At 38.4% G+C, this 121,896-nt stretch overlaps 2 protein-coding genes across 3 annotated transcripts; one reads left to right on the top strand and one right to left on the bottom strand.

Annotated features, from left to right (window-relative positions):
- Positions 1–3,266: 3,266 nt before the first annotated feature.
- Positions 3,267–39,613, bottom strand: ANKMY2 (ankyrin repeat and MYND domain containing 2). The gene is made up of 10 exons (XM_032873892.1): positions 39,325–39,613; positions 33,456–33,520; positions 27,669–27,807; positions 25,720–25,818; positions 16,529–16,689; positions 11,661–11,875; positions 10,758–10,893; positions 7,924–8,052; positions 5,877–6,006; positions 3,267–4,424 (listed from the first exon to the last, which is right to left on the bottom strand). Exons 1-10 carry the CDS (start codon positions 39,389–39,391, stop codon positions 4,240–4,242), a joined length of 1,326 nt encoding a protein of 441 aa, XP_032729783.1. The 5' UTR covers positions 39,392–39,613; the 3' UTR covers positions 3,267–4,239.
- Positions 39,614–39,961: 348 nt separating this feature from the next.
- On the top strand, positions 39,962–99,296 carry BZW2 (basic leucine zipper and W2 domains 2). Of its 2 annotated transcripts, none has more exons than XM_032873886.1 (12): positions 39,962–40,101; positions 62,338–62,402; positions 72,012–72,188; positions 76,302–76,405; positions 78,089–78,154; positions 81,495–81,630; positions 84,946–85,055; positions 87,923–88,093; positions 90,003–90,149; positions 90,839–90,977; positions 97,983–98,105; positions 99,153–99,296. In XM_032873886.1, the coding sequence occupies exons 2-12, from the start codon at positions 62,345–62,347 to the stop codon at positions 99,179–99,181; spliced, it is 1,260 nt and encodes a 419-aa protein (XP_032729777.1). In that variant the 5' UTR covers positions 39,962–40,101; positions 62,338–62,344; the 3' UTR covers positions 99,182–99,296. The 2 variants fall into 2 exon arrangements, with proteins under 2 accessions (XP_032729777.1, XP_032729775.1); XM_032873884.1 differs by lacking the exon at positions 39,962–40,101 and adding an exon at positions 60,141–60,204.
- Positions 99,297–121,896: the final 22,600 nt, after the last annotated feature.

The raw sequence follows: 121,896 nt of genomic DNA, 5'->3' as shown, positions 1-121,896 counted from the left end.
GTTGTTGCTCGAGGTGATAGCTCTGTGTTCTCATTGCTGTATGCTATTTCATTGTATGAAGATACCACAATTTATTTATCCAGCCTATCATCTTTTGATGTTGCCTTCGAAGGCATTTGCCAGTTGCGGGTGTGGGCTAATGATGTGAGCTTGGCCTCCCTGGAGGCCTGCTGCTAGGGGGAAGAGAAACCAGAAAAGCGTGTAGCAGTTGCCTCGTGCTGAGAGACAAAATGCATTTCTGGTTTTCCCCGGCTGAGCTAAAGAGTTAGATCAAAAGCTTATAAAAAGCATGGGAGCCTGGGTGGCTCAGTGGGTTAAAGCCTCTGCCCTCGGCTCAGGTCATGATCTCAGGGTCCTGGCATTGAACCCCGTGTTGGGCTCTCTGCTCAGCAGGGAGCCTGCTTCCCACCCCCCGCACCCCCACCTGTCTCTCTGGCTACTTGTGATCTCTCTGGCAAATAAATTTTTAAAAATCTTAAAAAAACAAAACAAACCCTTATAAAAAGAAGCGTGACTTCTCCTCCTGTCTGATTGTGCTTCAACCACCACAGAGTAACACACACAGAAAAGACACACACTGGACAAGTGGGGCTGAAATCCAACAGACAAGGGACGGGAGCCCTAGAGGGAACGGTGAACTGTCCCTGAGAATCTGTAACCTCCTTTTACGTGTGGGCACTTCCGATTCTGTACAAAGCCAGGGTCTGAAAATTCAGGCATGATCTGCCAGAGGTCAAGGAAAGGCAGAGAGCTGAGCATCGATGTGGATGTTGTGGCTCGAGACAGATGTGATGGTGTGCGGCTTCCCAGATTTGGTCACAGGAAGGATGGAAATGTTCTCTGGTTCTCTCTTCTGGATCACTTACTCTGCAAGAAGCCAGCTACCATGTTGTGAGGACATTTAGGCAGTCCTCTGGAGGGGCTCATCGGTGAGAAACTGAGGCCACTTTCCGAAAATCCAATGAGGGACTAAAGCCTGTCGCTACAAGCTTATAAGGGAGGTGTTTTGCCAGCATATCCTCAGATCTCGTGAAACTTTCAGGTGAATGAACTTCTGGCCAAAAGCTGCTCCGCACCCTCCCGAGAATCCCCAAGCCAGGATCACCGAGTTGAGCGGCTCCTGTGTTTCTGGCCTACAAAAATTACATGAGATAATGCTTGTGGATGCTTCAAGCTGATACATTTTTGGGGTAACTTTTTACACAGCAATAGATAACGAATAGAATAAATCAGTAAAATCCATGGTGCTAGAAGTATCTGTGGTAGGTAAGGAGGCTTTGTGGAGTCTCGCAAAATCTAAGAGAGTCCCGGTGCAGTCTCAAAAGGTTCTTGAATAAGGCCATCTTCATCAGAGAATTGGTCATTGTTGGAAGAGAAGTTTGGGACAGGCTACTGCATACACCCTAGCACTAAGAGCCTGACCAACAAACATCAAGTAACTTTGACCGAAGTTACTCATCATGAGCTGAGTATTGTCAGCCCCACGAAGCAATAAAGTTCCGTGGGCAGAGCAGCAACCTATTTCATGATAGAAACGATACATTTGGGATCAGATTTAAGTGGGCCCATAAGTAGCATAGGCAATACTAATTTTGAATTCGACTGGAGTAAATTGGATATTATAGTGTCCCAGGTAACAACTAAAAGAATTCTAAAAGAATGTGTAGCCAGATATTTTATTTTGAATCCCACAATCACTGAAAAGGATGAGAACATTATTCCAATTATAAAAACATGGCTAGCAAATTTTACTTACTCTCCTTTAAAGAACTAATGGAAATATGTCTTCATTTATATGGAGAAAAAGGTTTGCTTCATTTTTTTTTCCAACTTACAGTCTTCTTAGGTTTGTTTGATATATAATGTCCAAGGATTATAGTTTTGCCTAACAGAAGGAATAGAGAAAAGTATGTTTATTCTGCTTCCAGAAGCATAAGTGTTCAGATTATGTATTTTTTAAGGATTTTATTTATTTACTTGAGAGCAAGAGTGCATGAGCAGTGGGGGGGAGGGGCAAAGGAGAGAGAGAAACAGACTCCTGATGAGGTGGGAGCCTAACTCGGGGCTCCATCCCAGGACCCTGGGATCATGACCTGAGCCAAAGGCAGATGCTTAACTGACTGAGCCACCCAGGTTCTCCAAGAAAAGTTTCTTGATAGCATATTGAAAATAATTTCAACATGGCTAAAAACAAAATGAACCACCTATTTTGATATTATAATGGAGATATCAATTTGAGATTATGTATGACAAAGGAAGGGATTATAATCAGAACCAACCCGATTGTCTCTTAAACTCCATTTTCCAACCCCCTCTTCCCCAAAATACATCATAGAAAATTGTAACACTGGGGCGCCTGGGTGGCTCAGTGGGTTAAGCCTCTGCCTTCGGCTCAGGTCATGATCCCAAAGTCCTGGGATCGAGTCCCGCATCGGGCTCTCTGCTCAGCGGGGAGCCTGCTTCCTCCTCTCTCTCTGTCTACTTGTGATCTCTCTCTGTCAAATAAATAAATAAAATCTTAAAAAAAAAAAAAAAAGAAAATTGTAACACTGATATGGCTTATACCTGAAGTCCTTCCTCTTCGTCCACTGGCAGTTATAGCCATGCTAGATTCTGATTCCTGTCAGCATTCACTTCAACGAAGGGAAAAAGTTCCTCTCCATTGCCACATCTCTCAGTTTTCCTATTTCCTCCTGCTTTTGCATAATTCTCTATGTATTCAAAGACAGGTATCATAATGGTAACACAAAATGGAGGTAACACACATACAAAAAAAAAGGCAATTAAAAATCAGATAACGCACATAAAAACACCGGTGGGAGAGGGCAGCCTGGGAGGATGACTTTACTAGTCAAAGAGGGAGTTTCTCAGTGTGTAGATGAGGTACCTTGACAGGTAAGTGAGGCTTGTCATGACTGACAAGTGTAGGGGCCAATCTGCCTGCTGAATCCCTACCCAGCTAACCCTTCACACTGAATTCACTCACAAGGAGTCTTCATGGAACAGGGCGCCAGAGGGCGTACAGGTGTAGTGCTGGGGTTGGGAGAAAAGTCAATGAGTGAAGGAAGGGAGAACCAGCAACATAGAAGAATCTTGATCAGTGAAGTGAGGTGGGAAATGGAGTCATTTTGATTTGCAATAGTACTCCTGAAAACCCTTCTTACTCTGTTCTCTAGCATTTGAATTTCCTAAAACGTAGGTTCTCTAATATTTCTCTAGTTTTTGCCATCCCTCAACAGCAATAAACCAGGAAACAAGATGTGGTGTTGGTTATATCAGCAGGCGTGATTTATTTTACAATCATTACAAGAAACTCTGAAACACAGCACTGTCTTCGGCAATCAGGCCCTAGTCTGGCTTCCGCACTGCATGTGCTGAGCAGTGGTGGCAGCACATTCTAAAAGTGACAGTTATAAATCAGTTTCTGGGCAGGAAGAGCCCCATGAAAAGCTTAGAGAAAGAAAAAAGCCTTTCAAGTAGAATATGGCACATGAATCTGTTTTATAACTGGGGACACACTATGTTTAGCCATTATTTAATCAGAAATTTCATGAGACACCCTTTTTAATGCACATGCTGAGATCATTGTGGCTATGCCTTTGTTCTGACATATCTGAAGGTACAAATGCTGTAGATATAATGTCACTGCAGGAACTATATAAAGTTCAGACTGCTCAAAATTGTTTCTATACAAAACTACAATGAATGAACTGTGACAGACCCTGTAATGTACACCTTTTCTTCATTTCGCTGCATCTAAATAAGTAGGACTTCACTATTATAAATGCTATTTATATGCATCTTATTCACATATAAGTTATGACTTGTTTAACTATCCATCTCCGTGGCTAGTAAAGTCTTCTTTCCTGAAGAATCTTTCTCCAACGCCTGTTCTGCTTGCCCCTTTGTTCCCCAGAGCCTACATTTCTTCTTGAAGGGGACTTCTTTTGTTTTGAGAACAACTGCTGAGAAGCTGGCCTCAGAAAGGGAGTCAAAATGTTTCTGCGATACTTTGAAACACACATTTTTCCCTTGGAATAACTGTTCAATCGCAGTACAGAAATCACCAGGAACTCAGGGCATGGTAGACAGAGCTTTGCTTGAAGGCATCTATTCTAGGAAACATGGACTTCCGCCATGGTGCCATGCAGGTGTCACGAGGCAGTGAGGACACAGTCACATGAGCTCTCTGGCTACCTGCCAGGGCGTGAACCATCCATGCCAGCCCCGCTCTGCCCTTCACTCCTCAGATTCCTGCGGGCCTGCAGGAGTGTCCTGGAAGCCTTCCAACCCCGCTCCACTTGGAGAACATTCTTTCTCCCCTTCTACAGACTCCTTAGGCTGACAAGTCTCTTGGGAGATTCCTGCATCAGCCTCCGGCTGCTCTTCATGAACACAATTAGAATTGACATCAAGTTTGCCATCTGATAAAAAGAAAAAAGAGAGAGAGAGAGAGAGAAGGTCATTTTGCTGTTCCTATTACACGTCAGTCTATTGTCTGAATGCTTTCCGTATATTAAATTACTGAATCCTCACAACAGCCACATGAGGTAAATGATCCCTATTATCATTATTGTCATGATTTTTACACATGTGGAAACTGAGAAGAGATGGGTTTGGTGACTTCCTCAGAGTTTCACAGTCAGGATAGCAGCAGAACCAGGATTTGGACTCAAGCCTCTGGCTCTGCAGCCAAGCCTGGAAATCTCTGAAATGCTTGTCTGGGACCTGCCTTCGAAGAGAGCTTTGCCATGAGGGAGCTTGAGGTCTTTGGGTAAGTGCCTGCACAGGGTGCTTTCCTTACCTGTGAAGTGGGGGGTAAGAAAGCCTCGCCTACATGGCTGGAGAATAAAGGTGCCTGTGACACTTCGAAGAGTGGGCGGCCCCTGCTGATGCCTACCAGTTGGGAACTCCCTCTGTCCTGACCATCTTACTCTCTCCCTCATTAGGTAACAGGACCAGCTGTCAGCTTCTGTCTTCAACATGCAGGATACAAAAGTTGGGTCCGGAAAACAGGAGAAGGAATGGCAGTCAGAAAGCCTGACGATTCTTGAACCATTTATTTATACAAATTAAATTTTGTACAAATTGTTCAACCCTACTCCTAGTGTATCTCAAGCAGGCGGTGAAGGAAACGCAGTCTACTGAAGGGCTTTGTTATCAGTCAACCAGGCAACCTTTTCAAGCTAGATGTGCTCCACAAAACGTACGATGTGTTCTCCGGGGTGGGACAAGGGCCTGGAGGTGGGTTCCACTGCAGTCTGGGAATCCCTGCTAAAGCAACTCACTGTTTCTGATGAAAATGAGTCATATACCTCATGAGGGAGGGAGAGAGAAAGTAATATGGAGTTCAATGCCTGGATACTTAGAGAAACCTAATCCATACATTAGAGCTACAATCTAATCTGTAATTTATAAATTTACTCTGTAATTTCACCTACAGCTTTGTATTTTAATTGAAAAAATTAAAGGTTCCCAACCTTAAAATCTTTGGGTAGCCATTAGGGGAAATTTAATTATTTCCTTAGTCAAAGACCTTAAGATCCCTTGTGAGCCAAGTATAAGTGAACACTCATTTAGAGTCCCATCATTGCAGGGCATTCCTGTGAGTCAGAATGTAGAATACAGAATAAACTATATGCCTTAGAATTCTATAGCTTCTGTCTTCCAGGGACTTCTAGGCTAACCATATTATGTACATTATCCCAACAACTCCAAAGAGGGACACGCTGGAATGCGATTCTTCTATCGGTCAAGTCCAAGTATCCTTGGTCCCCAGAGAAGACTCAGTTCCTTGGTGGCTGCGTTAATATCATTAATAATATCATTCCTCTGCCCAATGAGAAGCAGTATGAGCTCGCTTTTTATATACGTACTGTTTTCCTCTTCACTCTTTTCTTTGGCAGCTTCCAATTGTTGTTTTTCGTAAATGTCCTTTAGATCCTTACAGATTTTCTTATGTGCAAACCAGTGTGTTTTCTGGCAGGTTTGATCACAATATATAACCTGAAAACAATTGTAAGTTTACGTCATTTCAAGAGCTGTGACTGCATGATATTCCAGCTATGACATTAAACCAAGAGCTATGCTGTAAAAAATGCTTTTTCCTATGCTTTCCTTTATTTTTATAAAGATTTATTTATTTTGAGAAAGACAGCAAATGAGAGCTGGAGGGGGGATGGGGGCAGGCAGAGGAAATCAGAGGCCTAAGCAGACTCTGCACTGAGTGTGGAGCCCAACACAGGGCTTGATTCCATGATCTTGAGATGACAACCTGAGCCAAAACCTGGGCACCACCCAGGTGCCCCTACGCCTTCTTTTTAAAACCATGATGGCCACTGATTTAAATTTGTCATTTTTAACTTATACTTTACAACAATAGATATATATTAAGTGGTCTACCAAAGACCTTAACAAATGATTTAAGAAGAACCTACTATGTGTCAGGATTGTACAATGACAAGGAGAGTTGTCTCAGAGGAAACTAAGCTTGAGAAAGAGCTGGATGGAATGGCATGGAGGGAGGCAGATACCCAACATGACTCACATCGTAATACAGATTGTAACAGCAACAAGAGCACAAAGAAAGCAGTGACTCACTCTGTATGAAGAGAGTCAGTCAACAGAGAAATGGGCAAGAAGCATTCCAAGCAGAGATTATCTTATACAAAAATGCAAGAAGGAAAGTGAATTATATGTTCAAGGACAGGGAGGAGTTTCTGTAAATGGAATTGAGATTTTTGTAAGATTATATGCCAAGCACTGTGCTAAACCCTTACATAGAGAGGACATGTACTGTAGACTGTTTCATTGGTCCCGATTCTTTATTCTTCCCTTCATGTGTATACTTCCTCATGAGATTTCAAAGTTCTTTTCACGAATGGGAAGGAGAATTCACTCTAAGTTTGGCTGTGTGACTTGTTTTGGCCAAAGGAATGTGAGAATACGACAACTTCAAGACTAGACTACGAGGGACCTTGTGTTTCTCTACTCGTGCCCTTTAACCTCTAACTAGAACGGCTCAGCCTGGCCTGCTGTCCAAGGAGGATAGGAGACACAGGGAGAAAAAGTGCCCCGGCTAATCCCAACCAGCTGCCAACATGGGAAATCAGCAAATGATTGTTGTCATAGTGTTTTACATGCAGCAACGGTTAACCTACGTAGATGGTCTCAGTGAATGAATTCTCACAACGCTAACCCCATTTCACATACAAGGAAACTGAAGTTCAAAGAAGTAAGTAGTTGAAGAAGAATGAAGCTGAAGTAAGTCACAACAAAATGTGATGGCTATTATTAATATGCTGAAGAATTCCAAACTTGAAAACAAGAGGAGATTAATATAATGAAATAAATAAATTAATATAACTTAGGGGGTAAAGTGAATGTACAGATGAATGCTTATGGGTAATATCTGTGAGGAGAAGGTAGGCCCTTTACAAAGATCATGGCGGCAGAAGTGGGGAGCGGAGTTCAGAAGAGCTTAAAGATCGGTGGCAGTCACAAGGGAGCTGGCAGTCTACAAGAGATGATGAAGAGATTGTAGTTCAAGTCACCATCAGAAGATTTAAGATGGCGTATTTATGAACTGGCCTGTTCTAGTATCTCATATCTGCAACAGTCAATGTGTTACATACAATCTTTCTCTCATTCATTCACTCATATTCCTTCTTTCTTGGAAGCAGTTTACCCAAATGCTGCAGCAGCGTGGAACACATGGCAAAGAACTACGCCGAACATTTATCCCATACCGCTCTTTCAAATTACTTTTAATTATTAGATGCACAGAATTAGAACTTATGCTCTATTAGAATGTATTAGAAAACTAATGTCAACCATTTTATTTAGAGAACATTACAAGTCACTTATCAAACTGGACATGAAACCTAAACCGTATCGAAGAACTTCAAGGAACTTCATTCTTACCATCTTGCAGACAGAACATCTTTTACTTGCTCCCTTCTCTCCACAGGTAGTGCAAAATTCCACATCCACAAAACCCACCTGACCAGTGATGGCTTGGGTAAGAACAGAGAATGCAGTGGGATCAGAACCCTAGAAGAGGTATGAAGAAGAGGAAAACACACTTTAAGATCGCCATCGAAAGACTACAGAGATGACACTCCATGAATGATGTTGTCCAGAAGCAGGCACACCAGAGATGGAGTCATTCAGGTTGCCGGTGACCCAGACTTTATCTACGTTACCTTGTAAGAGCATGGTAGTCAGAGTCAATTACTGCTTCAGAAAAGAATCCAGGGTACCCCTGAATAAGGACACAGAATCTTTCTTGTCACTCTTTCTTGTTATACAAAATCTTGGTGGCAAGAACTCTTTCTCGTTATACAAAATCTCGTCATTTACTTTGTTACATAAGAATTTGTTTAAGCACCAGAGCTCCTCCCACAGAAAGATACTCAACTTAAAAACAAACAGGATGCTTTACTCAACACATCCTATAAAATCAGAGACATTAGCTAGTCTTCCAGAAGTCAAAATATACTCTGGCAAGTGATAAAGCACAACAACTTTAATAGGATACTCTGTTGCTTCACATTTCCTGCTGAGCTTTGTGACAGGGCGAAGCCAGAGATCCACAGGAGGAAGAGGGAACCGAAACCTTGGTGGGAGGACCCAGGCATCAGCACTGTCAGAAAGTGCCACAGGCAATCCTCATGGCAGGCCAACCCTGAGAATTACCCTGTGACAGGAAATGGTTAGTACTGCTTCAGTGGCTTGTGAACTTGCGAGTTTAACAAAACCCATTAGGAAGTAAACAGTGGCTTCCTGGGACATTCACAACCACAGGCACTGTCCAGATAAATCAAGTTTTCCAGAGAGAATATATAACTCTTAAAGAAGAAAAGTTTTTATTTTTATTTTTTATTTGTTTTTAAAGATTTTTAAAAATTTATTTGACAGAGAGACACAACGAGAGAGTGAACAGAAGCAGGGTGAGTGGGAGAGGGAGAAGCAGGCTCCCCGCTAAGCAGAGAGCCTGATTCGGGGCTCGATCCCAGGAGCCTGGGATCATGACCTGAGCCGAAGGCAGACACTTAATGACTGAGCCACCCACGTGCCCTGTAAGAAGAAAAAATTTTAAAGGGAGAAAAATTTTCTAAGATGCATTATATCCTATTCTCTCTATTTATAAACCCTTTCTCAATGACTCAGATCACTAGGGTAAACATTAAGGATAACACTGCATCAACTCGAAGGACAATAATGCTATGATACAGGGCTATAGTGAATGGTTCAACCCCACATTGTTCTGCTTTGACTTTTTCTTTAAAGTACTCTGAGCTATTTTCAATTCTGCTGTTTTCCACTTTGAAAGTGAAATGTCAGCTACCACTTGTTAGTGTTGAAAACAGCCCATGGCTGGCCGGGCTAGCTGCTTCTCTGACGTCCATTCCCCCAATTTCCGCACCAAGAGAAGCGGAACGTCATTCAGAGGAGCAGGGTCCAGACCAACCGAAACTGCTCTTTTCCCCAGACAACCTGCAAAGCTAAGAGTAGATCTGTGACAGATCTGGTCTGCCTATCTCTGTGCTTCTGAGTATATGGCAATGAATAAACCCTACTGATTTAATTCACGGTTAGTTGGAGTTTGATATGTGGACAAAACCAAATTCATAATTGATAAAACACCCTCATAATTTGCTACCTTTAATCTTCCAAAAGTTCAATAGCCAAGTATATTAAAAAGTAAGGGTAAAAAAATCTCTATGTGAAATCACGGAGAACTCTCCGGGATAAACGAATGCATGAACTTCATGAAATCACCTTGTCTCTTCAGGTCTTTCTTATTTCATGGCTCTGAGCAGACAAAGTCTTAATATATGAAGGAGCATGAGAACCCACCTGTCCTCATTTCTCACACTGAGAAGGATGGGACAGCCTAGAGAAGGCAGAGAAGAACCGACATTGCTGGAGGGTGGGAGGAAGCCATGGATGGGACCAAGTGTCAGGACCAGCTTCTTACCCAACAGACAAAGGCTGATAAAGGATTTGATTGAAATGTAGCAAAGCATGACTGGTGTAGATGTGCTGAACAGAAATGTGTTCAAAACACGAAGAGTGAGGGAGAATCTTAAGACATACTACTTAAATAAGTATATGATAAAAGGGCAATAAATAATTTAAAGAACAGATAATAAAAGGTGAAATTTGCTTCCTATAGCTGTATATACGGAGCATATGGAAGTATAGAAGTATAAACAGAATTTTGTTAAGTATGGAACATTTATAATCAGAGGCATTAAGGTAGAATTTGAGAAGCTGGGACATACTTCGAGATTGCTTATCAGGACATACAATGAGCCTCCCATAGTTCATCCCTTCACATCCCCACCGACCAGGAACCATCAACCTAGACAATCAATTCCTACTTCCATCTAAGACAGGACTTTGTATTGGTTTTTCATGAGCCACAGCTGTACATGTGTGTATCTGTATTACCCACATTTACAGTTTCACAGAGGTCTTTAAAATGTAATTTTCCACATAACCATCTACATTCTGACATAGGAGAATACTACTTATTAAACCATGAGCTATATAAAAATGAAAAAAGAGGCTCAAGGGAGGGGAAACGGGTGCCCAGAAACAGGTATGCCTATCGCCATGTCTGTTCCTGAAAACTGTTTAAAATAACAACTACTTATCTCTCTATTACATTAATAAATCAATGCTAAAGAGAACTTGCCTGTAATTGTACAAAATATGGCAATTAGGTCTTACTGGTAGAGTTAACTTACAATTTCCACAGGAGCAATGCTTCGCACCAGCTGCTGGAGGAGTGTGGCTTCACAGTAAGGAAATTTCCTGATGCTTTCCCTTATGATCTTTTCTTGATATACCGGAAAGCCATCTGAAGCTCGGCCTTTTAACAAGCTGAAAGATATTTTTTTAAAAGTAACTGGAGTTGAATCTCTAAGCATTTCCTCCCAGCGGAACCCATGAACTGTGAGTAATTTCTGTGCTACCTGAGATTTTCATTGTCTCTTCCAATCGTGCTGATAGACTTAATTCAAACTGCTGTTCTACCTGCATGTTTGGCTAGTCCTTATCCTGCTTACGTGCCCTGGGAAGTATTTGTAAAAGGGACCCCTGCCATAAAACACACACTAACCACCATTACCGGAGCAGCTAGTTACTCATCACCACGCTGGTTATTTGTACAAAGCGTGAAAACTCTCATTAGGTTACACCCTTCTGACACAGTTCACCTTTCTCGATAAAACTAGGGGGGAACTTGACCCCAGGGGCTCAGAGAACAAGGATGACATGCAGCTCTCCCAGGTTCAATAATGGAGATGGGCTGAGCGCCATCATGAACCCAGAGCAGCAACCTGAGGCATGGCATACCCATCCTCAAAGCTGGACTTGGGCTACCTTCTACATCTTACACAAGCTACCTAAACACGTCAGCTCTCTCATCTGTCAACTGGGGATAACGAAAGCCTTGTCGTAAAAAGCAGAGAACTGAATAATCACTCAACCTAAAGAGAACGCCGCTCCTGTTTCTTGCAGACTAAACGTGAGCCCAACAATAACCACGGCTGCTAAAATGCTTAATTTTTTAATCCATGATGAGGCTTCGTATAACAAAACGTTCTCCATCTGAGTATATTTTACATGTGACATGGCTGAAATGGTACCTTTTGATCAGAGCGTCCAGTTTATTCTCTCCATCCTTTAAGAAGCTAATACATTTCTGGAAGATACAGCTGATGTAATGCATTTTCATAGCCAACACTTCATTCATGTCTCTCTGCTTCATGCATTTCTCACAGATCAAATCCATCACCTTGTAGCACTTATTCAGGGCTGTCTCTTCTGCCAGCAGAGGGTTCTCGTTGACAAGCATCACAATCTAGAAGACATTCCAGTGAGCTTCAAAATCCCATGAGAGACTTTTCACGTACAAATTGGATACCTATCTGGGGTTGATTTCAACAGATCGCCAAACAAAGCGTCTCTCAGGGTCACGTGTTTACGATGTTAATTCAAATTGGAATGCAAATTGCCAGTGATCCAAGTTCTAAAACGAATACAGAAGGACCTCGGCATCCTGAAATCTCTTGAACTCTGTGCATCTGAGTTACCCAGTGATCTGCCATCAAGCTAAACCAGACTGTTAGCATGCCACTCACAGTCATGGTTTTAGAGTCTCTGTTAAAAGCACTTTTAGGGGCGCCTGGGTGGCTCAGTGGTTAAAGCCTCTGCCTTCAGCTCAGGTCATGATCCCAGAGTCCTGGGATCGAGCCCCGCATCGGGCTCTCTGCTCCGCGGGGAGCCTGCTTCCTCCTCTCTCTCTGCCTGCCTCTCTGCCTACTTGTGATCTGTGTCAAATAAACAAATAAAATCTTAAAAAAAAAAAAAAAAAACCTTTAAAAAAGCACTTTTAAAGATAGACACGACACACTTACATTTCCTTTATATACAGAATCAAATCCCCAAGCAATCACTACTTCTAGGTAACATTACTAGAATTTCACAGCTAGGAGTACTGTAATTCTCATTAATTCTTATTAATTGTAAGAAGATGAGGTTTTTACAGAAAGAAGTCTAAAAATAAAAGGTGTATTACTTTCCAGTGAACTACATTTCTCTGTGGAAATTTTTATGATATGCTTATCATCTATGGTAATGAGAAAAGGTCAAAGAGGAAAGCAAATTAAAAGCCTTCAAGGAGGAATGTTAGAGAGTTATCAAATCTGATGCATTATGAGTCCCACACATCTCATATAGGCACAGATTAAGTGCAAAATCAGCGTAATGAGGAGTACTGTTTTTTACTGGCTTTGTTACTGGGAAGATGATTACCTACCTGAAGTAGGTCTGCACAGGGCCACTGGAAACATTCATGGGGACATACCAGTAATGTAAACACATGTGTAACACAGGCACAACTGTATGCACAGGGCAGAAAGTCAGTGTTTGTTAACCTATGTGTTACAGCGAAACACCTATCGTGGGGAATGTAAATGTCAGGGAATCACAGACAGCAGATTTCACGAATTAGATCCTTTGCTTCCAACAGGAAGATCATTTGTTAACTTTTATGAATCCCATGCATACCTTCTTCCTACCTGGAAATTTAACACAGATTAAGTGTTCTTGTGAAACTAAAATATGATTTGTACTTATTTTTGAGACTACCAGATTGATATATAATCTAGTATTTTACTTAAAATACAGCACTCAGTAATAAATGAGGGGTCATGAAATAAGTGTAAGAAGATTTGTTGGTAAATGTGCCGATAACTTTCCCTACAATAACATACATAAAAATTAACTTTTGGCAGAGCAGGCTCATTAATCACACATTTATATTTCTACTGTCAACACTAATCATTTGAAACTTTTTATTCAACATTTTTGGGTAAAGCATTTATAATCAAAGCATAGGATCTTAAACTGACAAATAAAAACTTTTTAAAAATCTCAGAACCCAGATTAAAGGTTTTTTTTTCTTTGTTAAGACATTAGGTTTTGTTTTTGAAAGATTTTATTTATTTATTTGAGAGAGCAAGTGAGAGACAGAGAGCATGAGGGGGTTGGGTCAGAGGGAGAAGCAGACTCCCTTCCGAGGAGGGAGCCCCATGCAGGACTCGATCCTGGGACCCCAGGATCGTGACCTAGGCCAAAGGCAGTCAGTTAACCAACTGAGCCAACCAGGTGCCCCAAGATGTTATGCTTTATTTACTTCAAAGTATACACTAGTATACCCAAAGAAAAATGATATATAACCACAGCTCTACTATGAGCCTACTGAAACATATCACAGGTAACCACAAAAGAATATTTGAACTAGCTACCTTCTTCTAATCTCTGCAGCATTACAAAGTCATCCATTATAAAGAAAATCTCATTATTAATTATCAAAGAGGAATAAATGTATTCCATTAAGTGTAAAAGCCTGATATAGCTCCTCTCCCAAAAAATGTTAGAATATGTTTATATAGTGGCATTTTGAATTCTTTTTATTTTTTAAATACCCTCTAAGAAAAAATTACCAAACCAACTGGGCTCAAGAAAGTTAATAATCAAAGACAGGATCCCTTGTGTACATCTGTCCCCTGACCCCTTAGAGACTATGCTCGATTCTGTTGTTATTTTTCCCATGACTCTGTTTTTCTCCTTTTTAATCTGTGTACTCTAGGCTTCAGCACAACTACCCGAGTCCCTGCTGAAAACAAACATCCCGATGCCACAGGACCCACCTACCCTCGCCGCCAAGGCAGCGGTGTGACGTGCACTGTGGTGAAAAGAGGCATCGTGTGTCGAGGAGGATTTCTGTGCTGCTTTTAAAAGGCCTTTGACTTTAGAAAATGGTTGTTAGTTACTTTTTATAATCCACCCCAGGAAGACCCTTGCTGGCTTGGAAAGGGCTAAAGCAACGAAAATAAGGCATCACAAAAGCACTGTCCAACTTTAATCTAAAGTGTGGGGGGAAGGGGAGAATGTTTTCAAGTGAATAGATCATTTATACCTACAAAAACAAGGTCTAGTCTGGAGAAAGGTACTATAATCATAGAATAGTATCTTTTATAAGACCAAGAGTACAAAAAAAATAGAATGTAGGCTATTTGCATTTCTATACCTTTACCATTTATTGCCTGTATAAATATACCCTTATTCTAATTTACTCAAACAGGTACTCTTAAAGACAATTAGAGATAAAATAATTCTTAGGACATTTAACCCCGAGAGTCTAGGTTCCATGTAAACATCCAAAAATTACTCTACAGACTCAATTATTGCAATCATTGAGATTCCTGCAACCTCAAGGGGTAGAAACATAGACATAAATTACAGTAAATCAGAAAAACACAGGGAATTTCTTCAAATCAGTCTAAACCTGAAGATTCTATAATGCTCGGGCCGCAGGAGAACAAGAAGGACCCAATCCACACATATTCTCCATATCGAGAAATAATGTATCCCTAGGAAAAATCCTGTCTTCCCACCCAGCCTGCCCCACCACTAAGAGAAAGGGTGCTCTAAGTAGCTCCTATACAGGCGTTATCTCTTTGCTTGTGTATCCCGGGAAAGAAACAGAAGAGAACAAAACAAAACACTGATACAGAAGAGGCTACGTATTTTTTAAAAGGTTAAATTCTAAGTTTCATATACTCTCCACCGTAAATACGAACATATGGTTCATGGCCGAATTTCTTTTTTGGCCTCTTAGGATTCCAAGGGTTACCTCCGGGGGTTCTTTCAGAATGGGAAGGACGACATTTGAGTTTTTAAAAATAAAAACTGAAGAGGCTCTACCAGTCTATCTTATGAAAAAGGATCTGCGAATCCGTCCTCTCTCTTACTGGTCCAGGAAAGTAATTTGGGTGGAAAGCCACAGAACAGGTATGTTTTGTTGGTTTGTTTCTCGAGGTTCAGAGTCTGTGTGCAAAGGGAAGCATCGATAAAGTAATAACATTACATAAAATTTGGAACTTCTATCTTCAAAGGAGTGCTAGTCTTCAAAAGAGTTACTTATAATATTTATTTTAATGGTGTCCGGTATGTTCCACAGACTCAATGTAATAGACTTGAAGGAAATTTAATTTTACTGCATCTATAATAACATTTTTTATTAAGAGAAAACCTCAGTGTTTGATCTGGTTTACCACCTTGCTCACCAAACAGTCCTGAATTACTATCAAATCTACACATAAATGAAGATATAGATGAGTAAAATTTGAAAAAGGAGAGCATCACTGTAGCATACAGAGAGTTTTATGTAATGATTCATTGAGGAGATTATACTCATCTGGATTAATTTATAAAAAATAAAGATTAAAAAAATTTGGTAATTAAACAAAAAAAGTTATATGTAAACTCTGAAGTTTCTCCAGTAAGCCAAATGAACTTCTGGGTTGGTCTAAAAAGTTTGAAAATCTGTGTGATTTGAATAATACTAGAAGAACTTTATTACTTAAAGGCATCAAATAGTTACTTACATTAAAATATGAGCTCAGGATGACATTTCAGAACACTTCTTGGAAGGATAATTATTGTAGCAGATGCTGTTGGTGCCCCACCAAAATCCCCACTCGCAGCTTCCGGAACTGTTGGCTGCTAGGGGCTCAGAGCTGCCTCCTCCAGGGAAGTGCCTCGATCCATCGGATGTTGCCTTCCTGGGCACTACCTGGGAACCTGTCCTTTCCCTCTGAGGACAGCCCCCAGCAAATGGCAACTGAGTGATCCAAAAGAATGGCTCCCTTGCTTCTCTCGAGCCATGAAGAGTCCAGAGCTCCCAGTGAGGTGAGGTGGAAGGTGGGCTTCAGCTGAACCCACCTCTTTGCCTGGCTTTTTCTCCCAGTCTAGCCTGTGCCCCTCACCTGCTCTCAGGCTTAAACCGAGCAGTCCCTTCACTGTACCAACTGAACAACAGAGCCCCACCTCAAGCTCTAGATCCACAAAACCCAACCACGGCAACTACGATCTTATAGATTTAAGAGCAGTTTCAACGCTGAAGGAATGTTTAAATAAAAAGTAAAGACAATAAATACAACACTACCTTGACAGGATGAAGATTGGTTGTAGTAATAATTTTGTGCAGCGGGCCCGCCAACTTCGGAGGCAGTTTCGGCTCCTTATCCAGCCCCTGGGGTTTAGTGTAATAATCCAGTCTCTCGCGAGGAAAGAAATTGTTGATGATCGTCACACAGTCATGTTGACCTTTGAATAGAAAAACAGGAAATCTGTTATTTTGTTATTCAAAATATGACATTTCCCAATTTTGTATTAATTAGGGTGCTATGTTCTCATGAAGTAAAATATGCACCAACATCTTTAATTTTCAGGAAAAGTCAGTAGAAGAGGACAAGGAGAGGTAAAATGTTTTGAGGAACATCTATAAGCACACTTTGTGAAGTCCAAAACATAATCCCCTTTTAAAGACATAGAATCCACAGTACATAAGAAGGTTATGTGGATTATCAAAAAATGGAGTTCAATTTGTGAGTGACCCTCAATATTTGACAAAAGTCGCTTGTTTTTAATTAAGTTTTAATGTCTCTTCTTCCAGCCCTACGGAAATGATGGCCATTCTTCCCTAATCACATCTGGATTTCTTTACACAGAATATAAATTTATTCTATATAAAGCTTATTATTATTACTATTACACTAATCTCCCCTTCCCAGTGAATTTGAGAAAAGCTTGGCCTCTTTGTGAAATGAATTAGGGAAAAAGCTTTCGCTGGCTTAAGCTCAGAATTCATATTAGTGCTTCTTATAGATCCCTATGCCACTTGTCTGTAACACCTCTGGAGGAAAAACTGGTCCTAGGGAAACAAAACTGTCCCTGGGGAAGCTGGTGACCTGAACGTGTTTTCCTGCTCCTCCCCAGCTCCCTCGCCACTAACTCTCTGGGGCAGGGAAGTGGCTACTCTGGGCAAACAGGCAGAACCCTCAGGACACACTGGCAGGTGCAGGCTCCTTTGGGATCTCTGTCCACAAGCAGCAGAGAGTTCTGGGACCAGGCATTGGGGCTCCTGGAGAGCAATCTGCCCTGAGGGGCCAATGTGGCCCCAGTCCACTTGTGCATGGTCCTGCGAGCATCTGCTCGATCCTGCTGACAAAGTGACCTGCAGGGTAGATGCTGGTACTTGAGGCTGGCAGAGAGCTCTGCTAGCCTGGGAGTTTACTTAGAGTTCTATATCCCTGGGTTCGACACAGTGCCCTTCTCTTTACTGCTTCATAACCACTATCAGCTTGACCCAGCTGCATAGGAGATAAGGAGCGAAGTACCCAAGGGGATCCAGCATCATGAAAGACTTGTGCACTGCCTCCAGCAGATGGCCTCTTTGGTAGGAAGTACACTTACAGCATGGACCACAACCACAACCAAACCATAACCATAATCACCAAACAAGAACACTTACGTAGATCAATTACAAAATGTAAAGTTTTGTGGACTGCAGAAAGATTCACAATTCTAACATTAATAACAAAAAATAAAAATTAAAATAAAATCAAGAGACAAACTGAAAGAGGTAATCCAGGTTACTACTGAGGTCTAAAAGAGTAATATTAAAGACAAAGTGGGTGAAATATCTCAAAACAGAGAAAAAAATGAGGAAATGGAAATCATTATGGAAGAGATGAAAGCAGAAGGGCAGATCCAGGAAATTTAAAGGTGAAAATAGTAGAAATCTTTGAAGGGAAACAAGAAATGGATGGAGAATTAAGAACTAAGCAAATAATAGATGAATACATCCCTGATTTAAAAGGAAATTTTAGTAGTGATCACAAACACATTTTTGGTATTTAATGCCATTCTTTTTTTTTTTTTTAAAAGATTTTATTTATTTATTTTAGAGATAGACAGTGAGAGAGAGCATGAGCAAGGAGAAGGTCAGAGGGAGAAGCAAACTCCCCTTGGAGCTGGGAGCCCGATGCGGGACTCGATCCCGGAACTCCAGGATCACGACCTGAGCCGAAGGCAGTCGTCCAACCAACTGAGCCACCCAGGCGTCCCTATTTAATGCCATTCTTAAGTACTGAAACACTAGGGTGGGTTTTTTTTTTTTTTCCTTTCTGCCTTTCTTTCCCTTTCTTTTCTTTCTTTCTTTCTTTTTTTTTTAAATCAGAAAGCTCTGATATATGTATCTTGGGGAGGAGTCAAACAATAATAGAGTTCAGTAAAAATATGAGGTGCTCTGTTTAGCAAACAATCATCTCTACTTCCATAATGTTCCTGAAGGAAAAGGCAAAAACAACCAAGCAAATCCCCTACTATAAGCAGGACATGATATGATGGCATCAAAATTAACACAGGTCACTGTGTGTGGGAATTTACAATGGTGCAGGAAGAAACCAGAGATGAAGACAAACTATATTGTTTCCTTAAAACACAATCTACAACCAACTTTGATAAACAGATATGTGATACTATTTAATTTAAAAAAAAAAAAAGGTTCTAAAATAGCTGCTACAAGGGCATGGGGGTGGAGTAACTGGGTGATGGGCATGAAGGAAGGCACATGGGGTAATGGGTACTGGGTGTTACATACAACTAATGAATCACTGAACTCTACTTCTGAAACTAATAATACACTATATGTTAATTAATTGAATTTAAATAAAATTAAATTCAGTTAAAAACAACATAAAGTAGCTCCTATAAAAAAAACAAAATTGACAGAGAATGAGCTGAAAATAAAGGAGTCGGGGGAAACATAGAATTAGTTTGTTACTCTTATCTTCTCATCAATCGCTCTACTAATATAGTCAGGAAAATCCCTCTGAGCAGTTGGCAATATCTACACATAAAAATACCAGCTACATAACAACGTCAGTATCACAAGACTAGAGGTCTCTTAAGATTACACCTTTGTAAGAAGGACAACATGATATTACTTTACCTTTTCTTTACTTCAGGGTTAATTTTTTTTTTTTTTACATTTTAGGTAGAGCTTAGATTATTTTGCTATTTTATTTTAACTTATCTGCTAATAATTTACATTAGAGTGATATATACTTAATGATCACGAACTTTTACTTAATTTATATTTAAGTGTTTATAATTGAAACAATTCAATATTTAGTTTTACTGGTGTTTAATTTAATGAATTCTGAATAAATACAAATAAAATAGTACTACTATTACAGAAAATAAATGCTGGGCAAGGGGCTTGGGCAGTGCATCTGGGGCCAGTACTACCATCACTAGACTGGAGTCTTCCTTACTGAATGGGCTCACTGAGTCAGTCCTAGGCAGGTTTACTCAGAGCAAGCATATACACGACTCATCACATATTAGTAAAATTTTTTATTTTCTAAGATAAACTGAAACCGAAACATACTTCCAGAATGAGATACAGAAAGTTTACAAGGGAAAATAAATTCTCATTTCCAAAGTGTGAAGTGTGAAGTAACTTCACAATAGAAAAGCGTGAAGTAACTTCTGTGTCTGACTGAGGGAACAGAACAGTGATCCAAGAACCGTGAAACCAGCTCTGGTACGACTCACATTTCAGGGAGAACGAGAATTTCGGTTACCATGGATTTCAAAGCATATTCAACCTATAAACCATGCGAGAAGGTCCTGTAACCCAAATCTGAATGGGAACAGACAGCTGAAGATGGAGCAAGGGGAAGGAGAAAGGGGGAGTAGACACCAACTGTTGGCGGCAGAGATGGTTAATCTGAATAATGGGTGGAGGCAACTTGACTGAGAAATTATCTTGTTGACTGCAAGGATTAGTCAAAGAGAAGTAACCCATGATGGATGACATTCAAATAACATTTTGGTACTAAAAATACTGAACCCTCTCAGCCAAGTCCACGGATGGTGGCAATGGCGGAGGAGGAAAAGAAAGACGTGTTGTCTGACGAGGCAGAGAATGTGGAAAAACAAGTGAGCTGGAAGGATTTCCTCATGTTGGAACCGTTAAATGGGCAAATCCAGTGCCTTGCGGGTGGGCCACGGGGAAAGTTTTGTTCTTGCTTTTAACTGGCAAATATGGGTTTAATCGGGAGTATTGTGAATAGGAGAGTAAGCATTAGTGGAATGGGAAAACTTTCTTGATCTTTCTAGTTAATAAAAGAAGAAATAAATGTACTCTAACATGACCAGGCCAGTCACATTAAGGAAACACACACACACACACACACACACACACACACACACAAAACACTATACACAAGCACAAGCAAAAACAACCAGCAACCACCAAGTAAAACAAAGCATAAAAATAATGAGGTAAAAGAGGGATGCAATCAAGTTTATCAGTAATGATATATATGCACAAGCTGAGTACCTGTTAAAAGCCAGAGACTATCATTTTGGGTTAGAGAGCAGAACACATGTACATGGGTTTACAAACATATAGATGTAGCAGTAGTTACCCTAATATAATGAAATAATAAAGATTGAGAACAAAGAGGTGCCAGAGATTATTGACAAATGCAAAAACCCAAAAAGGAATCAAGAATGACTATAATAGCAAACTGGTGCAGCCACTCTGGGAAATAGCATGGAGGGTCCTCAGAAAGTTAAAAATAGAACTGTCCTACCATCCAGCAGCTGCACTACTAGGTATTTATCCAAAGGATACAAAAATAGTGATTCAAACAGGCATATGCACCCCAGTGTTTATAGCAGCAATGTCCACAATAGCTGAACTATGGAAAGAGCCCAGATGTCCATGGACTGCTGAATGGATAGAGAAGATGTGGTCTATTCTAGACAATGGAATACTCCTCAGTCACCAAAAAGAATGAAATCCTGCCACTTGCAATGACCTGGATGGACACAGAGGGTATTAATGCTAAGTGAAATAAGTCAGTCAGAGAAAGACAAATAGCACATGATTTCACTCATATGTTGAAGTTAAGAAACAAAACTGATGAAGATAGGAGAAAGGAAGGAAAAATAAAGTAAGATTGAAAGAGAGAGGGAGACAAACAATAAGAGACTCTTAACTATAGGGAACAAACTGAGGGTTGCTGGACCGGTGGTAGAGGGGGGATGGGGTAATTGGGTGATGGGCATTAAGGAGGGCCCTTGATGTGATGAGCACTAGGTGTTATACGCAACTGATGAATCATTATATTCTACCCCTGAAGCCAATAATACCCAACTGATTGGGTATCTATATGTTAATTAACTTGAATTTAAATAAAATCTGGAAAAAAACCCCAAAAAACCTAAAAATCCAAAATGAATGGACTATCAGAAAAAGTAGAACTAAAAACTGAAACAAGACAAAGAGTGGCATTCAGCAATGGTAAAACCAAAAGCAATATTATAAAAAGTGAAGAGCTAAAAGTATTTCCATTAAAAATAGAAAAAAAAAAGACAAGCCAATTTTCACTATTACTATTTCTTCTTACTTTGAAGCCTAGAGCTAATTCAAATAGAAATAAATGAAATTGAATAGCTATAAAGCTGGGGAGACTCTAGTAAAAATGACAAGCAAAAAACCAAATCATTGACTTTCTCCTTATTGTCCATAACCAGCTAGAAATGACATCATGGAAGTGGTGGTGGGAATTCTTACAATATGGGCAATAACTACCAACTATTTAGAAATAAACCTGGAAAAAATATAGTTTTATATAAAAGAAAGATCTGCTGTGAGGGAATCTAATGGATAAGACCAAAGGACCAAAAATAAGTAAAAGAAACAAAAAGCAATATATAGGCATACCATGCAGTCTCTGCAACAAATTACATAACCATTAAATGAAAATCCAACAAGAATCAACAAACAAAAAACAAAAAAACAAAGAAAGAGGGGAGGGAGGAATGTATTGAAAGAAGAATAAGTAAAGGGAACACTTGCTTTAAAGTCAATGTGATCAGACAACGTGATATTAATACAGAAAGTGACAAGCAGCCCCATGAAGAGAATATGGGGTCCAGAAATAGATACCAGTATAGAAGAGAATTTAACTTACCACAAAACTGGTATTTCACTTTCGGCAGGAAAATGTTGAGTGGTTTTGTAAGTGGTGCTATCATAACTAACTAAATATCCAGGGGGAAATGAACTCTAAAAAAATTAAATCTTGAAAATACAAAAAAGTAAAAAATAAATCTGAAGGAAATTTAGAATAGTTAGCTAACTGACAGTGAAGAACTCTTTTGGCAAGACAAGAACCATGGAAGGTATTTAAAACAAACAAACAAACAAACAAACAAAAAAACTATGATTACTTAAAAATAAAGTTTCTATGGCAAAATTTCCCAGAAAGTCAAAAGAAAAATATTTAAGGAGTATCTGAAACACGTGTGATAGACAAAATGTCAGCATCCATAATATACGTAAAGCTCCTCAAAGCAGTAAGAAAAGACAACCCAAAGGAAAAATACATAATGAGTATGAGTAGTCATCCACAGAAAAGAAAAATATAGATAAGTAACAAAAGAAGCAGCTGAATTTCATGAATAATGAGGGAAAAGCAAATTCACAATATACCATCTTGTCAACTATCAGATTGGCAAAAACAGAAGAGTGAAAGCACCCAGTGCTGAAGAAGATTTTCACAGGAGTGTGAATTTCTATGCCCTTGTGGAAAGCAATCTAGACTTAAGACTAAAATTAAAAATACAGACCGTGCGTCTCAGCCATTTAATTTCTGAGAATATGTTTTATACATATTAAAGCAGTACCATGTAAAAATGTAAGATCAAGGATCATTATATTATTTATAGTGATTTTTAAAAATTATGCAACAGGGGCACATGGGTGGCTCAATTAGTTGGGCATCGAGCTCTTGATTTTGGCTCAGGTTACCGTTTGAGGTCATGGGATTGAGCCCTGTGTCAGGCTCTGTGATCCAAGTGGGGTCTGTCCCTCTCCCTCTGCTCCTCTGCCACCCCCGCACCGCCGCAATCATGTGTGCTCTCTTAAATAAATAAATAAATAAAATCTTTTTAAAAACCTGTAAAATTTATTCATAGGGAGAGCTAAATGAACTATGAGTGCCTGTATCATGGAATATTAGGTAACTGCTGGAGAAACCGAATTTAGACCTACTGAGATGAGAAGGACTTCCACGGCATACTGGTCAGGAAAGGAAACAAGTCACAAGGAATATCCTTGTATGATAAATATTTTTTAAAAGATAAAAATCGTTTTTAAAAGATAATGATCTTGTACACATGTGCCCATATTTATATAAACTTTTCCATTCGTGGGCTATAAAAGGGGACAATGACTTTTTAAAAAGACTGACCATAATGGAAAATATAATGTCGACTAAAAGGGTTTAATTTTTGTCTATGAAGTCACTCTATATAGATTAAAATGGAATGAAAATATCACTCTTGTTTCTCTTATTTTAGGATGGGATGGTGGACAATTTCTACCTTAGATTTTTATGGATACAGTAGTGTTAAGGAAAAGAACACTGTATTAATTTTTGAAAGAACAGGCTCCTCCACTTCTAGCCCTGGGAACTGAGGAAAGTTACCGAATCTCTGTCTGACCTCTGTTTTCCTACACTGGGGACATAAATGAAAACCTGTAGAGTTCAGCAGAATTTCCAATGATCTAACTGCCAGGCCTCATGGCACAGATCAGAAAACAGGAGGTCTGTGGAGGGAAGGGATTTGCCTGTGATCTTGTCATGATTTAGCAGCAGACATGAATTAAAATATGAGAATCAAGATTATCCTAGATTAGTCTTATTTTCCCCTTATACTGACAGCCTCAACATTAACTGAGAGGTGAGCTGGGGGGAACCAGTGAGCCCCTAATGGTAGGAGATAAATGGTAATTCTCTTAAGTTTACACTGCAAGGCTACGCTTTTCTCAAATCCTCCTGAAATTGAGGTAAAATGAGAATATCTGCTCTGACAGAGCTGTCACAGAGTGACTCAGTGACTATCTGACTTAATCATTGGTAGCTACTATTTGTGGTTTTGAGACAAAAACAATTTTTGACAAAATACATAGTCACTGCCTCCTAATATCAGACTAACAGACTAATTCCCACTATATTTCATCTTAAATGTAATTTCTCTTGAAACCCCCTTGGGGCAGGATAAAAGATCCCTCTCTCTGATATATTTCTATGAAACCCTTAAAATGTCCCATGAGGTATATTTCCACAATGCTTGTCTCTGCCGTTAGCCTCTCACTGCCGTGACAGCATGAAGAGCCTCTGTCTCGCTCACCACTAGAGCAATGCTTGGTATCTAGACTATGAACATTAAGTATTTGTTTAATGATTTATTAGTCCCAAAAAGGCCACTGGCTGCATTCCCAATAAATCAGATGTCTATATATTTGCTTGTCCATCTCTGGACTCTTCTCAACTGCCAAATCAGTGGGACCAAAATACCAGTGACCAAATATGCACGCCATTCTCTTCCAAACCCGTCCTATTATGTCCTGGAACAAGACTGATACACCAGGAAATACTGGGCAGATACAATAAATGTCTGTACTTGATGAGGATGATAATGAGGCAGCTATATATTATATTATTATTAATGTTCCTTTCTAGGAAGAAATTGCATTGTTGACATTTTTATTAGCAACGGTGACTGATGGCATCTCTTTCGTGCTACCTGTAAAGCTCCCTACATCAATATTTCACTTAGTCCTTTCAGTAACCATGAACCGAGTTACAATGAGGAAACTGAAGGTCAGAACGATTAAGTAACCTGGTACTGAGTGGTACAGCCAGAATTTCAACTGATGATTATTGACTTCAGAGTTCACATTCTTGATTTTAGGGTAAATTAGTTCTCTTAGAGAAATAAAATATATTCATTCAAAGCATTTAACTACAACCCAAATGGCCCCACTATTCTTGGTATCTCACAAAGCAGAAATTCAAAACAGCCTTGTTACCTCCACAGCGTTACTAGATAGTTCGCTAAGTTAGACAAAACCTAGTAAGCTGTATACATTTTGCATTTTTAAAAATAAACATGACAGGGATGCCTGGGTGGTTCAGTCAGCTAAGGATCTGCTTTCAGCTCAGGTCATGATCTCAGGGTCCCAGGATGAAGACCCGCATCGGGCTCCCTGCTCATCGCGGAACTTGCTTTTCCATCTGCCTGCCCCTCCCCTGCTTGAGTGCGTTCTCTCTCTCTCTCTCTGACAAATAAATAAATAAAATCTTTAAAAAAATAAAAAATAAACAAACACACATGACACTGTTTGTATTCTGAGAAGCAAAATGCATTTTTTCATGGAGGACACTTTAGATAAAGCTTAAATTTAAAACTGCCAGAAAAACTCACCCACAAAGGCTGCCATCTGAGCTGCGGTTCTTCCCACAGAGTTGACAACATCTGTCTCAGCTCCGGCTTCCAACATTACCCATGTGATGTCTTTGTTACCTGATGTTAAAAAGGAACCTGTCGGTTAATACTAAGGGAAGCACAATTCAAATATCTCCTAATTTATCTGGACCCTTTTTCCCCATTTAATTTTAGGTTTCTATCTTGTAAATATTTTCATTTTTTTTCCTAAAGTATAAACCATAACTATAGTAAATGGGAAAATGACACAAAATCCACATAGAAATTAACCTCATTTTGCATAAAATGCATTCAGGCAATAAAAAAATTATCACTTTTTTCTAATGAAACAAAATATATTTTTCTGACAGATAATTCTTAGTATAAAGTCAAAACAAAAAATATCAACAATAAAGGGAGAGAAAATGAAAACACGTTTCCACTTAGTATCTACCAACCCATCCCAACCCTAACACCTATAGGCCTGGAATAATGATTTAACAGGTGATGGTTTATCTTTCTATACTCTTCTTTCTAAACATCCATTTGCCTTTATTCTATTTGCATTCTATTACTAATGTAATCATCACAGATACTTGCTATTATAAATTATACTCAGTGACCAGCGTTTTCCATTAATTTTAGCAAGTTTTAACTATGATTTCCTTAGAACAGTTCCTGGAAAACACTGCAAGAATCAAAGTTATGCATATTTTAGCTGCATTTTGCCAGGCTGACTTCCAGCAAGGCTGGGCTGATATGCATATCCCAAATGGTTCAGAGAAATCCCTACACCAATGCTGGACATTAGCTCCCTTCTTGACCTCTGCCAATATGGTAACTGACAAATGATCATTTATTCTTGTAATCTGCATTTCTTTGTTTATTGGTGAAAGCGTTTCATATCCTCATGAGCCAGTTCTATTTCTTGTGTTTTCTGTTCAATTTTGGTCCAATTTTGTATTGCAGCACTTGTTTCTAAATCATTTATGAGAACTACTGATATATAGTGATATGACCCTTAGAGATATGTAATAAATATTTTCCTTAGTTTTGCATTTGTATTTTACCCTCTATATGGTATATTCTATATTTGGAAATGTTAAAATTATGTATAATCAAATTGGTCAATGTTGTCCTATTTTTAATATATATTTTATGTATCATATTTAGAAATGCTTTCCTTTTATCCCCCCCCAAGTTTTTATTTAAATTCCAGCTAGTTGACATACAGTACAATTAGTTTCGGGTGTAGAATTCAGTGAATCATCACTTACGTACAACGCCGGTTGCTCATAGCAAATGCCCTTATTAATACGCGTTACATAGCTAGCCCATCTAAGCACCTCCATGCTTTCCTGTTCCAGTCTTATCAAAATACAGATTACTGCTTTTCAAGTGTGAGAATATTATATTACATCCTCAGTTTATTAAGAAAAAAAAAAACAAAACTACAACTATGGATAACTCCACTTAATTTTAAATGTTTCCTGGTTGTCTTTATTCACAAATCATAAGCAACATGAATAAGAGCAAATTTCTAACTGGATCAGCAGAATTCAGTACATAAATGTCAGTGAAACAGAGAGACAACTCTATCATAGCAGCTATTTTCTTAAGAGAACAACAAAGTTCTCAGATTACTTCACAATACAAAGATATAGAACATCAACAGAACTAACCTGAAAGAAAAACGATCCAACTTCCTAACTCTACACAAAATAGACCATCAGTACAATTAAGTGATTTAAGTAAGTAAAGAAATATATTACCAAATTAACTATGTTTCATACGTTATAACTTCAAAAACCAATTCCTACCTTTTCTATAAGAACCGATCTTAAAATTACTATAATGAAAAAGCATTTAATTTAAAAGATGCAAGTACTTATAACAAATTTGTAGGGATGACTAATAATAATATATTAGAATAAATGCCAAAACTTCACCAGAAAGTGCAGCAAACATGAGGGCTGTGTATCCGTGCTCATGTTGATGACAATTTACATCAGCTCCATGTCGTAAAAGTAATTTGCACATATCAAGTTTCCCTTTATAGGCAGCATGCATTAGAGGAGTCATTCCATTCTTCAACAGAAAGGAAACAAGTATTAATTTTACTTATTTACCTCTTCCCCTATGAACAATTCCTGCAATTATTCAAAAACATAAAAGAAATATGAATTAATAAATTCATCTTTATAATTTGTAAAGTACTTTATGTTGATTTCTTCACTTGGCTCTTCCATAAACTGCTGAGGAAAAACGATGGTTTTATTACCTAATTTTTTTTTTTAATAGTTTAGCAGACAGATTCAGAGGAGACTTGCTCACCCTCACATAAGCAGTAAAATGGCCAGGCAGGTACCAAAACTAGATCATCTCATCTCTATCACACACACTTAGTTCCTAGGAAAACAAATGAGCCAACAAATATGAATGCAGAAATTTTTTTTTTTTAAGATTTTATTTATTTATTTGACACAGAGAGAGAGATCACAAGTAGGCAGAGAGGCAGGCAGAGAGAGAGGGGGAAGCAGGCTCCCCAGCGAGCAGAGAGCCGGATGTGGGCCTTGATCCCAGGACCCTGAGACCTTGACCTGAGCCGAAGGCAGAAGCTTAACTCACTGAGCCACCCAGGCGCCCGAATGCAGAAATATTTTAAAAAACAAATAAACAAACTCAAAACAATTAGAATGCCTATCAAAGAGAAAGCTGAATGGAGTATGTTATATCCACAACATGGAATGCCATGTAGCTACTGACAGGAACGCATCTGTATCTAGAGAACTGGAGAGATTTCCACAAATTACTGACAATGAGAAAAACAAGATGCAGCAAATGTCTATTTCCATGGTATCATTTAAAAATAATGATCCCCAAACCACATGTACATTTTAAATATGTATGATTTCATCACATACATGACTGAATGTATAAATACCGAGAAATGGTTGGTAGTATTTACACTCCACTATTTAGTCTCCATATGCTTTGTGCATATCCAGTGAAACATCCAGCTTTATTTGTTCTGGGAATCTGATACTATTTGGTAGATAAATGAACAAGTTGTTCTCAAGTAAACCAGGATAAGCTATAAATGCTGGCATTTCAAAGCTGTTTTTGATAAAAACCTCTCCAAAACACAATCTCTTAAACCTCCGAATGCTAACATGCTTTGAATTGCTCTTTATGATCCCACACTATTATTATGAACAGAAGCTAACAGTATATATATATATATTTTTTTTTTTAGATTTTACTTATTTGTCAGAGAGAGAGAGAGTAAGAGAGAACACAAGCAGGGGGAGCAGCAGGCAGAGGGAGAAGCAGACTCCAAGCAGAGCATGAAGCCTGATGCCCCAGGGATACGAGGACTGAGCAGAAGGCAGACACTTAACTGACTCAGTCATCCAGGCGCCCAACCAATATTCTTGAAGTGTTACTGATGAGAGAATTATAGGAAGGCTGGGACCTTTCAAGAGGCTCTCCAGAAGACATCTCAGTAGGAGTCATCATTGTTTCTTGAGAGTAATAAAACATTGATAAGATTATAATGTTAAGACTTCCTTTGTTGGGAGTATCTACAAGAATGAGGTATTTCAAGGTTGGGAGTGGCTCAGGAAGGTGCGGGTAATCAGGATCTCATTACACATACACACACACATACATACACGCACACATACACAGCTTTGAGGAAGTGGGAATGAACTATATGGTTATTACCTTTTGAATGAGGCAAAAATGTATTCAGAACATGACCAGGGTGATAGCCCCCAAAGGATGCAATAACCTGGACATAAGAAGCTCGCATTAACCTGTGAGGTGGGGAAGGACACAGTACAGGCAGATGGGCAGTCAATCACACAGCCACCCCATCCTACAAGGAAAGACTGAATGAATAAGCCTGACACTATAATACATGTCCTATATATAATATAGGACATGTATTATATAGGACATAATATAGGACACATAAATATAATATAGGACATATATATACTGTTCTATATATAAAAAAAATCTAAAGCAGCATTCAACACAATGAGAAAAGATGCTTAAAAACAAAGAAGATGTGCAAAATTTCGGGAGGATACATTGCGAAGTGTCCTCACCTGTTTATGTCTGCTTGTGTTTTAACTGTCCTCTGTGTTGATCACTTCTGTCCACTTAATCTGCCTGCCTCCCTGGTTCCTGATCCTGTTTCCTCATTTTTTTTTTTTTTTTAATTTTCTTTCTTTTTGCTCTTTCTTATTTACCAGCAGTCTTAACAGGGACTGGTTTTTCAGAGGCAATCCATGAGAGCTTTTAAAGGCGCAATGAGCAAACCCAATCATATCATTTTCTGTACAATTTCTGAACTTGTTATCTTTGTCATGTCTATAAAGCAGTGTATCTTTTTCCCATACCAGGTGTCAGTGCTGGGCTGGTTGATCCTGGGTAACAGAAGCCAAACATGTGCTAACTGATAATTTATATTAAGCTTTTCTTTTCTTTTTTTTTTTTTTTTACTGAGGTATAATTGATATACAATGTTATATTAATTTCAGGTATACAACATAATGTGTATTATGAAATGTATAGAAGCTTTCCAAGTAAGAGGATATCTCATACACTTTCTTAGTTCAATTTTGAATCATAAGAACAAAAAGAATTATAAATTTTGAATGTAATTTTTACTATGCATTATCTGAGTTATAGTACAGACTGTTATTTATGGAAACCTCTCAATGGGCAAAGAAAAAAAGGAAGTGACATTAATAAATTTTGATGTTCCAAACAGATATAAAGCAGCTACCATCCTACAAATTTTCTAGTCTTTCTAGTATTTTTATGTATTCCAGTATAAAATATCAAGAAAAGGAATTGGATAATTTAAAATACTATCAATCTACTAGCTATAGAAGAGAATATGCCCATGTTCAAAATAAATTAAATTGAAAATGTCATCTTCTAGTTATAAAAATGGAACAAGCTATTATCAGTTAGAAAAAAATAATACCCAATGTCCATCCCAACTCAAATCACGAAGGTGGAAATAAGGTTTCATAAAATGTTATCAGTGTTACATGTAATTCATCAGTTACATTTTAACATCTCTGAAACTGAGTTGTACTTCACAAATACTAGAATCTTACAAATTATCACCAATCTCCACCCCTTCCTTTTTTTTACTATTTCTGAAATCTGGGTGAGTCTTATAATCTATGGCATCTTCGAATCACTGAAACATCAAGAGTAAAATTCCGAACTTCCTTGTCATTTCCCAAAGGCAACTTTGGAAGAAGTCTGCTTAACTGAACTGCGTGAAAAACAAGCAGCTAAAATTCTTTAGATATTAATAACCATAAAAAGAACTGAAGCTTCTCTCCCATGATTCTTAAATCGAAGAATTTATCAATATTAGCCTATTATGTTACAATTCTCTATCATTACCTAAAGCTTTCATTCATTCAGTAAATATTTCCTGAATGCCTAATATATGTCCGACAGGTTTATGCGCTGTGGGTAGCAATGAACTAATTCCATGCCCCTCCAGGCTAAGTCCCTGACATTAAATTTTAGTTGAGGCGACAGGGCTGGTGGTACAAGTGCTCTAGAGAAAGAACATCGAATAAGAGGGAAACAGAATGGCAGAGAGCAAGAAGAAATTATTAGTTGAAAAAGGAGAGTTAAGAAATGTCCCTCTAGGCAGGTGGCTTTTGGACAAATCCTTTCCTAAAGGGAGTGGCTACACAAAGGATTTAAATGACCGGTGGAAGAATCCTCCTGGGAAAGAGAATGCAAGTGGGAAACTCTGGGTGAGAGAAGTATTGCCTTCAAGGAATATCAAGGAAGCCAAAACTGTCCCCAGGATCTCCAGGAATCTCCTTGGCTTGATCCCCATTCTTCTAAGGTTTTTTTTTTTTGTTTTGTTTTGAATTTTATTTATTTATTTGACAGAGACAGAGAGAGAGAGCGTATGCGCACAAGCAGGAGGAGTAGCAGGCAGCGGGAGAGGGAGGGGGAGAGGGAGAAGCAGGTGCCCCGCTGAGTGTTGAGGGCAGCTAATATTGAGCATTTTTCCATTTGCTTTTCATTTTCATTGTCTTTATAGCCATCCCAGGGAGTGTGAGGTGGTACCTCACTGCAGTTCCCTCGTAGCTAATATTCAGCACTCTTTCATGTGCATATTGGTCATCTGAATACCTTTTTGGAGCAGTATCTAGTCAGAATCTTTGCCCATTTTTTAATGTGTTATTTGTCTTTTTATTATTGAGTTGTAGAAGTTTGTAATAGCTTCCAGTTATAAGTCCCTTATCAGATATGATTTGTAAAACCAATCTGTGGATTATCTTTTCACTTTTTTCATGGCATACTGTGAAGCATAAAAATTTTAGTTTTCAGTTTTCCTTTTGTTGCTTGTGCCTGATGGCTTTTTCAAACGTTCATGTTCACTGGTTCATTTCCCTTGCTCTCTGAGTATAGCCTAAGCTTTATTAAAAATTTCAAGTTAAAAGCTCACATCACACAGATTGAAAGTATAATAATAAATGCTGCAAAATTTTCTCTATCACTTTGGCCATATAATCCAGCTTTTGATAAACAGGAACTTTGGATAAGTTTGCTTTCAGTTCTAAATTGCAGACAATTTCTACCTCTAGTCCTTCTTTAACCCAAGAATTACTTAGAATTAAAATAAAAATTTCAGGTTGTTTTATTATTTTGATCATATTTTTGTGTATTTTCAGTGTATTCTACTGCATTAGGTGAATTTCTTTGAAATTAGCTAAAATTGCCTTTATAAAATAGTATAATACATAGACTAATTTTTATCAGTGTTCCATGTAAAAGACAATGTACTACTTTTGTCCATGTTACACACAGTGCATTGACTGTCAATTAGCTACCCAAATTTTCTGTTCCCTAAATTACTCTTTTGCTATTTAATCTGGTGGTTTCTTAAAGGCGTTACTGTGGTCTTACAAATTTCTCCTTTGAATTCTTTTTTTCTTTATGTACTTCAAAGCTTATAAGCTTATAAGTGAAGGCTTAAAGCTACAATATTCTTGGTAGGTTATTAATTATTAATTTAATCTATGAGAAAGTCATTTTTTAATTTATTTTTTTATTTTTTGCTTTAAACTTTATTTTGCCTGATGTTAATTTTGGTACCTATTTCTGAGTAGAGGGTCAGTAAAACCCCTTCCTCTTTTGCATGAGCAAGTGATGTTCAGTTAACTTTCTAGCGCTAGAGACACACTATAAAATAAAGAAGACACTAGCCACACATGGTTAATGGCCGATATCAGACCGGCCAGGAGAGACACCACCATCAATGCAGAAAGTTATTTTGAAGAGCAATTATTCTAGGAAGTTGAGTTTAGGTTTGGTTAGCTTTACCCTAGAAGTAGAACTGCTGTATCAAAAGTATGCATATTTAAAAATGACACATATTCTAAAATTTTCTCCAGTGTGTGATATCAATTTACACCTAATTCATTAGTACAGAGAAGTCCAGTGTTTCTCACTCTTTAGAAGAAATGATATGATGTGGTTTAATTTGGACTTATTTGACTAATAAAATTAAACATGTTTTTACATGCTTGTTTGTCTTTGTAACCTGTCTGCTCACCCTTGGCTTAGAGATTAGTAACTTAAGCACAAATGCTAGCAAATAACTGTGAATATTACATTTTAGATATTATCCACTCTTATAAAAAGTAAAGCACTTTATTCAACTTTTTAAATCTTACCTCATCCAAACAGTTGACGCGGACATTCTTACTGGCTAATAGTGTTCCAGCTTCTTGGACCGTACCTTTAAAAAAGAAAAATAAGGAAGAAAGGAAGGGAAGGAGGGAGGGAGGGAGGGAAGGAGGGAGAAAGGAAGAAAAGAAGGAAAGAAGGAAGGAAATGAAAAATAGGTTATCATTACAACAGAAAAAAATCTAACATCACGAAAACAAATGTTAAAGGGTTATATGTAAAACTAAAACTAGTCTGGTTAGACTGTTAAGAAATAAAGCATCAACATAACAGCATTTATTCTACCGAGTAATTAGACAGAAGAACAGATTTATAGAAACTAAAATAGCTCCATCTTGTTTTTACTTCCACTGACCTTAGAGTATATTAAATTGGCCATATTTTCCTTTTGGCAGTGATACAATAACCACAAAGCATGAGACTCTTACTACTGAAATCTTAAAGGGCATCTAGTCCAACCCACAATCTAAAGCTTAAGTTCCAGTCCATGTAATAATTGGAGTTCAAAATACAGTCAGGATTTCTATACTCTGTCATCACCAGGCCCTGTGACTTGATGGCAGCATACTTATAATAGAATTCTTGGTTTAGAAATGCTTAGATAAACATTTCTTTGTAGCCCGGTTCCATAGAAAAGTGCCTATGGTCAGTACTCAGACTGTCATACTGAACGTCCTCTAACATAAACCCGAAGGTTAGCCCTTTGTAAATTTGGAAATAAGCTATAATTGGGCCACAACTGTCAAGTTTTTCCAGTCTTCTGTGAGGCATACTGACATAAGCAAGTAGTTGCAAGAATGTTGCTATTATCATCGTTAATAATAGTCAGCTACTCGTTCTGCCATAAAATTTCTGGTTTGATGGGGAAAAGAACAATGAAATTGAATGTTCTCAGGAAGAAAGAATGAGACAAGCCTCTTCTTCACAAGGACATAAAAGAATAGGAACATCCCACAACTGGGAGTTTTTTCTCTCCTTCAACTGAAAATTACAGTTTAAGAATGTACTAACTTCTGCTAGTTTTCCAGGTTAAATGTGGAATGCAGAATAAAGATTAGCATGCTTCTCTCTCCCTGACCTGCTCCTTAGGCAAGTCATCTGGTTGCCTCACATGAACAGGGAACGGACAGAGAAATATCTCCTAGATTGACAGAGAAATAGCTCTGCTGGGGAAATGTGTCAAGTGAATGAGCTACAAGTCCCTGGATTCTGACAGCAGCTATCATGTAAATAGTGCATTTTTCTGACCCTCTACTCCACTGGAGGGCAGTTAGTATCACTGGCTGAAGGACTACAGGATGAATGGGGGAAAGCCCTCAAGCATGTGAGCAAGTTCTACATGGAACATTATCCATCCCTGGCCTTCTCACCAGAGACTTTCTCCTTTAGAAAGGAATTAAAATAGAACAAAAACTCTGACAACCCAATTTCACTTCAGAAAGATGCTTTGGCTGATCTCCATTATCCAGTGAGAAATGAATGAAGTGATTTTCCATGTGATTAGGAGATGTTTATGCAGGAAAGGGAGAATACTAGAGGGACTGTGAGCATGTCAAAGCATGCTCCATGTTACAGAGGGTGGGGATTACAATCACAAACATTGGGCTCACGCAAGAAAATAGGTCGATAATTCTATAAAGTGTTTAGCCCAATGGCCAACAGTACAAGTTAAATCTGTCTTGTCAGGAAGCAATTCAATATAAGTAAATAAAGATGAGGGATGAACACATATACCACTGAATTCCAGTTCACTTTTTAAAATGCAGGGACCAGGATGAAATTTTTTTTCTCCAACTGTTTGGGCTTCCAGATTTTGGAAAACAGATGAGCAAAATACCCAAAGAAGAAAAACTTGTGATGATTTCTAATTTTATTTTCCCAATTTAATTTAATTCCTAAATTAATGACATTCACTAGAAAATTATAGAAGTTTAGAATACACTTAAAATATGTACCACTTATCGTGCTTTTTACCGCAATTTGTTGGTAAAATAAACCTTATTGTCCAAGCCCATTTCATAATTTTTCATTAAGTAAATAATGAAAAAAAAGTAACAAATTCATTGCTTTCTCATTAATTCACAATCCCAGAGATTTCAGGTACTAAACAAGTAATGGAAGATCTTCTGGTTTATACCCTTAAGGAAAGTTTAATTTATTTTGAAATAGTGCTTCCTCAGTGCTCAAGAAAAAAAGATATCAGAACTTAGGAGAATGGGTCAATGTACACGTAATATAAGCCCACTGGATATGCTTCAGTGATTCCAATTTTCTGTTCTTAAATGTCATCAAATGGATGCCATCACTAACTATGATATGAATGGTATATATGTAAGAGCTTCTCAGTTTTATCTGGAACTTCCTGGAATTTCTTTTTTTTTTTTTTAAGATTTTATTTATTTGACAGACAGAGACCACAAGTAGGCAGAGAGACAGGCAGAGAGAGAGAGAGGGGAGGAAGCAGGCTCCCTGCTGAGCAGAGAGCCTGATGTGGGGCTCCATCCCAGGACCCTGGGATCATGTCCTGAGCCGAAGACAGAGGCTTTAACCCACTGAGCCACCTAGGTGCCCCACTTCTTGGCATTTCTAACAAATATACAATCTGTAAGCTACCTAGCATGTGAAATCACCTGAAGAAGAAATTGTTCTAAAAGTGTCCAGGAGCAATGTGCAGTATTCTCTAAATTGTTAAGTCTCACTCACAGTCTACTTAACTTCCGCAGGGTGCTGACTGGCCAAAGAGAGATACTCAGTCATATGCCGAGTTTATTTTGGATTGGCCAAAATGACAGGTCACGCTTGAATGAAAATTTATTGTCAGTTCCAAGGACTAGTGCTGATTGATCTAGTACCTCCCAAAGTTGAGAAATTTATCAATGGGGGGAAAAAATTAGGAACTCTATCTACCTACTTAAAAAAATATATTTAAGTATAAACACAAACTTTGCTTAGGACCTTCATTCAACTCTAAACCAAAAAATATTTCAAAAATCAAATGTACACAAAACTACAAAATCAGTAACATTTAAAATTAAAGTGAATTTAACTTGATAGATGATGCTGTTGTTGCTGATACTAAATTGCCTCTAGAAGTTAATAGGTATGGACAGCTATGGTTCTGGTTTCACTTTTTCTTTAGTTTGTTTTCTTTCTTTCTTTCTTTCTTTTTTTTTTTTTTTTTTAAGATTTTACTTACTGGGGCACCTGGGTGGCTCAGTGGGTTAAAGCCTCTGCCTTCAGCTCAGGTCATGATCTCAGGGTCCTGGAATTGAGCCCCGCTGCTCAGCGGGGAGCCTGCTTCCTCCTCTCTCTGCCTGCCTTTCTGCCTACTTGTGATCTCTGTCAAATAAATGAATAAAATCTTAAAAAAAAAAAAAGATTTTACTTACTTATTTGATAGAAAGAGATCACAAGTAGGCGTATTGCCAGGCAGTGGGAGAGGGAGAAGCAGGCTCCCTGCTGAGCAGAGAGCCCGATGTGGGATTCCATCCCAGAACTCTGGGATCATGATGTGAGCTGAAGGCAGATGCTTAACTGTCTGAACCACCCAGGAGCCCCTGTTTAACTAGTTTTCAAGTCCACTGTATTTCTAGGACTATAAGCCAAATGAGATTTCTGCTTTGCCACTTATTTCCTGTGTGACACTGGACAAGTTATCTAACTTCTCAGTTCCTCAATTTCTGCGTCTATAAATTGGAGATCACTTTATTACCATAGTAACAGACAAGACAAATAGCACTTTCAGTGCTTTACAGACACTAACTCATTTGATCCTCTCAACAATGTTATGAAGTCAGTACCAAGGAAAAGCTCAGGACAGTAACTTGCCCAAGGCCACATCACCAGCACATGATAGTGGTAGGATTCCAAATTAGACCTGCATGGTGAAGCACCCCATGTAGTCTCTCATCATGCTGTTGCTTAAAAATAATTCCTAGCTCATCAAGATCAAATGTATCAACACATGTAAAGTGCTAATAATTATGCCTGGATCATACCAACATTCAATAAAGGCTGACTAGTTTATTATTTTCTCACATCTCCCATTATTTTTCTTTGAGAGTACAGTGATGTCCCAAGGACCTTCATTTGACAAGACTGTATCACAGACTGAGTCCATCTCAGTTGTTTTCTCATGGCTTGGGCCAACGAAATTGGTGAACCACACTGTCTCAGCACGAAGGCAACCTGATGTACAATGTGGACCCAGAAATACCACAGCACTAACCAGACTAAACTCGACATTAATTCTCTTTTATATGATCTTTAAAATAAAAACTGGTGTATACCTAAGGAAATACCCAAGGATCCCCCCCATCTCTTCCAAAACCCACTTTATAAAACTGCTCAATTGTTTATAATTCGAAAAACTGATAGCTCTGGACTGTTTAAAAGCAGAATGTCCATTCCTGGTGGATTCTGAGTGGATCCTGTTTCCTTCTCCCAGCACAGTACCTGGCACACACAGCTGGGGCTCACATGTTCGCTGAACTGAATCCCAGAACCAAAGAGGGAGAGGAGAAATTACCCAGAGACCGGAAGAACAAAAGACTGCCTTGCCAAACAGTTCGGCCAGAACTGTGCTGAACAAACAACAAAAGCACCGAGTCCATGTCCCAGAGTTCTAGGCAAAGAAGACTTATGATAAATGTAGCTGTGACTGACTTAAAATTGTTGAGATCAGATGAGGTGGGCTCAGCTCATCAGCACTTGCTGGGTTCAAATCCGACTTTTTTTCTCTTTTACATTTAGACTTCCCTTGTCAGTATGAAGAATAAATCTGCCTTACTCTCTGGGGGGGCGGGGGGGGTGCAGATTTGAGCCTGACTGCTTCAAAGAAAGAGGACTGGAAACTGGGAAGCCCTTATGCTGCGATAACGCCTCTGTGCCATTCCAGGACAGATGTGGCTATCTCACCCCGGACCGTAAACCAACCACCTTAACTCTGTCCACAGTCCCCCATGCCCATCCCGGAGCGGTGACTGTGCAGGAGAAGCCATGCAGTCACGCGCTTGGCACCTGCCAGGTAACAGGACTCAGCAGGGAACTCCTATGGGACATCCACTCGGGGACTGAAGGAGAAACATGGCTTCTGGCTCGTCCCGGCGGCCTGTATTTCCCTGCCCAATACCCGAAGAGGCGGAAGTGGGATAGGCGTTGGGAGAGTGGAAGGGAAGGAGGGGAAGAGCGCGGGGAGAAGATCAAGCTGTGCTAAGTGCGCCGAAGGCTGTGGACGCCTAGCCACCTCGTCACTTCGCTGAGGGTTCCTGCGGAGGCGGGGGGCTTCTGGAAAGAAGCCGGGGAGGCCCGGGCGCAGAACCCTCCATGTGGCAAATTACAGACCTAGTTCTGTGTCCTTACAAAGAACCCTTCTCCTTATGAGTTCCCTCCACCCCCAGGCGGGGGCGGGGACAACTATGGGATCCAGATCTTTCGGCCTCCGGAAGTCGAAAGGGCCCTTTAGACACCCTTCTAAGAACCTGAGGCCACCGTCGCCAAGACTGACGGTGATCAAAATCAAGTTGAGAGTTTTGAAGAATGCGCATCGTGGGACCCACACGCAGAGGTCGCTCATTATCACCTGAGCTGGGGCCTGCATATGTCTATCTTTCCCAAAGCTGGTTTGGGAGACGAACCCCTGCAACCTCGGCTCTTGTCCCAGCACTGCTTCTTGCTCCCCTCCTCTCCGCCCCCGCAACCGGTCCCAGACTACCGAGGGAAATGCTATTTCCTGGTGCGAGGCCACCAACCTCGCAAAACCTCGGCGGAGGGTCAGCCCGGCCAGCGGCGCCTCCAGGGCTCCGCCACGCCCCCAGACCAAGCAGGCAGCGCTCCGTTGCAGCCCAGCACCCATACCTTTCCCGATGACTTCTAGCAGCTCCTTTTCTTCCTGGGTCAGCTCGCCTTTCGTTATATGAACCATTGCTCCCGCCAGCTTGAAGATGATTCTGTTTCTTTGGCGGTATTAAAAAGAAACTATGTATGTGTGTTAGGAATGCCAACCGCAGTGGGGCAACTCGAGACCAGGACGCTGAGTAGCCAAGCGCGGAAGCATTCGAATTCTCTCCTCCCTCCCGCAGGCTGGCGAGCAGCTGGCGAGCTCGGGCGAGCCGGGAGGTCTGTCGCTGCAAACCCAGCGACAGTCACCGCCCGCCCGCGCGTCATTGGCCAGGCCGGGAGGAGGAGCTACAGGAGGCGGCAGCGAGAGACTCCCATTGGAGCAGCCTGGCAAGGAAAAACCCAATGGAGAAAATCAAAGGGGGGAATTAAATTCCTCTTCCACGTTCTCCACCCCCCCGTGCAGCTCTTTTCAATATTTAGACACAGGCAATATTTAAATTCTCTTTTCAGAAGTTCTGGGTCCGTCCATGGCTGCTCGACGCGTGCAGAGATCCTTGACTGCCTTTAGAAGCCCCCATCGTTTCCCCAGGAGTGGCGCAGCCCGGGCCGGGGGCGGGCTGGGAGGCGGGGCTACGCGGGAGGCGGGGCTGCGCCGGGCTCTGTGGGTCGATGTCAATGTGTCTGTCCTTCACTCCTCCATTGTCTGCCGCCTCCACTGCCGCGGGTGCCACCGCCGCTGCCGGAATCGCCGCAGCCTGCAGCCTCGCGCGTCGCCGCTACCTCCTCGGACAGGTGAGAAGCAACCCAGGTGGGACAGGGGAGACCTGGAAGGCTGCGGGAAGCGCGGCCGCCGCCCCGCCGGGGGCTTCCATCCGGGCTGGAGCTGGCGGGCAGGAAGCATGTGCCTCCTGGGGCGGCTTCCTGTCCCCCGGTGGGGAAGCCTGCTGTCTACCCCACTACCATCGCATATACCGTGTCAGTACCCCAGATGGAAGAGTCGCCACTTGCCACATTTGGCCGCCCGGGGAGACCCCGGGACAGCGAGCCGGCGGGGGCGGGCCACGCGGTGGGAAGCGGCGGGTGCCTGTCGTCTCGTGCGTGGCACCGCCAGATGCAGCTCCCCAGAGGCCGGGGCTGGGGCTTTGGGCTAGGGGTGGGATGGGGAGGAGAGCTCCCCGGTGCGAGAGAGCTGAGCGCATCATGAGAATAGTCTCTGAAGAAGATAGTTCTCTTTTGGCAAGCCTCGACCGCCACCCCCCCCAACCCCGTCCAAAACACACACACTACTTGTCATCTCCTCTGGCGTCTGTGGAAGCCGGAGAAGAAAACCGGATCTGATCGCCCTATGGTGCCTGTTAAGGATGTTTGGAAGCAATTTACACTTAAACTAATACTTCGTTTATGAGAGATGGCCTGGAGGGAAGGGGGAAGGAAGGGCCTCTGCTTTGCTGGAGTTCCCAGTCTCTTTGTAACTCAGATCTTGAGATTTATGGAAATAGGGAGGGGAGGGGAAGGGGGCGGAGATTAAATTGGTGTTGCTGTCTATATATAGCCTTAGATTAGCCTCTTAATCCAACCTTCATTCAACTGTAATATGTTGCCTCGAGCTTTGAGCTAACACCTAGGTAGCTAGGGGGTAAATACAAGTGTGTACCCTCCTGTGGCTCAGAAGCAAGACTTGCTGGCTAATATGAAGTCGGTCATTCCTCCAGGGCGCGCATCCTTAACATATTCACGGCCTCAATGAAAGCTTCTTTAGAAATTAGTGTTTATGTGTTACTGTTGTTTCTCTATGGACTACTATTGATTTTTCTTCCTAGACCCATCTACTTCAAAGAGAAATATTTGAATAATCGTCTAGACTTTTTTGTTAAGCATCCCCACCACCCACTTTCTCCCCACAGTACCCTATGTGAAATGAAATGCATTTTCTTCTGGCCTCATGCCTTCCATTTCTTTCTTTCTTTTTCTTTCTTTCTTTCTTTCTTTCTCTCTCTCTTTCTCTTTTTCATCTTTCTTTCTTTCTTCCTTTTTTTTCCTTAAGCATTCACCAACACTTCTGAAAGATGTTGGAAGATGTTCATAATTATTTCCTGCATTTAACAAAATCTTTTCTAAACTCCAGCTGTTTTCTTTTTAAGGCTTCATCTTTACAGGCTGGGGCAGATCTGAGCCAGAATATCTCACATGAAAATACTTTGTAATTATTCATCTCAATGTATAACAAAGAAACTGTTGTTTGATGATGCATTTAATAATGATGTGCCTTGTTCGAACAACAAGTAGTAAGGCTTTTGAGAGTGACCCATCTTTTGTAACACTTAAAATGCTATTACTGCCACAGTTAAAATTGATTTAAAACACAGTATCCCCTCCTGGCCGCAGAAGAAACACACAAACCTAAGAAAATGCTTGCAGAGTAACCTCCTAGCATGTGACTGAACATCTTACGGTGGATGTGTGTCCAGAATTGGGTACTTCACTGCCAGTATTTCCATCTACTGTGCCAGATTGGGGCCATGGTTACTTGAAGGTCACACCTGTTTGTCTCACTGAAGTTGTTAGTTCCTTGAGGATAGCAGCTTATTACCTATTTTCTTGGTGCTTATTGGCATGTGGTTGGTATTTAGTCCTCTGAATACATGACCTCAGTAAATTTGGTCAGTGCCATTTAAAGACAAAAACTAACATCTGTGAAGAAATGCAGATTAAATAATAAGTTGTTTAAATTCCTAGAAACAGATGTGTAATGGATAGCATTCATCAGATGGATTACATTAATCATTTTGTACAGGGTAAATACCTAATGTAAGAATCAGATTAAGTAATGAGCATACCTTAAACTTGATCAAGGAACTTTTCTTGTACTAAGAATTTATTCATGTCAAAGAAGTTTTATTGGTAATAAAATAGCTACCACCCACTTACAGAGTATTTAATTTGTGCCAGATATTCTAACAGATGCTTTCTATGGGATTAAATTTAACCATGTTTTAATGACCTGAGGTAGCCAGTGTAATCTCTGTTGTGGCAAATAAGAGGACAGAAACTAAAAGAACTTAATAAATTTGCCCACTGCCCCACAGTTAGGAAGTGTCAGAGCCAGAACTGGAACTGAGATCTGTCTCCCAAACCTTTTCTCTTTTTACTGTTTTCCACCTATGTGGCTGGCAGTAAGGGGGAAATTATATATTCTTTCAACTAGCTAATAGATAACATATTCATGTGATTTCAGCATGCCAGAGATACAAAAGTCTCTTTCCTACCTCTTTTCCCTGTCTTTTCTCCTGGGTTGCCCTGCAGTCATTGGTTATCTGTTTCTCTCCTATCCTTCTTGAGATATTTAATGTGTTTATAGCTTATATGTATATTCTCACTTTTTGACAGAACTTGGAGCATACAAACACACTGTTCCACACTGCATAATAAAATTTGCATGATGCTTTGGTCTCTCTTCTGTTTCTTTTGTCACCTTTTAAAAAATAATGTTTCTGAAATGTCTGAAATTTTTATGTCTCCTCCCCTCCTGGCCCATTGCTGCGGATTCCTAAGTAGCCTGCTTCTCTCTCATCTCACCCCATGCAGCTAGTTAAAGATGCCACCAGTTCAATAAACCTGGAGCACCCATCATCCACCCAAGAAGGAGACATACTCTGTAAAGACAGAATTGATTCACTTAAAACATGTCAATAGCTTTCCACTGGCCACAGAACAGAGGCCCAGTTCTTGCTTGGAAGGCTCCAACTTCTGGTCCCAGCCTGCATTTCCAGTCAGCCAGCCCCTCCCACACACTCTAAGGTCACCACACTGCTGGTTCCCTCACATGCCAGTAATTTCCACCCCGTTGTTCCTGTTTTTCTCTTCCTGGAATGCCCTCCCTTCCTTCGCCACTAAGTCTCCTGTCTCCTCTTCACATCTGATGGACTGCTTAGCTTTCAGAATACCACTTATTTTCATGATCACCTCTCCCACCTTATCCAGTGAGGGCATTACGGATGCTAGCAAACACATTTCTTCTTATGTTTGAGGGGGATGAGTAAAATCTTGAAACGGGAGTCACTGGTACCATTATTGGCATGCCCTAAGTCTCTCCTACCTTCTTAGGTGCCCTAAGGCCTCCCCATCCCAATCATTGCTTCTTCATCTGGCTCCCCATGAAAATACCTGAAGCAGGTACCTTTTCATGACATTCTATTATAGTTCTTATTAACCTGTTTGACCCCATCTCCTTCTCAACTCTGAATTAACTAGGACTAACTTACCCTTGTTTCTCAAAATCATACATATCCCAGCGTCTGGCACCTCATGGCTTCTCAAAATCATATCCCAGCGTCTGGCACCTCGTATGTACTCCGTGCTTGCTGATTTGAATTGAGTTTGATCTCTAAGTTATTTTAGGTGGATTTGTTTCTGTACTCGAGTAATCCTTCCTGGCAATTTGTAGTGATGTGGCACTGAGCATACACAGCCATAATCAAGGGCAGAAGGTCTTGAAATGTTTTGCTCTCAAGGTTCTTGACATTCTGATTGATGAATCCTGTCAACCAAGAAAAAAAAGTGTTGATACGCACATGTTACAGATTTTGCATACCATTCCTGGATTTCCCCCATTAAATCCCCAGACCTCCAACTCTCTGCTTTTAGAGACTGCTGTTTCCTTTTTGTTGCAGGGGAAGAGCTTGTTTTTGAGCATTGTATCTTTCTGGGTAATGTTTCCTTGACATTTGATTTTCTTTTCTTAGGTACATTTTTTGACTGAGAGAATATTTGATGCTTTCACGGAACTTTATTTTCTTTTACATTTGAAAAAAAAAAAAACTATTGTAGATATATGTATGTGTTTTTAAAGATCCCTCCTTGTCTTTTAGAGATATGTACGGAACTATTTAAGGAGGGAATTGTATGGCATCTGAGATTTGCTTCAATATAATTCTGGGACCATGGGGGACAAACAGTGAGTTTAAGAGTATTAATAAGGAAATTGACTTGTTAACACTTGAAGCCGGGTGATGAATACATTGACTTCATTATACTCTCTACTTTTGTGTATGTTTCAAATTTTCCATAATGAAGTTTTTAAAAGGAGAGTTTGGAAGTATTACAGCCTCTAAAAATTGTTGTTTAACAAAGCAGAAGAATACTAGGAATACAAATGTTCTTTCTCTACGCTCAGAGTTTAGCTTATGCAATTATTCATTTAATGTTAAAACAGTTGCACCTCAAATCTGCAAAGGACTATCTTGTGAACAACGCATTTCCATAAACTGTTCATATCACATTTTAGCTTCTCCACAAAACTGAAAGGTAGGTGGCATTGCTCAGTGCTTGTGTCCCAGGCTTATGAATATCTCCCTGGAAGCTAATTTTCATCTTTTTTGAAAAATGACAAAGTAATTTGCAGACAAGTCTGAACAAAGGGTACAAATATATTTAATTTAAATGAAAAAAAACCAAGATGTGAATCAAGTGGAGATACTGGTTTTCTTCTATGTCTCATAAACCATTTCCCAAAAATGAAGTACCAAAACTCTTGTGAGCAATATTAGCATTGTTAGGACAAGTATATTAAAGAAAGAGGAGAAGGGCCAGACTCAGAACTTGTGCCTGCAAGATTCTTACTCAGGGTTTGCTTAACGGCATGCTTATTTTCACATTTACTTCTTGGATTCTTAACAACTTTGTAACTTAAGGTTTCCTGATGTTTGTTTCTTTTCTTATGTTTTGGACTTTTTAAATGTTAATGTTTCCCAAGGCCAACATGGAGATTGCTTGTATCATTTTTAACATGTCTTCCTAGACTTTGTAGGATTTTTGAGGATTTACTTAAGCTTCAGAATGAAGTCTTCACAAGTCTGAGGACAAGGTAGCAGTCTATACACTGCCAGGTGTTGCTGAAGCACACATTAGTTTATCTCCAGCTTCATCTCATATAAACTGTATTGCTGTGGAATTTAAAACTCTAGGCCAGTGCCTCTTATCTGAGTATAACAGACCTGTTCCAATAATTAAAAATAGAAAGCTGCTTCTGCATCGGAAGGAAGAAGTTAGTATTCCCTTTTCATTACCAATTAATACATTTAGGCTAGAAAATTGGTGGTTTTGTCACTTGTCATTTGATTGTCTATGGTGCGATTGTGTTAAACCTGGAAGACAAAGCAGCCCTTTAAACTGCATTGATCACCCTCTTCCTGGTCTGTTGATCTTGGAGTAAAGCAGGCCCATTAAGTAGCCTCTTCTAATGTGGTAGGAAATGATTATGGATGGTCTCTGGGAGTCGGCCAAGCACAACTAGAGTCTTGGGAATTGGAGGGAGAAGACCATGGCTCCAGCTTCTGGGTGAGATGTATTTTCCAAAGCAATCTCCCTTGCTTTCAGTTTCTTCGTATATATACAATAGAGGTGCTCACCAAACTTACAGGGTGACTTTGAGGACGCTTGAGAATACTCTGTACTGTGAAATGTTGTATAAAAACAAGTTGTTATTTTTAGGGCCAATTCTGTCTGTTTGCATTTGGGAAAAACACAATTAAAGGCCAGTTGATAAAACATTTCAATATAAAATTGTATTGGCGTTAGCATTTGCTATATACCTGTCTTCCTTAATTTGGGAAGATAAAAATTATTTTTTTAGAGAGTCTCTTTATTTGAGAGAGAGAGTGAGAGAGAGCAAGCAGAAGCAATAGGGAGGTGCAGAAGCAGAGCAGGGAGCCGGACCCGTAGTTCGATTTCAGGACCCTGAGAGCATAACCTGAGCTGAAGGCAGACATTTAATGTACTGAGCCACCCAGGCACCTCAAGATAAAAATTATTTTTAAAAGAGAGAATCATAAAAGATATAATTCTAGTAATTATAGCCCAGAATTGTTATGTTAATAGGAATCTGTTATGATCAATGAATCCCAGAGAGTAAGACATGATCTTTATCCTTAAGAGGCTTATACTATCCTTCAGGAGACAGGCCAGTCCCTGAACCAATAGGGACAGTATGAAGTAATCGTCCTAAAGCTCTGTCGTGCTTATGTCAGCCCATAGGTCAGATAACCTTTGAGAACCCTTTGCTTGTTCAAGTGGCTTCTCCAGGGCCTGCCAATCTATCAGCTCTCATTGGAACGATGTTGTTACTCCTCTGCCCACTCACTGGCTTCCTGATCCTGGAATGCCCTCCTCCGCCCATTTTTGTTTATCAAATTTTACTCAAACCCTTCTTAGCTCAAATGACCCCTCCTCCACACAGCCTTCAATCTCCAGCCAGAGCTGTACAGACAGGAGTGTGAATTCCAGAATGGGTGGAGCTCAGTGGGAGGGCTAATTCCTGGAGAAAGTGAGATTTTGAACTGAGTCTGGAAGGATTGGTGAATTTGGCAAGCTAGAGAGAACAACCCCCTAGAAAAACAATTATAAAAAATATTATAATATTATAAATATTTATAAGATAAATATGGGCTACAGTTTTACAGGCAGCCAGACTGGAACTAGCAATGGTTTTCACCCAAAGACATGTTTTCCTCAGTGTGTCAACTTTTTAAGATCATAGAAGTAGTAGATTATATTTTAAAGCACACTTTGATGGTGTTCTTGCTCTCAAGTAGTTTATAAAATGTGACAGCGCATGTTTCAGACTAAATTTAAAATTACAAACCACTGTCTTCAGCATTGGCATTAGCAGGAAGTTGATAATAGACATTAAAACAGACAATGGAAGAGAAAGTCATGTATCTATTAGAATATTTTGTCCTTCATTACACAATGACTTGAAATTATTCAAAATAACTAGAATATAAGTAGCTAGGAAATAAATTGGAAGCTCTTTGTGAGGTTTACTTTTAAATAAAATCTATCTGAATATCCGATCCATGGAATTTTTAAAACCTGTACCTAAAAGAACTCTTAAGACTTCTTACTCTTTCAATTTTACTTCTTTCTAATCGGACTATTCTAATATTTTTCTCCCTACTTTTAATCAGTTGAATCCTGAAACAAATTAAACCTGAGAGATAGGACAGGGATTTAATAATCAGATTAATGTGAATCATTTTAATGCAGGATTGTGGTTGTCATTAGGAGTTTCTGCAGCATTTTCCCTTGGTATCTATTAGGGAATAAAACACTTGATGGTTTAGAATAGTTTCTGTATTTTTAATATAAAATGTACAAACATTAGGATATACACAAGAATACTTTCCATTCTTAGCTCACTTGAATGTTGATATTGATACCATGGGTCTCTTCAGTAAGTGTTTTTTGGGCAGTTAAATGCCAAATGGAATGATTTGGCTTGTTCTGAATTTGGCATATGTTGAGTGAAGAGTGCCAAAAAATGTTCTGATAGTTATATTTGTAAACCATCTATTTTGAAAATAAAGGTTTGAGTAACTCACTGAATGAACTGTTCTTTTGGCAAATGCCAAAGAGACAGTGCCTTTGTTATTCTTTCTTGATTTTTTTTTAAGATTTTATTTATTTATTTGACAGAGAGAGATCACAAGTAGACGGAGAGGCAGGCAGAGAGAGAGAGAGGGAAGCAGGCTCCCTGCCGAGCAGAGAGCCCAATGCGGGACTCGATCCCAGGACCCCGAGATCATGACCCGAGCCGAAGGCAGCAGCTTAACCCACTGAGCCACCCAGGCACCCCTCTTTCTTGATTTTTAATATCAGATGTATCTTTTGTTTCTTTATGTCAAAAAAGAAAAATATAATAACATATAAGAAAGCATAATGCCCCACATTAATATTAAAGATAGTGTCTTGGGGCGCCTGGGTGGCTTAGTCCGTTAGGTGCCTGGCTTTGGCTCAGGTCCTGATCACAGGGTCCTGGGATCAAGCCCCACAATAAGTGGGAAGCCCACTTTCCCTCTCCCTCTGGCCCCCACTCGTGCTCATACACTCTCTTTCTCTCTCTGAAGTAAATAGGGTCCTTAATACTTACCTACATATCTACATAAATATATGTCATTTAATTTTCTACCTTTAATTTTCTTAATTATGCAAATAACATTTTAGTAGGAAAACAATAACTTAAATCTGTGAAAGATGTAGAATTATATTTTATCTATTCATATTTCAATTTATTTTTATGTTAGGTGAGGACTTTCAAAAAACAGTTGTTTGGCCCACCTGGGGGGCTCAGTTGGTTAAGCATGGGACTGTCATTCAGCTTAGCTCATGATCTCATGGGTTGTGGGATAGAGATCTGGAGAGGGTCTGTCCCTCCATCCTTCCTTCATTTGCATCTGTGTAGCATTCTTTCTGAAATGAAGAAATAAATCTTTAAACAAAACAAAAACCAGTTGTTAGATGTACTGTGATCTTTGAAGACTTATAAATAAATCACAAGAAAACTCCCAGGCAGAGGTAAGTAATAAGAAGGAATACCAACTCTTAAACACTGCCCAGAATATATTGTAAGTCACTGTGAGGTGAACAGTTTTAGAATATTCTACTATCATCCTGTTCTTGTACATTCCCACAAAGGACCTTACTACTTCTCAAACTAACTTCAGCAGCTTCCTGGATTTGTGATTTTTTTCTTTTTTCTTTCTTTTTTTTTTTTTTTTAGATCTTTTTAAAACCAAGTTAGTTAACATATAGTATATTATTAGCTTCAGGGGTAGAATTTAGTGATTCATCAGTTGCATATAACACCCAGTGTTAAATCAAGGGCCCTCCTTAATGCCCATCACCTACTTACCCCATTTCCCCCACCCACCTCTCCACCAGGAACCCTCATTTGTTCCCTATAGTTAAGATTCTCTTATGGTTTGCCTCCCTCTCTGTATTTAATTTTATTATTCCTTCCTTTCCCCAGTTTTCGTCTGTTTTGTTACTTAAGTTCCACATTTGTGAAATCTTATGGTATTTGTCTTTCTCAAACTAGCTTATTTTGCTTAGCATAATACACTCTAGTTCCATCCACACTGTTGCAAATGGCATGATGTCATTCTTTTTGATGGCTGGGTAATATTCCATTATATATATGTGTGTATGTATATATATACATGTATATGTGTATGTATATATGTGCATATATAATATATGTGTATGTATGTGTATGTATATATACCTATATATACATGTGTGTGTGTGTGTGTGTGTGTGTGTGTGTAGTCTTCTTTATCCATTCATCTTTCAATGGATGTCTGGACTTTTTCCGTAATTTGGCATTGTGGACATGTAGTAGTACTCTAAACGTAGGACATGTAGTAGCTGCTCTAAACGTTGGGGTGCACATGCCCCTTTGAATCACTATGTTTGTATCCTTTGGATAAATACCTGGTAATACAGTTGCTGGGTTATAGGGTAGCTCTGTATTTAACTTTCTGAGGAACCTCCATACTGTTTTCTAGAGTGGCTGTCCCAGCTTGCATTCCCATCAGCAGTTTAAGACGGTTCCCCTGTCTGCTCATCCTCGCCAAAAACTGTTTATTCCTGAATTGTTATTTTTAGCCATTCTGACCCATGTGAGGTGGTATCTCATTGTGGTTTTGGTTTGTGTTTCCCTGATGATGAGTGATATTGAGCATCTTTTCATGTGTGTTTGCCATTTGTGTGTCTTCTTTGGACAGACATCTGTTCATGTCTTCTGCCCATTTCCTGACTGGATTTTTTGGGGTTTTGGCTGTTGAGTTTGGTAAGTTCTATATGGATTTTTGATACTAGCCCTTTATCCGTTATGTCATTTGCAAATATCTTCTCCCATTCAACCTACCAAAAGGTAGGTTGCCTTTTAGTTTTGTTGTTTGTTTCTTTGCTCTGCAGTTTTTATCTTGATGAAGTCTCATGTGATCATTTCTAAGAAAAAAAAATGACATGTGTTTTTCTCAGTATACAAGGTAATAGAATTGGGTTATTATGAACAGGAAGGAGAACCCCACATTGCTGGGACAGAGGAAACTGTTGGCTAGGGGGAAGGGACGTGTCATCAGTATTCAGGAGTGTGAAGATTATGTTTTTGTTAGAGGTGAGTCTCTGCAGGAAACAATATGATAATCAGCTTCTGTAGTACTAGAAGCCATGGTGCCATAAATTTCCTACTATTTACACGTCCCTCAGGGGCAGGAGTTCTGTTAATTCCTCTCACTAAAGATAAATGTTTTTTCCTTAACAGAACTCCATGGAAGATGATTTGGCATTTGGGAGGTAGCATATGCCAATTCAATTTATCCAAGTGCTGAACTAGACTTGAACATTAATATTTATGCTTTACTCTCTCTAATTCTGAACCATAAAATCTATGAGGCAAATAATGAAAAAGCTGCCTTCGAGTATCATATAAATAATGGCCCAAGAAACGGCAACAATTTCGGTTGGCTTTTTGCAAAGTACACTAAGATTAGGGACTGGGTTGATCAGGTTCTGGCCCTCACTGTTCCCTGAATGTAAGCTCCTGTGGAGGGAATTTTTACTTTCATCTCTCCTTCATCACCAACGTTAGGATGGAATGCATGACCTCAAGCAAGTGGTGTGGTACCTCAGAGCCTTCTTGGGTTGTTAGATGAGCATCTGGTGTTAGGTCCCTGCTTTTCAAAGTGTTCTATGCTTCATGGATATCAACTAAGAGACACATATTTAATGATTAAAACATCAATAAACACACCTGCAGCTCAAATGCATCGTTTGATCCCTTTAACATACTGGAGGCCATTACTTCCTGTTAACTCACACCACCGGGCTTTTTTTGGCGCAGTACTTGGGTCCCGTCTCTACCTGCTAGAGAGTGAGCACCATGCTGCTGTTTTGGCCGGCCCCAAAAAACTAGTACTGTTGACCAGTACCAGTTGTACGCTTGATAAAGAAATACAAACACATGGTTCTCTTTAGGTTTACACCTTTAAAAAAATATACTTGAGGATTTATAGCTCTCTGATGTTTTGTTTGTTAGGTTTTTGGTTTCTCGTCTTTTTAAATTTGAGTTTGTGCAGTCCACTGTTCTAAAATCATATCGGGGAATACGGTCCCATATCATCAGTGTGCTGTGTATTGTTTGCGAATTACCATTAAGACCTGGGCTTGGCTTCAGCATTTCTCTCCAATTCATGCTCTGCCCATTGTGAAATACCCGTGTCTGTGGTGAGTGTTTTTTTGTGTGCAAGCCTTCAAATACGGCTTCATCTGCTAGACAGGCTTGGGCAGGCCCCCTCCTGGGAGGATGGGGGCAGGAGTGGCTTGGTTGAGAGAACTCATAAATGTGGAAAGTTGGATGCCTGCCCACCACCACCTTTGAGCTTCCTCATGGTCCATTATCATGTTGTTTAAGCAAATGCTCCAAAGCTGACTTTGCCCACTGGTTATTAGTCAGGAGTGTTCTTCCCCCCCACCACCCCCTGCCCCCCGGGGATTCTATTTTCCTGTCCTAGATTAAAGTCCTGAGAAAAATGAAATATACCTCAATCCTCCTTGTCATAATAATATCTTCAAACTTCTCACTTGAACTAGTAGTCATATATACTCTTAACAGGTTTGCTTTTGATACAAAATCTACTTTAATAAACTGACTTGCTCTCTGGCATTTAGCACCACTCCCTGCTGATTCTCTTTTTTTTTTTTTTTTTTTTAAGACTGCTTTTTTAGAGCAGTTTTAGGTTCATAGCAAAATTAAGAGGAAGGTGCAGGGATTACCTGAATGACCTTCTGCCTCCACACATAACACAGCCTTTGCCATTATCATCATCCCCTACGAGAGTAGTACTTTTGGTACAACTGATGAATTTATGGATCTTTTGATAGCACATGGTCTGGAGTATCTTGGGTTCCCATCAGAAATGTTCAGGCCATTTTCTTTTCTTTTTTAATATTTACTTATTTGAGAGGTGGGGGAGGGGCAGAGGGAGAGGGAGGAAAAAGTCTCAAGCAGGCTCCGCCCTGAGCAGTGGCGCAGAACTTGATCTCCGGACATGGAGAAGGTGACCTGAGCTGAAATCAAGAGTCCGACGTCCAACCAGCTTGCCCCCTCAACCCATTTTTTATATACACTTATGTGGACTTGTTGACATATATGCATAGACATTTTCTGAAAGGATACATAAGACAACGTTGAAATATTTTTTATGTTTTTTGTGGAGTGGGGTTCCACTTAATGAACATAAGATAACGAGTGAAAGTTGGAAAGTAGTGGTCTTTATTTTTTCACTTTTATGCCTTTTATACTGTGCTAGGTTTTTTGTGCCATCAGTGTATTAGTAGTGCTTTGCAGCTTAAAAGAGCCCAATAAAATAAAATGTTTCCATTTTTCCTAAAGTGATGCATTAGAACAGGTGGCTTTTAAAATAAAGATCCTAGAGGATGTCATTAAATCAGATTTCACGACTGTGCATTCGAATGCAATTTTGTTAAAGTTGTTCTTTGTTGTGATATTAGAGAAGATGATAGAATTGGATTTAAATTTTTTCTGCATATATGCACTCTCCCAATGGAGGATTAAGCAGTATGTTAAAATGCATACAGTGGTCATTACTTAAAGTTAGAATTATAGATATTTTTTCTCCATCTTTTTTCCCTCTTTTCCCTAAATGGGCAATAATGGATTTATGATGAGCCAATTTTATTACCAATTTTTAAGGAATTATTTTCTCTATAAAAAGTATTTTCATACCTTATTCAAAGAATTAATAGTTATGCATTATAACATAAAATATATGACCATATATTAATGAAATAAACAGTGGATAACATAAAACCTTATCTTAGTACATATAGCCCTTCTAAATCATCACTTTGTGAGCTTTTATATTTACTCTGTTGATAATACAGTTGATCAATAAATGTATTTTGGGTGTTATTGTGTGTGTGTGTGTGTGTGTTTAAGTTTATTTAATTATTTATTTTTAAATAATCTCTACACCTAATGTGGGGCTCAAATTCACAACCCTGAGATCAAGAATCACACGTCCGACCAAGCCAGCCAGGCAGGCACCTCATCAATAAATATTTTAAATTGCTTTCTGAAAAGTATATTCAGGGGTGTCTGAGTGGCTCAGTTGGTTGAGTGTCTGTCTGGCTCTTGGTTTCAGCTCAGGTCATGATCTCAGTGTCGTGAGATCCAGTCCCCAGTCCCACATGCTCAGCATGGAGTCTGCTTGGGATTCTCTTTCTCTCTCTCTCTCAAATAAATAAAATATTTTTTTTTAGAACAAGAAAAGTATATTCATTGCCATTGAACATTACATAAAAAAGGAATTCATAAAAATGCTACTAAAAGGAAATTTGATTAATGACAGCATAATTAATTTAATGTATAGTTACCCTGTATTGAAGGAAGAAATTAATTTGGTAGGTAAATTCTGGAATTGGTCTTTTTAAATCAGTTATTATGTAACATTTTATACTTGCATGTTTTTCGCTTTGATAAATATTTTTTTAAATATACAGGAAAAAAATAATAGGCTGTTTTATTTAAAATTTTTAGAAGCCTTGTCTGCTCAGGAACCATAACTTTGCCTTTAGGTATTTGTTTTGACATAGTAAAAGTTAGAACTTCTTATCTTTAAAAACCTCACATACTGTTTTGCATGCATACATACACATTTTTCTCCCGCTATTTACTTTATTCTTTCTATTATGGTAATCTTTAATAATACTCGGTTTCATTTAATATACTTCTCATTCTCTCCTCCATTAAGCCTGTAACATAGAAGACTCTCTCCATGGCAGAGATAATACACATAGTGCAGGGCATGGTTAAGCAGGTCGTACCTGGCTCATGCCAAAGATTTTGTGTAGTCTGTGTTTGCACTGGCGTAAAGAATCCCCATTCTGATGTTACGGTAAGGGTGTTTGGGGGAACTATTTTCTCGCACATGGGACAGTCAAGTACGAGGAGATATATTAACCAGAGGAGCATTGTAGACTTCTTCAAATCAAGATTTGACTTTTGCATTATTTGCTTTTTTACTTGGAGTGTACAATCCTTACAGCAGGATTATTTCCTGCTTCACACCTGACCAAATTCTGTAGGATCTGGGAAGTTACAGTAACCCTCTTTGTGGTAAGCTTTATTTCTAAGCAGTCCCAGAAAATACAGAATCCCCGTGTTGTTTAAGTGCTGGGCTTTTTCGGCTCCCTGAATTGTTCTCCTTGCCCAGCCTGAGTCGCTCAAGTCTGCAGGACTTCCAGTGTTGGCCTTTGCCCATTGGTTCTACACGTAAGTATCCACTTTATTTCTGAACCATCTCAGACTGGGTCGCATAGCCTTTGCCCCGTATTACATCAGAGCACATTTCCTTAGAAGAAGATAGTTCTCGTAAAGAGCCACAGTACAGTACTAAAATTGAATGGATTTAACATAGAAACCATACTGATCTCCATAGTCTGTACTCCGATTTCATCAGTTGCCCCAGTGATGTCCTGAATATATTAACATATTTTTATAGGGCAGTACAGCATCCAGTCAAGGATGGCATGCTGTATTTAATAACGTATTCTTGAGTCTCCTTTCATTGGCTACAGTTCTTTGATTTTTATTTTTCAGACACTGACATTTTTGAAGAGTGCAGGCCAGTTGTTTGGGAGGATGTCTGTCCCTAGATCTGCATTTGTTTCCTCAGTGTTAGATTGAGATCATGCATTTTTGTCTGGAATGCCACATAAATAATATCCTGTTCTAACTATAAGCACCCAGAGCCACGTGATGTCTGTTGTCTCTGGGTTTAAGGCATGACCTTGTTTCTCCACTGTGGAGTTACCATTTTTCTTTTTGTAATTTTTACAAAGCTGCGTGAGGCTATCTGAATATCCTGTTGATCATCAATCACGCCTGCCCACACGCGCACGTGTTGCAGAACTTTTGGTATACGTTGGTGATTCTTGCAAGAATCAATTTTTGGTACAATGATTGCAAAATGGTGATTTTCCTCTCTATTTATCAGTTGGCATTCTACTGAAAAGAAATCATGTTTCCCTCTCTATTTATCAGTTGGCATTCTACTGAAAAGAAAACTTTCATTTCTCCCCAATTCCTTTCCCCTTGTGCACTGATCTGTTTGCTTTGCTTGAAATAAATGAGTATGGACGTGTAGATTCTTTCTTTATTCAATGAGTCATTATCCTTGCTATTTTCCATTATTTTGATGGCCAGATTGTCTCAGGTGATGCCAGTGGAGTGTCCTCAGGATGGTTTCTATGTAGTTTGATTTTTTTTGTTAAAATCAATTCACTTTTTTGATACAAGACATCTCAGGATCATAGGGTATCTTCCATACTCCAACCTTGGAATCAGCCACTTGTCCAAAAGACCTTTATTTCTTTTAGTAGGGTGTGATACTTAGATCCTTCCTCCTATTTCTCATTATGCACAGATAATATTATTTGTGACCCATTGGAGATTGGTTTAAACTTCAAAAGAAGGTAAAGCATTTCCATTTAAACACATAAAATTTTTCTAATTAAAAAATTATATATCCTTATATTATAGAAGATACAGACCAGTAACGTAAGAGGAAAATGCCCTTTGAACTTAGTGCTCATGTTGACCACCGTTGAGTGCTTGTGGGCTTTATGTAGCTTAGATCATATCATGTATATAGAATTTGTTGGGTGGGTTTTTTTGTTTTGTTGTTGTTTTGTGGGTTGTTTTGTTTGCTGGGTTTTGTTTGTTTTTTGTTTTTTTTGTTTTTTGGGGTTTTTTTTTTTTTTTTGCTTTGCTGTTCCTACTTAACATATCATTTTCTCCAAGTCTAAAAATTAAACAATTGCAGTTTTCAGTCATGTATTTTATCTTTTTCTTTGTTGTCCTTCTGTTCTCACTACTGTGATATCCAAAAGTAGGGAAAATTTATTTGCTCATCATCCTCTTTTTCTGCCTCCCTCTTCACTCCCGTATTGTTGCCTACCCTCCATCTTCCCTCTGATTATCAGAGGGTGTAAAATTATCAGTGTGGAAAGACAGCAATTAGTATTAAAGACTGCAGGAAGCATTTATTTTGTATACTAATTGCACTTTTGATTTTAGCTATGACAGGCTACTCAGTGATAAATGTGTTTTCTCTAAAATTAACATCAATGTTTGGCAAACAGAAATAAGTCACTTGAGGAAATATCTGCCTCGTTGTTGATCTGGTATGTTCTAGATGTATGTGCACAATTTTTAACTCTTGCGAGCAAAGAACATCTCTGGTTTTGCTCACAATTTTTTCCTTTTAGGTGTAGGATTTTCCAGTGTTGGCACAATTAAAACTTTGGGCCAGAGAACCCTTTGTTGCAGGGGCTCTCCTGTGTGGTGTCCATTACTTAGTGGTGTCCATGGCATCTCCCAACTAGATGTCAGTAGCGTCCCCACTTCCCCAGTGTGACAAAATAAAGATCTACAGACATTGCTACATGTCCCCTGGGGAGATGCAATGACCCCAGAATGAAAGGCTGCCCCAAAATACAAATTAATAAACATTTAAACCACAGCTGCCTAATATTTGGGCATATCCTTGTTTTATACCACCATCTCCTCTAAATTCTCAGAATTTATGGTTTGAAGTATTGTAGGTATGCACTCATCACAGTGCTGTTTTCTGGTAGACGAAAGTTCTAAGTGGCTTAACTTACCCGGAACAGAGGCTTGGGAGCATTTTGCTATTAAAATACTTGAAGCATTATATTTGAGGGACTGGTTTTCTAAAAGCCAAAGTGTGCTACAGTGTCTGTTGTATATGTGTGTTTTTGTCTTTTCAAGTATGGAGAGACTTCAAAATCACATCAGCAGGATTAGACCATCTATAAAGTTGAATGAATATGCCTGGTCAGTTATTAAAGGAAGGGAAGGATCTGGGGAGAGATTGCTTCTGGGGAAAATGGAAGCTCAGAGAAGGGAATGTACATGTCCAGGGTGCTTTGTAGAAGTGACTGTAAGCAGAGGGCATGACTGGTAGGATGAAAGCATTTTATTAGGATTTTATTTCCAATTCTAGAAGGTTTTCTAAATTAATTTCACTAGGAGGAAATAAATGACATTACGCATTACCTTCATTTATTTCTATGAAGAGGTAGGTGATACTTAAAATGTAATTTTTAGAATATTTTTATTTTTGCTACAAGGAAAACAGGATATCAGCATTTGGAAACAAGGTTAAGTATACTTAGAAGTTTAAGATGTGAAATTGGGAAATGTGCTAAAGGAAATTTTATCATGATGCCTTTGTATCTTAAAAGATTTAGATGAACAGTTAGCTCTTAGTACTTTTTTTCACAACATAATTCCCTTGGGCATTGGTCCTTCTTTCCTTGTTGGGTGGTTGCTTAGCACGATTTAAGTTTCCACCATTAATGTCCCTCTGGAAATACATAGCTGTAAATTTTTGAGGAGTGAACTATTATTAAGTTTGGTTTTTTGTTTTTTTTTTTAAAGATTGGTGTTCTTTAAGAAAGATTATTTTTGTGCTTTCATACCATTAAAGATAAGAAAGAGTAAAGGGGATATGAATATAACAGTAATATTTTTGTCCTAAAGAAGGGAATGTCTGATTTTATTTAGAAACATTTTTCTTTTATAGGTAGGCTACTATTTTAAATTTTATCTTTTTCAATTATTATAAAAACTAAAACCTACATAGAATTTGCTTGGAGATGCAATGAAACATTTTGTAGAGGCTGGGTGATTTTGGTTATAGAGAGGCTGTTTGGTATAAAATCATGACAAGGACATTAAACAAGCTAATGTTATTCTGGGCAAAGTATAATGTTACTGTAAACATTTATCTGGTCTATTGCTTTAGAATGTTAATAATTTATACTTTCAGAGTGCACCTTAATTATTTTTGCTTCTTTTGAGATCATTGTTATCAACCCAAATGACTCCTGGACATGACAACTTTCTGTAAAGGATTTTATGATGTACATCCTTGGAGTTTTCACTTTAATGGAATGAAGAGTTCGTAACTATGGGCGATTTTTAGTTTGTTCTTTTTATGGTACATTATTTTGCTCTTTTGGAACATAGAATAAAAGATAGTTCTTGAAAGTTACTCCTAAACACAAAGTACTTCCTGAGAATGTTGCAATGAAGTGACTCAGTAATATTACGGGAATTGTGTGCTAGTGTTACTGTTTCTTTATGAAACACTTTATACTTTGGAGATAATATTGTTGCCCTATAACTTTTATTATCTAAGAACTGAAAATCTTTTTTTCTTCTCAGTGTCTCCAGGATTATTTACTACACACGGAGTTTTGCTTTGAAGTTTGGTTTTGTTTTGTTTTTTTGTTTTGTTTTGTTTTTTTCTTTCTCACCATAGCCTCCTGGTTTTGAAATTTGAGCAAAATGCTCCTCAGAGCTACTTTATTTGAAAAAAAGAAAAAAAAAAGTTAATTAAAAACTTTCTATTCTTTGGATGTATTTTCACCTCTTTTATCAAAATGAAATGTGTTGGGTCATAATGAATTCTTTAGAACTGGCTTGTCTAACATAACCAATTAGCGATATTGGCTATTTTCACTTTAAATAATGAAAATTAAATACATTTAATTTATTTAATTAGTTACACTCAGTTACACTAGCCACATTTCAAGGACTCAAGGGCTACATGTGTCTAGTAGCTTCCATATTAGACAGTACAGATACAGAACATTTCCACCATCACAGACACTTCTGTTGGATACATGGCTTTAGAATGGGGGATGGTAAACCATAGCCTGAGATCCCAGTGTGATCCACCACTTGTTCTGTAAATAAAGTTTTATTGGAATAACTTGTTTACATATGATCTATGGCTGCTTTCAGGTTCTAACAGCAGAACTGAGTAGTTGGAACACACCATATGTCTCATTTTCTTTTATCCCTTTATAGGAGAAGATTGTGGCCTCCATTAGCATATTCATATTCCTATATGAGGTTATTTGAATAGCCTAGTTATATGCATATATTAGCAGTATAACATATGAAATAAGGCAGATTATCATAGTTCAGCAATTATCCAGACCAGAACAGTCATCCCCTTATAGGAACAACAAGAAAATCAGTCTTTCTCTGGTAGATCAGGTTCTTTCCAAAATGAAGGGAATTAAAGAAGAAAAATATCAGGCAGGACAGCACACAACCTGTCAATCCACTCAAGGTGTGCTGGGCAACTGGCAGAATTAGTACACAGTTGCCAAGAGGCCAATCCATCTGAGCTGCTGGCCCATAGTCACACTTGGGCCCAGAGTCAGTTTGGAGTAAGGGGTAGAATCTACAAAGGACCCAGGACAGAATAGTAACAGAGGGAGGTGGGTGAAATTTTATTTCTTACGTGTTAAACCGAAAAATGTTTCAGTTGGGTCTTTCAGTTCAGGAGTTTATTCAAAAGATGTTTATTTCATTAATAGTGTACTTAGTTTTGAAATTTTGGTTGATTGAATCTTTTTAATATTTTATTGTCGTTTCTCTTGTGGAATTTCCAAGAAAGGGAGTCTCTTAGATAATGTGAAATGTTTAAATCCAGTTGTGTTTTTCCATTGTTGGGGGGGGGGGCGGAGAATGAGCTTATTTTTATTTTATCTGTATGTTTGGCTTAAGGATTTTTGAATGCATTATAGACTGTACCCCAGGTAAGTTTTGTCTCTGAGGATTCTGTTAAACTCTGATTTAAAATATGTATCTATACATACCTATGTGTATGTATTTTTAGTTAGTTGTTTTCATGCAACCTAATCAAAACAAGCATTTGACATTGGCCTAATGCAGCCATCTTTGTTATTCTTCGCTACTTTCCCAGATTGAAACTAGCACAGTTTCTTATTCAAAGTGCCCTTGCTTCCCTCTCCCACCCGGGCTTCAGTGAGTGCCTTATAAAGCTGACCCTCGCTGGAGCAGATTATAATGTAGCACGGATGGCTAAATTTAGAGACAAGCCAAGCCTCTGCTCTAAATAGTAACAGTTAAGCGGTAGAGACTTTTGGTGAACAGAATATCTTCATTTAGTCTTTCAATACCAGTCGGTGAGTTGCTGTTTGTATTTGTGTTAATTTTTGCTGCTGTGTACGTCGGAATCTTTGTATGTTTTTTGTTGACATGTTACTCTGCTGTTTTCCACCTCCCGTATATGGAGGGTGTGCAAAATTAGATCACAAGATGAGACCATGAAGAAACAAACTTTTGTGCTTAGAACTGAAGAAATTATAAACGGAACTAGAGATTTTTTAAAATAGAGTAATTCTCTTGTCCTCGGCAGTAGGCTGTGTTTTGTGGTAATTACTCATTAGCAGAAAAACAGCAACAAAATGCTAAGGTAGAGTTAGAGAATTCTGTGAGTTTCTATTCTGGACTGTAAAATAAAACTTTTAGAGAAGGCTTCCACTTTTAAAATATTCTTTATTGATTCCAAAATAGAGACATCTTTAGCAAAGAGTAACCGCAGCATGGTCACCTGCTAGAAAAGTTTCAGGCTACTTGGAGTCTGTTTTTATTTTTATACCTCAGTATGAGACCTAAACTCTTTAGCAGGTATTTTTTTCTTTGCTGGCACAGGAAAATATTTTATGTAATATTTGTAGTGTTTGGGGAGGTGTAGAAACAAGAAACACACATGCATATTCATTGTGAGTACCCCCAGTGAAATGTTTGCTAGTCCAGAGTGATCTGTTGAAAATGCTAACAAGGAAATTTCTGAATGAAATAGTAGAGAGTGTAAATAATGCATTAGAAGCTCTATTTCCAACTTCCATCAAATAAAATGAGATTTCATTAAGTTTATTGCATTTGTAACTATTTCAGTGTGTAACTGCTTCCCCACACACATGGAGTGATCACTTTCTCTACCCTTTGTTCTAGATCTGTACTGCTATTGTATGGTAAATGTTTGCCTGTTTTATCTCCTCTAGGCCCTGTGCTCCCTGAGGGCATGGAATCTGGCTTAGTCACCTTTATAGCTTAAAGCCTGATATATTAAGTTCACTTTATAGTATTAATAAAAATTCTCTCTACTTAAAGCATAACAGAAAATCCTTTTTGTGTTTGTTACTTTTCTTTTTAATCCATTCCACTTTTTAAATTATGATTAAAGTTTTAAGTGGTAAACAGATTACTTTCCATATGAAAATAGATTTTCTTCTTTTGTGGTATGGAAAGTTTTGGTATATAAATAGAATCATTTTTACATGTTCTTAAGGATCTTTTAAAACTTTGAGACATAATTAAATCGTTTACTTGAATAGAGCACATTTTCTTGATTGTTTAGTGGTGACTTAATTAAAAAAATCTAGATATTCTCAAAGCACAATTTAAAAAGAACTTTGAAAGGTAATTAAATAATTTGCTTGACATTTTCTTAATTGTGTTGTCTTCATAATTTTGGCAATCTGGACATATTTTCATATTATAATATTAATGCCACAAAATTATTCTTAATATGTAAGAGGTCTTACGGAGCAAGTTCTTTTTACTTTTTTTGAAGATAATGTAATCTTAAATTTTCTTTGCAGAGAAAAGCAAGTATTATGTATATTCCCTTTTTAACCAGAAAATTACACTTCACACTTTTTTTTGAAAAGATTTATTTATTTATTTGATAGAGAGAGAGATGACAAATAGGGAGAGAGGCAGGCAGAAAGAGATTGGGGAGGGGGCTTGTAGGCAGGCTCCCTGCTGAGCAGAGCCAGGGCTCGGTCCAGGACTGTGAGACCATGACCCTAACTGAAGGCAGACTCGTAACCCACTGAGCCACCCAGGTGCTCCACGACTAAATCCTTTTATACACATGCATATACACGCATGCAGACAGGCACAATTATGCATATTTGTGTGGGTAAAACGGCAAAGTGAATTTCTAGTAAAAGAATTGTGGACCACAGGTTATGTACATGTAAATATCTATATTCACCAAATGCTTCCCCAGAGTGCCGCATGGAATTTATTCCCTATGCCCAAGTTTATGCCTGTGGTCGTTTTCCCTATGTCTCTTGCCAACAATAGATAGTATTAGATTTCAGAAGTTTTGTAGTTCAACAGTTAAATTAAACCTGCTTTTAAAAGTATATTCAGTACAAGTGAGGTAGAACATATGCTTATTAGTCATATATTTTTATGTGAACTGCTTATTTGAAATATGTAATATTTATTTTCTTTGTTTTCAGAAATTTTATGAATAAGCATCAGAAGCCAGTGCTAACAGGCCAGCGGTTCAAAACTCGGAAAAGGGGTAAGGTTGTGCTGCATGTCTGCGTGTATATGGGGGTTGAGAAAGTGGGTAAAGTTCTAACAAGTTGGGAGATTGCAGAGGGATTAGAATTGTCCCTGTTTCCACTGAACCTCCCTTGTTCGCTTCTTTTGAGCTCTAGATGTAGGATCTGAAGTTTTGCATTTAAGCCTTTGAATGGCAGGTTATTTACATGTTTGATTTTGGACAGGTCGTTTATTAATTTGTCTGAACTTTGTGTCGTTATCTACTAAAGGAGAATGATTCTATCTGGTCAGGTTTCCTCACTCTCCTGTGAGGCTATGAAGACAATAAACTCTACTGTTCTTGACATCAACATTTGTATTTGAGTTTTACTTCCTTTGTTGTTTTTAAGGAAATGTTGAGAACAAAGATGGTAAAACTTAGGAGAAAAGTAAATCAGGGAAGGAGATATTGATGAGTTTTTACACTTGAAAATTTAAGAAGTCAAATTAAATTAAATTTGCTGCCTAAATATCTTTAAAGCTCAGGATATTTTCAAATGTCTTTTATTGTGGAAAGGTAGTAACAGACCCTGTTTGGTGACTGTTAAATTTTTGTTAGTGTGAGTGACTTTTTTTTAACAATTTTATTTCTTTTTTTTTTTTAAAGATTTTATTTATTTATTTGACAGAGAGGTCACAAGTAGGCAGAGAGGCAGGCAGAGAGAGAGGAGGAAGCAGGCTCCCCGCTGATCAGAGAGCCCGATGTGGGGCTCGATCCCAGGACCCTGGGATCATGAACTGAGCCGAAGGCAGAGGCTTTAACCCACTGAGCGACCCAGGTGCCCCGAGTGACTTCTTTTTATGCTGTGTTCACCTTACCATCCTTCCTGTGTAAAGAATAGTTGTAAATTTTTCATCAGTTTTGTGTAATTATATAGAAGTCCTTTTGGAGTTAAAAAATAATTGAGCTATAACTTGATAAGGATACTTTTTTTAAAAGGAAACATGATATGAAATTATTATGTTGACTAACACTGAGGACAATAACTGAAACATATTTAAGGAAGTATCATGTAGAAAGATGAATGACGGTTGGATATCTCTGTGCAGGCCTCACTGCTGTGGTAAAGCTTGATGGCAGATAATGATCACCAAGTGCCAAATTGTTGAATTGATAGCTCATAGCCCATAGTATATGGCTTTGGCATTTCCAATTTTGGGATAGCCCCTGCAGCTTATGCTCTCTTGCATAAGTACTTAACTGCATAAGTAGCAAGTCCAGCCTTGCAGGAGAGGAAATCCAAATGCAATCAGTCGTTTAGAGTAGAAGAGTTCATGAGAGTCACTAGATAGCAGTGGAGGCTGAATTTTTTTTGGACAGTTTTTTTTTTTTTTTAAATTTAATTTCTTTTCAGTGTAACAGAATTCATTGTTGATGCACCACACCCAGTGCTCCATGCAATCCGTGCCCTCCATAATACCCACTACCAGGCTCCCCCAACCTCCCACCCCTGCCCCTTCAAAACCCTCAGATTGTTTTTCAGAGTTCATAGTCTCTCATGGTTCACCTCCCCTTCCAGTTTCCCTCAACTCCCTTCTCCTCTCCATCTCCCCATGTCCTCCATGTTATTTGTTATGCTCCACAAATAAGTGAAATCATATGATAATTGACTCTCTCTGCTTGACTTATTTCACTCAGCATAATCTCTTCCAGTCCCGTCCATGTTGCTACAAAAGCTGGGTATTCATCCTTTCTGATGGAAACATAATACTCCATAGTATATATGGACCACATCTTCCTTATCCATTCGTCTGTTGAAGGTCATCTTGGTTCTTTCCACAGTTCAGTGACCGTGGCCATTGCTGCTATAAACATTGGGGTACAGATGGCCCTTCTTTTCACTACATCTGTATCTTTGGGGTAAATACCCAGTAGTGCAATTGCAGGGTCATAGGGAAGCTCTATTTTTAATTTCTTAAGGAATTTCCACACTGTTTGGAGGCTGATTTTAACTATAAATGCTGCTTGCTGGGAATTCACGTTCCTACTAAAAATGAAAACAAAAAACTGTAAAGTAAGCAAAAGGTGGTTATTTTGTGCAGTATTTTTGTCTTGTGCTTTCCCCTTTTCTATTTTTTTTTTTCATCCCTGGCTCATCCCTATAAACTAAGGCCTGTGGCCTGAGCCATATCTCCCTCTGCTTGCTTGGTCCTCATCTTGGCCTTTATCTTGGGCTTAGAAACTGTGTCCCCACTATATTTCCTCATTGAATTCCAGACATTATCAATACGAGACCTTACAGTCAATTCATTACTTTCATTATCTCATGGTTTAAAAGCAATGGGGAAGAAATGATGTCGAGATGATTTTAAAAGGACTTTGTCTATAAGGAACAGTATAGTTCAGAACACTAATTATAGTTAAGGTATTGTGGAGCCTGGTAATGTGATAATATCTAACATATGCCCAACTGAGGTGCAGAAAGGTTCACTTTCCCCTGCCCACTGGGGGAACGTGTTAATCTCAGAGCTGGATCTCCAGCTTGAGCAGCTTTATTCCTGTGACGCTGATTCACCTTAACTGAGCTTAAAAGCCAAGAGAGGACCCAAGGATTGCACAATAGCCGACTTGACGCAACAAGTAAACTGGCCCTTAGAGAGTCAGTCTTCAGTTTTGAACTGGAAAGGTTTTCTCTAATTCTGAGCTGGTTTGTCTCTGATTCATTCAGTGGGCAAGATTGTGCCTGCGTCTTCCTGCTGCTGTAATACTCAGAGAGAGCTACCCAGAAATACGTATTATTTGTCAGTTGATCGGGATTTATATAACTTAGGGCTGCTGGGGATTTCAGCAGCACTTGAGCTATTTTGTGCCAAAATGCTGGCTGGGGCAAAAAAAAAAAAAAAAAAAAAAAAATGGAGTCAACCTCATTTTCTACACTTTATGCTAGTGAATTGCCTCCTGATGATTTATCATCTTTGTTTTTCTTTTGCGATTATGATAGGGCTGACTCCAGATAAATGGTTGGCAGTTTTATAGAGCTGAGGCAAAAAATCTAGTGAGGCTATTTCAAGGTCATTTTCATAGGCTGTCTTCTGGGGATCTGTCTTCAGTTTGAAACTGTTTGCTAGCAAAGCTAATACTCTTCCATGTCAAGTTAGTAAAAAAGAATGTATTTTCTATTGCTTAACATCAAAATTAAACATCATAATAGGACACATCATTTAGAAATCTATTCAGACTCTTTTCCTTTATGAAATATACACATCTTATTTATGGTATTTTCTTCAAAGAATTGTGTTTTCTAGCGTGGCTTGTGGGAATTTGAAACAGTGGAAATTTCTCCCCTTAGATACTGTTATGCTTAGCTAAATGAAATATTTAATAACTGATCTCGCCTCCCTATAAATCTTGTAGAGAAATTGGATTAAACTTAGTGAAAATAGGAGAGAAAAAAATGACCAACTACAGGCATCCAGGGTGCCCACAAGCCCTGGGTTCCCCCTGAGAATTTTCATCTGTCTTAACAGTTTTAATCACTCTGAGATTTATAGTAAGTGTTAGCCACTAATCTAGTGAACCTTCAAATGTTGAAATATGTGTGATATATATATATATATATATATATATATATGATGTGTGTATATATATAAATATAAATATATATATGTGAATATATTTGTATGTGTATGGTTAGAAAGCCCATGATTGTTCTTATTCATTTCCTATACTTAAGTAACATTCAAAAAAGGATGTAGGTTTTGTTATTTTTCACTTAATCAACAGTAGGAAAAAGGTTACACTAACTAGTTACTGTGGTTCCCAGAGGAAGCAATGTGTTCAGATAACTTACAGGCATATATGAGCATCAGAAATAAGCCTGTTTCTCTGTCAGTATAATGGGCCAGCCTGACTAACTCTCTAGTGTCACACTTGTGAGTCACCAACACAGTATACATTTGAGACCCTGATTATACACTTCCCACTTCAAGGGAGGTTATACCTGCTAAATGGAAACACAAGGAAGTAATAGCGTATTTTCTTTAGGATTTTATTGGTATTTTTGCTAGACTGTCCTCAAGTGGAATACAAAGGATATGTAATTTCGTTTCAGATAAAAAAGAACTTTGGGGTAAAATATTGTCTGTGTTTCCCCAAACTTTTGTCAGTGTTCTTGCCATTTTCTTATTTGGGAATTTTGTATTCCTCTGGATGGGTATTTCATCTTAACAGATGGGAGCTTCTTTTCAGCCTGCAGAAGAATGATTAATCCTAGCATGCCATCACGACTTCTTAAGATGCCAGAGCTACAGGCGATCATCCTGACCTAATGCATTATCGCTCACTGCCAGAATATCTTCGGCCTTGACATGCTGTCTTCCTCACCTTACTTTCCTCTTCCTTGGCACGTTTCTTGGGAAAATAGAACTGAAATGAAGGGCTTTATACAAACACGAGTTTTTAAATTGTCTCTCTGATTCAAACCAAAGTCTTCTGTGTGAATTCTTAGCATGGTCTAGATTTTTTACCTATTTACTAACTTTCATTTTCCAATGCCTCAAATTTATAATTTTTGAATCACCTAAGTCTGTCCTAACCACCCGAGTCAACATTCAAGTAGGTCATAGTGCCATCACGGGCATGGCCCCAGTTGGTTTTGAAAGCTGGTTACGCGACAATAAACAACTTGTGGTGTTTTCATTTCTCATGTTCTCATATAACAGGAAAGAAAACTTTTTTTGCCAAGGGGTTAGGAGAATTACCTTTTGGCTGGAACCCGAGTGTAAGGTGAAATGTCCTTTGCTTGTGACTTCCTCCCGCGCAGTCACAGCTGCCCCCTCCTCCAGCTTCTTGTCATCTGTTCCTCTGGAGTTCCCCATTCTCTTCCTCCCCCTCCACAAAACAAGACCTTAATTATATTTTTCCTGCGGTCAACATTGGCATGTTCTTGGCTGCATAATGTTTTGCTTATGGCATCAAAAGAACTTTTATCTCTTGTTCGTGAAAAATAGTGTTCAAGTTACATCTGTCTTGATGGCATCTTACGCTGTGTGACTCTGACTGGTACTGGGAATGCCATTCTTCTCTGCTTCTGATGCTGTGGGGTTAACCCCTTATAACTCAGCCCTCTTACTGGACCAGTATAAGTAGTCAGTCTGTACAAACCAGACAGGTACTATCTGGTTTTCAAGTAGTTTTTAAATGTATGCAGGTCACATGGTTTAAATAGTCAAACATCCTGCAAAACATGTTCTAGCAACAGCAGATAGACTCCCCAGAGGAATGCCTTCTGCTCTTCATAGGCTTCTTTTAATTGTACGTTCGCCCAACCACAGAACATTCTTACATGGTTGTTTCCTGACTTTTCTGGGGGAGGCATCATATCTGCACTTGATACTAAGGAAGATGAGGATTTCGCTCTCTTCACTGCCCTACCCACCTGCAGACGTCCTCTCGATTCTTCTAGCTAGACCACTGCGTAGGGTTTCTCTTGCTGTGACTTTGCGCATGCCCTTCACAGTTCAGCTGTTGCTGGATTACTCTTCTTCTCCTGAACATCATTTGATCTTTGGAGTTAATGTTTCATAATTTAAATTCCCTAATTTACCCCTTTTTGTTGCTGTTGTTGTCTGTGCCTTAACACGACTCAGTACCAACCTTTCCCTTCATTATGTAACTCTTTTTTAATACAAAAACTTGAGGATTTCTTATCATATATCAGATGATGCTATCATAGTGACAAGCCCTCTAGGCCAGCGGTACAGCTGACAATGTGAGATGTTTACAGTATCTTTTCTCCACTGTTCCAGAGAGTCCTGTTGTCCATCTCCTATTTTTTTTCTCTTTTTCCTGGGATCTCATGACTTGATAAGACCATGAGATCATGAGTTATTCTCTCATTTTGGTGGAGCATCGGCTTCAGGAGCTTTTTAGAAAAGAGAGTGTGAGAAACATTTTTGAGGCCTCATAAGTCTCAAAATACGTTTATTCAGCTTTTACGCTTAGTTGACAGTTTGAACCCCAGACTTAGAGTTTGGAAACCATTTTCCATCAGAATTTTTAAGAAATTTCTTCTGGTTTTTGGTATTCCTGTTGAGCAATTTAATGTCATTCTGGGGTGCCTGGGTGGCACGGTCAGTTAAGCGGCTGCCTTGGGCTCAGGTCATGGTCCCAGGGTCCTGGGATCGAATCCTGCATCAGACTCCTTGCTCAGCGGGGAGTCTGCTTCCCCCACTCTCCCTCTGACTGCCACTCCCCCCTGCTGGTGAGCTCTCTCTTTCTCTGTGTCAAAAAATAAATAAATAAAAATCTTTAATGTCATTCTGTTTTTTGATAGTTTATATGTGATTTGGGTTTTTGCCCCTGAAACTGCCAATAGCTGCTTTGTTCCCAGCATTGGGATTACACGAGAACGTCAGCATCTTATCGTCTTACTGTGGGCCCACTTTGAACCCTTATTTGCAGATGGCTCTTTACTGAGAAACTCATGTCCTTCAACTCTGTAAAATTTTTCTTGAAATTTTTAAATCATTTTTTTCCTTTAAAAAAAAATTATCAGGGCACCTGGCTGGCTCAGTCTGTGAAATATGTGACTCTTGATCTCAGGTTATGAGTTTGAGCCCTGCTTTGGGTATAGAGATTATTTTTTTAAAAAATAAAATATTAAAAAAATTCTCATTAAAATTAGTATTTGGACATTTGACTGGTGTGCCCTTTTTTTTTAATTTTTTTTACTCCTATGTTTTGTGTCTCTTTTTCTTGAATTTTTTTCTAGTTTCTGAGAGATAGTCTCAGCTTTCTTTTTCAACTCTTCTATTGAGTTTTTGACTTTTTCTATCATAGTTTTCATTTCCAAGAACTCTTTTTGTTCATGAAATCTTTCTTCTTTTTTTAACATTTTATTCTTCCTTTCTTCCTCCTCCTCCTTTCTTACAGTTGCAGTGTCCGCTTATCTCTCTAAAGGTATTTATGATGGGATTTTTGTGAAGTTTCTCATTCATCCTCCCCCACCCCCCACCCCTTTCCACATCCAAACTTATTCTCGGAAAGAAGAGAGGAAGGTGAACTCCTTTTGAATTGAACCCTACATTTACCTTTAATTTAGTCATATTCTTTTTCTGCCTCTTCTGACCTCTGGTTTGTCATCTTCACTTCTTTTCAACAGTATATGATCCTTGCTTTGTTTAGGATCTGGTTCCAGTGGCCCCCAGCTGGTTCAGTTGATAAAATATGGGACTCTTGATCTCGGGGTCATGAGCTCAGGCCCCACACTGGGCATAGAGATTACTTAAAAAAAAAATAAAAAAGAAAATAAAAAAAAATAAGATCTGACTCCCAACTGACCTTCCACAAGAAGTCTCTCTTGAGTCTGCTAAAGGTAGGAAACTCCATATATCCATATCCCTACATCCTTTGAAGTCTTTTCAGGGGTTCTACAAATTCAAAACTATTTTCATTATAACTAAGATTTGTTTTGCCTCTTTTACGTGTTCACTCATGGTTTATGGTCGTTTCCTAGAGGCTACATGATGTGTGATAGCACAACAGATTGCAAACAGTGGATATGGGAATCCATCTGTCTGCTATTAAGCCAGGCATTAAAGAGATTAAACAAAGCCTGTCTTCACACTAATTTTTTTTTAATTTGATAAATATTTTTAAATTTTGTTTTAATTTCTATAAAGTAAGTATCCATAGTTATAACCTTCTTACACAAGAAAGCTCTGGAATCCTCAGTACTTTTCAAGGGTGGCAAGGGGTCATGAGACCAAAAAGATTGGGAACATCTGCTCTGAAGCCATAAGTATACATATATAGTTCATGATATATATTAAATACTTAAGTGCCCTGGAATAACTTATCTTGTAAAATGAAATAAGTGTCGATACACATGTGGAGAAAAGGAAATCTTCATGAAATATTGGTGGGAATGTAGAGTGGCATAGCCACTATGAAAAACAGGATGAAATTTCCTCAGAAATGTAAAGGGGCACCTGGGTGACTGAATTAAGTGGCTGACTCTTGATTTCAGCTCAGGTCCTCATCTCAGGGTCCTGGGATCCAGCCCCAGTTGGACTCCATACTCAGCAGGGAGTCAGCTAGAGGATTTTCCCTTTCTCTGTTTTCCCATGCGCCCCACCCCTGCCACACACGCTCTCTCTCAAATAAATAAATAAATCTTTTTTAAATTTTTAAAATAAACTTCCATGTGATTCAGTGATTCTACTACTGGGTATTTATCTTAAGAAAATGAAAATAGGGGCACCTGGGTGGCTCAGTAGGTTAAAGCCTCTGCTGTCGGCTCAGGTCATGATCCCAGGGTCCTGTGATCCAGCCCCATATGGCTCTCTGCTCAGCGGGGAGCCTGCTTCCCTTCCTCTCTCTTTGCCTACTTGTGATCTCTGTCTGTCAAATAAATAAATAAAATCTTAAAAAAAAAAAAAAAGAAAGTGAAAACAGTAATTTGAAAAGATAGAGGCACCCCCATGTTCATTGCAGCATTATTTACAATAGCCAAGGTATGGAAGCGACCTAAGTATCCATCGATGGATGAATGGATAAAGAAAATGTGGTATATACATATATACCATAGAATATTATTGAGCTGTAAAGAGAAGGAAATCTTATTGTTTGGGACAAACGGGTAGACCTTGAGGGCGTTATGATAAATGAAATAAGTCAGACAGAAAAACACAAACACCATATGATCTTAGTTATGCGTGGAATCTTCCAAGACAAAACAAAAACCCCAAACTCATACACACAGAGAACAGACTAGTGGATGCCAGAAACAGGGAGTGGAGGGGCTGGCAAAATGGGTGAAGGTAGTCAGAAGGAACAAACTTCCAGGAATGAAATAAGTAAGTTCCAGGGATGTGATGTACCGCTTGGTGACTATAGTTAATGATACTGTATGGTATGATAGAAAATTGCTGGTAGGCTAGATCTTAAAAGTTCTCATCACAAGAAAAAAGAATTCTAACTGTGTATGGTGGTGGATGTTAACTAGACTTACCGTGGTAATCATTTTGCAAAATATACAAACATTGAATCATGCTGCGCATCTGAAACTAATGTGTCAGTTATATAATTGATATATTGATAACTGAAACTAGTGTATGTCAGTAATAAGAATAATAATAGTAAATAATAAAGAAATGTCCCTCTTCATTTCCTCGCTCCTAATCTTTATTTTGTTAATTGTATATTCTCCTTTATTCTTAGGCAATTCTCCGAGTCATTTTCTTTATCCTAAATAAAACAAAATTTTAAGTTTTGATTGTTATACTTTATTTTTTCTCAAGTGGTTAGGGTTAATAGATTACATTGGCCTATCCTACAAATGACAGAAATGATCAGTTATCAGTTTTATTATGTATTAGTTTGACTTTTAACATATTTTATATATATTTTAATATATTTTAACATATTTTTGTGACCCCTTTAAGTAGAAAATAAATCGTGTGATTGAGTAAATGTTTCAACAAGGGGTTTCGGAACATGTAAATCTAATAAAAAATTAGTTGTCTTCCAACTTTTAAATAACCACACTCTCAAATAAAGAGTAATGAACAAAGGAAATGTACGGTTGCATCGGGGAATAGGTTCTATAAATAAAAGGAATATTTTGTAACTTATTTATTTTAGATGAAAAAGAGAAATTCGAACCCACAGTCTTCAGGGATACACTTGTCCAAGGGCTTAATGAAGCTGGTGACGACCTTGAAGCTGTAGCTAAGTTTCTGGATTCCACAGGCTCGAGATTAGATTATCGTCGCTATGCAGACACACTCTTCGATATCCTGGTGGCTGGCAGTATGCTTGGTAAGCCGTGCGTTATCGATTCTTCCTCTAGTACTTTCCCTTCCATTGGAGTATTTCCTTGTAAGATAGAATCTTTATAAATTCACGTTCATGAGACTTGATAAAAAAACACAAATGGGAGCCTCTACAATTTTTACCTACTTTGCAGTTTGGAATGGTAGTAGCAGGGCTGTATAAACAGTGGTTAAGAAAGGCTTAGAAATATCAGTTTTTATGGATGTCATAGCATGGCCACTTTGCTTTACAGCCAAAGGCCAGCTGCTCATGAGTCCCTAATTCTTACATGCTTCTGGAGCAGATATAGGAGGAGTAAGTAATTTCTATAGTAGAGTATAACTCTGTGCGTGTCTGCTGGTTCCTTCGGTGTATTTAATTCACCCCCAAAGGCCACAGCACCTTTCTTTTGAAGCCCAGCCTTTTTTCATGTGGTAAAATGTAACTATTAACAAATTTAAAAGTAATTCTCTGTTTTTCATTAAATGCTTTTTAAGCCGTAAATAAGAAAATGTCAGAAATACAGTTCAAATCTGGTTTTTAAAAAATGAGTAGTTGTGAGCATATAGGTAAAAGGAATAAGGGTAGAAGTTCTAAAATTATTAAAGGTACGTTAAAAAAGCAAAATAAAAATTAGGGAGCAGAGGCATCAAGGAAGAAAGCTTTAGAATACTCTTTCAGTGACATGGTCTGTTGATCTAAATGGTGATTAGATGCCATAATGACCCATTGTTCCTCTCCTCGTTATTCTTAGAACTTAGTTTTTATAATTAGTTCCTGTGGTAACCATAAATCAAGAGAAGTGGTCAGATCCCTTAGGCCAGTGATTTTCAGCTGCCTCGGGGGCATTTGCAAGTGTGTAGAAATGTTTGGGTTGCTACAAGACTTGGTAGTGGAGGGAGGTGTGCCACCTATTTTGCTCTGCAAGGGCTATTCAATATAATGAAAAATGGCCCTGTCCAGTGTGGTATCAGTGCCTTTCTTTGAGAAATACTGCTTAATGGGGGCCTCGGTGGCTCAGTCGTTAAGTGTCTGCCTTCAGCTCAGCTCATGATCCCAGCGTCCTGGGATCGCTGCCCCATATTGGGCTCCTGCTCGGTGGGGAGCCTGCTTCTCCATCTCCAGCTTCCCGGTGTTTGTGTTCCCTCTCTTGCTATCTCTCTCTGTCATAAATAAATAAAATCTTAAAAAAAAAAAAAAAAAAGGAAAGGAAAGACAAAGAAACACTGTTTAAGCCATCCTATTTAAGGACAAGGTACGTACTTTCATGCATTTTTAGGTAGAGCCACACTTAAAAATTCTTCCCTCTGAGAAATCTCTCCATTGGGGTATGTGGCTCCACTTACTAGCTGGCCCCCTTTTGATCTGTACTGCTGCTTTTCACCACATACCTGGTTGGTTTCATTGCTGTTATTGTTCTTAAAGATCTTATATTATCACGGCTGATAATTCAAGTCCAAGTATAAGAGCTATGTGTATTGTGTTCAAATCTCACTTCCCACAGATAACTTGTTAATATTTTGATTAATTCCCTTCTAGAAATCTCTTTACCTACATATGCTAATTTGTAAGAATAGGGTGATATTATACAAGTATGATACTCTGCATGGCTCTCATATTTACTCAACAACATGTTGTTGGCTCTCATGCCTATGGGTGTTACCTTGGATGATTCCAAAAAGAACTAGAATCATACTGATTTTGAAGCATATTTAATTTGTTCCTAGTTTTCTTTATTATGAATAGTTAGTATCTGTATACACATAGCCTTGTACTTTTATCTGATTATATCTTTATATATTTAGTAAGGGATTAATGAATTGAAGGAGAGAGCTATCTATCTTTATCTATCTTTGTCTGCCTATCAGAGAAAGAAGACCAGCCCTCAAAAGGAATATTCTAATTAATGTTTTATCAAAAATCGTGTGTTCTTACAAGTTTACCTATACCTTTAGCAATAATATTAGGTACTGTCAAACTTGTCAGTTTTTTTTAAATTTTGCCCATTAGGTAAGTGATGTTTTCATTCACAAACTTTAAATCAATAGTGAAGTTGAACATTTTCTGATGCGATGATTGGCTTTTCCTATTTCATTAATTATGATATATATTTATTGAGGTACTGGTAAGTTTTACACAAGAGTAGTCTTCAGCGAGTTTCAGTTCTTGCCAAAGTCATTCATGACTTCAGTAGTCATTCCTGTAGACCTTTTTCAGTTATTAATGTCCTCTTGGCAGCTCCTACTGACCCTCTGTCATTCTTGAAATGGTTTACTTTCTTCCCTCGCGTGAGACCATTTCAACTTCGATTTCTCTGGATGCCTTTCACATGACTCTTGGGTTTCCATACTTATTGCCCCCACATATGGATTAAATTATCTGTGCACTTTGCACTGATAATCTCAAATCTTCATTAACCATCTATATTATGATGATCAGCAAATTTTTATCTAAAGTCCAGATTTTGCCCTTTCACTCCACATCTGTATATCCAAAAAGGTAGGGCAGCATGTATGGTAAGACTTAGGAGCACAGCTGGCCGAACCCCCAGATAGCTCTGAGGCCAGACCTATGAGGTAATGAAGAAAGCCAGCCAGGCATGTTCTTTTTACATAAACACTTTGTTTACTTGGTGAGTATGGGAATTGTCTTCATAGCCACAAAAAAAAAATTTACCTTCTTCCATTGTTCTTAAAACAGTAGTCATCCTGGTTTTTTAGTTGTGTTTTTTGAAGAGTAGTTACAAGAAATATTTTCTTTTGCTTATATTTTGAGGAAAACAGCAGGCTTACCAAAATTTTAGAAAGGGCAATTGATACTTGAGTCCGGTATCAGGGGAAAAGAAATTAACAAGCTGTAGCAATATTATTAATGTGTAACAAATGTTTTGTAAAAGAATGCAGTTTTTAAAACTTACCTCTTAAGAGATAACACTAGAGTTTCAAAATCAGACGTTTCAGTTATATAACTTCTGAGAGATAGGAGTCATTAGCCCAGAGTTTTTAGAAGATTATCATCTTAATAAAATTTTGTTCCAGGTGGTTGTATTCATTACAGAGGGCTAATTAAAATCTTATGCCTAAATTAATTGCATGAAAATAGATTCCTGAAAGAGCTGACTTTTCTAAAAAGTAATTTGCTTATAAAATGATATGCTGGAGTCTGAAAAAGGTTGACTAGATATAGCACTTTCATCCAAAGATCTGAAATCACAAGTTAAATCAAGATACTTACATAAATGCTTAAAAGAAGTGGCTGGCACACATATATGTTCGTCAAATACTTGTTGAGTGTTTGAAAGGCATTCGTTGGCTTATTTAAACTCCCTACCCTAATTATAGTGAAGGAGAATCAGAAAACAAAAACACCTAGTGTTGATTCTTTTCTTCTAATCAACCAGGGTTTGTAATGGCCATCATCGAAACTTATAGGAGAAGCCTTTGAATGTGCAAATTTGAATCATAGGAAAAAGAGACATTCTTTTGTTCTAGTCCATTTATTCCATGATGTTGTATAGGCCGTGGGGATAAAAGATGAGAGAGAATAAAATACACTCTTTGCTAAGCAACACAGCTGCCAGGTCATCAAGTACAAATAGGAAGGAGTAGGAATATAGACTGTTCAACCCTGCGTGGATAGTAGCGTTAGTGGAGGAGGGACCAGGTTTCAAACCTACTCAAGTAGAAACTAACAAGATCTGCTCTAAGAGCCAAGTCTGGCCAACCTCAGTGCTGGTGAGCTGGAGTCCCGCAAAATATTATTAAGCCTGAAAAAGTGAACCATGTCCCAGTGTGAGACACATCAGGAACTACATGGAGAATAATTGAATCCAGACTTAAAGTGATAGGATCTTATAGTGATAGGGTCCTGGTAGAACATTACTCTCACACACTATGGTAGTACTATAAAATGGATCAACTGATTTGCTTTCTATTAGAAATAGACACAAATATGTAACAACATATGCATCTCCACATGTACCCTATCTTATGAATTTTTATATGATTCTAGATTTTTACATCTAGTTTTACTGTTCTCCTACATGTGCAGGAATTGATCTGTTCTGCAAATCCTCCTTTCATTTCAGTATTGTCTTAATCATTACCTTTCTCTTTTCAGCCCCTGGGGGAACACGCATAGATGATGGTGACAAGACCAAGATGACCAACCACTGTGTGTTTTCAGCAAATGAAGATCATGAAACCATCCGAAATTATGCTCAGGTAGAGCCCCTCGTTTAGAGATTGTTGTGTAAGAAGGGAAACATTTGAGCAGAATTTGGGTAACTTTGGGTTCAGAAATTCTACAGGCTACTTTTTTAATAGGAATGTTAGATAGCTCTTAAACCTATGAAAAGATACTCAACTGCATTCATAATAAGGCAGTGGACATTAAAACTTTGCCAAAGTAGGCTTTTTTTACTTCTTACCTGTACAGAACACAGAGGATCAGATGCTCGCATAAATTCTCTTGGGAGTATAAATTGGTACAATGTTCAGGAAGAGCAGTTGGGTACTGTCTTTTAGAACTAAAACTACACACTTCCTTTGACCCCCAGCCATTCCACCTCTAGGACCTTATCCTGCAGATACGCTGAAGGTCAGGAAGTGGTGGAACTGTAGAATGGAACAGCCTGGTAAACATGACCTTGTAAGGCTGAACATGCATGCATCGTGACTAGTCAGTTTAAGATGGGTGTCTTCGTATTCTGTCACTGGCTCTTACAGTCAGTTGTTACTCTCAGCTAGACTATGATTGCACGTCCCAGGACTCAACTGACTGTGTAAACTGGAAATCAAGTTTGCTGGATTTTCATACCATTTATTCTTTTTCCTTACTGCATTCTAGTTGCCGGCCTGAGTCATTACTCTTTCCTCATGGGGCGACAGTGTCATTTTAAGTCTTGGACTCCATCTTGATCATATTAAGGGATAAGCTTACTAAAAGTTTTAGATGAGAGCTTATTATGTAGCTATAAGTGAAAGGAATTAGATTCAGAAATCATTTCCAGTTATAATAAAAAATAATCAGCATTTATAAAATCTCTTATTTAAATAAGAACATTGTATTATTCTATTCAGGCTACCATAACAAAAAACAGTAGGCTGGATGACTTTAATGGTAGAATTTTATTATTCCCAGTTGGGAAGGCTGGGGAGGCAGATCACGGTGTCAGCCAGTTTGGTTCCCGGTACAGTCTCTTCTGGCTCTTAGAAGGCAATCAGTCCTATCAGATTAGGGTCTCCCTAATGGCCTCATTTAACCACCTCTTAAAGTCCCTACTTGCAAATACAGTCACATTGGAGGTTAGGGCTTCAACATAGGAACTTAGTAGGAACACAAACATTCAGACCATAGCAAACATCATTCCAGTTAAAAAAAAAAAAAAAAAAAAGCCCAGAATTCTACCGGCACAGTGGCAAACCTTGCTTGAATGATCTGACTAGATTTTGAGGGCTAGTACTCTTTTATTACCTTTAAGTTATACCAATTTTTGCTTGTCTGCCAGAAAACTTGCTCGTGTAGGCCTAAGAGTAGGATATCCCTGAAGTCTGCTCTCATCTTCGTGATATCTACAACTCCCTTCATTTCCATTTTTAATCTCTGCGTCTCACAGTTTTAACATTATTATATTTCCATCAAAGTTATTTTTGGTTTCTTAACCTGTTTTACTCCTGACTGAATTTCTTTTATTCTACATGGATGTATTCATCCCCCCAACCTTTCCCCAGGTCATAATAACCCCTTTGAAATCCTTCCAATTTTTTTATCACAGAATGCACACGTTTAAGTACAATTTTCTATTATTATTATTAGAGGTCCATGTTGTGGTTGTGGTGAGTTTCTACACCTATTGTCTTTTAGAATTGTTTATATGATATTGAACAGTTCTCTTTTATGTTTAGGTCTTCAATAAACTCATCAGGAGATATAAGTATTTGGAAAAAGCATTTGAGGATGAAATGAAAAAGGTAAAAATTCAAATGTGATGTCTTACCTGTTTAATGAAATGGAGGGGGACAAAAATTTTGCTTATACAGTGATAGTGCTGAAGTACCATGAACATAGTAAGTTTTTAATAAATATGTCAAATGAATGAGTGCAACGGGTCATTAGCTAATAGCTATAGGAAAATATACACAATTAGCCTAGACTTTGTTCATTCATGTTTAATGTAAGACAGCCTGCTTTGCTCCATAGGAATGGTTTTATAGCATCTGATCCCAGACTTTGAGGGCTTCGAGTAAAAACTAGAGATACCAAAATATGCAAGAAAAATGATTATATCAAGCAAAGAGTCAAGGTGTGGTGATTTAATCAGTTAAAGCAAATGGAAGAATGTATGGATAGCAGATAATACCCAGCAACATTTTTTAATTTCCAAAAACACAGTTTAGCAAAGGGGATAAAAGCATTTCTTGGGAGATAATATATGAGTGTCAATATCAGTGGTGTTTCTCATCTGTAAAACAGCTGCCGTAAGATGACATACCTCATAGTTTTGTGCAAATAAACCAGATGACTTATAAGGTGGTGAATACTTAAGTGACCTCTAGCAAGTCAGGAAAAGAAATAGTCGCACCTCATTTAAAAAAGCCCTCCTTTCAGTAATTGCAACATGCGCCCTGTTCCAGTTTCTAACTCTTGGGTGTTTACATATAGTACCTACTGCATTAACTTATTACAGATTTGTGTGTTGCTTTTTATTGTTTCCAATTTAGGTATCTGCCTAAATTATACACCAAGGGAAAAAGGAACCGTAACATCTACTTTGCTACTTACTTGCTTCCCACTATTCAGGGTAAATCCATACTGTTTAAAAAAAAAAAAAAAAGTGGATCCATACATAAGGGAAGATCTTGACAGTAAAATCATTCCTTAAACGATGAAGGGCGGCCACTTGAATTGATTAGGGAGAATGTCCCTGACAAGTTGGAGAAGGTGCAAAGCAGCCATTTGATTGTTTAACCTCAGGCATATTACTTAAATTCTGTGTGCCTCAGTTTACTTTTCTGTGAAATGAGGATCAAGGCTTTTGTAGGTATTAACACAGAGAAAGGAATCAGAAAAATAGCTGGTACCCTTGACAAGTTTTAGCTATTACAAATGTATAATTCAGGTAAAACAATACGTGTCTATATATACATATATATATATATATGTATATATAGTTATATAGCTATTTATAATATGGAGACCTATATAAGTGCATTTAAAAATCTGGAAGGACACCCATTAAATAGCTAATAATCTTAATTCTAAGGAAGCAGGGTTAGAGAGGAGATCACAGTTTTATTATTCTGTAGCGGTCGATTTTATTCTTACTATTGTATATTAAAACTTTTTTAAATGGTAAAAAAAAAAATGTGATCCATTACATTACTAGGTGCCTACAAAATAACAAGCACTTGATTAAATAAAGGAGAGGAAATAATAGGGGGAAATTATGTAAAGCATTTAAATAAGCACTTTACCACTTTTGTCTAATAATACCATTCATATTTTTACTTCGCTTAGCTCATTTGTACCTTGAAAATTTCCTTAGCTATTATATTCATGTGATGAATATGCTTTGAAGAACTATTTATTTTTCACAGTATATCCATTTTTCAAGGAATGTTCTGGAATACACACAGCATCTGATTTTAACATTGATTAATATAATTGACCAGGGGCACCTGGGTGGCTCAGTGGGTTAAAGCCTCTGCCTTCAGCTCAGGTCATGATCCCAGGGTCCTGGAATCAAGCCCCGCATCAGGCTCTCTGCTCAGCAGGGAGCCTGCTTCCTCCTCTCTCTCTGCCTGCCTCTCTGCCTACTTGTGATCTCCGTCTGTCAAATAAATTAAATAAAATCTTTAAAAATATATATGTAATTGACCAATGTGAATATTAATTTAAAAAATCTATCTTTTGCACTATTTTGTTATAATGGAGTATTTTTAATGCATGTGAGTATATTGATGTGCTTCAAAAGTAGCGTTTAAAAGTTTATTTTGGAAGCCGTTTCTCATTCATTTGAATCTTAATCATCTTTACAATCAGAGGAAAAGGTGAAAGCAATGAGAAGGGTCTATGATTTTCTCAGTCCTTTTACTCTGCCTTGTTTCTGGTATTTCCTGGAGCTTCACTCGTTGATGCTCTCATTCCCTTGGTGTTTTCTTATAACTTTGTCTTTAATTCATTGAGACTTTAATAGGCATAACCTGGGAGTGAAATGGAATAGTTCAATTCCAGTTCTGCCGCTTACTCATAATACAAATATTTAGAATCAGATAATTTCTCTTAATGTAATAATTCTTTAACTGTCTGGGATAGTAAATTAATATTGCCCTATGGGCTGCACAGAGTAAATGGCATTTGGTTGGTGCAAAGTAGTGAAAAAGTCACCAAGGCCCCACCCAATAGTGATAGTGAGCCCTGGGGATCTTGGTAACATGCCCCAGGACTATGAAACAGAGAAGATAGTCATGGAATCATTAGGTGGGGGAACCTTAGGAAAAAGGAGGGCATTGCTGAATATTCTTAGAATTAAAAATGGAAAGTGGGGTATAAAACCCTTTGCTTTGGTTTTCCCGGAACCTTTCTAGGTTTGCTACTTTTTTTGATTTCCCCTCCAAAATTGCTCTTTCCCACTTACATCAGAGGCCTTTCCTCCATTAAGAACGTGGGTCAGATCCTCCATTACCTCATCACCAGGGCGGTAAAGCTGCACGATCCAAGAAATAGCAAGTTTGAGTCTTGTTATTTTTATAAGAGCATCAAGAACTTAGAAAACCTTTCTCACCCAGCACTCTTGTCTTAAAGAATTTTACATGCTCTGAATTCAGACAAGCGAATGCTGATGTCAAAACTTACGGACTTTTTCCTGTTTTTTGTTCATTGTGCTAGAACAAGCCCAAAGGAAATGAATAGATGTAGTGGGGGGGACAGAGGCACCCCCAAAAATGAAAAATGTGAAGGACAATAATGTATTTCAGTAAATGTTATGCTCATTATGTAAAACTTACCCTTCGTCCTGTACAAAGTCAAATGTAAATTTTTTATGTAACCTATTCACAGTGTTCTCCAAATACCTCTTTTTGTTCCCATGGATGTTATCTATAGCTACGTGTAGGTAAACTTGGAAGAAAGGGCCCATGCCCGAGAAAGTCACTTTCCTTAGCATCCAGTTTCTAATTGAACCTATGTATGTGTTTCTAATGAATAATAACTCAGGTTGTTCACATCTAGCCACGCATGGGTGTTCTGATCGTTCTTTTCCTACTTTAGTCCTTTGCTTTATAGACATGGTTTCTTTTGTTTGACCCACAGCTTCTCCTCTTCCTTAAAGCCTTTTCCGAAACAGAGCAGACAAAGCTGGCAATGCTGTCGGGGATCCTGCTGGGCAATGGCACCCTTCCCGCCACCATCCTTACCAGTCTGTTCACCGACAGCCTAGTCAAAGAAGGTAAGCACTCTCGTGTTTTCTTACCTGGCAGATGTGAAAAGTAAAGCCACACATGCTTAGGAAAATAGCAGCATCTCCTCTTCCTGTGATCTGCTACCCACCCATCCTCCATGTAAGAGATTTTCTGTTTATCTTTAAACAGAAGAATTGTACATGTTTATTGTGGGGAATTGGAAGAAAGAATATGCATACTTTTGTACAAAGACAAAGAAAAATCAATAATAAACTGAAATTTGGGGTGTACGACTTAATGCCTAGGTTAGATACCCTGAAGTTGTTGTAGTCTAAGCCATTTCTCTCCATTTAGTTGTCACTGGCATATTTTGCTGAGAAAATGCTTCATTGTGCTTTGTGGGACATTTAACCTTTTTGCCCTCGGACACAAAATGCCAACATGTAGCACCCACCTCTATTTAGTATAACGAAAAAGGCCCCTTCTTGTTTCCAAATGCCCCGCTCCCCTGCCCTGAATGTTTATTTCCCTGTTAGAACCATTCTTCTAAACCATTACTTCTCAAAATCTTGTGCTCAGATGTTCATTTTGATCACATTTTAAGATATTCATTATCTCAGTTTTAGAAAAAAGTCCAGATGGTTGCATCAAAGTCTTGCTTTAATTTTAAGGCATTAAGAATTTTGATAGGCATGTATACAATCATTTGGTTAGAGAATACAACAAAAGTGGGCTCTTGGAGGAGGATAATGATATTCGAGTTATAATGTAACACAAAACAAAGAGTTGTTTTTTTCTTAAAAATAAAGGAGCTTTTGTGAAAACATCTGTTTCTTCTTAGAACTTAGTTTTTCTCCTACAAATGTTGAAGTCCCAGCCTCATTTATGCCTGCAGTGAAATGGATTATAGTTTTCTTTTGGCTGAAAAAAGATTAGTAAATTGAGAGTCAAGCGATATTATTTAGAGATTTTCTATAGTTTTTGGCGAAACATAGCTTAGATTTATGATGATTCTGATTCTGTGATTGTTACTAATATGTTGCTAATATTATGACATTTTGAAGTGTTTTCCTGAAGAGAATTGGTGATATTGCACATCTTATTGATGTTGTGAGCCATTTTCACACTTAGATAAATCACTTAAAATGTAAACAGTATATGTTAATTAGATTATCCTAGCCTTTATAACAGAAAATACTTGTCTTTCTGGTTGTATTAAATTCCTACATGAGATCTACAAGTTCCTTTGTAATATATCAAAAATTATTAGATAGATAGACAGATGGACAATGATGAAGCAAGCATAAAAATACTAAAATTTAGATAGTGGGTATATGAGTGAATAAATTAATTTATTCAATTTTTTTGTATATTTCTGTATATTTAAAAGTTTTTATATTGAAATTTGAGGAAAGGGAGAGAAGGAAAATACATTTGCTATGGAAATGATGTAGTGCTTGTATCATACAGTTTTTTCTTACACTCTCCACCATCTTTAGAAATTAGAGGTTTAAACTTTTGTTTCCTAAATAGGAACATATTAATTCAAATTACCCTTTTTTCCCAACTCTGCACCCAACAAATAGCTAACACCAAGGAAAATCTTGAGTACAGAGAAATTCTCCAGATTTCTAACAAGAAACACTGTTAATGCAAAGTGATAGGTTTAGCCAAGATTTGGATTCTTAGTTTAAAATATTGTAATGCTTTGTTTCTAGTGAAATACAGATTATACCACATTTTAATTTTTATTTTGATTTAAAGACATAAATATATACTAAATTTTACACTGACTTGGTGAATTCATGTCAACAAATATAAAATCCTCCAAGTTGTATCACCTGTGTTATTGTCCTAGCCATGGTTTCTGGGGTTTTTTTTGTTTGTTTGTTTGTTTGTTTTTTTGTTTTGTTTTTTGGCTAGTTCCTCTGCTTATTCAAATAAAGAAAATTTGACAAAGTTGATGTTTGTATAAATGATATATCAACTGGACACTTTTACTTGCAACTAACTCAAAGACAAGACTTAAAATTGCTATATAAGAACATTTGTTGGCATATAAGAACATTTATTTCTTATTTAACAAAAAAAATGTAAAAGTTGGATAGACTACAGGGTGAAACAACAATGGCATCCGGGTCTTGAATGTTTTATCCCATAATTTCTCACTACCATTCATAGCATCAACTTCACTCCAAGGATGATTTCCCTAGTAATTATAAGATGTCTGCTGGTATAGTTATGGCACATGCTTTCTTGTTCAAATTAAGTGGAAGAGTAATTCTCAACATAGGATAATTTATCTTGCCTTCAGCTGATTGGCTGCCATAAGCCACATGACCAGTTTTGGCCGGGTAGCAGTTGCCAGGGAGATGCTCTGGGCAGATGGGCTTCTGCTGAGGTCTCTAAACGAATCATTGCAGAAGGAGGTTGTACCAGAATTTAGGCTAGTCACCTGACCTAACCAAAATTGAAATTCTCTTAGGAAAGAGGAAAGGGTAGTAGAGCTTCTTAGATCAAAAATAGTGAAGCATTTGCTTGAGAAAAATCAGTTTAATATTTCAACTACATTTGAACTGTTCATTAAGTAAATGTAACATTACCTTGGAAAGTTGAAGTGTTCACAGGAGAACTGTCTACTAATGATACTTACTTATATTTGGAAATAAATGCTAATGTCAGTATGGATATGTAGTTCAGTGGTTTTCTGATTAACATAGCTCTTTTAATCATCTCTTTAAAAATATTGAGAAAAAAAGTTCAATTTGAAACAGCATCAATATTTTTATAGCTTAACTCATGAGCATTTTCAAATGCTTTTTACAAAAGTAAAATTGTAAGTTAAATGATGTACTTTCTTGTATAGCTTTATTTATATCTGTCACTATTAATGGTTTTTAACTGGTATCATTTATCAGCAAATTAGTTCATGTGTTTCTATTTCATTTTTATGTCTCAAGATTTGTTTGTTGTACCTCAGGATCATTGTTAAACACATGAAATACTGGTGAGCCACATGGTGAAGTAGAGACAAAGTCACTAGAAAATACTGGGCTTTTAATCTGTTTTAAACCAAGGTAAAACTAAATAAATAAATTTACAGTTAATTATACCAGGCTAGCATTAGAAAGACCCACTTTGAAAAATATTTTAACTCTTTTTCCTTCTTATGAAAATGCTCTCTTTTGAGTAATGAAAATAGAAATGTGCCTAAAGAAGAGACTAGAACTGTATCTAGAGAGCTCTCTGTTTTACCTCTACCAAATCAAGTCTTTGAGCACTTTACTCATTTCAGGAAACCCAGTGGGCGCTGATGAAAGGAATGAAACTCTCACTTTTTTCTTTTTCTTTTTTTTAAACAGGCATTGCAGCCTCATTTGCTGTCAAGCTTTTTAAAGCATGGATGGCGGAAAAAGATGCCAACTCTGTTACCTCTTCTTTGAGAAAAGCCAACTTAGACAAGAGGCTGCTTGTAAGTGTCGTCTAGACAAGGGATTGTACGCTTGATGCTTCAGTTGTGGCTTTGACGATGCGTGACTGAAATGCTTGGGTCTCTTTTCATTTGGAACATGGTTCCATTTATTTCTGTATATTTGGCAGATCGAAACGAATTCCATCTTAATCTTTGTAAATAAATGGAATGATGAAATTAAAGAGTCATGGGGACTACTGAGACTTTCAAATTGGGTAGTTTGTTGGGATTGAGTCAACATTTATCAGAATTAACACTTTATTTTATAACTAGTAACTATACAGATTTAAAGTTGTAATAATAAGTCCCATCAGTCCCACCTAATTAAACATTTATGTTAGGTTAGAGATGGATGATGCTGATCTCAGGTAGTTGTTACTTTGTTAACAAAATAAGAGTTTAAACAGGATTCCCTGTTTATGCCAAGATACCTTGGAAATACTTAGGTTTTTAGGAAAAGAAATAAGTTTATTGTGGTTGATTTGAAGCTCCCATGATCACGATTGTTTGATTATATTTTTATTTCTCTATCTTTATGTTTTTCAAAAGAAAGCAAGAGTAATATTTTGTTCTTGAATTTCTACCTGCTTTCTACAATTTCTTTCAGCTATGCAGATGACAGAGATTTCTCCAAGTGACATTGCTTTCACAATCTAGAACAAAGTCTAAAATTGAAAGACACCCTTGCTATCTTCTGTTCACCTGGTCTGTCCTCTGTCTGTATTTTACTTCTGAGGTATTGCAGTGTGCAAGGGTATCTCTCAGTCTAATTCTAAACATGGGCTCTTCCCCTCAGAAAACCCAAGAATAATTTTAACTGTAAATTCTTTTACTTTCAGTCACTTAAAATTCCTTTGTCTCTTGAAGTTTACCTTAAAATAGCACTTTGGGGGTCTTTAAAGTCTTTAGAATATGATAAAGAAGAAGAAAGGTATAGAATCCAGTTATTTTCTGCCACTGATAATAATTTTTAGTCAGCCTGTATTTGAGAGTCTGTGCTGTGCCAGGCATGGTCCTAGAAGCTGAGCAGACAGGAGAGGACAGGACAGAAAAGTTCCCTGCCTTCAAGAACCCACTTTCTCATGGACTTAGGGTAGATGCTTCCATATAGAAGGAGAAATCGTGAGTGACTAGGTGGGCTGAGCAGGGTGGAAGCTCATATGAAGGGGGGGACGTGTTTGGTGAGTCAGATGAAAGAAAAGCTTTTGGGAAGTTCTCAGCAGAATTGTGCATATGGAAACAAGAGCAGAAGCAGGGAGACCTTAATCTGATGGATGTTTGTATCTGGATAGGGTTTTTCTAACAAACACAAACTGTGTTCCAAGTGGTAAATGTCATGATAGGATTTAGACTGACTTGACTTCAGTTTAATCTGAATAATAATCTTCAATGTATTATGTGTCATTTATAAGGATTTTGGATATATTTCATAAATAAGCCACCAGTAATATGTTTGATGGTATATTTCTCTGAACGTAACTTTAGATCAAACTTTGCAGTACCATTCTTCCTAAATTGAATATTGAATGCTGGTGTGAAATAACGGAATAATTATTGGCCATGAGTATACTCAGTTACATCCTTAAATATATCTGGCTGCATAATTTTGTTCAAGCTACTTAGCCTTATTGAGACTTCATTGATCTTCTGTAAAAATTTTTACTTTACATAATTATGAGGAGAATGCCCACCACATTTTGATTCATGGAAGAAACTCAGATTAGTTCCCTGCATCCCGAATTTGGAAGACCTTTTGAATGGGAGAACAAATGGCAGAATTTCAGTCTGATATGAAATGTTTGCTAAACATGAACATGTGTTTAATAGCTGCTCCCACCAACTCTTCTGACATTTTGAAACTTACAACTCAACAAGGGAAGTTTTGGGGTGATGATACAGAGAATTGAACTTTGAGTCATGTCATAGAAGGCTTTGGCTCTGTCCCTGTATGTGGTGGCAAACCTATTACAGATTTTTCTACTGAGATTTTTACTGGAGCCTTATAGCCACTGACCATGCGTGTGTGCACATCTAACCTCCATAAAAGTTTGGATCTATTTTTTTAGACTGCGGCAGTCTGAAAAATGTGAGAGCTTTGAAAACTGTCTTAATATCTTAGTTGGGTGTTGAAGTCACACAGGATTAGAACATGACTAAGTGTTACTGAGACTCTGCCAAGCTGTGTAAGGTAAAATGGAAATGAGGTAAAAATATGCAAGCAGCCATGGTGAATTGCTCTCTTTAAAAATTTCCAGCAGAATTATGTAATGAACCAAAGAGTTTGGTAGGGTGGGTTTAGATTAGATCTTACTTTGACTTAATTTAGAGCCACCGTGATAAACAGATAAGACAAGAATTCTCTTTAGCTCCAAGCTAGTATTAGAATAACAGCATTTTCTCAGAATGTGAATAGAGGTTCTTGAGCTAATAGTCAATGTTGTTTTTCCGATGTTATCTCAAGTCATCTCCCCATTATTAAAACTGACTTTTTTCTATTAACTGGTAAGTTACCATGTTATTTGCACTTAATTTAGCAGATTTACTTATGAATTCATACATGCTACACTCTGATTAAAGTGAAAGAAAAGTAAATATGGTTCAAAATGGGTGAAGCTAGTTTATGTAAGTTGCTTAGCTTTTTTTTTTTTTTTTTTGCTTCCTCTGTAAAACTGCCTAATTTTAGAAGGTGCTTAGCGAATGCTCAAGAAATATACCCAAGATTTATTCTTCTCGGCAATCATTCTCTGTTCTGGCATTCCAAATATGAGATATTCTTAGTGCTATTTTAATATGAAAATGTTGTCCTTTAGGCTTGCTGGAATTTGAATGGTTTTTTGTTTAGCAGTCTTTTTCCTTTTGTCTTTCAGGAGCTCTTTCCGGTTAATAGGCAGAGCGTGGATCATTTTGCTAAATACTTCACCGACGCAGGCCTGAAGGAGCTTTCTGACTTCCTCCGCGTCCAGCAGTCCCTGGGCACCAGAAAGGAGCTGCAGAAGGAGCTGCAGGAGCGTCTTTCTCAGGAATGTCCAATCAAGGAGGTGGGGAACCGTCAGCTTCCCTCACTGCGAAACCCATGCCATGAGAGGAATGGCATTGTGTCGCACAAGCTTGACCTTCCTTAAGGAGACCTCCCATTGTTTACTTCTGTGAACTTCCTCTACTTGTGTATACCATTTAAACTAGCTCAGTGCCAAAGTTTTGGTTCAGAGTCCTCTAGCTTGTTCCAGAAATTAGTGATCATTTCCACACAGGTGATTTATTGTATCAGGCTACTGTGGTGAGCAAACTAGCTCATCTGCCAGATAGAGTTGCCATCCACTATCAGTATACGCCATGATATGGTGGTTTTTCCATTTGATCGCAGGCAATATAATATGGTTAAGTATATGGGTAGTGTTTGAAAGCAACACTGGGTATTTCATGGATCACCAGGTATGAATATATAGAGTTTTTTCTTTCTTTTTTAATTTTAAGAGAAAAAATTTTGATGGTTTTTGAATTCATGTCGTGGAAAAAGACGAGTTAGGCCAGTGACTTGTTGGATCACACTCAGAGTAGCTGGGTTTCCCTGTAAATGTAAATATTACATTTTTTATAACAGTAGTTCATAGAGCTGTGACTGTATCTTTGTAATTTTTTTAAAAAGTCCTGTCTGCAGAAAACTTCCTATTTGAACTTTAACATGATAATCCAAAATTAAATCAAGTCCTTTCCTTTTGCTGTTTGCTTCCAAGTCCCCAACCCTTAGCACTCTGCATGCTCTAAGCCCAGCACGGCCCCTTACGTGGTTTGACTGGAGAATCCCAGACCAATGCTATCCAGCAGATGGAGGTGTTGGGACAAAAAATATTTCTAAATCTCATGGCAGTAAGGTCAGCAATATATTGAGTAACGTTTCTTCAAGCAAGAACTTGAACATGATTGTCCGTGGAGGGGGGAAAAAAAAGGCACGATCAAAAAATGTTGCGATGCTTCTGGATGCAAACATGTTGCCTGTCTTTGCAGCTTTCTTTAGCCAGCTCAGGCACTGGAGCTTCTCAGTTCCTTCTCTTCTCAAAGGCCACTCACCCCATTCCTGACACTTCTGCATCCCAGGCCAGGGGGAAGAAAACAGTGTCTTTTCACTTAAGTCAGGGAGGGGGGAAAGAGTCGTGCTAGTCACAGAGTAGTAGTACAACTTGACATAGATTATGGTGTTTAATCACTTTTGGGGACCTAACCTGTCTTTGTGATTGTATTTCAAAAGGGAAAAAAAATTTTTTCTAAACCAGTTTGATAAAAAATACATTAAGCTGGGCACACCTTTTATCCCATGTCATCAGATTTGAGGATAAATTTGCATATTTAAACATGGTTGTAAGGAGGGAAATAAACCTGTTCAGAGTTGCTGCATTGATAGGAATCCTATAAAAAAATTGCCTTTGCACTTGACAATTTATTCACATGGGGCATGAGGGTCCTCAAAAGTAATCATTCTGTATTAAGGAATCAATATATTAAGGAATATATTGTGGTGGATGGACTTGCACAAACCAAAGCCATTATTCATCAAGGGGTTTAAAGCTGAGAGTTGGAGGTAAAGATTCACAGCTCCGTCGCCTTGTTTAAACCCCAGAGAATCAAACCAGCTCAAGTAATCAGCTCTGCTGGACCCAGAGGGCCTCCTGCGCGTAAAAGAATTACCTCCTAAGAAACAAAGATTCCTTCTTATTTCCTGTTCCCCAGCAGCTCCCGGCCAGACAGGAACTTATTAATTTTTGGACTAAAAATAACTGTGCTTTGCGAACAAATCATTGTTCTTCCTCCCTCTTGTAATCCGAGACTAGGTGCTAGGAAAGGAGGGACCAAGCTGAATGTCCCCCCAAAAGCCTTTTACTAACCAGGCACAGTGAGAGGGAAGCTCCCCTCTGCCTCTTACTCTCTGACCCCTTTCTCCATGAAATGCAGGTGGTGCTCTATGTTAAAGAAGAAATGAAGAGGAATGACCTTCCCGAGACAGCGGTGATTGGACTTCTGTGGACCTGTATAATGAATGCCGTTGAGTGGAACAAGAAGGAAGAACTGGTTGCAGAGCAGGCCCTTAAGCACCTGAAGGTACAGGGTCAACAGGGACCAGTCTTGGTTGCAGGCCAACTGCAGCTGGTTAACTGTATGCATGACACATGGGTTCAACTGCAGTTCACCCAGGTTTAGGCCAGAGATAGATTTCCTGGGTGTGCTGGTTTTTTGTTGTTGCTTTGTGCGTTTATTTCTTCCAAATTTGCCACTACCTAAAATGTTACAGGTGTAAGGGTCTATGAAATATATTGAAGGTAAGTTCTTACTAAACACAATGTTGGGGGCGCCTGGGTGGCTCAGTCAGTTGAGCTTTAACCCACTTAACCACCCAGGCGCCCCAAGATACTAGGATTAAAAAGTAAATTTGGGGGGCTCCTGGGTGGCTCAGTGGGTTAAGCCTCTGCCTTCAGCTCAGGTCATGATCTCAGGGTCCTGGGATCAAGCCCCTCATCAGGTTCTCTGCTCAGCAAGGAGCCTGCTTCCCCCTCTCTCTGCCTGCCTCTCTGCCTGCTTGTGATCTCTCTGTCTGTCAGGTAAATAAAATCTTTGAAAAAAATAAATAAATAAAAAGTAAATTTTGATTGGACATAATGTTATAATAAAATATCCCTAAAAGTGAATGCTTTCTAAGCAAATCTCCAGATTTCTGCTGTGATTCAAGTATTGTTGGCCCTGTACCTCCCATGAAAATTAATGGTTGGTTTTACTCCCCACTTCTGTTCCAGCAATATGCTCCGCTGCTGGCTGTGTTCAGCTCCCAAGGCCAGTCAGAGCTCATACTCCTCCAGAAGGTTCAAGAATATTGTTATGACAACATCCATTTCATGAAAGCTTTTCAGAAGATCGTGGTTCTCTTTTATAAAGGTATCTATCCATGTTGCTCTACCACTGCGTTTCTGTGGTTTTTGTTTGGTTTGGTTTTTTGTTTCTGTTTTCGTGTGTGTGTGTGTATGTGTGTGTGTGTTTCCATGTTTTACTGAAGCTCTTCGAAGCCCAGCGCAGAGGTTGAGGCAGAGGGGGACATTGGGGTTCATGCTAATTTTTGCAAATTTCAGTGAGGCAGCCATCTTTTGTGAAGAAAGTGCTAATGCCATATATGCATGGTTAGGCCCCTGGGCACACTGCCAGAAGACTGGTGATAAACTGGTTATTATTTTTGGTGGGGAGGAATAGTGAAAAAGACTGTAATAACACAAAGTAATTAGGTCTGCTTTTGAATTGTAAGGATTAGGTCTAATAACAGTGCTACCAAAGGTTCCCTGTAGTATGTTCAGACCTTCCCAGGTGCTATAATAGCTGTCTAAAATTACTGAAATAATTAGCTTTTTACTTTGTATTTTAATTATTTGGCCCAACCATTCTCCTGTTTTTTAAGGAAGTGACTATTTTTAGAGTTTTCACTTTACTGTCTTTTCATTGTGTTTGTAAGGATTAGGTTGTCATGACAACTGGCACAGCCTTTAATAAATGAATGCTTTTTAACTGATCTATCTCAACACCTGTAGTATATAAAAAATGATGCTGAACTATTTTTTGGTCTGAGTTCATGTAGTTTTATGGGGGGAAAAGGAGAACTGAAGAAATTATACATTTTGACCATTATAAAATGCTTGTTAGAAGGTACTACAATCTTAAATGGCAATTTAATTAAAAAAAAAAAAGTATAAATTAACATCAACCCAATGTTTCTTTGCTTTTTTATGTGTTCTTAAATTTGTCAATATTGAATGATAATTTGGTCATGTGAAGTGTAAGAAATGTTACATTATTGATTAATAGCTAATTTTAAATAGCTATTAACATGTTCAAGCGTCTCAGAGTTTTCATTGGCCATCCAGTTTCTTTAGATGCGTAGGTCTTGCCCACAGGTGTTTGGGTGATACTTCACTTCTCAGCATTAAGGTTCTTGGCACAAAATTTATATCAGGAGAACATGCTGACTGCCAAGTCCTATTTGAAGTTCAGTAATTGGTGTTTTCCTCTGGCCAGATCAAATGAAGTCCTCTTAGACATGGTCATGAGATACCAATGTCCTAAAACTAGGGCTTAAAGGACACCCAAGGTGACCCATCAGAACCAAACCTGCAGGTCATATTGCCAACCCACCTGTGGTACCCAGTAGCCAAGAAGGAGAAGCCATGTCTGCCCAGCCGGTGGCCATTCTGTCAACACCAGCCATAGCTGACTCCATTGTAAACTGGTAGAGAGACCTGTGAGACAGGTTTCACATTTGCTTTGTGAGTGGCCAGTATTTTCCTCTACAGAAAAGCAAACTGTTTATAAACTAGTAGCCCAAGCACACAATTTACTTTCTTGTCACGTAATAGCTAACCCAACTAAACAGTGTCTCTTACCAAATCTTTTTGTAACTGAGACATACTTATTCGAGCCTTATCTGCAGGAGCACCTCATTTTATCATTGGACTTACTTCATTCACATGCACATACACACACAACTTTTTGTCAGTAATGGCGTCTATTAAAATCCTTTTTCCGTTTCCCAGTTTAACCATTAATGTCGACATCCGTCCCCATTGTGCTCCTTACAACAACTACTGACAACAAAACCGGTTGCTTTGAGTTATTTCCTATTCTTCAGCCCCAAATGCTAAAGAACAGTGACCTGAAATTATAAAATAACCAGATGTGGGTACCAAGAAGTAAAAAGCAGCAGCATTAGGTCTTCCTTAGGCCATTTATTAACTAGGTGGTCAGTTTTTAAACAACAGTCGGTACAGTCTGTAGAAAGTATGAACAGACCCGAGGGAACACAGGAAGGTGTCAGCATCAATTTTATCCTGGCTTAGTTATTGTTGTAAATGAAATTGGGAAACTGTAAAATGAAAACTGAAAATACATCACTGAAAAGTGAAAACTAAATGCTGTTTTTTAGGTAATTTCATAATTTCCCACAAAATTATACATATAGTCTGTTTTTCTGAATGAAATAATTACCTTTTTTTTTCTCTCGGAAAGATGGAATCCGCGAGGAATGATTTTCCATCCTACTGTTAAGAGTTACCATGTTTACCTTCTTAACTTTTTTTGGATAGTATTTTTTCTTTGACTTAATTTTACATAACAAACACCTGTGTACCAGGAGATGTACTTCCCCCCCCCCCCCAACTCCCACAAGGACTTAGATGGTCTTTTTTTTTTTTTTTCAAGATTTTATTTCTTTATTTGAAAGAGAGAGAGAGTACCAGCAGGGGAAGCAGCAGGGAGAGCGAGAAGCAGGCTCCCTGCAGGGAGCCCAACCTGGGGCTCAATCACAGGACCCTGGGATCATGACCTGAGCCAAAGGCAGACACTTAACTGACTGAGCCACCCAGGTGCCCTGGATTTGGATGTTCTTATGCTGTAATTTATCTGCCTAGAAAGGCTTTATGAACAGTTTGTATGTATTAACACACTCTCTTCCCAGTGCTACTGCGTGTATGAATCACCTTGTTAAAACACAGATTCCGTGGGGATTCTAGTTCCAAAGCTCCAGGGTTGGGCCCATAAATTTGCATTTTAACAGATTCCCAGATGATGCCAAGATTCTTGGTCAGGACAGTGGGCTAAAGGGTTATTGAATGCCAGAAATGACAAATCCTGTGCACTGTAGTAACCTATTCCAAGATTATACTTACAATTAATTCCATGTACACATACACATTTAACAAATATCAAATAGTATCTAGTTTGTTTCTCTAGTGAGTGATATGGATTCCTTTTATTTATTGTAAGGAACATTCTGCTTCAAAGCAGGTTTTTTAAAAATGTAATAGAAATAATGTGTTCCTTTTCATTTAATCTCTCTCTCTATGTACACACATACCTTCCCTGTATTTCTAGAACTTGAGGATAACAGAAATAAGACTATGATGCCCCGTGTCTCCTTGACAAACCTATTTATTTTAAATGAATGCCATTTTTGAAAGATTTTATTTTAAACATGTGAATAGTAAGGGAATAAAAGTGAATAAACTGTGAGTAATAGTGCTTTTCAGGACTGAAGGAAAAAAGTGGAGATTGGTCATTGAGTCAAGATTCACTTTCTATATTAAAATCTAGATTTTTATATTACTATGCAATAAGAAAAATAGTAAGTCCATCGCTGATTTTCAGACATCACATTAGTCACTTTTTTTTTTTTTTATAATTATTTGTTTATTTGACAGACAGAGACTACAAGTAGGTAGAGAGGCAGGCAGAGAGAGGGGGGAAGCAGGCTCCCCGCCGAGCAGAGAGCCTGATGCGGGGCTCAATCCCAGGACCCTGGGATCATGACCTGAGCCGGGAGGCAGAGGCTTAACCAACTGAGCCACCCAGGCACCCCCACATTAGTCACTTCTTAAAATAATTTCTCTTCCTTTCTTCCTAAAGCTAAGTACCAGTCTCAGCATGTACATCGGAAAAATAGAAGAGTCTCTTCTCGAGCACCGTCGGTACTTCTATCATAGATTGTATTGTTTGCAGATAGTTCTTAGATTGAGTTCTGTCCTTCATGCATATTTTTCTGAAAGAAACTTTCTTTTCTCATCCTAAAAAAAACTTGAGTGGCCCTTTCACCATGTGTTCTCAGCATTCTTAAGGTAAATTATTTTTGACTTGTGTCTCTATGTGATACCCCTAAAATAACAAGTCTCCTAAGTTCTAAGTGACGTGGTTTTGGGTTTTTCTTAAATATATTTTTTAAAGATTTTTATTTACATATTTATTTTAGAGAGAGGCTGCACACACATACAAGTGCGTGAGTTGCGGGAGGGCAGATGGAGAGGGAATCTTAGGCTAACTCCATGTTGAGCAGGGAGCCTGATACAGGGCTTGATCCCATAACCCTGAGATCATGATCTGAGCCAAAACCAAGAGTGGAACACTAACCAGCTGAGGCCCCAGGTGCCCTGCAAGTGATGCGGATTTTAACTTAAATATCTAAATAATGTTCCCTCCTGCTTTGCCATTCTTAAACCACTTAAACCACTAGGATATTTTCTCTTTGATTCTCATGAAAACCCAACATTTAAATTTTAACTCTACAAATTGAGAAATAGGTAGTTTTTCTCATCAAATTGATGAAATTGTCCATCAGACTTTATCAAATGCATAGTAGATGGCAGGCCTCCCATTAAATGCTGGAAATGAGATGATGAATAAAATAGTTCCTGACCTCCTAAATTTCAGAGTATAGAAGAAAACCGAGAATTATAGTCACCATTTCATTTCTAAAATAAGACTTACACAGTGGGTGATGAAAAGCGATGGGATGTTGGAGGAAGGACCTACAGTATTCGGCTAGATAGAATGGAGAAAAGTATTTTGTAATCTGAGGGAATTCTGCATGCACTTGCAGAGTGTTTTTTCTTACTGTATTTTTACTGATGTTCTGTATTCCTAGCAAGGCATTTCTGGGAGGTCCCATCAAACACCGTTGTTTAATGTTGATGAACTCATCTCCCCAATTTTCCTTAGTGGGGGAGAAAAAGTTCTCTATCCCTCAGAAAGTTCTTTCCTCTTTAAATTATACTTTTCACTAAACAGAAGTTGAGTTTCTTCTTCAACTCAATGTTTGGCTTTGCCTCCGAAGTTGTCCTGTGTAGTTTGTTCCCTTATGGTTTATTTCCTGGTTGTAGAAATTTGGTCTTGTGGCAAGTATTCATTACTATAGTAGGCTCTTCTGAGAACTCACCTTTGCGGTTTGTCTCATTTTCTGTGGACGGGGCATCTGATTAGTTTTACCTAATGATTTGGTGTCTGTGGCTGACCAGTGATGTAGTAGTTGCATGGCCTCTTTCGGCCTCTGTGGGGCAATAAAACACATGAATAAGCTCTCAATCTTCAGAAGAAAGACCCGAGGCAAAGAGGCACCTTCACCTGCAGTCTAATTCAGCTTTCCACCATGAGCATTGTATCTTGCACAGTTCATTAAAGTGAGGAGGTAAAATAGTATTTCTCTGTGAGTTTGTGACATTTTAAATTCCATTCAATTATAATAGCTCTATAGTACTTGCATATAATTTATAAATGGGAAAACATATATTGGGTGTACATGCTCAAAATTGTCTTACTGATAGAGAGCATGACCAAAACAGTTTGGAAGTTAAGTGCTTTAAATCACAAGCATCTTGGTTGGGGCGCCTGGGTGGCTCACTTGGTTAAGTGACTGCCTTCGGCTCAGGTCATGATCCCAGGGTCCTGGGGTCGAGCCCCACATCAGGCTCCCTGTTCAACGGGAGAGTCTGCTTCTCCCTCTCCCTCTTGTGCTCCCCCTTGTTGTCCTCTCTCTCAAATAAATGAATAAATAGCATCTTATAAAAAATGAATCACAAGTATCTAAAAATGTTACAAAGACAAATTATATAAAAAGGACTTCTGTAAAATCCATGTTTGAGCCAGTAAGTGTTCTCGAAAAATCTGTGCAGAGCAGTCTTACACAAGAACAAGTTACTTCCTCGGCTGTGAAGTGTGTGCTCCTCATCTCTACAACACTGGGCTTTGATGGCAAGTGGCAGGAAGGTTCTTTCACTGCTCTGAGTGGAGAGTGGGAGCTGGAAATGGAAGCTAAAGACTAGACGCTAAGAGTAATTCTATAGGACTCCTGATTATAATTTTTATACCCAGTTCTTAGGAATGAGTAAATCCAGACTTCCTTTTCCCTTTGCAAAATGTAGTGTATTTAATGATGAAAATAAAGGAAACAAACATGATATTTTCTAAAACCAATCATGGGCATTTTTAGTCAATTTAGTCTCTTCCACTGAATCTAAGCCAGTTATTAACTTTTAAAAAAAACTTCAGGTTTTGGTTATGAAAACAGTGATGATTTCAATGAAAACAGTATCAAATTATTTTTCTCATTTTTGTAAGTTAAAATTGTATTTTAACTGCAAAAACAGCATTAGTGTGATTTTTCAGCATTTATAATGGATTGGGCAGGCATTGGGTACAATAATAAATTCTTTTTATCTGCTTCCCGTCTCATTTCTCACTCTGAAATCCCAAAAGAATATCCACTGGAACATTGGCAAATATGTAGACAGTTATTTTCCTGTTCCCCCTCCTATTCTTAACATTAAGTAGTCTAAATCAATTGTACCTTGAGGGTTTCATGAGACATCTGTGGAATTTAGAATTTAAGGTAATGAGTAGTTAATAGATAATGCTTTTTGTTAGAATCCTATAAGACGTCTACCTAATGTCTCTTGTTTTCCTCTTAATGGAGTACAAGGAAAATATTACTCTTGTGGTTTAGGATATTATGTTAGAGGAAATTCATGACATAGTGATAGAATAAATGTAGAATTTTGAGTAATGTGTGTATTGGTCCTGTGATACATCCAGATAGCTCATCTTCACATTTAATTGTTGATAGCATTATTACATTCTACTTAGGTGTTTTTATTTGCCTTTTTTTTTCTCCTAAGAAAGTAAATCCCCTTAAAAGACCAGTCATTTGAGGTTGCTGCTTAATCAAGATGTGTTTGAAGTTGGCAGAACACAGAGTGTTCTGAATTGCTGGAATTGCTGATTCATTTGCAAAATTACAGAATAACCCACTTCCTACCAGCACATTAGTGCTGGGAAAGATTTCCAAGTCCCAGTAGTGACTCACAGATAAGCTTGCAATGTATTGGGCCTGATGAGATGTATATCGTCATCATTGTCACTAAGGTATTTGCTAAGCAAACTCCTAAGACTCAGCACCATGCTATATGGAAATGAGCTTGGTTCCTGTCTTCTTGATAAATTTCAGATATGGATTTCTTTCATAGCAGGGCTTTTAGTATTTAAAATGATTGCTTTCTGTTAACTTATAAGACCTAAAGTTGCTTTAAAACATGACATTTACATAGTAACTTTGAAATCTTTGATTTGAAATTGCAGCTGACGTACTGAGTGAAGAAGCAATATTGAAATGGTACAAAGAGGCACACGTTGCCAAAGGCAAAAGTGTTTTTCTTGACCAGATGAAGAAATTCGTTGAGTGGCTACAGAACGCAGAGGAAGGTATGATTCCATTTAACAACTTTGGTGGCCATTTAGCAAATATTTTCTCACTCTAATTTAAGGTATCCACCTCTTCCACAGACTTCTTTTGCTTTCCTAAAACTCAAGTGTTTAGGGTGTTTTCCATATCAAACATCTTGCCTACAAACTTAGCCTTCCTTTCTGAAATCAAAGCAATGAAATGTTCTATGTGTTTTTTAAAAAAAAAAGAAAGAAGGAAAGCCAGCCTGTTAAATTATCCACTCTAATGGGGAACAAAGGAATAAATCATCAGCCGTTGTGAAAGGAAAAGATAATTTTTGGCTTAATTACATTTTATGGGATTATATAGATACTAGTTACTAGAATTTAAAATTGGAATACTAGGTGGAAGAATAATGGATGAGAGCACTAGGTGGAAGAATAATGGATGAGAGTGAATCCCACTGAGCATGAGAAGTTTATTTTAGGTCACCCAGAAGAGTAAAAGTAATTATAGTCTCTAATAGTATTTATGAGCAAGCTGCATTTTTAGAAAGGCAAAGTTCATTGAAATCAGCGAAAGGAGCCAAAGTTTCCTACTGTCCTCGCATATGACTATCTTCTCTAGTAAATGCATGCCTACGGCACAAAAATGTCTTTGGGGAGTTGGGGTGGGGTAGCATATTAGAAACTCTTTCATGACTTTATTTAAAGGAGCCTCTGGGGGCAACTGGCTGGCTCAGTCAGCAGACCACGCAGCTCAGGGTCATAAGTTGGAGTCCCACATTGGGCATAGAATTTACTTAATAAAATTTTTAAAAAAGGATGGAGGCCTGCATGGCTTAGTCTGTTAAGCCTCTTGACTCGTGGTTTTGGCTCAGGTCATGATCTCATGGGTTGTGAGACCAAACCCCTGCATCAGGCTCTGTGCTCATTGGGGAGTCTGCTTGATGATTCTCTCCCTCCCCCGCCACCCACTGGTACACACACACACACACTCTCTCTCTCTCAAAATAAATAAATCTTTTAAACAAAATTTTAAAGGAATCTCTGAATAACATCCCCGACTTTCTCTTCTCTCCCTAGAATCCGAATCGGAAGGTGAAGAAAATTAAATGGCACATGAAGCACAATACCTAGGCTACCACACAACACTTTTACTGGGAATGCTGAACCATTTGAGAAGAGAAACTTGGCTTCTGTTTTCACAAAGAAGAAGAAAAAAAAAAATAGGATAGGCTTCCCTTGTGCAGAGGGGGGGAAATGGTTTTCGTTTTTGTTTTGTTTTTAAATGGAGCCCTGAGGCATCAGCTATTATTCTTGGGACTCTACCTCTCACTCACTATATGCTAACTTAAAGCCATTCAACAAGGAGTCAAGTAGGTATCTGAAATTAAATACTCAACAGACTCCTACTCTTTTTTAGCTGTATTTTTCAGGTACTGTGTGGTGAACGCCCCACTGGTGTCTATAACAGGGCCACTTTGGTAGTTGTGTATCTGCTTGTGTATGTGATTTGACAAACCAGTTTTTTAAAATAAATGGCTTTTTAAAAATCTGGGCTTATATTCTCAGAGCTTTGATTTCTTCAGTGCACCTGACTTCTTAAGCAAATGACCTCTCATTGTTACGCTTTTTTTCTCCACCCAACATTGTGAATGGTTACATTTCTTGTCATCTATAGGAACAGCCCTGTTTCTTCTACCATCATGAGTAGCGCATTTCACTTGTCTTCATATTGAAATAGAAATCGAACCAAAATTCATGCACATTAGCACTAACACCATGAGTTGATAGTATTAATAATTATTAGGTATGTAAACGTATAGTTCCACACTTCTCATGTTTTCCTCAGCGCTCTTTCTTCCCTGTTGGGAGGAGAGCTAATTGATGTACATATGTAAATAGATCTTTGTTTATATTTCTAACTAGGTGAATTTAGTCTTTAAATTATCTTGTCCTCAGTAGTAGCAGTGAAGCATCTTCCTGTTCATGAAAGTTCATACTTTTATTACACAGCTCTTTCTTAACTTGAAAAACTTAAGGCCTGCACCTGTTGCTGTCAGGGCAATGGTTATCTCCAAGACAAACATTTTTTTTCCTAAGTAAGAGTTGATATAAGGAGGATGCATGGCAACAACATCAGCAAGTAAACTACATGAAGAACTTTATGTTGTCACATCATCATCCTGAATCAAAAGACAGCTTTCTGGTTACCTGTTTGTCCTCAAGAAGAAAAGGAGAGCTTTTCCCTATGACTTAACCACATACCTAAATCTGTAACATGATTCCTCCTGTATTTTAAATACTCAGTCTTTGATGAATTCCTTTCTTCCCATTAGAGCACTGTCAGGTTCTCTACCCCAGCATAGATCCTTTCGAAAAATCATCTGTATGTGAGAATGTCATTTTCATTAAATGGAAACAGTAAGCACAGAATAACTAAGCCAGGCATAAAGAGCTTTACAGCACCTTGGAGTGATTATAGAGTACCCCTGAATGGACATCTGTCCAATATTCTTTTTCTTGAAATTCTGCTGAGCAATGCCCCCTCTTCCAGACTAGATTTCCTTTCTGGTCTTGCTGTTCACAATTGCCCTTCTATTTTATAAAAGAAAATATTAATTTGTCTCCTGTTATGGAGATGGAAACCACCTGGTACTAAACAAAGGGACAATTCTAGAATGTGTTCTTCTAGAATAGTCCTGTGAGGGAAAAGCAGGAACCTGAAGGGAGAGGAGTCTGATACCTTCTAGGCCATCGGTTCATGACAGGCCTCTGTTATCTACCTACCCTTTCTCCGAGCTAAAAATTAGAATTATGAAGTGGTAGTCGCATCCTAGAGTTCATGCTAATGTGTTTAATTGAATGGAAAATGAAAAATTTTAGTTGGAACATAAATTTGGCCATCTAATTTGATAAGTGCTGACTGCCAATTATGAAAAGTGGCATATTTCAGAAGTGTATTAAGTATGTATTTGATATTTGACAAAAATAGACTTATTAAAGGTAAAATTTTGAATATTGCAATTTGTAATAAAAATTTTGTCAATTTTTATGTCTTACTTTATATACATCATGTTTAATTTTATACATCAATGAGTAAGAGAATTTCCCCTTCATTTTAGGAGATCATGAATTAAAAAGTGTGTTAGAGGATATTTAACTTTGTTCCCACTGTATCAAAAGTGACCACACTGAGACCTAGAAAGGCACGGAGTTGTCTGAGGCCTTAAAGTTAGTGACCAAGATGGAACTAAGGTCCCACCTTCTGAGTCCCACATCTATACTCCTTTTCTTCCCTATGTTCTGCTATCAAATTAATGAAAAATGTATCCACAGTTCAAGCAAGTGTTTTTTAAACTAGCAATTTTATTGAATAAACATCTGGAAACATCCAGAAAATCAATTTTTTAAACTATAAAATGTAGCAATAATAGGATACTAAATATTTAGCACTTTCAAGCACAGAATATTTTTCCCAAACAGAATTTGAGGTAGTGATTTTAAGGTAAGCAAGCATGGAGGGGGGATGCTCAAATAGCAAGGACTTCCTGCATCAATAGTTAAAATAGAGAAGGTGTGGTATACACACACACACACACACACACACATACTTGGCATTTGTGACAACATGGATGGACCTAGGGAGTATTAAGCTAAGTAAAATGAGTCAGACAAAGACAAATACCATATTATTTCACTAATACGTAGAATCTAAAAAACAAAACAAAACAACAAACAAAAAGAAGAAACGGACCCATAAATACAAAGAACAAATATAGTTGCAAGTGGGTGGGGGATGGGTGAAGGGGAGTGGGAGATACAGGCTTCCTGTTAAGGAATGAGTTAGTCGTGGTAATAAAAGGTACAACATTGGGAATACAGTCAATGGTATTGTCATAGCATATGGTGATGTGGTAGCTATGCTTGCTGTGAGCATAGCATAATAATGTATTGAATTGAATCACTGTGTTTGTACACCTGAAAGTAATGTAACATTGTGTGTCAATTATACTCAAATAAAAGAAAGTATCTTAAGTATTTTTAAAACTGACCAAAAAAAGTGTCTGGATAGATCACAACTCTTCATTTAATGTTAAAACAATGAAAGCACTAAAAGAAAATGTAGGAAATACCTTTATAACAGACATGGAAAAAGCATTAACACAAAGTCCCCCCAAAAATCTGATTATAAAATGTCAACACTTTTTCCATATTGAAACATTCATACATGAGTAAATAAACACCAAATGTATGTGGGATCAGTTTCAACAGATTAGATGAAAATACTTTTTATAAAAATTACAATATAAAGAACATTTATAAATCAAAATTAAGAAAATGCAAAATGAGTATGAAAAGCCAATTAAAATGGACAACATAGAAAGATGGCCAATCCTACTGTTAATCAGAGATGTGCAAAATAATAAGATAAAATATTTTACTGTGTTTGAAAAAATTCCTAAAACCAATAATCCACAGTACTGTGTGTGAGAAAAATGGGTTCTTTCCTTTTGCACACAGCCTTTTGAGTTAAAATTTGGCAATAAATATTAACACTTAAAAAAACGCATATTCTTTGACTCAGCCTTTCCATTCTAGAATCCATCCCATAGGTGTACCCATAGACATATGTGCAGTGATTATTCTATTGATGAAACTGTGAGGAACTGAGACATTCTTAAAATGTCTGTGTCTAAATGTCTGAGAGATGGCGCATGGGTGAGTCAGTTGGTTAAGAGTCTGCATCTTGGTTGCAGCTCTGGTCTTGATCTCATGGGTTGTGGGATCAAACCCACTCCGAGATAGGCAGGAAGCTATTTGCATATTATCTCCCTCTCCCCCTTTCCCCTGTTCTCTCTTGCTCTCTTTCAAATAAATAAATAAATAAATCTTAAAAAAATGATAATAAAATGTCTGAGAAAGGAACTAGTGGAATAAGTTGTGATAAATCCATTATCAGGGAATGAGGTAGATCCAAAAACTTGTTCATAATATATCATCAAAGGAAAATACAAGTTAAAAAGAATATTTTCCCCATTAAGGAAAGCTGTGTTTATACAATGTACCTTTACAAATACATAGAAAGGGAATGGTATTTTCTAATATTTGTTATTTTTGCATTAGTCTTGGGCAGTGCTGGAAGAAGGAGAACTTTTTTCTTCTTATTCTGTATACTTGAATTTCTTTAGAAAGAACATGCAATACCTCGTTAATTTAAAAAAAACTAAAGCATGTTTATTTTGGAAAAAAAATTTGGAAGAAACTATTACACAGTTTTCTGCCACAGAGATGAGCACTTCCAATATTTTTACATTTTTACAAATATGGTTTTGCTTAATTCTTTAAATAATAAGTCCATTCTACATCAATTTTATGTCCTACTCTTTATTAAATATTATTCTGTAACATTTTACCACATTAATAACTCTTCAAAAACATGATTTTACAATACATATAATTGTTCATGCTATGTATGGGACATATTTATGATTCTATGGTTCAATATAAGACATTTTATAACTTTTTGCTTTTAAAAATAACCGTTCAAGGGGCACCTGGGTGGGCTCAGTTAGTTAGGAGGCTACCTTCGGCTCAGGTCATGATCTCAGGGTCCTGGGATCCGACTCTGCATCTGGCTCCCTGCTCAGCGGGAAGCCTACTTCTCCCTCTCCATGCGACTTCCCCCTCTTGTGTTCTTTCTCTCTCTGTCTCAAATAAATAAAATCTTTGAAAAATAAATAAATTAAATAAATAAATAAAAATAACCATTCAAAATATTTTCACATAAATCTTTATCTATACTTATTTAGAAAAATAGAAATGAAATTTGGGTCAAAGAATTTGAATATTTTTAATGCAATGTGGTCTTATTTTCTGAATTTGCATTTATACATTTGAATGCATTTTACTCCATTTGGGACAGAGTTCAAGGTCGTATCATTTTAATCAGAAATTTTAAAACTGTTAGCCTCTCAAGATATGAAATTCAGCAGATCCAATGTATAAAATTGTAAGAGTAGGGGAAAGTAAAATACTTCATTTTCAAGCCAAGAAAACCAGCAGCCTGGAAACACCTCAGGTCTTGCCTGGCTCTAGAATCGTCTGATTTGAGCAAATGTGGTGTCCTAGGCTCATCTGATTCAACATCTCTGACCTCACCTTCTCTGAGCTAATAGCAGTTACTTCTGTCCAACGCGTACATTTGAAAGATAATAGGCGTCAAGGTCCCTCCGGATAGATGCTTCTCCACTGTCGTGGCCCTCTTCTTGCACAATAGGTGTGAGTAAAACATTTCTCTGTGAAAAACACCTTTGTAGAGCTAATCTTTCCACATTTAAAATCTCTACACCTTGGTTTTGTGGGTTTCAATTATAAATAAAAATGCATAGTTTATGGCTTGCGTAGAAACAGCACACCTGCGTAACTAGCCATCCAATGAGACAGGAAACATTAGCAGAATTCCAGAGTCACCCAAATGCCTTTCCCAATCTCCACCTTCACTTCCTCAGCATAAATCATTCTGCGTTCTGACAGCAGTCATTTTGCCCGTCTTTGAAACGGATGCAGACAGCGTTATTTTGTTTATGCCTTCTTTCATTCAACTTTTTGCCTTGCTGTTGTCCTTTGTGTTTAGTTCCTTTCTGGTATAATTAAGTGAGCACAGTCTCTCTATCAACAGTGATACCCAGCTCTTTCAGCAAGAGCATGTGAAACATGAGAACATTTTTTTTATTTTTTAAGGGAGGCAGAGGAAGAAGGAGAGTGAGAATCTTAAGCAGGCTCCGTGCCCACCTTGAAACCAGATGAGGGGCTCCAACCCACACCCCTGAGATCATGACCTGAGCTGAAATCGAGTCAGACACTTAGCCACCTGAGCCACCCAAGTGCCCCGAGAACATTATTTTTTTAATGAGCCAAAAGTTACACTATTTTATTTTGGCACAGAGAATAATATCTGTTTTTCAGAGATCATTTTGGAACACGCACATTTCCTCATGGTAGACATTATAAAAAGAAAATCATGGCTGCCTTCTCCAAAGAGTAGTCCCATTTTTAAATGGGCAAAATCGATTCTTTAAAAATTAAATCACAGGGGCGCCTGGGTGGCTCAGTGGGTTAGGCCTCTGCCTTCGGCTCAGGTCATGATCTCAGGGTCCTGGGATCGAGCCCCATATCGGGCTCTCTGCTCATCAGGGAGCCTGCTTCCCCCTCTCTCTGCCTGCCTCTCTGCCTACTTGTGATCTCTATCTGTGTGTCAAATGAGTAAATAAAATCTTTAAAAAAAATTTAAAAATAAATAAAAATTAAATCACAGATTAGTGGGGCTTCGATTCTGTGTTCTGTCTCCCACATTTTGCTTTTGCTGCTGCGTAGGCAGAGGAGTACGGAGATGAATTTGGGATCGTTTGGCTTGAGCTGGAGGCGGCATTCTGCCATTAATTAGCTGTTTAACTAATTAGCGAGTGACTTAACTCTCGGTATTTACTTTGCTTAATTGTAAAATAAGGGCCTGGACCTGGTCATGCCTTAAACTGGGACTTCACAGTGTGCACCACCCAATGTTGTACACAAGACTCTTTTCAGTCTGTTCTCTGACTGGTCTGTGACCTAAGAAAGATAAAACATAATTAGGCTAGGTTGATGATTCTGAAACCTCAGTGTGCGTCCAGATCACCCAAAGGGCTTAATCTGGATCGCTGGCCACGCCTCCCCCTACCCCTCCACCGGGAGTTTCTGACTCAGAAGGTCACCTCGGGCAAGGTCTGCAGGCAAATTTCAGGAGATAACTGATCCTCCTGGTGTGAGGATGGTACTGAGAACCACCAGGACAGATGGTTCCTAAGACCCATTCCTGTGCTGATTTCTGCAGTCTCTGCTGTCTTCAGCAAAGGAGGTGGGTTGTGTTCTGATCAGTTGTGTATCTTAGATTGATGCATAGCTCGTGGAGAAGGTGTTCAGTAAATGCTTGAATGAATAACTGAGTGAATGTGCCTTAAGAATTTCCTTTTAAAAGGTTGATCATAAATTCATTCTAATGTTTTCCTATACTTTTTTTTTTTTTTTTAAGTTCAGCATTGAGACCACAGCCTGACTGGTACTTAGTAAGAATTTGGATTATTATACTCTGCAGAAATGCATCATTGATTGTGGTATTCTCTAAAACAGAGCCAATAACATGTGGGCCCGTAACAGATGAAATGATCCTGAAACTATCCCTAATCTGTTTCCAAAGGAAGCAAAAATAATTTGTTGCAGTATTGTCTAGCCAAACTCCAGAAGAGTGAATTTTGAGTGTTGACAACACAGTGTTGACAACACAGTATTGAACAACTGTGGGCCACTCAGCCCACACCCCTATCCTAGAACAGATCTAAGAAAGGTGAAGCCTCCCTGGGCTAGATCATTAGCTCTCAGACTTTCCTGGGCATGAGAATCACCCGGAGGGGTTGTGGATTACCGATTGTTGACAACAGCCCAGAGTTTCTGACTTGCACACCTAGGTCGGGGGCTGGGGATTTACATTTCAAATAAATTCCCAGGTTCTGCTGCTGCTGCTGGTCCAGTGACCACATATTAAGAACCATGGGGCTCCTGGGTGGCTCAGTTGGTTAAGCATCTTCCTCTGGCCCAGGTCATGATCCCAGGGTCCTTGGATCAAGTCCCACGTCGGGCTCCCTGCTTAGCGGGGAGTCTGCTTCTCCCTCTGCCTCTTCCTCTGGCTTGTGCTCACGTGCTCACTCTCTCTCTCTCTCTCAAAAGAAATAAAATCTTAAAAAAAAAAAACAACCCTGGGATAGATGGTTTCTAATCCCTTGGTAACTGAGATGTAGAAGAAACACAATCCCATAGAATTGAACCTAGCTTAAAAACTTTCTGTAATTTCTTCCCTAGCTCTCTCAAATTCCTGTTTCCTCTGAAATTCTAAAGTATTCTTGACAGGTGTGAAAGGATTTGAAACATCTCCATTCAGCCAGTCTTGACTTCTTACAAGAGAAAAAAAAAAAAAAATCTGTTGAGTAAATACTGGATTCTTTCTTATCTTTCTCTTTCTCTTTGAGCAGGAAAATCCTGTGGTTTTCTATGCGTAGACCCCCCAGAACCAACAACATCAGCATCACCTGGGAACTAGAAGTGGATATTGTTGGAATCCACTCCAGACCTGCTAAATCAGAAATTCTGGGGGTAGACCCTCCAATCTTTTTTTTTTTTTTTTTTTTTTTCCCCTCCAATCTATTTTAACAAGCACTCTGCTGATTCTGAGGCAGGCTTAATTTTAAGAAACACTGGCTGGACCTAAACCTTGAGTGGTAGACTACCTTGGCTCACATTCTTGAAGATACGAGGCAGGAGGACAAGAAGAACAGAGGCAGGACCAGGCTTTGGCACAAATAAGAGGTTAGCTGAGGTGAAAGACATCACTTTTTTGGAGGCCGATCAGAGACTAAAAAATATCTCTGGAGGCAAGATGGCCTGGCGTGCTTCAGTGCTGTGCGAGGATGAAGATAGCAGTGTCTTGTAGCTGTACAGTCTAGATCAAGCCATGGAAGTAGCTGGAGAGCTGGTATGAACTCATTCCCAAGTGTGTGGGAATGACTTCTAAAAAGTAATAGTTCTTCTGAACACTGATATTTTTTCTTTTTATCTTCTTATTGAGCAATGAGATGAAAACACATTTCATTTTTTCTTCTTTCCAATATGCTCATCACCAAACACAGGGTTTTAGTAACAAGCAGCAGCTTTTCCAAATGCAATGGAATCTAGAAGATAAGTATGCCCAAACATATCTCCAACTAGATTTCTGGATAATGGTGAGGAACATAAGGGCAAGAGAGTAGTGAAAGATGAAGTCTGTGCGTACATGCATAAGTGGGAGAATTCCATTTAGGCTGAGTAGCTTGTAACAAAAGTTGGTAAAAGGGGTGCCCAGGTGGCTCAGTCCGTTGGGCATCAGACTCTTGGTTTCAGCTCTGGTCATTATCTCAGGGTCCTGGCATCGATTCCCATGTTGGGTTTCCTTTCCTGCTCAGTGGGAAGTCTGCTTGAGGTTTCTCTCTCTCCTTCTTCCTCTACCCCTCCCCCTGCTTGCTCATTCATACCCCCTCCTTTCTCTAAAATAAATAAATCTTAAGGAAAAAAAAAAAAGAGGATTGTGAAGTTCTGATGCCGCAGTACTGCTGGGGATAAAATAACAGATGAACTTGCTGATCATTGATCTTCTTTTGGCCAAACCTTAAAGCTTTTCCACAGAGCTTAGAGAAGCTGTTTGTTTACTTTGCCCATATGGCCTCTAGTCTTTTCTTCCCATCAAAACCTGTTTCACATCATAGCATGCGAACACTCAGTGGCGTCTGAAATATAATGAGTAATGGCAATGGCCCAAGGACTATTTATAAGTATATTTTAAAATTTCCAGTTATTGAGGTGCCTGGCTGGCTCGGAGCGTCTGAGTCTTCATCTCAGAAGTATGAGTTTGGGCCCTACATTGGGTATGGAGATAAATAAATAAATAAATAAATTCTAAAAATCTCCAGATATTTGTTTTTTTAACAAGCTGTTGCTTTCCACCATAATTTCATTGTGGTCAGAGAGCACACACATTATGGTTTCAGAGCTTGTATGTTTATTAAGACTTGTTTTACAGCATGTGGTCTGCCTTGGTGAATGTACCATGTGCACTTAGAAGTTATGTTTAATCTGCAGTTGTTGGATGGAATGTTCTATAAACATATATGAGGTCATGGTGGTTGATGGAGTTGTTCAGAGATTCTGTCTTCAGTGATTTCTTTGTCCGGTAATTCTATGAACTGGTGAGAAAGGGGTATCAAAATCAAACTTGATTGTAAACTGCCCATGGCTCTGTTTAATTTGACCAATTTTGCTTCATATACCTGGAGGCTATGTTATGAGATGGATACACATTTATGATTGTTATGTCTTTCTCATGAACTGGCCAATTTTTCATTATGAAATGTCCCTCTTTGCCTCTAGTAACAATCTTTATCTTGAAGTGCATTTTTTCTGATAGTATAGCTCCTCCACCCTTTTTAGGATACTGTTGGTATGGCATATCTTTTTTCATCCAAACTATCTTTGTCCTTATATTTAAAGGTTGACTCTTGGGCACACCATATAACTGAGCTTTGCTTTTTAAAAAAAAGGCCATCTTGGGGCGCCTGGGTGGCTCAGTGGGTTAAAGCCTCTGCCTTCAGCTCAGGTCAGGATCCCAGGGTTCTGGAATCGAGCCCCTTATTGGGCTTTCTGCTCTGCAGGGAGCCTGCTTCCTCCTCTCTCTCTGACTGCCTCTCTGCGTGCTTGCGATCTCTGTCTGTCAAATAAATAAATAAAGTCTTTAAAAAAATAAAAATAAAGATAAAAATAATTTTAAAAAGTCCATCTTGATACTCTGTGCCTTTTAAATGGCATGTATGATCCACCTCTAATATAGTTAGATTTAAGTGTACAATTTTATGATTTTTTTCCCCACTTCCCACTTTCCCACTTCCCTCTGGATTTTACTCCTCTCTCCATTCTTTCCTACCTACTTCTATAATTAATTGAATTTTTTTGGAATTCCATTTTAATTTATTGCCTTCTAGCTATACCTCTTTGTTACCTTTTTAGTGGTTGCCCTGGGGATTACAATGAACAAACACGAATTTTCAGTCTAGTTTGAATTAATATTGTAATACTTTACAAAAAATATAAGTTCCTTGTAACTGTGCAGATCTATTTACCCTCTCTCCCATCCTTTCTTGTAATAGTGATCATATAAACTGTGTCTACAAACAGTAAACACTCCAGAAGACAAAATCACCTTTTGTTTTAACTGTTTGGTGTATTTTTCTAGTTAAAAAATACTTGTTGTATACCTAGCCATTTATGTACTATTTCGGGGCTTCCCTTCTTTCCCAAAGATCTGAGTTTTTACCTTGTATCTTTCTCTTAATGATAAAACCAAAACCAAAAAGCCCTATTTTGAGAACTGCTAGAGGTAGAGACCTGCTAACAAATTACCTTAATTAACTTTTACTTGAAAATGTCTTTATTAATAGCTTTTATTATTAAAGAATAGTTTCACTGGATGGTGTTCTGAGGTTGCAATTTTTGTCTTTCAGTCCCTTAAAGAGCTTGTTTTGCTGACCTCCATTTTTTTGGTGAGAGGTTGGGGGAGTTTCAAATGAATGTTTTGGAACTGCCCCAAACTCAAAGCATTTACACACACACACACACACACACACCCGCACACGCGCACATACACGCTTTTTTAGAAGGATAGAGGAGACACACTCACCCATTGCTCTTGTCTTCCTCTAAGTGTCAACTCCTCCCACTCTTTGCCCTCAACCATACCTGCCTGAGTTTTGGTCATTCTCCAGTAACTTCAAATAATTGTTTTTCTTACTTTGTTTGGAGTTTTTATTTGTTATCTATAGGGAGTTTGGTCTTATAGATACTACTTGGCCATTACCAGAAGCAGGAACTTTAACAATAAATTCTTTTAGGAATTTTTTAAAGATTTTATTTATTTATTCTACAGAGAGAGAGAGATCACAAGTAGGCAGAGAGGCAGATGGTGGGCGGGCAGGGGGTGGGGGAAGCAGGTTCCCCGCTGAGCAGAGAGCCTGATGCCAGGCTCAATCCCAGGACCGTTAGATCATGACCTGAGCCAAAGGCAGAGGCTTAACCTGCTGAGCCACCCAGGCACCCCTTCTTTTAGGAATCTTATTAAATAGCCCATTAGTCCAGCTTACAGCTCTATACATACAATAGCCATAGCTATCCTAGTTCATGTACATATTTACTACATGTAAGCTTTTTTCAATTATGTTACATTTTTCTCATTAAAAACCTGGAAAAAAAACAAACCTCTGTAGCTTCCACATCTGGATAGCTAATGTTAGAAACAATGTATCATGTTATTGTTAATGGTTTCAGGTGAGGTTCAGCCTCCCCCAAAAGTCAAAAGAGACCTAAGAGATAACAAGGAAGAGCCTATGTCACTATGAATTTGGCATCTGACTTCAATAAACTCAAACAATAATTCACATTCTATTCCATGCCTAGATCCTACTCAGAGGTATGTATGAAAGTCAGTTAACTTGTGTTCAACTTGATTGCTCACAGCTCCAAGGAGAGGGTTCTGGTTCTAGAAATCCTCTTTTAGTTTAAATATCATCTCCATCAGACATTAGTTACCTAGCAGCAGCAAGAAAAGCAGATGTTTTATAAAAATTATTTTAAGGTCCATAGGACAAAAATCTCTGTTAAAACTTAACCAGGGGGCGTGCCTGGGTGGCTTAGTTGTTAAGCTTCTGTCTTCGGCTCAGGTCATGATCCCAAGGTCCTGGGATCCAGCCCCCACATCTAGCTCTCTGCTTAGCAGGAAGCTTCCTTCTTCCTCTCCCACTCCCCCTGCTTGTGTTGCCTCTCTCACTGTCTCTCTCTTTGTCAAATAAATAAATATATTCTTAAAAAACAAAAACAATGACCAAAAAAAAAAAAAAAACCACACACACACACACAACTTAACCAGGAAGGCAACTATGCTCACTACTATATATATATAAAAAAAAAAAAAAGTCAGGGACTGGACATTCCTTTAGGTCATAATTTATATAACAGAATTAATATCACACAGTGAGTGAGCATCAGTGTCCCACCACGGGAGATTGGGACAGTTATAAGGCCTCTGATTGTTTTTTATCCTGATAGGCACCTTTGAAAGCTATTATACCTTGTTATGTTCTAGCTGATAGGAAAAACACAAAATTATAAATAATGCCTTACTTCCTGGTAGTTTTACAGGGAAAACTGGTAACTTTAAAAATAGACTGATGATAACTTTAAAAATAGACTGTGGGTTTCATTACATGACAGAGCTTATTCAATGGCTCAATTGTTTGTATCATAATATGATATCTAGATACAAGGATACCAATATCTGTGTTAGTCAGAATTCTACCAGAGGAATAAAAACACTAGGAAGGAGATAGATGGATAGATCTATATCATTCATTTATTCTTATAATAGCTTTGGAGGGCTATGTTTATGTTCAAAGTCTGAAGTAACATCGTTTTTGGGATAAGTGCATTGTATGTGATTTAAGAAACGATGGTTTCTCCCCTCCAATTTTTTTTTTTTTAATTAATAAAAGAGACCATGTGCTCTCTGTTCTTTACTCTCATCTTCTCTGGACTTGAGTTACTTCTCTTGCAAAATCAGATGGTTAGACACGATGAAATCTAAGAGTATCTATCTTTCTAAGTGTGTGTGATCCCATAATTCAAGCATAAGACCTGAGACTTGCTGATTCTCCAGAACTTCTTTCTGACCCCTTTGAACCCTATCTCTAAACTCTCAGGACAGTGTAAAGAATGTTATAATAGAAATATTTAAAGACTTGCTAATACCACAAACCACAATTTTTTAAAATGCTCAATAGTAAAATTTTTAAGCCAAATAAAAGCCACTGACCAGTTCCTCCACCACCCTGTGGTTAAAAATAGTCAAGTCAATGTTAATTCCTAAAGTTGCTTTAGATAGAGTCCAAAGGTTTGTTTGTTTCTTGCCCTTGTGTATGAAAGAAAAAAAATATTTTTCAAAGACAATGACCAACAAAGTTTCAAGTAAACAAATTAATTCCCCAGAGGTTCTTACGCTATGTGCATTGTTTTAGATGTGGGGAAAATATTCCGGTTCTTCAAATCATGCTGGAAATAAAGACCGATTCCAATAGTGAAAGATTTGCAAATAACCAAATGAATACAGAAGATGCCTCTGATGATTGGACTGCAAAATATGTTAGAAATGTGTGCATTCAGGAAAAGTGCATAGAACTCATGCGAGACTATGCGGATTTAAAAAAAGAAAAGTTGCAGCCAACCAACAAGGGTTTGCCAAATAGCGGCATCCAGTTAACTCCTGGCAGAGGGAAGGCTGGGCTGCCGAACGCCCGTGTGAAGTGTGTTTGCATCGTCAACGCCCCCACTCTCAACACATTTTTGTCCTGGGTGCTCTTCTTCCCTCTGACATAGTCTCACAACGGAAACATGAAGAGCAAAGGGATCTCAGTGGAGAGAGGACTGAAGGGGTGGGCGAGGGAAGAACCGGGGCTGATGGGCTGAAGGGCCTGGCTTAGTGACCCACTAACTTTCCGTCCATGTTGGTTAAGAGTGTGGCCTCAGAACACGACAGGTACTGTTTCAGGAAAAAATTATAGCCCATTTTCTAAGAAATATGGAGTAGGTTAGGTAACCTATGGCACATTTTTGACTTTAAAAACCAAGGTGATATTGGGGGAGGTATGTACTATGGTGAGTGCTGTGAAGTGTGTCAACCTGGCGATTCACAGACCTGTACCCCTGGGGCTAATATTACATTATATGTTAATAAAAAAATAAAAACTTATATTTAAAAAAAAAACAAAAAACAAAAAAACCTAAGGTGATAAACTTGCATTGTTCAAAACAATAGTGAGCTATGGAATGCAGGCAGCTCTGCTCACCACTATACCAAGCCTGTACCTACTTGTGTCTGTTTGGGATAAATGGGATTTTTTTCTCCTTGTTTTATTAACACTGAAAAAAACTTTTAAATTAAAACACATAGTGCTAAAGATCTAATTTTCAAAACTTGATCGGGATGTTGGGAGGTGGTGCTAACGTTTGGAATAGTGAAACCCAGAATGAACTAATTATGACTTCATGCCTTGCCTTGTTAAAAAAACCTCTTCTTCCCAGGCCGCCTTTCAGCAGGATTTCAGCAGAAAAAAAACGGAGAGCATGGAGACACGTGGACGTGCACATTCACATACATGCGCGCGCGCACACACACACACACACACACACACACACAAACACACACACACCAGCTCTGAGGTTATTATCTTGGAAGGCAAATGTTGGGGGTGGGGATGGGGAAGAAAAAGCAATCACAGCACCCAGCCCGGAAGAATAAAAGGAGACAGAGCAGTAGTCTTAATTCTATGTGGAAGCAGAATCTGGGCTCTGAACCAAATGGGAAAGAGGATAATCAAAGAAAACCTCTAAGATCGATATTTAATTAAGGAGCATAAAAGTTTTGCAGTTGGGAAACATTTTTCATATCAATTTTATCTGATTGTTCCAGACTTATCTCGAAACAATAAAGGTTCAAGATGAGTATATTCTACTCAAATTTATAGGAAACTCAAGTGACATGAAGCAGGGATGGGGAGCAGTTGAAACTTACTGATTAGAGGTACTAATTGGGTTTAGGTATGCCATTTCCTTGAATTGTCCTCTAGAAAGTCTGTCTCATTTCAACTTAATTTGTTAGTGTTTTGATTATAGTGAACAGCTTTCTAATCTGTTACTGAGGTCATCTTACATGGGAGAAACCCCGCTGTTTACTAGAAGGCAGCTCACCATTGCCCTCACGTCTCAACCACGCTTTAGGCCACTAACAGGAGGCACTTGTGTGAGCAGTACTGGCCACGCAAACACACCTAAAAGCAGCACCACAGGCAACATCTTCAGATCCCATGAAGGAGATGAGGGAAAGCTGCTTGCAGACCATTCTTGTATTAATTTCCTCCTGACACTGTAACAGATCACCACAGACGTGGCTTACAACCACACAGATTTACCACTTTCGCCTTCGGGTGGTCACAAGTATAAAATGGGTCAGTAGAACTGTGTTCCTTGTGTGGCCTCTAGAGAAGAGTCCACTTCCTCGCCTTTATCGGCTTCTAGGAGCTGCCTGTTTTCCTTGACTTGTGGTCTCTTCCCCCCTGTTCAAAGCCAGCAGCAGAGTCTCTGTTCTGTACATCTTGCTCTCCCATTTACAGGACTCTGGTGACTCCAGGATAACCCAGGACACATTCCCATCTTAAAGTCCTTGGTTTAGTCACATCTGCAAAGCTCCTATATCCCCTAAAGAGACATATTCACAGGTTCTGAAGGTTAGGGCATGGGTATCTTTGTGGGGGAAAGGGAGATCGTAGCATTATTCAACGTACAACAATTGTCAAAATGTCAATAGGATATAAAGAAGGTTGGTTGTAATGTGCATTCACAATGAACCATTACAAGGGGAAAAAGAAATTATTAACTCAAGGTACTTTAATTCAGCCTTGATTAAGTTAAAGGAAAAAAAAGCTACTGTAGATAATGATTCCTAAAGTGAAAACTGAGAGGAATAATGAAACAGTTCTGAAACAAATTAACTCCAAGAACTCAAAGCACCAGGTCAGTCATAACTATATATTTTGAGAAATAAGGAAGGAAGATAAAGAATATTTAGCCCTTATTTGCCATAAAAAGTAAGTTAAATCAACATTCAGCCTGTTCCTTATTATACTAAAGTATCTTAGTCTGTTCCCTAAAAGAAGGGAACTTTCCACTAGTATTTCAATTTTTTATTTGTTTTTTTTTGGTATCTATATTTAATATTGTTTTATTAAATATGCTCTAAGCACTATTGACCTTAGAACTATTTTGTTTTATGGAAAGCAATGTTTATGAAAATATTTGTTTTGGAGAATTGTGTTTGTTCACTTGAAGTTGTAAACAATGTTTGCTTAGGAGGCTGAGTTGACTCACCAGCTCTCATGATTACTGTAAATGATCCTGTTGGAAGCAACTCAGCCCATAGAAAAAGAAAAGTTTAGTCATTTATGTAAGAGTGTCCATAGCCTTGTTACTGGTAAAATTTGATTTTGCAAGTAAATACTTTGTTGATTTTAAAAACAGCTGCTTTCAAAAAACACAAAATTCTTTATTCCTCAGTAGCATAGTACTTTTGTGAGGGTTCTGACCCACCAACTCCTTCAATAGGCACGCAAGTGAATCTTAAATATGGATATCCAGCTGTCCCAGCATCTCTGTTCCTTTTTAAGATAGTTGAAACTTTTCATAATTCAAAGAGAGAAAAAATTAAACTATTCTTACAACAATTCTAAAATATACACTTAAAATTTTATTTTAGAATCTGCTGGGAAGTATTGCCAAATGTAATTACGAAATTTCTGCGATAATGCAAGTGCATTTCAAATCCACACAAAGTTCTAAAATATCAAGTGTTTCAAAAATTACGCTGAAGCTTTTATTTACCACATGGATTTTAGAGCAGGAGCATTTCAGCTAACCTAAACCTACTAAGGCTCACTATCAGGCACAAATGGAGGGAAGCTCCAAAATGTATGATAACTCAAAAGTCAGTGACATTTTCAGTTTTGATAATCTGAGAAGCATAAATGCTTCAAAATCTTAAAAAAAACCAAAAAACAAAAAACCAATCATTTGAAAATACAATCATTTACATTTATCACACTTTCATGCAGCACTGAGAAAGTTTGAAGGATATATTTTTTTGTTGTGGTAAAAAACTCATTAACATAAAATGTACCATCTTCACTGTTTGTTAATGTACAGTGAAGGAGTATTAAATATCTTCACGTTGTTGTGCAACTGATCACCAGACCACTTTCATCTTGCAAAACTGAAACGTCATTCCCAATAAGCAACAGCTCCCCATTTCTCCTTTTCCCAGCTCCTGGCAATCATCATTTTATTTTCTGTTTCTATGAATATGACCACTGTAGATATGTCAGAGTAGTGGATTTGTATGGTATTTGTCTTTTTGTGACTGGCTCATTTCCCTTAGCATCATGTCCTTAAAGTTCATCCACATTGTAGCATGAGTCAAAACTTCCCTGCTTTTTTTTTTTAATTTTTATTTTTTATAAACATATAATATATTTTTATCCCCAGGGGAAAACTTCCCTGCTTTTTAAGCCAGAACAATATTCCACTGTGTTTGTGTTCCACATTTTGTTTTTCCCGTCATTCATTGGTGGACATTTGGATGGCTTCGACCGCCCGGCTATCATGAATGATACTGCCATGAGCATGGGTGTGCAAGTATCTCCTCGAGACCCAGCTTTCGATTCTTTTAGATCCATATCCAGAAGTGTGACTCCATCTTCCATTTTCGGAGGACCTGCCATCTTGCTCTGCACAGCGGCGGCAACGTTTTGCATTTCCACCAGCAGCACACAATGTATACGTGTATATATATTAAGATTTTATTTATTTACGTGAGAGAGAGACAAGCAGGGGGTGTGAGCAGAAGGAGAGGGAGAAGCAGGCTCCCCGCCGAGCAGGGAGCCCAATGCGGGGCTCGATCCCAGGACTCCGGGATCATGACCTGAGTGGAAGCCAGCGCTTAACTCCCTGAGCTATCCAGGTGCCCCCCAGATAATAGATTTTTAATTTAATCTTTTGTTTTAGTCAGTGTCTCCCCTCTTCAGAGGAACTTAAAAAAATTAACCATTAATTTTCCAAATATTTCAAAACTACGTAAATGTAGAGAAATGAGTCTTCCAAATGATACTCTTTTTGTAAGTTAGTCGTATTCATACTACTGGAGATATTAAAACTTAAACCTGGACTAAGACTTTCGGGATACTGTGCATATAAAAAAAGAGATTGAGGCTTGCCAGTTGAAGCTGTAGCTAGTGGGAGCCCCCACTGCCTCTCCAGGCTTCACTGCCCCAAACAGCCACACCTAGAACTATGTGACCTGCTTCTACTGGGAGTATAATACCCACGGTCTTGCCTGAGCTACTTGTCTGTGATGGGCAGTGTCAGCCTTGGTAGGTCTCCCCTGCAGTAGATGTCCAGGTTGTAGAACACCTCTTGGACATCATCAAGTTATCAGAGGGGAGTGGTGAGTACCCATGTCATTCATTTGCTTACTGTTTTGGGAGACCATGGCACACCTTTACACTCTCCCCTCTTCAGGAACCCGTAATGCAACTGACCGGGGCTGGAAGCCACCAGAATGGGGCCTCCAATGGCCTCAGAGCCTCCCTGGTAACCAAAGAGTGGCAGATGCCTTGTTGCATTAGATGACAGTCTTCTTTCTGTTGGCGTGATTAGAACTTAGCTCTTAAAAAATATGTTGTTTTGGCACATGTAGCCAGCTCAGCTGGTAGAGGATGTGACTCTTGGTCTCAGGATCCTGAGTTCGGGCCCCATGTTGGGTGTGGAGCCAACTCAAAAAAAAAAATTGTTTGTATTATCAATGTTATTGTTCTCCTGCAAGCTGGTAAAACTTCTGAGATCTGAATTGCTCTGGACTTTTGAGTATTCAGAGTAAGTCCAACATCTTCTTGGCTTTGATGTGGTTAGAGACTGCATTAGCTTGCAGCTTTGCCTTAAGGCTAATATACAAACACGAAGAAGGAAAGTTGTGATAGTATTTTGAATTTGCCACAGTGGTTGTGTGTCAGTGGGCCTGGATCTGTAAAATGTGACTTGCTGGTTCCTTCTAAATCATTTGAATACCCTGAGTGGTACATAAATAATTAATAGTGACTTTTAATTAAGGCTCTGTAGTGAAAGCTGCTTTATGCAAAATTAAATGCTTTTTAATAGCTAATTTAGAAATCACTTTTAAACACTGGAGGTACCATACCGGGAAACTCAGCAAATTACTAATTTGATTAGGCAAAGTGTTCTCAGACAACACTTCGGATCCAATTTCTTTGTGTAAATGAGAGTTGCCTTTCATTAACGAAGCTCAGAACTTTCTTTCAATTGCCTATACTTCTCCCAGAAGAAAAGTATATTTTCTCAAGGGAGAAAACATAGACCACATCATACATTAAATAATATTTTATAGTGATGTAAAAAAATAATATAGCCTATGATACCTGGGACTAAATATTTCATCTCCTTTTCTAAGTCTTAACAAATATTAAAGGTAACTAGGTGTTAGGAATTGAACTGTGCCCCCCCCCATTCAAATGTTGTTGTCTTAAACCCTAATACCTTAAAATATGACCTTACCCAGAAATAGGATCACTGCAGATGTAATTAGTTAAGATGAGATCATTCTGGAGTGGGGTAGGCTCTTAGTCTGATGGCTGATGTCTTTATGGCATGGGGAAAATCTGGACACAGACATAGAAGGAGAACATGGTGTGAAGATGAGGACAGAGATCAGAGTGATCCAGCAGAAGCCAAAGAATGTCAAAGGTTGCCCTCAAACCGCCAGCAGCTGAGAGAGAGTCGTGGAGTAGGTGCTGCCTGGCTCTGAGCAGGCACCAGCCCTGTGATGTACTGATGTCAGACTCCCACCCTCAATACCCAGAAGACAAAGAATTTCTACTGTGGAAGCTGCCTAGTTTATAGCGCTTTGCCATGGCAGCCCTAGTCAAATGTTCTAGACGGGAGTTTTTTGTCCCTCAAAATTCATATGTTGAAGTCCTACCTCCCAATGTGATGGTATTTAGAAGTGGGGCCTTTGGGAGGTAATTAGGTTTAGATGGGATCATGAGAGTGGGGCCCCATAATTGGATTCGTGTTCTTACCAGAGAGCTTACAGTGTCTATCTCCCTGCGCTGTGAAGATACAGTGACAAAACTCTTGCCAGAAACCAACCACGCTGCCACCCCAATCGCGGACTTCCTCAGATCTTCGAGAAATCAATGTCTGTTATGTCAGCCACCCAGTCTATGGGAGTTTGTTATAGCAGCCTGAGCTGACTAAGACACCAACTAATAACATTAGGTAATCCACGTGGAACTCTGAGGATAAAGCAAAAAGCTTGGTCTTTGGCTGTCTGGGACCAGGTTTGCCTAAAAATGTCTTTTAAGGTATTGGATAGAATTAAGATGAAATGTCCAATTTTGAACAACCTAAAATTGGTCAGAAATTGCTTTTAGAAACATGAATATAACAAATACTATGAAATATGCAGTATCCTATCATTTTCTAAAATTTTTCAGAGTTGGGAATGTTGGCACCCATAGCTAATTTAAACATTTGCTGAATTAAAACCTACAGTGATCAAATAAGATTTCTATAAATGTGATTAGGCAAATAGCATTTTCATTTCGGTAATTATACTTAATTTCCTAAGGCCAAATAATTATGCTATCTTTTAATTTCAAAGCAGCACTATAGGGTAGAGCTATTATTAATCTGATTCTACAGCTGATGAACCAGCTTGGCAAAACTAAGTCATCCAAATTTTTACAGAAAATAAGTCATGGAAATCTGACTTCACTTTCTTTGACTTGATTTTTCTTTCCCACAAATGTTTCCCCCAAGCCTCCCTTTATTAATGTTATTCAGTCCCTAATACAAAAGTTTATTAAGTTCTCACAGGTTGCAATTGAATGAGATGAAATTTATTTCATAGTACAATATCTCATATATAAAGTTATGCAAATTACTTAGCCCGTTATAACTTATAGTCACAATTAAATGAGAAAATGCATATAATAAGCACATTGTCCAACACAGAGTAAGCACTGACTATTATATTATAGCTATATTAGTTGTTAATAATAGCAACAAGCGATATATTATATAGCAACTATATTATATATTAAATATATATAAAATATATATATCATATAGCAAGATATATATTATATAGCAACAAGATTATATAGCAATATACAATATATAGTAACAATATATAACTATATTAGTTGTTAATAATAACAAAAAGATTCTTTATAATGGATAAACACATTTATGTCATAATAATGGGTCATTATTATACACACTGAAAATAGTCAATAAAAGAATAGTAAAGAGGGGGAATAAATCTTTGGCCTACACTCATTAAATTTAAAAATAGGTACTTTTTTTCTTTTTCTTTATACCTGTACACCTTTGTACTTTTACCTGTGTATCAGTAGGGATAACCCAGAAAGTTGAGCAGAGAGACCCAGATTGCTCATGGGGGCCTGATCTGCTGCTGGACTTGGGTATCTACAGGTGTTTCATGATGTGTCTCATTCTTCACGGCTCCCTGAGACTAGAAAATAGGTTTCCAAGCTGTGGCTATTGGTTGACCACCCTGAGATTGCTTCCCATGCATTATTTGCTGTCTGGATGTGCTCTGTATATTGAAATGAGCAGCTCTTCCTGCAGATGACTGAGCTCATGATATCGGGTGTCTGGAAGGAGGAAGGTTATGCATTCTTCTGCTGGGTTATGCCTTCAGAAGTCCCAGCAGTTTCCTTGATGAGTTCTAGAGTCTAGTTAACTGTGTCACTGCCAAGTGGCTGAAGCTGGGTATGTTAGAAACTATGCCTAGACTATCTTCCTACATAATTCTAGGTATTACGAGCTTACTCCTCCCTTTTTTTTTACACTTACTATTTGCCATTAAAAAAAAGTAGATTGTTTTTTCTTGGCAATTAGATTAGTAGATGATTGCTAAAAAAAAGAACAGATTAGATTTCTCTTTGATTGTTTACATATCTTTGGACCAGAATAAAAGTGGCAGAAGCATTTGATATTTCTGTAAGCAGCCTGTGAAACAGAAATGATTCAACATCCTTATTGAATAGAAAGTCTAGTTAAATAGCTAACGTAACACTGGAGGAACTGTAGAAATGTCCATGTGGTAGAAGGTAAGGATGATTCTAGATTGTATAGCTCCTCAAGAAGAGATGTAGTGATATTGCTGGACTGGGTGATGGAATGACTGACATATGTTAGTGATTGGAGATCTGTTCCCTGGTGTCAGTGGGTGCCTACAGTGGCATTCTTAGCTGTCATACTTCCCCCACAGTTCATGTTCCATGAGGTACATCACATCTTACGTGACAGATCTCTGCTTTACTATAACACCCAACAGTAATCCACCAAAACCTTCTGGGCCAACAAGCACATGCTTTTATCGAGGATGCTAATCTATCAAAAATAGACTAGGTAAAAGTACACAAATTACTAGGAAACCTCAGGGCTACGCCTACTCAGGATCATGTCTAAAGTTTCTTACAATCCTGATGTCCTCATCCTCGGCTCCCCATTA

Source organism: Lontra canadensis, unplaced genomic scaffold, assembly GCF_010015895.1.
Source record: "Lontra canadensis isolate GAN:19392208 unplaced genomic scaffold, GSC_riverotter_1.0 scaffold2, whole genome shotgun sequence".
Lineage (NCBI taxonomy): Eukaryota > Metazoa > Chordata > Mammalia > Carnivora > Mustelidae > Lontra > Lontra canadensis.
Note: the sequence above shows the minus strand (reverse complement) of the source record. Positions and strands in the feature narration are given on the sequence as shown.

Excerpts from the sequence above, each read along its gene's own strand:
- ANKMY2 (XM_032873892.1), bottom strand. The coding sequence starts at position 39,391 with ATGGTTCATATAACGAAAGGCGAGCTGACCCAGGAAGAAAAGGAGCTG. Across the intron at positions 8,053-10,757 it reads GCATTGCTCCTGTGGAAATT|GGTTCTGATCCCACTGCATT; the intron begins GTAAGTTAACTC and ends TACCTCTTCTAG. Across the intron at positions 4,425-5,876 it reads AAAGAGTGAAGAGGAAAACA|ATGGCAAACTTGATGTCAAT; the intron begins GTACGTATATAA and ends TCTTTTTATCAG.
- BZW2 (XM_032873886.1), top strand. The coding sequence starts at position 62,345 with ATGAATAAGCATCAGAAGCCAGTGCTAACAGGCCAGCGGTTCAAAACT. Across the intron at positions 85,056-87,922 it reads ACTTAGACAAGAGGCTGCTT|GAGCTCTTTCCGGTTAATAG; the intron begins GTAAGTGTCGTC and ends TTTGTCTTTCAG. Across the intron at positions 90,150-90,838 it reads AGGCCCTTAAGCACCTGAAG|CAATATGCTCCGCTGCTGGC; the intron begins GTACAGGGTCAA and ends CTTCTGTTCCAG.